The sequence below is a fragment of the Lampris incognitus genome, chromosome 8 (assembly GCF_029633865.1).
Source record: "Lampris incognitus isolate fLamInc1 chromosome 8, fLamInc1.hap2, whole genome shotgun sequence".
Lineage (NCBI taxonomy): Eukaryota > Metazoa > Chordata > Actinopteri > Lampriformes > Lampridae > Lampris > Lampris incognitus.
Genome location: NC_079218.1, coordinates 21,676,752 through 21,790,911, shown reverse-complemented (window position 1 = coordinate 21,790,911; position 114,160 = coordinate 21,676,752). Strand labels below are relative to the sequence as shown.

At 41.7% G+C, this 114,160-nt stretch overlaps 4 protein-coding genes across 5 annotated transcripts; 3 read left to right on the top strand and 1 right to left on the bottom strand.

Moving 5' to 3' along the window:
• Positions 1-3,060: 3,060 nt before the first annotated feature.
• plekhb1 (pleckstrin homology domain containing B1) lies at positions 3,061-6,740 on the bottom strand. The gene is made up of 6 exons (XM_056285516.1): positions 6,704-6,740; positions 4,062-4,214; positions 3,798-3,900; positions 3,672-3,711; positions 3,370-3,460; positions 3,061-3,254 (listed from the first exon to the last, which is right to left on the bottom strand). The coding sequence occupies exons 1-6, from the start codon at positions 6,738-6,740 to the stop codon at positions 3,121-3,123; spliced, it is 558 nt and encodes a 185-aa protein (XP_056141491.1). The 3' UTR covers positions 3,061-3,120.
• Positions 6,741-8,741: 2,001 nt separating this feature from the next.
• Positions 8,742-50,128, top strand: LOC130116878 (protein FAM168A-like). 2 transcript variants are annotated; one of them, XM_056284966.1, is made up of 8 exons: positions 8,742-8,968; positions 27,612-27,703; positions 33,495-33,578; positions 37,235-37,363; positions 41,974-42,116; positions 42,359-42,539; positions 42,935-43,070; positions 43,939-50,128. In XM_056284966.1, exons 2-7 carry the CDS (start codon positions 27,634-27,636, stop codon positions 43,048-43,050), a joined length of 723 nt encoding a protein of 240 aa, XP_056140941.1. In that variant the 5' UTR covers positions 8,742-8,968; positions 27,612-27,633; the 3' UTR covers positions 43,051-43,070; positions 43,939-50,128. The 2 variants fall into 2 exon arrangements, with proteins under 2 accessions (XP_056140941.1, XP_056140942.1); XM_056284967.1 differs by lacking the exon at positions 37,235-37,363.
• A 2,751-nt stretch (positions 50,129-52,879) lies between these two features.
• Positions 52,880-86,959, top strand: LOC130116587 (F-BAR and double SH3 domains protein 2-like). Its single transcript, XM_056284535.1, has 20 exons — positions 52,880-53,306; positions 55,690-55,787; positions 57,127-57,172; positions 64,657-64,733; positions 65,144-65,288; positions 65,780-65,913; positions 66,116-66,170; positions 66,999-67,127; positions 68,022-68,144; positions 69,002-69,097; positions 72,205-72,321; positions 73,791-73,889; positions 81,565-81,717; positions 81,855-81,986; positions 82,121-82,204; positions 82,671-82,854; positions 82,960-83,183; positions 83,310-83,532; positions 83,760-83,818; positions 84,428-86,959. Exons 1-20 carry the CDS (start codon positions 53,286-53,288, stop codon positions 84,509-84,511), a joined length of 2,283 nt encoding a protein of 760 aa, XP_056140510.1. The 5' UTR covers positions 52,880-53,285; the 3' UTR covers positions 84,512-86,959.
• Positions 86,960-87,597: 638 nt separating this feature from the next.
• On the top strand, positions 87,598-109,563 carry rsf1b.1 (remodeling and spacing factor 1b, tandem duplicate 1). Its single transcript, XM_056284240.1, has 17 exons — positions 87,598-87,751; positions 89,412-89,417; positions 90,034-90,125; positions 90,315-90,407; positions 93,296-93,501; positions 93,628-93,755; positions 94,026-96,694; positions 96,809-97,090; positions 105,143-105,247; positions 105,328-105,407; positions 105,528-105,582; positions 105,692-105,801; positions 105,914-105,981; positions 106,091-106,304; positions 107,331-107,557; positions 107,801-107,980; positions 108,518-109,563. The coding sequence occupies exons 1-17, from the start codon at positions 87,598-87,600 to the stop codon at positions 109,081-109,083; spliced, it is 5,235 nt and encodes a 1,744-aa protein (XP_056140215.1). The 3' UTR covers positions 109,084-109,563.
• The last annotated feature ends 4,597 nt before the right edge of the window (positions 109,564-114,160 follow it).

Here is a 114,160-nt window from a genome sequence, read left to right as displayed (position 1 = left end):
CACATGCTACCGCCAAGCCAGGGAGACATACTGGCCAAACATGCAGGCAGAGATAAAAGACTTTGTCAGCAATTGCACTACCTGCAACAAGTATGCTCAGGAACAGCAAAAGGAAACCATGCTGTCGCACGAGCTACCCACAAGGCCTTGGCAGATCGTCAGCATCGACTTATTCAGCCACAGACAAAAGGACTATCTTCTCATCGTTGATCACTACTCTGACTTCTGGGAGATTGAACTGCTCTCAGACTCGTCTGCAGAGACCATCATAAAGCGCTGCCAGGCACAATTCGCAAGGCATAGCCAGCCCGACAAGGTCATCACAGATAATGGGCCACAGTTTAACTTCCAGTTCAAACGTTTCGCTATAGAATGGCAGTTTGACCATATGCTTGACCTCCTCTCCAAGGCACCCAAAGGCAAATAGCAAGGCGGAGTCAGTGGCTGTCTCTACCGCTGCAACAGGATGGATCTGCACATAGCAGAGCAGACATCAAACCAGGACAACACACCATGCACTTACCTGGATGAGCCAGATCATAGTCCAGACCTGAGGGCAAGGTGCAAAGAACTGAGGCATGAGGAAACCAGGGGTGAGGCTCCTTCCCCACCAAACTCATAAGATTACGGCTCTAACCCTACCCCTGCCAGAGCCCACACTTACTCTCAGGTGGGACGGCTGTGCAAGCCAAGGGACAGGCTCAATTTGTAAGCAAGGACTGTTCTAAAATGTTGAATTGTTCTCTATTATGGGACTCGGAATTAGAAGAAAAAAAAAGAGAGAGAAGACGAAAGAAAGAAAAGTTAGATGGCAACTTAAGGAACAGTTGTTTGGTTGTTATGTTTGTGTTCAGGTTAGAATTATGTCAGCATTTATTTGTATTCTAAGAACTTAATGTGATGCTGTTGCATTTGCACTTTCTATTGAAAAGGATGATGTTACAGTCTAGGTGATAGGTAATTGACTAGCCAGGCTGTCATACGCCACAAGCAGTTAGGAAGCTATTGACCCCGCACACAGGGACTTGTATCTGTTCTAACATGGTTACTGAACTTGACACCACGCGTCTGTCTTCACTCATTATACTGAAACAGTCGCTACAATATTAACCTTTTTTAAGCCTTTCCATAGTTTTTGCAGTGTGTTTTTGTCATTGTTCCATTGAAACATGATTTTGTCTGTATTTAGCTCCAACCAACTTGCCCTTGATGACAAGCTTTCTCCCTTTTACTATAAGTCAACCTCATTATGTTGTTGCTGCCACCATGTTTGAACAGGGGACTGTGATACCTTGGTTTTGGCTGTGTTTGGTTAGTGTTAAACATTGTGCTTTGCCTTTAATTGCCCTTTTTCTTTGCCCTTTTTGTTTGGTTGCTCAGTTTGGTTGGACAGCCTAATTTTGGTAGTGTCTGCCTTGTGCTAATTTTTCCATTTTGTTGCAATTAGCTTAGTAACACTCCTGTTGTCCAAATGCCATAGGAATCTTTAACTTTCTCCAGCCTTTAGCCTTGAAGTTCCACAGGCGGATCCTGAAAGCAGGACTGATCTGATCTCAGTTGTGAGACCTCGCAAGGTCAATAATATTCATTGAGTAATAATGAAACTGTACATAATTGAATTCAAAATCAACAAAGGTGGACCTTTTCAACATATTTAGTGTGATCTCAAAAAAAACAAAACAATAACACTGGGCCCAATTTAAGTTGATAATACAAAGGGGGTGAATACCTATCAATTAAGTAATTTTCAGGTTATTTTTAGTATAATTTTGAAGATATATAAATACCTAAATTCCTCCATACTTCCATAGGTTTAGAAAACATTCAAGTAAATTTTTATTCTCAATAAAATAATCAATTGGGGATAAATAATTTCAGAAGCCACTGTATAGGCGGTGATAAAGTAATAACACATATCAGTTGAGATTTCTTCTTTCTTTTTTCTGACTTGTGGCAGAAAATTTCACTGAACGTCAATGCAGCTTTTCTAAGGTGGTGAGACAAGACTTTTTCCAAAATCTGTAGGGATATCAACCATTAGACATTAGTTCGAATCTGTGCTAATTCTGGCAAGAGATGGGCAGTGAGTCAGGAACTGGAACTATAGTTATGTGTAAACTTCCATCATTACAGAGAAGTTAGGGGGACAAACTTGGGTGTGGTTAACACCAGTGAAAGTTTATGGTCAATGATGAAGGCTCAGAGAAAAAGATACGAGTCCTCATTGATGAATGATAAACATTAAGGGATGCTAATGGCAGGGATTTGGAGAGTGTCTGAACCCCTGGTGACTTCATAGCCCACAGGACTCGCACCCCTCATACAAAAGGTGAGTGCTGTTTTACGAAACCCAACTTTTCATTTCAAGTGTATCATATTTTTTACATTATCCCCCACCCCCCTACACTGACACATTACTTTCTGTTGCTGATAATACTCAACAGCCAAGCCGGTCCAGTGGTGCTGAAGGTTGGAGGAGGTGGAAGTTTCCTCCACTTCTGTCAATGGCATAGAAGTCACTGAAATACCATTAGGTATGAACGTTTTTTGTTTTTTTTAAAAAGCGTATTACTTTCAAATTTGAACGTTTCGTTATAAGTATGCCGTGTTCAGTATTAGATCGATACTTTACTGTCCTCACAAGATGATATTTGTATTCACCTATTTGTTTCACATTCAGGATTGCATTATTTGCTACTTTAACTCAGAATAAATAAAGACAGAGCCTATAGCCTTGCCAATGAAATCCAGATTTAATACAGTTGCCTGACAGGTGTTGCACAGCTTAGGCCTACAGGTAGTGTGTGCATTCCTTGTGTCCACAAATACTAAATCGTATCAAACGTCTATACTGTGCATGCAGAAATTGACAGCACATAGCCTTTTGAAACTTTCCTGTCCTCAGTAGGCAAAAATGCACAAACCAAGAAACATCAATTTGCAGCTTGACAGAGCAACTCTTAAGTACAGTAGATGTCATCGTTAAAGTATCAAAGAGAAAGATTGTGGAACATAGGCCGACTGTAAAAAAAAAGAAAGAAGCCATTCTACATACAGCGATAGGACTTCAATTTCTGTCTGTCTGTCAATGGCATTTACAGAGGCTGTCGTGTGTTGTGCTCAGCAGAAAATGAAGGGCATCCACAGGAAGGAACGCATCGCTGCTCCCGCTGCCATGCCAGCCAGTAATCCCACTGCAAGTTGCTCTGCAATTCCATCGAATGGGTCCCTGTGAACAACCACGTGGTGGGTACCTTAAACAAAAAGAGAAATTACTCAATCTGAAACAAGGTCTTAACACATGTAAGAGCACTATTTCATGGTTTGGTGGACATCAAATGCCCAGTCTCCAGTGTTCACTTTACTTACCAGGTCCTGCTCCAGGTGTTATGTAGATGGTATGGTAGTCGTTGAGTGGGACAGCCTGGTAGGAGTCATCATACGGGTTATATGTGAACACCTGTGTGTAGAAAAGGTCAAGTTCAGTATTGGACTGACTGTGTCACATTGTGGTGAACAACTGGTTGTTTAGTAAGTTTCTGACCGAACAAAGTGCTCTCAGGGTCCCCGCGACCCTGAGAGCAGGACGAGCAGTTTGGATAATGGATGGATGGATGAGTGAACAAAATAAATTGTTTGTTGCCTACAAAATGCAGACAACGTACACTCACAGGGTTTCTTTTGGCTTCTAGCAGAGTCAGCTTCCATGCACTGGAAAAAAACCAACAACAACAATGAAGAATTGGAAAAGAGTAGTGAGGGAGCTCAGCTGATGAAAGAGAAAATAGTGTATTTACATTGCGTCGTCCTCACTGTTGGCACACAAATTGACTGTGGAGCCATCTTGAAGTTGAATCACAATTAGATTTTCTCTGGGATGGCTGTCTGGTGGAGTCACGCCTGTGAAACAAACAGGGGAAGATGTTCATGTGAAAGAAATACTCACACTCAAAGATATGTAGGTGCACACATGCACACTATGTAGGTGCACACGTGCACACTATGTAGGTGCACACGTGCACACACACAAACGCAAACCTAAGTCATATAAGTCCGTGTACCTCCACACTCCAGGCCAGATCTGACATCTACACATGTAGTCTTGAGGCTGATGCGGTGCTCATATTCTCTTCTGCTGTCACTCTTGTAGAAGACGGTACTTCCATCTATCCACACATCACACCAGTTCAACTTCCAGCGTTTGAAGATTGAAGCTGGTGGGAGGAGAAGAATACCAGAATAAGACACTTGAGCTATGTGATTGTACATCTAGAGGTGTTTGTGTTGTTGCGGTGAGGCACTGAAGTTATAACACCACAAATATTTATACTGTACTCATTACTACACTGCCGTACCAAACAGTATTCTGATTGTTCAGTGACCACATTTAACTGTTATTTATATCTTATTTATATCTTTTTTTTGGTTACATCTGATCATATCCCTCTGCAATTATAGTCTTTTTTTCTAGCAATTTAACTCGTAAGCCCTTATAACAAAGAGGGTTAATACAGACAAACAGTCACCCGACCAAGAGGGGAAATGCAAACTTGGAAGTAAATGAAGGTAGAAGTGTTAATTTCAGCAGCTGTTGTATGTTGCCTAATAACTTTAGTTTTATAATTTCACCAGTATATAAATATAAATAGCTGGAAGATGTATTTTGGTGCTTTCATCAGAACTTGCCTTTTAGCAACCACTTTGATATCTATTTCTTCCGCATTAAAAACTCGAAGCATGGCGTCCGGGTAGCGTGGTGGTCTATTCTGTGGCCTACCAACACGGGGATTGCCGGCTCGAATCCCCGTGTTACCTCCGGCTTGGTTGGGCATCCTACAGACACAATTGGCCGTGTCTGCGGGTGGGAAGCCAGATGTAGGTATGTGTTCTGGTTGCTGCACTAGCGCCTCTGCCTTGTGATAATGAAAGTAAGGTTGAGGTATTACCAATATTTCTACAGTGGTTGCTAAAAAATTTTTTTTAAATGGCTGAGATCTTTGTGATGATTATTTGATGCTTAATTCTTTCAACAAAAACTTTTCAATTATTACATACAGTCTTGAGAGCTACAACCTTTAACATTTAAATGTCCCTTTTCCAATTGTCACTGGTGCATTCAAGACCAGCCATGAATGTTCAAATCATGAGCGCTTTTGTCGTAGCTCATTCTAATGGCTACTGTTAGCCAGGATAAATACTGAGGAGCGTAGTGTTTTACATCCTCACCATAGCAGCCAAATGCAGATAAACAGTGAGTTTGAAGAAGATGAGCAAAATTTGTTGCGGCTAACAGACAGACATGGTGGACCAAGCTACCGGTATCAGTGCATTACACAAAATGACAATCTTCATGTTGGTAGCTTTAATAAAAAGCTTGATGCTGAAATAAACTCTGGTTTTATTTGAGTGGCAAGTTATACACAGAATCAAAGGTTCTGTCCAAACAATGGCAGTCCACTGTGTGTTAGCTGTTATACAAAGAATTTTTTGTTTTTTTGTTTTACTGTTTATTCCCTTGTTGATTCAAACTATATTTTAAAGAATATAAAATAATTTTTGAGCTCAGGAGTCATATAACTTTCTCTCATCTCTAGACCTGCAGACTCTCTGGCCTACTTCCTTGTCCATATTTCAGTTGTAGGAAAACTAATAATGATAATGGTTGACTGGCCGCACTGTACTTTCTTATTAAAGCTTCATGTCTGGTTATTTCTCTGAAATCTTTGGTCTCTTTCTGACACAAGTCTTGATTTGTAGCCTTTATTTTGTCATTGATATGCACTATTTTTCTAACTGTTATTTGTAAGCCACTTAGAGATGAGGACAGAGAGTTAATTGGATTACGGGTAAATAGGACGAATGGTAGTGTTTTGTAATGCTCAAAACATTTTCCCGCCTTCTAGAAGGATTTCAAAACCCTTGATTGAAGAGCTTGGTTTGTGTTTGGGTTGGTCTGATATCAAAATGAGATAACCGCCAGTTTAAAAGTGACATCTCTCATGGAAGTCAAACATATTGGAGCACTGTTACGGAACAGAAGGCAACCCAGTTTTTTGGTTCCTGGATACTTTAACAGACATCATCTTCTGTGTTTAGACATCATGAATGCTAAAATGTATTTTGGATTTTTTTTTTCCTACAACGGCAAAATGTAGCATCTGGACTCCCATTGACTCCCATAACACATCCTCAAGCAATGTCCCATTCATTCGACTCTATCAGTGGTACCGTTCTTGTATTTTTTCAACCGGGGAAATAAAATTCAATCCCACGAGAAAAAAAAATTAAGATGTCTATGTTCATAAGATATAGATGAGCCATGCAAATGGGGAAGAATAGCGTGGCCCTTAATAATAATACACATGGTTGCCAGCTGGGTTAGCATGGACACCATCAGTTCACTACAAGGTTTCAAGGTTTGATTCCGGCAACAGCCAGTAAATATATCTATAATCGGTTGTCCTTTAGGGAGACGTGATACTAAACCCCCTACATGCATGTTAACTGTAAGATATACACACAAAATAAGGCCAACACCTTAATGTTAAAGGTGTAAATGAACAGCTGGTGCTTTGTTTATCCGTTCAGATCCAAGACATGAAAAATTGCTGTTGGCTGTAAGATTAATTCTTAAAATGCCACTCTCATCTAAATAAGTACAGTGAGGTTGGTTCATTCAGTAAGATTAAAATGAGATACTCACTCTGTCTCCACAGCCAGCCTGATTTCAATAGCGCCATGGTTGTGAGAAGCTGTCTGTGTTATGTACTAACACAGATAGTCCAGCTCAGAAGAAAGGAGTCAGTTTGGGGTTCACAAACCAAAAACTGTCCACTAACTCTTGAGGATTCTCTCTCCTTTTGCCACAGTTTATATTGTCTCTATCCCAGAGTGATGTAATAGTGATCGAATCTGGATCTGCCCAGGATTTCGAGCCTGACTCACTAGATAATTCAGGATTAGGATCCCTAATAGGCTACACCTTCTTGTCCCGACTCTTAATTTTCACCTTCCACAAAGATTTCCTTTCCTGGCTCTTGAACCTTGTCCCATCTACATCTTTCCTCTGTAGCATGCTCTTGTTCTCTTGCATTTTCTGTAGTGCATGTCTGGATGCTCATTACGGAATAATGTCAATGGCCACCATGTCCACATGTATACAAACATACTCTCAGAACTTAATCCCAGCCTTGAGCAACATAGGGATTAGTTTAATCGTAACTGCGTCCCCAGGTCAGTCATGTGAGTCTTCCCACTTCATCTCCAGGGTTGCCAGACCTTTCTAACTACTAATGTGACATAATTTCTTTCGGGAGCCTACTAAAACGGAGTTACTCATAAGTTATTCTTAGCATTACAACTTTAGGATGCTATGGCTACCTAAACGTAATGTGTGCTAATTCCCATGACAAGGGTGCATTTTATTTCAAATGCATTTTATTTATCAAATGGCAGACAATATCATAATATTTGTTTGCTATCAGTCGTGCTATATTATCAGGCCTACTTAGCCTCTATGATATTCCTAATGAGCCAGACAGGTAAATTCGTGTCGTGCAAACTAGATTTAGAATACTTCAACTAATTTACCATTAGATGGTGCTGTTTTGACCATAAACTGTAAGGTAGTAACCAGAGTTAGTCAGTGGCATTATTGACATTTTAAAATGCCATAAACATGAGGTGCCAAAAAAACAACAACTATAAAATGTTAAAAAAAACAGTCAGAATACTTAGAATAAGAGCTTTTGTTATTGCAAGTGTTTCAAAAGCTCTGTCTTTGTCTAACAAAGATAACAACAACAGTAATATGTAATATGTAGTAATATGTTGTACTAATATATAATATCCAATAATTTCATAATACTAATATGCAGTAATATGTAATATGATTTATATTGCGTATTATATGTATGTGCAATGATATAAATACAAATACATAAATATAATAAAAACACATAATATTCCAAGTATTTATAGCTGGGGTAGTTTTTAGTTAAACTATAGTAGGACTAGTACACACTACCTTTTAAAAAAAAACTCAGTCTCAACTCACTGGAGTGTTTCAAGAACTGTTCATGGGGCCCCATGGCACTGTTGTAGTTATTGAGATACTAGGTGTTGGTCTCGATTGCAGTCTTAAGATCAAACATGTTATGAGTCTTAAGCATCAGTTTCATCAAACATGAAACTCGTCCATTTGTTTTTATTCTGGATTCTTTAAATCTAATCCATCTCCTGCCAATGACAACCAGCTGTTAATGAAAGTTATAAAGGCAGGAATTGCGTCGGTGATGAGATAACAAAGTAAATCGATTTCTTGGTAAATAATGAATAGTCTCATTTTGAGATTAGTTAATCATTCGGTCTTTTCTCGGAATGGTCTTTGTATTGACTCGGATAGATTTTATAATTTGCCTAATCTGGCCCATTAGGCCCATAAACTCCTCCCATGACTCCCTGTAGGAGTCCCATGTAAACAAATTCATGGTCGTCTCCGAGAGGAAACCGGAAATGACTAAAGAAGTTCAACAAATAATTTGTCGTAGCGAAGCATTATGTGCCACCTCTCGCCATAAAATCGTCCTTTCCTCCCCCCAGACAAATGCGGTCCAGTTTATGCCAGCCGCTGTGCAGGCTGCTGCCTAGTTTAAAAAAAGAAAATGTAGGTCCTCCCCCAAATGTTTCAAAACCCCGACGTCCCAATCCCACCCCAACACACACGTACGCACACACAGCAAACATACAATCCCGATCCATCCCCCATCCCCCACGTTGTGTGGACGTCGATGTCACTAACTAGCGGTACGCTGTTTTTAAGAAATCGCCGGAGCAACGCTTGGGGAGAACCGCCAGCACTGAGAGAAGCGAAAACACAGTCGGTGACCAGACACACTGCGAGCCGGCACGGGAGAGGAATACACGGTGCAATTCGACAACCTGTGATATCCATACTGTGACCGTCCAGGTGTGTTTCGTATTTTAGAAACAAATTGTGACGTAGATATCTTCCTTTGTAAAAGAACGAATAAGTCACGTTTTGGACATGGCGCGGTGAAACGTAAGTACTGTAGATGCGCAGCGAGCGAGCTGCAAAGGAGAGCAGGTAAAACGCGAGTATGCGCCGTGTTTGTTTTTGTTCCTGCAAAACGAACGGACGTTTAATTACTAACGACCGCGCGTCGATGATGGACAGCCCGATGTACTGGCAGCCCCGCGTGCCCCATAGGGTTTTAGTGTGGGACAAATTGAGGTCGTGTTGCCATTATACGTGTTGGGTCAGACTGCATTTCGTGGCCATGATTATAACCCATAATAAAAACGTGTCAGACGTGAACTAAGTAGCGAAGGGTCGAGGCCGGTCTTTTCCCCGACCTGGCAGTACCGGAGCCCATGCAGGCCTTCGTTTTCCCTGCACAAACGGTAGCGGTCCGGTCATTGTAAGAGACGTGCAGCTCAAAATGGTGTCGGGAGTTTCACTGGGGGTAACCCTTTATTACTCTGAATTGAGTCCGGCATGGCATTCACGGTCTTTCGTATGTCAGCGCCGGTGTGAAGGAATTTGCCGTCCGGCTTCGGCTGATCTGCATTAAGAAATGGCGTTAGGCTGTTTTCGGTGCTCCGTGGTTTTGTTGCTAGGCTATGTCATGGCTGTGGTGCGTTTTGAAATCGCAGAGCCTAATTCGAGCACTGCCTCGCAGTACTGTAGATGGATGCAATGACGACAACAGTGACATATATGATGATATAAACCACGGAGAGGTGGATAGCGGGGAGAAGATAGCCCGAACATAATGTGCGTGCTTGCTTGTGTATGGGGGAAAAATGTGAAGCATTTTTAGTCTGAAAATAGGCAAAAAGGCTCATGTCTCTGGAATGCGGGTTATGATGACGGCTCATTTTGAGCCTTGGCCCACAAATGATTATGGTACATGGTACTCATGAAGTAAAAGAAATGACGTGATGTCATTTTTTTGTGTGGCACTTCGCATAGGCTCAAGTACAGTTTTCCCTCAGTCTCTGCCTCCAACATTTCAACAGAATGTGAATAAGTGAGCGAGAAGACAGTGAGAGGGAAGTGGGTGTCTCCTGTCTCTTGCCCTCCCATCTCCGATTCCCAGTTACTCACCCGCTTGTTTAGCCTATGCTATGTGCGGAGCGTTGCCAATTCCCCACAGCACTTGAGCCACCGAGGGGTCAGGAGCACTATCAGTATGAGGTGCTGGCTCCCCGGGCTCCAGTTTAAGCACCCGGGGCCGCAGGGCCAGCTGAGGAGGTGGTGAAGAGAATGGAGAAGTGTCGAAGCACTCTCACGTTGCTGATTATTTTTCTTGTTAATTACTCTCTGGTGTACGAACTAATCAATAACTCATTTGTTTGCCAAGGATTATTATGTGATTACAGTTGGGGTTTTTTTCTTCTATGCAGTCAGTATACTAGTACCTGAAGTTCAGCAGAGTATTTACATCAACTGATGAGGTGGATGGGGTGGGTCATAGCAGGAAAATTGGGGGTTTGTGCCTAAAAAAAATAGCAATTTGATATTGTCCTGGAAATGTTGAACTAATTTCCCAGATTGATTTTGGGAATTTTGAACAAGTCATATTTGATTTGCATCAAAGTATGGATCCTGTTTATAACAGTTGCAATTACAAGACCTGCTCAATCAAAATATATATAATGACATGCATTATTTTCAGCCCTATTTTCAAAGATTTGCTGTTTTCTCTGATCCGTAACCCAAACTGCTCTGCATTGCTCAATGTTAAAGGGTCACTTGGGTGTTCAAAGCAATAAGAAGTAAAGTGATTACTCCCCTGTGCCCTCTCCTCTGCATTTAGTCTGGCATATTCTACATGTGATATTGTGTTTTATGGCACATTGTCCATCACTGAGGTACTTAAACAATTTGACACAGATATAGTGGACACTTAATGGACTTATGAACATACATCACCATAGCCTATCGTTCGCTGTGTTGTCGAACATATACAGTTTTGTTATGTGACTTTTTGTGTTGATTTGTTCACTTTCAGAGCTCAGTGCGTAGCCTTGGTAACGCGGCAACATTACGGGTCAATTGGTTTTTCAGTTTTTTCGTTGTATGGGCAGCACCATTGTGTTTTTTTTTGGTTGATAGTGCAGCAGTAAATGATGCACGCATTGGTGTAATCAAAGAGGAAGTTGTTCGTCTCTGTTTTCTCGCAACTTCCACACTGGTGGCCCAGACGTGATATGAACACGCAACGACACCTGACCGCTACCCAGTTCCGCACATCCAGGACTTTTCTGTCCACCTGGGGAGAAAGTTCCTCTTCTCAAGAGTGGACCTCATATGTGGCTACCAACAGGTGCTTGCCCGCCTTGGCAGACGTCCCCAAGACTGCGATGATCACCCCGTTTGGCCTGTTCAAGTTCCTGCACATGCCGTTTGGCCTCAAAAATGCAGCGTAGACCTTCCAGCACTTCAAGGACTCCGTGCTGCATGACCTGCCTTTCCTATTCGTCTACCTGGCTAACATCCTTGTTGCCAGCACCTCCAGGGAAGAGCCATGTCTCACACCTCCAGACTCTTTTCAAGCAGCTTAGCCAGCATGGCCTCTGTCAACCCAGCCAAGTGCCAGTTTGGACTGACCACCATCGACTGCCTCGGACACCGTATCACTAAAGACGGGGCGGTCCCCCTCCCGTTGTCACAAACGTTTCATGCCCACTCACGGTAGGGCTGTCAAAATTGGCCAAAAATGACTGGATTATTCCTTCTAAAAAAAACCACATGGGTTCAAACCCATTCAAATATATTTTTGTACATTGTGTCCATAAGAGAGTAAACCAATACAACGAGAGACATAACTACTTGTATAGGTATATTTATTTCAACATAAACACGTCTTTTAAAAGAGCTACATACCTACACATTACAAAATAAACAAATAAAATAATGTCCTATCCCGTAAAACTTCATGTGCCCTCAGGTTACTAGTGGTGGAATGGTAAGCTAACTGTAGCTTACATAGCTTGCATACGACTATCTTGAGGTTCCTCAATTTTTCCGTTTTCTGACCAAAATCTGAAGTATATTTCCAAACTGGACTTTCTAGATTGTTCGGAGTGAAAATCACTCTCTCTGCGGCTGAGTTGGGTTGTGAACTCTCCACCATCTTTACCTCGTGGTTGTTGTTGAATTATTCGCTCGTTTCAGCTTGACCTAAATTTCAGTTTCACCCAGTGAAAGTGACGTTGTGTGACTCCAGTCCATCATGCAGCATATTCAGTGCAGCGGCCAAGGCCCTCACGAGAATTCGCAAGGCAGACAGCTGCGATAGTGCTGCTTTTTTTTCCACAAATTAATATTAATTTTCACACTCAAATGTCTGGGTTTTTGTTTTTTTGTTTTTTTTACAGTTCAGTTATATATTCGAATTTGTAATATACATTGACAGCCCTAACTCACGGTGAAGTCCCTGCAGGAGTTTCTGGGCATGGTGAACTTTTACCGCCGTTTCATTCCCCGGGCTTTTCAGCCCATGCGACCCCTTTACGAGGGCCTGAAAGGCAAGGCTGCCAATCATGCTGCAGAGAGGGACAAGGCGTTTGCGGACACCAAGACTGCTCTGGCTAATGTGACAATGCTGGCGCACCCATAACTCAAGGCTTTGATCACCATCACCAGGGACACTTTGGACCACACGGTTGGTAGTGGGTAAATGGTGCCTGGCAGCCACTTGCTTTCTTCAGCCAACAGCTGTGCCCCAATGAACGGAAATATGGCACCTTTGACCTTGAGCTCTTTGGCCTCTACCTGGCCATCCAACACTTCCATTCCCTGTTGGAGGCCCAGCAGTTCACATCGTTTGTGGACCAAAAACCACTGATGTTTGCTATGACTAAGATAACGAACCATGGTCCGCCCCCCGGCAGTGTGACAGTTCTCCTTCATCTCAGAGTGCACCACAGACATACAAGATAATGCTGGCAAAAACAACCTCGTTGCTGACTGCCTTTCCCAGGCATTCACAGGGGTGGTCCACTTTCGACTTGACTATGCCTGCATGGTAGCTGATCAGGCCTCTGACCCGAACATGCAGGCTTACAGGACAGCTGTTACAGGACTGCATTTAGGGAATGTGGTTTTTGACAGCGCTGGCACTATGCTCCTGTGCAACGTCACCACAGGTCAGTCCTGTGTTGGCACCTGGCAGCGGCAGATGTTCGACGCTGTCCATGACCTTTCACACCCAGGTAGAAAGCCTTCTCAACAAGTGGTGGCAGCCAAGTTCATCTGGCATGGACTCAGAAAGGATGTGAGAGACTGGGCTGATACCTGCATGGAGTACCAGTACTCCAAGGTACATCGCCACACCAAAGCCCTACTGGCGCAGTTCTTGGTGCCCGAAAGGAGGTTCAACCACAATGTTGACCCCCTACCCCCCTTCCACGGTTTCAGATACCTCCTCAACATGGTGGACAGGGTGACTCGATAAGTGGAAACCATCCTACTGCCGTTAACGGCGTCCACCGAGGTAGCTCGGGTGTTCATCGGAACTTGGGTTGCCTGGTTTGGTGCCCCATCTGACCGAGGACCACAGTTCACGTCCGAGCTCAGGAATGCAGTTGCAGGAAGCCTGGGAAGGAAGCTCCACTGCACCACCGTGTACAACCCACAGACTAATACAGGGGTAGGCAACCGTATCCAGAAAGGTCCAGTATGGGTGAAGGTTTTTGTTCTGACCAAGCAATTACACACCTGATCCTACTAATCAACCAGTAGAGTCTTCGCTGTGGAACTTGATTAGGAGAGAAAGGTGTGTAATTGCTTGGTTGGAACAAAAACCTTTACCCACACTGGCCCTTTCTGGATAAGATTGCCCACTCCTGGGCTAATAGGTTGTGAGCGGTTCCATCGCTGTTCTTCTGGCCAGCCTCAGGCACAATAGTTGGGCTGGCAGGCTCCCGTGGATCATGCTGGGCCTCCAGAAAGCTCCCAAGGAAGACCTCCAGTGCTTGTCCACTGAACTGGTTTATGGCTAACTGCTGCAGGTCCCAGGGGAATTCAACCCCTAATGCCATGGCCCCTTGGTTTGCGACCCAACAGCGGTCCACGCTTCTGGACAGTGCCAGAGCCTTCGCACCTGTCCCCAGGTCACAGCACAGTCTCCCGCAGTTTCACATCCCGACCAGTCTGTAGGCAGTGGAGTATGTGTTCATCCACCACAACACCCACCGTAGACCCCTTCAATCTCCCTACGATGGCCCATTATGTGTTCTTGAGACCGGAGACAAACACTTTGTGATGGACATCAGTGACAAGCTGGAGCACGTTTCTGTGGACCAGCTCACCTGGACTTGGACCGTCCCGTTGGACTAGCCCAGCCTCCATGGCAGGAGCAACCTCCTACCCCACCCCCACACTGCCACAGCCCCCCAGCGGACACCCCGGCCCCTGCTCCTGTTTGGTAGAGCTGTTCCAGCCAGACCATCCGGCCCCTGCCATGTTAGCTCTTCCTGTTATGGTGAATTCTGGGGGGAAGTGTGGTAGTGGACATTTAATGAACTTATGGACTTAATTCACCTTAACCTCGTTTGTTGTGTTGTTCAACATGTACAGTTACGTTATGTGGCTTTTTGTATTGACTCACTCACTTTAAGAGCTCTGTGCATAGTCACGGTAACGCGGTGACATTACGGGCTGCGCTATTGTGTTTTTTAGGTTAAGGTATTGCAGCAATAAATGACACACATGTTGGTATAGTCAAAGAGAGAAGTTACTCGTCTCTGTTTTCTTGCAACTTCCACCCAGGCACTATTTTTATGGGAGAGCTTAGCTAAGTGGTAGGATGTTCCATCAAACAAGCTCTTTCCAATTAGAACGCCACCCCTGAGTTTTCCCTGGAAATTCATGGCTTTGAACTTGCTATGAGGGGAACATTCAGTGCTTGACTTGACTTCTACAATGTGTTGTAATGTTGTCAGGAGGCAACATCATTCATTATTGTAAGGGTTCCCAGTCTTTTTCATGCTATGACCTACTACTACTACTACTTTCGGCTGCTCCCATTAGGGGTCGCCACAGCGGATCATCCGTTTCCATTTCTTCCTGTCTTCTGCATCTTCCTCTGTCACACCAGCCATCTGCATGTCTTCGCTCACCACATCCATAAACCTCCTCTTTGGCCTTCACCTTTTTCTCTTCCCTGGCAGCTCCATATTCAGCATCCTCCCAATATACCCAGCATCTCTCCTCCACACATGTCCAAGCCATCTCAATCTTGCCTCTTGCTTTGTCTCCAAACCGTCCAACTTGAGCAGTCCCTCTAATGTAATCATTCCTAATCCTGTGCTTCTTCGTCACTCTCAATAAAAATCTTAGCATCTTCAACTCTGCCACCTCCAACTCCACCTCTTGTCTTTTCATCGGTGCCACTGTCTCCAAACCATATAAAATAGCTGGTCTTACAGCCATCTTGTAAACCTTCCCTTTAACTCTTGCTGGTACCCTTCTGTCACAAATCACTCCTGACACTCTTCCACCCACTTCCCCCTGCCTGCACGCTCTTCTTCACCTTTCTTCTGCACTCCCCGTTACTTTGGACAGTTGACCACAAGTATTTAAACTCATATGCCTTCATCACCTCTACTCCTTGCGTCCTCACCATTCCACTGTCTCCCTCTCATTCACGCATAGGGAATTCCATCTTGCTCCTACTGACTTTCATTCCTCTTCTCTCCAGTGCATACCTCCACTTCTCCACGCTCTCCTCAGCCTGCACCCTACTCTCGCTACAGATCACAATGTCATCCGCAAACATCATAGTCGACATGATGCCTGATCTCGTCCGTCTATGATGCTTGATCTCATCCGTCAACCTGTCCATCACCATTGCAAACAAGAAATGGCTCAGAGCCGATCCTTGATGTAATCCCACCACCTCCACCTTGAACCCATCTGTCATTCCAACCGCACACCTCACCATTGTCATGCTTCCCTCATACATATCCTGCACCACTCCTACATACTTCTCTGCAACTCCCGACTTCCTCATACAATACCACACCTCCTCTCTCGGCACCCTGTCGTATGCTTTCTCTAAATCTGCAAAGAATCTATGCAGAAAGATCAATATGCAGATCATAAATAAGATTTCATGCTATGAACCACCTGTGGAAATACTTCTCGGCCTGGGAACCATCAAATGTTTTTGCAGTAAAATGAGCAATAAATTCTGATTATCCATCAAAAAGAAAAAGAAATTATTGATCCTCCTTTCACTCTTAGGTCTTTGCCTTCTCATGATCAAGTGGAATAGATGAGACATGTCGACATTCAATATTATTTTAATGATACTTTGGAATCCAATGAACTCTCTCCATTGTAAGCATTGACTCAAAAAGTATGAAAATAGATGTTTTCTTTAATTCGAATAAAAAGCAGATGGCTGATCACAAAAAAAAAGAAATGTGCCCATTTTTACTCTTTCTCCAAATAAAATGTTTATTGTGAACATGCTGTGACCCACCCGAAGGTCCCATTCACCTTGAAAATGTAAAAAAAGCAAAAAAAGCATATTGATTTTCCTTTACATAGATAACCCATGTGGGACCTTTTATGAAAGTACTTTGTGATGAGTGGTTCTATGCAACATGGCCCTGGTCATGTACATTAAACTTTCAAGACATATATTAGATTCACATTTAAGTGGGTTACTAGTGGCTTTGATCTTTGATGCAAATACCCCTCTTTAGGCCCACAACCTGAGAATAGTATATGAAGATAAAATTGGGCTATGTGATTCAATATTATCATTTATGGTCTTTCAGTGGTATGGTATTGGGATGGAATTTGGATGTTTTCATATTGTGATACACAATTTTGTTGTCTAAATTAATGATAATACAAATCAGCTACCAAAAATGTCTCACAAAATGAGGTTTGAAATATTATAGGGAGTATTATTTAAAAACTAGCCATTGTTTGATATTGTACTCAAAATTACCAAACAGTTCAATGTGATTAGCCTCATTTGGCATATGATATAATTTGCATATGTAAGCAGATATTGTGACAAAGATCAATATTTTGTAAAATCCTCTGACTGTTGTGACAATATTTTCCATATTGTCCAGCCCTAAGATAAGGTAAGCTCCTTATACCATCACCATTAACAAGAGACCAGGTACAGATCTGCATATGCAAATGTACTCCCTGCATAGTAACTTCTGTGTGGGCTCTCATTTTATAACGTTATCTTAATCTCCATGTTTACATTCTGCATTCAGTCATACTTATTGTATATTAGCTTCTCTGTTGTTGCCTGTATTATCTCAACCTTGTGAACACTGACCCTTTTTAAATCGCACACTGTGTGTGTGTGTGTGTGTGTGTGTGTGTGTGTGTGTGTGTGTGTGTGTGTGTGTGTGTGTGTGTGTGTGTGTGTGTGTGTGTGTGTGTGTGGTGTAAAAACAAGCCAAGGACATCAGGCAGGGCAGAAAGCTTTCTTAGAGCAGAGTCTGACCCTGTTTTTATGACTAATCTCCAGCAAGGTTATTTTACACACAGATGACTTAACTTGGTCGGCCCTTCCACGCTGATTGATGAATGCTGCTTCATTTGTTCTGGATCCTGCTGGAACAGGATCTGGCAACTCTTACTTTTGGACCACCTATATTGTACCTCTTCCCAAGGATCCCATACCTGTTGTCACTACCCCCCCCAAAACATTTAATTGGCTATGAGGATGGGTTGTGAACTTACTAATAGCTAGCGTGGTGCTTATAGCGTAACCACTTGTGAAATGTCTCTGAACTAACTACCTCTGTCAAAGTGAGTGCGGCAGCTGAAATTTAATGCAGGCATTGCGATGGCTCAAAGGCATTTGTAATTGTTGAACATTTTTGTTTTTGTGTCTGGATATGTATTTGCCCATATAAGGTTTGGAAGTCCACTCTGACTTAATGTGATTGTTATGTTGTGATTTTTCACATATGGTATGCCAATCATCTTGGCACTTGTGTTGCAAGGTTGTAATGAGTTAGTGTTTGAAGGCTGCAGTATAAACCTGCAATAAAAGTTTTATAATTTCAGTTTTCCCTCTGTATAACATAGTCATTTAATAATGTTAAAGGCCTATATCATGGCAACTTAACACCACTGTGGTGTCTAATATGTTTGCCACACCAATGTAATGATACGTTCTGGGACCCTGTCCCTTGGCAGTCGACCCACTGGATCACTACTCTCTTGGTGTTTTAGGACCATATGGTTTACAAATTCATTTCTGTTGATGACATTTATATCTCTAAGGTCACTCATTCAGTGTGACAGGGGAAATAAGGGCCCCACTTGTTCTCAGAATCTTCGAATTCTTATCTTTGTTCTCAGATAGGGACGCAAATCACACGTTACATCGTGATACGATATTATTGATTCTTTGGACAACAATATGATAGTTACTGATATATCACAAAGTCTGCCATGATATGATTTCGATTTGATTCAATTCAGGGGCCTGCGATCGATATGAAACGATATATGTTCATTTAACATAATCAGTTACATTTGGCGGCACGGTGGTTCAGTGGTTAACACTGTTGCCTCAACCCAAGAAGGTCCTGGATTTGAACCCCAGGCAGTCCCAGGTCCTTTCTGTGTGGAGTTTGCATGTTCTCCCCGTATCTGCGTGGGTTTCCTTCGGGTGCTCTGGTTTCCTCCCACCATCAAAAAGACATGCATGTTAGGGTTAATACTCCTGTCTGTGTCCCTGACCAAGGCAGTGGAAAGAAGAACTGGAGTTGGTCCCCGGGCACTGCAGCTGCCCACTGCTCCTATACAATAGGATGGATTGAATGCAGAGAACACATTCATTGTAAGAATGCAGTGTTGAATAAAGTGGCTATCATGTTTAATTTCATTTATGTCAACTCATAAAAAGCAACTAAAATATGATTTGACAGTTGTATTCATGAGCTCTTCCAGACATTTAAATGAAAAACAATCTATTCTGTTTAGTAAAAAGAATTAAGATAGACCTGTTTTTCACTATGAAGTGCCACATTTCTCATGTTTAAGTGCAAATGTTTTTATCAGTTAACTTAAAGAGCCCTTGCTAACCTTTCAGTTATGAACACAAGCCACGTACATCTATGCTTCATCAGCCTTGGATTTACAAGGTTCTGTCTGTGCTTGGTTTGGAGATATTGAGCTTCAAAATGTTACCATCCTAGGCGTAGCTTAAAGATGATATCGATCGATGTTTTCACTTTGCATTGATTGATATTGGATCGTCGATCATTAAATTGATCCAGATCGATGGTTCATTACACCCCTGCTCTCAGATCAGTCAGATCACATTAAACCAAAGTCAGTCCCAGGGGAGAATCGGGTTTTCGCATGGTACTATATAGCCAAGCACAGACGAGTAGCAGGTTTCCCCCAAATATTTATAGAGGAGGCTGAATTCCCAAGTGTCTTCATCACAACATCAGAAAATAATATTTGTATTTGACAACCGCGGTGACAGACTACTCCCAGAAAAGACAAAGGGAGTCTATTTTGCATAGTAAAGGATTTGTTTTAATGTGCATTAAGCTTTTGTTATTCACGCCTCGTCAGTCAATCTCAAAAGGGGTTAGACGTGGGTGTCCAAGTAGTGTAGCATTCTATTCCTTTGCCTACCAACACGGTGATCGCCGGTTCAAGTCCCCGTGTTACCTCCGGCTTGGTCGGGCGTCCCTACAGACACAGTTGGCCTTGTCTGCAGGTGGGAAGCCAGTTGTGGTTATGTGTCCTGGTCGCTGCACTAGCGCCTCCTCTGGTCAGTTGGGACGCCTATTCGGAGGGGAGGGGGAACTGGGATGAATAGCGCGACCCTCCCATGCACTACATCCCCCTGGCGAAACTCCTCACTGTCAGGTGAAAAGAAGTGGCTGGAGACTCCACATGTATATGAGGAAGCATGTGATAGTCTGCAGCCCTCCCCGGATCGGTAGAGGAGGTGGAGCAGCGACTGAGATGGCTCAGAAAATAGGGTAATTGGCCAAGTACAATTAGGGATGTGGTGTGTCTGTCAGAGTCAGCACAGGACACAGGATGGAGGATGGTTAGGTTTGTCCATTGGGACATTGGTACCAATTTTCATTGAGGCATCAATTTGCAATCTCACGGGAGAAAGCAGTAATGGTTAGTTATTTGTTTTTCCTATCCGAGAAAAAAGTGTCACAGTCAGCTGGTGTGTGTGAGGAACAATACCGAACAGGAGAATTAAAGAAGCACCGCTCCACTGCCTCGTTTGAAACGGAGACAGTCGAGTTAAACATCAAAAACATATTAAGCATTACGGATGTCTACAAGTTTGCATAAAGCCCCATCATTTCATAAGCAAAACATTAAAGGACAAGTTCGCTATTTTTGAACCCAAACCTCATTAAAACATATTGCTAGTGACTAGACAATGGATATGGCTGACCAGGTTCGTAAAGGTAGCATGAAGGAGGAAGGTCTGCACACTCTTCAAGGAAAATCTAACTGATCAAAACGTTGCAAGTAAATTAGTTTTTGGGAGCATGCAAACCTTACGCCTTCATTCTAGTTTTGCAATTTTTGTACCATCAAGAGTTAAAGGGAAGGTTTACAAGATGGTTGTGAGGCCAGCTATGTTATATGGTTTGGAGATGGTGGCGCTGACAAAAAGACAGGAGGCGGAGCTGGAGGTGGCAGAGTTGAAGATGCTAAGATTTTCATTGAGAGTGATGAAGAACGACAGGATTAGGAACGAGTATATTAGAGGGACAGCTCAGGTTGGACAGTTTGGAGACAAAGCAAGAGAGTCAAGATTGAGATGGCTTGGACGTGTGGAGGAGAGATGCTGTGTATATTGGGAGAAGGATGCTGAATATGGAGCTGCCGTGGTGAGGGAAGACATGCAGGTGGCTGGTGTGAGAGAGGAAGATGCAGAGGACAGGAAGACATGGAAACGGATGATCCGCTGTGGCAACCCCTAACGGGAGCAGCTGAAAGTAGTAATAGTAGGCGTTAATAATGTTTATAATGTTTTCTGGATGTGTGCATACTTGGTTCCTCTTCTCAAGTTCCTGAAGGACCTTTGCCAATAGATAGGACAACATCAAAACCTAAAACTGCAATGAAACTCTTTTTCATTTCAAATTGATCTCTGGAATTTGGATTGCTCAAACAGTACTGATTTAAAAACCAAAAAAATAAATAAATAACTAAATAAAAACGATGATCATCAAGTGTCTTTTTGCATGTACAATAATCAAGGTAAGGAAATCATAGAAAGTTGAATCAGTTCGTCTGGACGCATTTTATTGAGACGTTTATTTCTCTCAGTAAACATGTCCAGATGAACTGATTCAACTTTCTGTGATCATCAGGATTCCAACTTCAATGAAAAACAATAATGTTTTTTCAAGAAGTTGGCACCATGCAATTCTGGCACCATGCAATTCACCATGCAATTCTGTTGGACATCTCTGGGTCAGCTGTCGGCCATCCTGTCTGCCACCCTGCCACCACATTTCACCACAGTGAGCATATTAATTTGATGCTTCAACAGAAATGTTGACCAGAGCACCAAAGCTGACCTTATAAATGGTCACTACAACAACAATAAACAGATATTTACTGTGTTCTGTCTAATAAACGACAGATGTTTTAAGATGTAATAAGGGGGGGAAAAACAGCCCCAATCATGTCATCTCCACACTCAGCAGTTTTCAGCGGACTAAAAAAATCTGTTTACTCTGTGCTGTAATATTTCAGTAGGAAAAAGAAAAGATTTTTCATCTATTCTATCAACTCTTTGCTGTGTCTGAGTCTGTTAAGACGTTCCCTCTCTGTCCTGTTATGACCTCTCTCTCTCTCTCCTCTCTCTTGCTCTCTCTCTCTCTCCTTCTTTCCCTCTCTCTCTGCTCTCTCTCTCTCCTCTCTCTCTCCCCCTTTGTCTTTCTCCCTTTTTTGTGGAGTAGAACAAACCATGTCAGCTCGTTTTTGTGATCTACCCCTGTTACAGTATGCTTATAATTTCCTTATGCTGATTTTTTTTTTTTATCTCAAAGGTTTGCGTTTCCATTCCTTACTAAGTTTGCCATATGAATGGCCAGTGGGCTGGATGAACAACAACCAGTTCAGTTTCTAGTGTCAAGCCGAGAGCGATAAGAACGTGAAGAGGTCAGTGTAGAAAACGTTGTGTTTAACTTACCAACCCCCAACGTGTTGCTCACGCCAGGCCTGTGTGAGCAGCAGGATACGCCTTTGTCCACACCAGCTCCTACACATCAGTGATTGCGTTACCGAGGGGATTAAAATGTTCAAAATAACTGATATGAATGCATAATATCATCGTGTGCAACCTTTAAAGGTGTTCTGAGAAGTTGATGTGCCTTGGCACTGAATAATGTGTTTTTTTTCTGTGTCTATTGATTTACTGGTGTGACGTGTGTATGCATGAAATTTGTTTTTCAACAGGACAAATGGGGGGGAAAAAGGTATTGTTTGTCAACCCTTTTAAACCCGCTGTTTGCATTCTGATTTGGTCTTAAAATGGTGCTGTCATTGCAGTTCATAGTTCATTATTAAATAGGCGGCGTGTGGATCAATCTGCTGTGCTGTTGCGCTTGAGGGGCTTTAAGGGCGATGTTGTCTCATCACGCTCCTCTTCCCCCTGCGTTTTCTGACCTTCATCTCTGCTGTTCGGTAAAAATGCAACCACAAAGCTGCAGTTTTGAGGTTTTTTTGTTTGTTTTTTTCCCGCTTTCATGTTTTAGCTGAAAATGGCACCCATTTGACCCCTAGAAAAGTGTTAAACCCCACGATAATTTCAAACTAGGGCGCATTGGATCATAGAGCTGAAGCACGCCTGTTGTGTGACGTTATAAGCAGAAGGATATTTGTTTCACGTTTGTAATTGGAAGTAGGCCTAATGTTGATTGCACATTTTTAATTGAGTAGCTAACATTACATTTTTTTTTTACATAATATCCTGATTGGACGTTTAACATGGACGTTCTGAACTAGATGCTTTTTGCAGCAGTTTAACAGCGCTAAAGTTGGCTCATCTGAATCGCATCTTTATCTAACCAGCTACCCAGAAAAGCAAGCTGACACATCCGAATTCCTTCAACATGGGCGCCCGGGTAGCGTAGCGGTCTGTTCCATTGGCTACCAACACGGGAGTCAGCGGTTCGAATCCCCGTGTTACCTCTGGCTTGGTCGGGCGTCTCTACAGACACAATTGGCCGTGTCTGTGGTTGGGAAGTTGGATGTGGGTATTTGTCCCGGTCGCTGCACTAGCACCTCCTCTGGTCGGTCGGGGCGCCCCCCGGATCAGAGGGGGTGGCACAGCGACCGGAACGGCTCAAAAAGAGCGGGGCAATTGGCCAGTTACAATTGGGGTGAAAACGGGGGGAAATAGAAAGAGAAAAAAAAGGAATTCCTTCAACACGGGTATCCGGGTAGCGTAGCGGTCTCTTCCGTTGCCTACCAACACAGGATCACTGGTTCGAATCCCCATGTTACCTCCTGCTTGGTCAGGTGTCCCTACAGACACAGTTGGCCATGTCTGTGGGAGGGAAGCCAGATGTGGATATGTGTCTTGGTCGCTGCACTAGCACTTCCTCTGGTCAGTCGGGGTGCCTGTTCGGGGGGGGGGGATCTGGGGGGAATAGCATCATCCTCCTACACGCTATGTCCCCCCAGTTAAACTCCTCACTGTCTGGTGAAAAGAAGGGGCAGGCGATTCCACATGTATCGGAGGAGACGTGGTAGTCTGCAGCCCTCCCTGGATCGGCAGAGGGGGTGGAGCAGCGACCGGGACGGATTTGGAAAATAGGGTAATTGGCCAAGTACATTTGGGGAGAAAAAGGGAGGGGGAATTCCTTCAACACTTTTATCAGCATATTGATTTATTTGAACATGTTTAAAGGCGCTAAAGCAACATCTTACCTTGCCGATGGCTTTTCTGAAACCCAACCTGGAATGAAACCAGATGGGCATATTTTACAAGACAGAATACAGGGGAGAGACTAAGAGAGAGTAGAGTAGGGGGTGCAGAAAAAAAAATATTTTGCCAATATTTTTACCAATGAGGATTTTAATGTTGGGTGGCACAGTGGCGCAGTGGTTAGCGCGATCGCCTCACAGCAAGAAGGTCCTGGGCTCGAGCCCCGGGGTAGTCCAACGTTGGGGGTCGTCCCGGGTCGTCCTGTGTGGAGTTTGCATGTTCTCCCCGTGTCTGCGTGGGTTTCCTTAGGGTGCTCCGGTTTCCTCCCACAGTCCAAAGACATGTAGGTCAGGTGAATCGGCCATACTAAATTGTCCCTAGGTATGAATGTGTGTGGGTGTGTGTGTCGGCCCCGTGCGATAGTCTGGCGACCTATCCAGGGTGTCTCCCCGCCTGCCACCCAATAACTGCTAGGATAGGCTCCAGCATCCCTTCGACTCTGAGAGCAGGATAAGTGGTTCGGAAAATGGATGGATTTTAATGTGGATTAAAAAAAAATAATCTTTGAGGCGTTACAACAGCATATATTTTGAAATACACTCACAAACACTTTTTCAGGGGTGACCCCCCCCCCCCAATTTCTACACAGATGGTACAATTAAACATCAGTTTTTGTGTGAGTGAATTAGAAGGCCAGTTTATTGGGTGCTTTGCATCTAAAAAACAAAATGACAAATTTTTTTTTTACTGTTTTTTTCCCCCACAAAGATAAGTTTAAGATTTGAGGCTGGGAAAATTGATTTTGCTTGTCTGTTTATTTATTTATTTATGATCCCCATTAATCACTGCCTCAGCAGCGACTCTTTTCCCTGGGGTCAAACAGTACAGCAGTTACAATTTAAAAGTCAACAAGCAAAAAACAACATATATCAATATAACAGCAATAACCAGAAAGATTCACAAAACTGAACTTATCAAACAGCTTTGAGCACTACACGAAATTTTATATACCCAATTAGACAAAAACAAAAAAAATTCCATAACTGAGGAAAAAATAGATTAATTAATTAAATTAATTAAAGCAGACATAACTCAGAATACAGTAAACAAATATAAAAATTAGACCTAATCTAAAACAATCTCTTTTCGGCATTGTATATTCTCTCAGCTTCTTCTTGAAGCCAACTCTGCTGGTAATTGAAACCACATGTTTTGGAAGTCCGTTCCAGTAGGTAATTGCCCTGTACATTGCAGTCTTTTTTAAGGTTCTGGGTTTAGGCACGGTGAAATGACCCCTTAAGGCTTATTGTATATTTCTCAAATATCTGGAGCAGACATTCTACCAACAAGCGTTTCACACTCCTCTGTCTTTCATCAAAATAATTTCTTTCCCCTAACCCGTCTTGAACATCCATACCCTCCACGCCTCTGTGTGTCTGCCATCTCTACTTCTTTTCTGTTCATTCCCGCATCCTGTCCTTTTATCAGTCGCTGTCCGTGTCCTTCCTGCCACGTCTGCTATTCAGTGAGATGTCTCAAATGTTTTGTCAGTCATGACGTTGTTGTATCCTTGGTCTTGTCCTGTATTCCCTCTTCTCTCCATCCATTATCTAGTCAATATATTTGTTACTCCAATGCATTCCTACTAATTCCCCTCTAGCATCTGTTTTTTTTTCTCTATATAAATTATCTGGTCAATCTTTCTTCCACTCCTCACTCACAAGGCATGTTCCGCCTCCACAGCTGTTTCTCCTCTATTAACATACTTATCTGATGGCAATCTTAACTGGCTATTCCTCCTGGCTTCTCTCTTTTCTGTCAGCTTTGTGCAAGCTATTCCCCTACACTCGAGCAACTCTGTCGCTTTAAATAGCATGGCCAGAGAAAAATTGCTGGGTGTAAATTACTGAGCTAACCGTACTCAATTTTTCCAAATAGCCAAGATCCTCTTTTACTGCTCCAATTCAAACGAGAAGAAGATATGGAAAACGCAGTTACGATCTTTGGGTTACTGCATAATGCATTACTCATTACTAATGTACATGTCTCATGTTGGTTATTAAGACCGGTCACTACCGGTCTCAGCCAATGGGAGTTTGCAGGGTTGATTGGTTGGGTGTTGGCTAATTGATACTTACACACAAATAAAAAAAGTCAGTGCTTAGTCTCCAGGATGAACTGGATAGATAGGGTTCATAAAGTTATTCCATTGCCTACCAACACGGGGATCGCCAGTTTGAATCCTCGTGTTACCACCAGCTTGGTCGGGGGTCCCTACAGACACAATTGGCTGTGTCTGCGGGTGGGAAACCGGATGTGGGTATGTGTCCTGGTCTCCACACTAGCGCCTCCTCTGGTCGGTTGGGGCACCTGTTCAGGGGGGAGGGGGAACTGGGGGGAATACCGTGATCCTCCCACACGCTATGTCCCCCTGGTGAAACTCCTCACTGTCAGGTGAAAAGAAGTGGCTGGTGACTCCACATGTATCGGAGGAGGCATGTGGTAGTCTGCAGCCCACCAGAGGTGCTGGAGCAGCGACCGGGAGGACTTGGAAGAGTGGGGTAATTGGCTGGATACAATTGGGGAGAAAAAGGGGAAAAGTCCAAGAAAAAAAGTCTATTTGACTATACTGCTAGTATGTATAATATGGCCTGGCAGCCTGTCCAGGGTGTCTCCCCGCCTGCCGCCCAATGACTGCTGGGATAGGCTCCAGCAATCCTGAGAGCAGGATGAGCGGTTTGGATAATGGATGGGACATGTGACCAAGTAAGCTTTACTGACATTCTGTGGAAATCTCAACCTTCTTATCAAAAGATGAGGTGAAGTCCTGGTTGAGCAGATCCCACTGCGAGAAAAAAAGCAAGACACTGAGCTTATGTTTTTGGATTTATTTTAAATTTTGCTGTAAAATAATCTCCACTGGTAAACTTAACTGTAAATTCACTAATGTGTTAATTCTAATTCAGTTCAGTTCACTCAGTTCAATTTATTGTCATTTGGCTGTTCCAGCGATGGGGATTGTAACAGTCCATAATGATACAATAGTAAATGACATAGCTTGAGACTATATGTTAAATCATACACCATTTTTAAAATTTTATTTACAGCCAATTTGAATCTATTTGCAGTTACAGGATACCGACTTTGCAAGAATTGTTCATACGTCCCATTAATGCTGGTCACTTATTTGCTTGGGCAAAGGGAGTCCCCGCATTAGCAGCTATTGGAAGCTGCATAAGCTTTTGTGACCTTTTAATTTGCCATCTAGCTATGATAGTTAGCTGGATTAGTCTTTGCTAGAACTGTGGTAGATTTGTTTTCCAGTCACCGCAAGCAGAAGAGAGATGATTGAATGTAATGGTAGAGAGATATATTGTCTCAATGGGTTGTCTTCTATAGCTTCCAGCCATGGTGCTGCTCAGGTTAGACAGCTCTGCCGCGTGTGTGTGCGTGTGCGTGTGTGTGTGTGTTTTGGGGATTTCAAACAGTTGACATTAGCTGACATCCCAGATCTCTTGCCAATCATGCTAGGCATTGGTACAGTAAAGACTGTGTCCTCTTCGAGCACTGACAATACTATTAAAACCTCATAGCTTTTCCTTTGCTACCTATTTACTCTGTTTCTCTCTCTCTCTCTTTTCATCTGTCCTGCAGTGAAGGGAAACTGACCTCCATTATGAATCCTGTGTACAGTCCTGTCCAACCCGGAGCCCCTTATGGCAACCCAAAGAACATCACATACACAGGTGAGCTCAAATTAAGCACATCAATTAACATGACATTTGTAAAATCTGTTTTTTTTCCCAGATTAAAGAGGTAAAAGAAGATTAATTAGGAACTAATTCTCACTTTGTAACCCTGTTTTGTTTTTGTTTTTTCTACTGTGTCAAGACTATCTCGTTAGCTTTTTGAGCCTTGGCTCACCTTTGCAGGGGTTGATAGGATAGGTTGATAGGGATAATTAAATAGTCCTTTCCTCGAGCTATGCTATCATTAGAAGGCTCTGATGCTCTTCGTTACATTTAATCCTTTGACTTGTGTTCTTTCTCCTGCCCTGTCATATCTACAGTTGAGTTGATAATGCAGATGAAATCATGGGGTTTCATGTAATGATTAAAGATGAAATCAGGTCCTCAGAGGATATAGACATCCCAGCTACCTGACTAACTCTAGCCTTGATTCCACATTTTTTCAGAGGAACATTCAGTCAGGGCGGCACAGTGGCGCAGTAGTTAGCGCGGTCACCTCACAGCAAGAAGGTTCTGGGTTTGAGCCCTGGGGTAGTCCAACCTTGGGGGGGGGGGGGTCATTCCGGGTTGTCCTCTGTGTGGAGTTTGCATGTTCTCCCCATGTCTGCGTGGGTTTCCTCCGGGTGCTCCGGTTTCCTCCCACAGTTGAAAGACATGTAGGTCAGGTCAATCAGCCATACTAAATTGTCCCTAGGTGTATTTGTGTGTGTGTGTGTGTGTGTGTGGGTGGGTGGGCCCTGTGATGGCCTGGCAGCCTGTCCAAAGTGTCTCCCCGCCTGCCGCCCAATGACTGCAGGGATAGCCTCCAGCATCCCCGCAGCCCTGAGAGCAGGATAAGCGGTTTGGATAATGGACGGGCCATTCGGTCAATATGAAAAGCATTTTTGACCAAAGGAGTCATTGGATAAAATCCTACATTATCATATGGAGACACTACTTGACAACCAATTTTGGAAAAGCAGAAATTCAAAACAATTATTGTTCCATTCCTACAGATGAGGAAAAACTTTTGTTTTGTTTCGTAGGACACAGTTATGTAAATGACTAGTCTGGCTGTCTTTGTGGTTTTTATGATCAGATTGAAAATAACCTCACAACCTTCAGCAGCCAAGCAAGTAGTTTGCTGTGTACATTGAATTGTGAATTGATAATACACATGCAAGCTGTATGCACAGTGACAGATGGAAACCGGGAAGTTAAGAAAGGGTGACTTTAGAAGTCTGTAAACAATTCCTTGCTTCTTGCTTGGCCAGATGTCAGAAAATTAAAGACAAAGACAGACCATTCTGTGTGTGTGTGTGTGTGTGTGTGTGTGTGTGTGTGTGTGTGTGTGTGTGTGTGTGTGTGTGTGTGTGTGTGTGTGTGTGTGTGTGTGTGTGTGTGTAAAGAACAGGGCAGAGAATGAACAAGAAAGAAACTGAAAGCTTGGAATTTGTATTTGGGTTGGCAAGACCTATACTACTTAGCTGTGAAGCCCCTCTCTGGGCTGGTAAACAAACTGACTTTTAACAGTTGACAAACAGACTCAAAAAGGAACTGCTAATGCATATAGCAGTGCCTCTACAATGTCAATATCCACTATTCTTCCTGCTAGTCATCAACCATTCACTGAGGGCAGCATCTTTATCTCTGGTTGGTTAGTTGGAGATTCCTTGAGTTTATTTATTAATGGATGCGTCAAGTCTTTGACCGAATAAACACCAAATAAATCTTATATATCTATTGTTGAGTCACAAAAACTTGACGGAAATTGATTAGACAATTGACCTTGCGGTTGCCTCATAGCAAGAAGGTCCTTAGGTCCTGGGTTCAAGCCCCGGGGTAGTCCAACCTTGGGGGTCGTCTCAGGTCGTGCTCTGTGTGGAGTTTGCATGTTCTCCCCATGTCTGCGTGGGTTTCCTCCGGGTGCTCCGGTTTCCTCCCACAGTCCAGAGATAGGTAGGTCAGGTACATCGGCCGTACTAAATTGTCCCTATAGTCGTGTGTGTGTGTGTGTGTGTGTGTGTGTGTGTGTGTGTGTGTGTGTGTGTGTCGGCCTTGTGATGGCCTGGCGGCCTGTCCAGGGTGTCTCCCCGCCTGCCGCCCAATGACTGCAGGGGTAGGTTCCAGCATCTCCGCGACCCTGAGAGCAGGATAAGCGGTTTGGATAATGGATGGATGGATGATTAGACAATGATGAGACAATCCCATACTGTAACGATGTGGGATTGTCAAATTTAATGCAAAATGAGAACTTTCCTTAACCACCAAGTATGACATTTATTATTTTTAGTAGTAATATATATATATATATATATATAATCTCACTCTCATCATCAGCCGCTTCTCTGGAGTCGGGTCGCGGTGGCAGCAAGCTAAGTAGGGCACTCCAGGCATCCCTCTCCCCAGCAATGCTCTCCAGCTCCTCCTGGGGGATCCCAAGGCGTTCCAGGCCAGATTGGACATGTAGTCCCTCCAGGGAGTTCTGGGTCTACCCTGGGGTCTCCTCCCAGTTGGACGTGCCCAGAAAACCCAAAAAAAAAGGCGCCCAGAAGGCATCCCAATCAGATGCCCGAACCACCTCAACTGGCTCCTTTTGACGCGAAGGAGCCATGGCTCTACTCCCAAGCTCCCTCCGGATGTCCGAGCTCCTCACCCTATCTCTAAGGCTGAGCCCAGACACCCTACGGAGGAAAGTCATTTCAGCTGCTTGTATCCACGATCTCACCCATTTGGTCACTACCCAAAGCTCGTGACCATAGATGAGGGTTGGAACGAAGATTGACTGGTACATTGAGAGCTTTGCCTTCTGGCTCAGCGCCCTCTTCACCACAACGGTCCAGTACAACGTCCGCATCACTGCTGATGCTGCACCAATCCGCCTATCAATCTCCTGCTCCATCCTACCCTCACCCGTGAACAAGACCCCGAGGTACTTGAACTCCTTCACTTGAGGCAACAACCCATCCCCAACCCAGAGGGAGCAATTCACCATTTTCCCTCAGACTTGGAGGTGCTGTCTCTCATCCCGGCCATTTCACACTCAGCTTCAAACCGCCCCAGTGCGCGGTGGAGGTTGCCTTTTATATATGTGTGTGTGTGTGTATGTGTGTGTGTGTATTATAAGGCGTCATCAGGATACATAGAGGGTGCCAGTAAATACAAAATACGTGAGGTTTAACTGATTTTGGACCCAAAAAGGAGACCTCAGATATGTGACTTGGAATAGTTCAATTGCAGTTTTATTGTAAGGAAGTGGAGATGGAGGTTTGAAGAGCTGAGCCCGAGTACGGTGGAGCGAGACAGGCAGGCAGAGACCACTGACGGATATGAACCTGAGGCACAGGAAAACACAGAGTACGGGTAACACGAGAGATTTAACTGACAGAAAACTTAAACTTGGCTGTAACGAAAGTACCACGTTGGCAAACTGAACGATCTGGCAAAGACTGGAGTGTAGAGCCGGGGTATCTATACTGCCGGAGCATGATGAGTGGATGGGTTGCAGATGTGCCGTTGATTGGCAGCAGAAGGGAAATGGAGTGCCTAGACAGACAGACAGAGAGCGAGACAAACAGACAGACAGACAGAGTGACCGACAGACAGACAGAGAGAGAGACAAACAAGGAACCAACAAGAAACACATGGGAGGGGTAAACAGCAGAAACACTAGGAATGAGGGAGAGGCACAGCTGGACCCATGACATTCTCATTGAATCCAGTAATTTTTTTATAAATAAGTGCGTTAGTGCTGTGCGTAGCCAGTGTTTGATGATAGATTACAGAGCTAGGCAGCAGAGCCAACATCCCTACTGTTACTCTGACACATGGCCCCTTTTGGGGAATTTATCAAGCCTCTTTCTATCGCCAAAGAATATATTTACGTGGGCCGGAGGGAAAAAAAAAAGTAAAATCAAGACCAGTTTCCACCATGTCGTGAGCTTTTCAAGTATGACATGTATGTATACATTTGACCATGAAGGCACTGACCACACAATGACAAAGAGACAACATTCTGTTAATATTCAGTTATGTTTTGCAGACATGAACCTAAATATTTGCACAAGTTTCAGCGCTATAATCAATACCACTGGAAAATGGCTTGTTAGTGAGTTATCACCATAAAACTCATCTTTACATTCAACATAGTTTTTATATTTAGAAAAATATTCCAATGATGGTTTTATAAGCAATAAACATTTCAGGATGTTTTTAAAGTAAATTGTTGTCATGCTTTTATCGAGTTGATTTCCCGAGGCAGATTTTTCTATTCAATTTCTGTGTGCTGCCATCCGACACAAAACTGCCTGAGCAGAGAGAAATAAAAAGGTTAAAAGTCCATGGCTCGGTTTTTCTGCCAAACAAACAGGAAAACAGAAGATGCCAAGGTTTCAAAGAAACCTGTGTCAGAGCAAAGGCACTGGAAGAATGCACACATCACATAGACAGAGCCTGAACAGAAACAGCTGAAACATGTTTATATCACTTCATGCAGTCTCAATCTCTGTCTCTTCAACTCTTTCTTGCTCTCTTGCCCTCTATCTCTCACAGACAAACAAACACAAAGACACACATAGCCTTTGGGACAGTATGTCATCCATGAGAGGAATGGATAACCCCCTCTACGTCCCTCATATAGGCACCGCTTACTGTACAAAATCACTTCCCTCTATTTTTCCTCACTTGTTCTTTGTTGCTTTCAGTAAAGCCGCAGTCACACTTGGCTCCATACATATGTAGTTAAATATTGTGACGTATGCTAGGATAGAAAGACAAATGAGTTGCAGTTGGTACCAGGCTTTACTCTCTCACACTACAGCACAGCCAAGACAACTACCTTGCACATTTGCCCTCTGCATACATGTAGTTGCAGGTTTAAAAATTAAGTGTCCCACAATATATGAGCATCCTGTTCCCAGTAATGGGTAGAGCCACCGTTTTGCCTAAGAACCACTCCAGCTGCCCTTTGGATGTTCTCATACATGTCCTGGATTCTGTCTGGTGAGCCATCGAACCATGTTTAGATCTTCATTCAGGTGTTGAAACCATCCCGGGGCACCATCTAATGGAGCAGGGGAACAGCATGTGACCAGTTTGTACCATAGCGTGCACTTAGTCCAGTAAAATGGGTTCATTTTGGGCCATGATGAGTACTTTGATGTTTCCCAGAAGAGCTCGCACTGTAACTTATCCACCAACATCTTAAACTGTGTGCAATAGACATTGTGGATTTACAACACCATATGTAGCATCCTCTAAATCTGTCCAGATGTAAGAAAACGGCTGAAAGACAGCTCACCGGGCCATTCCACCTGATATTCTACCTACAATTGCTTGAGGATCCATGTTTTATGCTCATTTCTCTGAGTCTTAATGCGTAGGCCATGGACACAAGCAGTGAGTTTCAGTCCTGTCATTAATACCGCTTTTGGAAGGCTCTGACATATACTTTTCTGTGGTGCTGTGTCATAGAGGTGTTCAATTCAGAGATATTTTCTGAAGCTGCCATTTTGTTGATTTTTTTTTTCCCGCTGTATAACAATTATGTTGCTAAGTGTTGGTCTTTCTTTGCTGCTGAGCTTCCACCGTACTGCTTCCCTTTTACGATGCTGTGTCTGTAATTTTGTGGTATTGATGCCCTGCCTTTTTGGCCTTATTTGAAACTATGTCATTTCCCCTATTCTTTGAAAACTCCAGCTTCGTCTCCATTGCTTTTTATAGATGCCTTTTTTAAACTTTGATTTATGCCCCCCCCCCCCCCACACACACACACACCAAGGAAGTCTGACATGTTTCTTCTCTCTGCCAGGCTATCCCACAGGTTTTCCTGCTGCAACAACTCCTACCTACACACCAAGTTTATACCAAACTGGCAATCCAGGATATCCGCCAGGTAGGACCACACGCATACACATGTATCAGGCTGCTAATACAGTTGATTTTAGAGGCAAGTGAAATGTAAAATGCTCACTGGGGTGCATGTTGTAGTGTTTGCATCGAGATATTGTAGAAATGGTCAAATCTGTGCCAACAGTTTCTATTTCTTTAGGTGTAGTTTAGCAGTAGCAATGGGTCTTGTATCTGTGCTTATTTCATGATAAATAGAATAATTTCTGTTTTTTAACTTTCAGTTCAGTGACCAGTAGGTCTAGATTGTTTTTCTCAATGTTTTTATTTCTCTGGTACTTTGCTGAATTAATGTGTATTTTGGGGAAGGGGCCGAATGAATGTTGGGAAATGGAGTTTGAACACTAATGTAGGGAAGAGCACACACAACTGCATAGCACTGGGAAAGCTTATATGAACAATGACTGATAAAGAAAGCTCACTTATAGCTTCTGGCATCTTTTCTGACAGACTATGACTGGCCATATTGTGGAATGGTCTTTGTGTGCATGTGTTTGTCTGTTGCATGTGTGTGTGTGGGATGGCTTGCCAGCATAGATTAGCTTCAGAAACAAGATATGAAGCTAGCCCATGTCTACCTGTGTGGCCACAAATGTAGTTTTCGAGAAATCCTCGGATTCATTATCTTGTCTTACATCTTTGAGCAGACAGGAAAATGTCTACTAACAGCAGTATGATTGATAGTGTGGATGACTTATGTATTTTGATGAATTTGTATTGTGGTTGGTTTGGGTGTGTATATTAAGGATAGTCAGGAAAGAAAGGGGCCAATAGAGGTTGTGTGATTGTATGAATTCCCAGTGATGGATATGTGTACTTGCACAACTTCTCCCCCTTGCAAGCTGCATGTCTTTTTAGTGTAATTGACTACTGTCTGTTTAAATACCCCCATTAGTTGTGCTTTAATACCCCAAAACTCATTGGGTTTTTTTTTTTTACAATAAATTGTTCTTCTCAGCACAGCAAGACTAACTGAACTCTTTTCACCTCATTGTATGAATTCCCACCCATCGTGATTTGTTTGTGTTTATTTCCACCTTTGGTAATACAAAGTTGATTGAGGTTTTTTTTTGTGATCATTTTGGTACCAAATATCTGTTGTTGCCATATTTACATTTCGTTTTGTACATTTTTGTATTACCTGTAGATGTGAGAGATTCTATTCTGATGTGTGACGTTGTCTTCGAGTTTTTATAGCCATATTATTATATATATGCAAGTGTGTGTGTGTGTGTTCATGCACCTATGAACACACATGTTTGCGTGCCGCTCCAGGCCACCATGGCAGTCACTTCACATGAAGACACCCTGTATCAACCAGCCACTTGCCTTGTGGCTGAGATCTCAACAGGACTGGAACTGGCAACTTGCTGTTGTTGTGGATGGGGTGATTGTTGTTGTCTTGGGGTCATTTGTACCACTGGAATTTACCCTGTTACAATAATGCACCGTTATTGCAGACTATGCACCCCATGTGACTCTAAAAAGTCATAGTGTAGAGGTAGCCGCACCTGAGATATAAAATTTGTATAAGAATGTGGTTCAACATTGGGAGTCGGTGCACTTCACAGTAGGCCTTGCAGCGAGATTGTGGTGCATGTTGGTGCCTGTATGTTTCTATATCTCTTCTCTGTCTATTATTCAGTTTCTATACCAGGAACCTGAGATTTAAACCTCTCTTGCTGCTGACCTTGGTTCGAAGGAAAGACCATGAAAGGGGCAGCCATTAAACTTTTAGTTAAAGCTGCCGTAGGCAGTATTATTTCATTACCATTTTGGTTGATCTAACTAATTTTGACCATTGCATGTTACTAACTATTTAGTTGAAGAGTTCCTTTAAAAAAAAGTGTGTCTGTGAGCACCCTGCCCTCTGTATTTAGTTTTTTTTAAAATTGGACCCAGTCTGAATCAAACAACTAATTGGGGTTAGCTAGCACGTCACTAACCAATCACAGCGACTCTGTGCAAACAAGGGTCATCCGGGTTCTGTGAGTCTTGGTTCAATGCGGCAGCACATATAGAAGCTGTGTCAAGAGCTATGGCAACTTGTGCTAAATTTTCAATACCTCCTTTAACTCCAATGCATATAGTACAAAACAAGCCAAAAGAAGGAAGATGTAAGAGGAGAAGAGAGAGACAAAGAAAGCCCTAAATAAAATTAAAAAAAGAGATCAGATGAGGGTCAACATTGGAGAGGCATTTTCGAGATGGTGAGAGCTACAGGAGTGTAAGGGGCTGAAGAGCGATGCGGAGTGATACGAGGCAGCAGAGAGAGGTGGAAGGTTTTGCATTGGAATGTTGATGTTGCCTACTGCAGCTTTAAATGAGGCGGTACATGTCAGGAGCCCCTCATTCCCTACTATGAGCCCTTACTGTGGCTTGTAGAAAGGTCAGGGGGACAGAGCTGTTCGTCCGTACAGTCAAGACCAGAATGGTCTTACAGTCAAGCACCAGATGCCCATCATATCCATCATTTTCCCTACTTCATTGTGTTCTCTGTTTTTTTTCTCCAACAATGGCAGTATGATCCCCATGTAGGTGGAGATTTGGGGCCATGCTACCCTTGGAAGAATTTTATATCAACTGTTAAGCAACTATTTAGTTATTTTAGTGACTTAAAATGATTCAATAATTTTATCAAGTCTGAGGTAAGATTCAACTGTATAAAGGTCCGCCCGGGTGGCGTGGCCTATTCCATTGCCTACCAACACGGGGATTGACAGATCAAATCCCCATGTTACCTCCAGCTTGGTCAGGCCTCCCTGCAGACACAATTGGCCATGTCTGCAGGTGGGAAGCTGTATGTGGGTATGTGTCCTGGTCGCTGCACTAGTGCCTCCTCTGGTCAGTCAGGGCATCTATACGGGGGGGAATGGGGGGACTAGCGTGATCCTCCTACGTGCTACATCCCCCTGGTGAAACTCCTCACTGTCAGGTGAAAAGAAGCGGCTGGTGACTCCACATGTATCGGAGGAGGTATGTGGTAGTCTGCAGCCCTCCCCGGATCAGCAGAGGGGGTGGAGCAGCAACCAGGACGGTTCGTAAGAGTGGGGTAATTGGCTAGATACAATTGGGGAGAAAGGGGGGGGGGGTTAATTGTATATGTATTGTGCAGTAGTTGCACGGAAAATAACATATATTTAAATAACAAATGGAGGGGGGTTAAACGGTGGCTTACTATATGAAAAAACATGGATCTAGCTTTAGTTTAATCTTGATAGACCGTCTTCCCAATGATGATAGCCCGAATGGAAGATTAAGGCTTATTGTTTTTCGGAGTTGTGAAGTCGAGACTAATGGACACTGTCTGCTGAATGTGATTCATGGCATTAGCGCTAACTGATAGGGACTTACAAGGCTATAGATAAGGATGACAAATAGGAGAATGAAATACAGCCAAGAAGAAATGCACTCAAACTGCCACCGGTCCTCCAAACACTTGCCCTGCATCAAAGCCTGTATACCCCAGAATACACCTAAGAACGATTAAACAAAAAAAACAACAACAAAAAAAAGACTGTATCAACACAAAAGTGGAAGTCAACAGTGGCTTTGATGGCCAACCATATTTGACCATGTGTTGTTTGAGTGGGGCTGTGTGTGTGTATAACACATATCTCTCTGTGTCTGTGTGTGGGACAGTGCTGCTGGTGAAGCAGGGCTGGCCTCAATCATCGATGGAGGTCGCAGGGGCCCAAGAGGGCTCCTATGATCCGGCTATGGACGCTGGCTCAGAGGGCCGACAATACCAGGCCTCGGCCGCAGCCCTCAGTAAATATCTACTTTTCTATTACACAAAAACGCTTGCACACGCACACACACATGCACACACACACACACACACACACACACACACACACACACACACACACACACACAATAACAAGGATACAGTTCAAATCCCTACTTAAATTTTCACCAATATTATGTAAAGCACTACATTTATGGACTTGAGCTTTAATATTTTGATGGCTCTTATCTGTTACGCAATTAAAGTAACAAGACACAATAAAATAACATGAATGCAACATAAAAACAAAGATCAAAGTCAATAAAGTCAGATTTGATAAAACTTGAATGGTCCTTGTGGGGAGGTCAGAACAATACAACAGCAGAGGCTTAAAATATGCTGAGTTGAGGTTTCTGAAGATGGTTCAGCAATAATCACACAAACATAACATTGCAAGACAAATAAAAGACATAGAACATAACCAGTGAAGACAAAGCATATTGTTCTGTTGACTTCAGGGTTGAAAAGGACATGTTAGTGTGCGTTGCAAACTTTCCCCAACACAATAGATTACATTTGCACAAATGTGCAATGTGCATTGCAGCTTTTCACTTGAATTGAATATTATGAAATGGGAATATAACTAAAATACATTCAAATATACATCACTATTGACAGATGAAAAAAGGTAGCTTACACACACAAAATTGTGCAGGTAATGAATATGTGCATTGTTTTGTTACTTAATAAAAAAATGGTGGATGCGCTAACATGGGTCTGAACATGCAAATGTGCAATAATGCTGTTTAAACAAAATAGATAGAGATATTTACAAGTCAATGATGTAGATTGTATTTTTTCAAGCAGGCAAGAGTAGCGCATGTACAGAAATATCATGACCAGTGTACAGATTTCTCACAAAGGGAAGTCTTTCAAAATCACTGGTTTGTCATTGATTTTGGAAAGTCTAGTCTATGTAACATAAATGAAGATTGCGGTGGGACCTTGCATGAGGCCGGACCCTGTGCTGGACTGTGTGTCTACAGTGTTTTTCCAGGGATACAGGTACATTAGAGCAGAGCTGCCTGCACCTCTATCATATAGAACCAGTTATCCAACCCACCTTTTAGAAGTCGGCCCACCATTTATTGTCAGGGGTGTAGATACTAAATAAGAGTGTTTTATTTGAAGAGATATCAGAAGTTTTCTGATCTGACCTTCTGATTGTCCTGCACTGGCTAGGCTGTCTTAAAACCTGCATTTTACTCAACAACACTGACATTTTTGACATCCATTTACTGTCACTGTCATGTCATTTACTGTTACTGCCATTTACTGTCATTGATCCATTTGAGGGGAAAAATTGAATGAATTCATGAATCGAGTGAATTTGAAGTTACTTATCAATGGCATTTTAGGGTGGACCCCCATTATTGTATGGTTATTAAATTCATAACTGCATAATCGTTGGGTGTCTGGGTAGCGTAGCGGGCTATTCAGTTGCCTACCAACACGGGGATTTGAACTGGCAATCCCCGTGTTGGTAGGCAACGGAATAGCCCGCTACGCCGGTTCTAATCCCCGTGTTGCCTCCGGCTTGGTCAGGCGTCCCTACAGACACAATTGGCCGTGTCTGCTGGTGGGAAGCCGGATGTGGGTATGTGTCCTGGTCGCTGCACTAGCACATCTTCTGGTCGGTCAGGGCACCTGTTCAGGAGGGAGGAGAAACTGGGGGGAATAACGTGATCCTCCCACGTGCTATGTCCCCCGGCCAAAACTCTTCACTGTCAGGTGAAAGGAAGCGGCTGGCGACTCCACATGTGTCAGAGGGGGCATGTGGTAGTCTGCAGCCCTCCCCGGCTCAGCAGAGGGGGTGAAGCAGCGACCAGGATGGCTCAGAAGAGTGGGGTAATTGTCCGGATACAACTGGGGAGAAAAGGGGGGGGAACCCCCCCCAAAAAAACCAACTGCATCATGGTTATAGGAAGCAAAGAATGGTAACTCAATCTCTTCCTGTGGACTTTGCTTTGAGGAAAAGATGAGAGTAGAACCGAGCTACGAGACTTCCCATGCTTTAAAGGTACAGTGTGTAGAATTTTTAGTGGCACTATTAAAGACTTATGGATTTTGTATTTCATTTCTTTTTAAAACTTCAGCTAAATTTTGCACACTGTACCTTTTGAAGTCATGCTGCACTGAAAGCAAACAGGCCTTTATATGGGTGCAATACAAAAGTGGCACCCCAAGGCTTTTTTATTGAAATGCTGAAGTGCTGTGATCCTGTTTTGTGTGTGAGAAGGAGGTATTGATGCCATCCTTTTTGAAGTAGGTCAGTGCCAAATATTTGCATCTTTACTGGGATGCTCTCATCATATATGTACTGAATAAAAGTGTACGTAAATGAAAAACTTAATACATAATGGAAAAATGTGTATTGAGTTTGTCACAGCGGACAAATAGAGAAAGAAAAATAAACATACTTGTCTCGATAGCGCTCCTTCTCGTGAAAAATGTCTGGTGAGGTTCAGCTAGTTGATCAGTCAGGGTATTTTCACAGATAGGTCTTTTATAAGGAACCAGACCCCAGTTCCCTTTACATGAACCATCAAGTGAACTTGGAGCAAAAGAACTTGTGTTCACAATGCATAAATCAATTGGACTTCGAAACGAGCCTAAAACAAACCGCCCTAAGAATTTGGTTCGTTCTCGAGGGGTCAGGGTTCATTTGGTATGTTCACATGCACAAAAAATTGCTAAGTCAAGGTCTGAGTCCACTTTAGAGGCTGAAACAAACCAAATGTGAAATGCATGGTTTCTCAGTCACTCCCAAAAGACATGCTTGGCCCACACCCCATTGTCCTTTTGACATAAATACAGCTGATGATTATGATGCTAATTCCTGTAGCTAAGAACAACACTTAGAAAAGACAGGATGTTCCAGCGATAGCGTCGATGTGGGGGGGGGGGGGTTTCGAGAAGCTCAAAAAGGATTTTGTATTAGTGCTTAGACTGCCTTTAGCTGCCCCCCCCCTTTTTTTTTCTTCTCCCCAATTGTACCTGGCCAATTACCCTACTCTTCCGAGCCGTGCCGGTCACTGCTCCAGCACCTCTGCCGATCCGGGGAGGGCTGCAAACGACCACATGCCTCCGCCGATACATGTGGGGTCGCCAGCCGCTTCTTTTCACCTGACAGTGAGGAGTTTCACCAGGGGGGCGTAGCGCGTGGGAGGATCACACTGTCCCCCCAGTTCCCCCTCCCTCCCGAACAGGCGCCCTGACCGACCAGAGGAGGCGCTAGTGCAGCGACCAGGACACATAGACACATCCGACTTCCCACCCGCAGACGAGGCCAATTGTGTCTGCAGGGACGCCCAACCAAGCCGGAGGTAACACGGGGATTCGAACCGGCGATCCCCGTGTTGGTAGGCAACAGAATAGACCGCTACGCTACACAGACGCCTCTTTTGCTGCTGTTTTAAACAGTATTTTAAGCATCTCTAAATATTGCATCTAGAATGAAATAGAAATGAGTTCCACCAATGCTCCCTGGTACCAGAGTTTACAGAAGCATGACATATCTGTCACTGATAAGTGAGAAAGATCTAGCTACCTGTTGCAAACTGGGCACCACCATTTGATAGTCTTTAGTCATCAATTTGCTCTAATTACTTAGACATTACAGTTTTACATTTAAACATAAGAGTCTGGTGGGTGTAGTGGCGCCACTTGTGTAGTTTTGCAGGTGGCTTGTAGGAAGACAAAAATCACACCCATGGCCTCGTTGCAGCGTTCATTTTCACCGTTCTAATAACCACTAGCATCTGTTCATTAATATCCAATTAGTTGCATTGTCTCCCTAAATATTGCCCTCTGTTTCCATCACGTTTTGCTCAAACCTTACCTGTAAGCTCCAGTCCTGGCTGTGGGTTACTCTACCCATCATTTTTCTAACTTTGATGATTCTGGTTTTGTCATCTCAGCCTCATCTCTGGTTTTTGTTTTTTTGTTTTGTTTTTTCCAGCTTGCATTCTTGTGCCTTTGCCTTGATTTTTTTGTTTTGTTTTTTGTAATAAAGCTGTTACCTTCACCTGCATCCTCGTTCATGCAGTGATAACGACTGTAAGAGTGGAGATAGTAGGCATCACAGTCAGTGTTCACGTCTGAGTTTGCTTTGGCTGTGACATGGCATTCTTGTGGCTCTAACGTTTCTTACATTTTTTTTTATTTCATATCTGTAAGTGAGATGACTTGAAGTCAGCATTTGATCTTGGTGGATGGAATAACTCAACCCCCAAAATTTTATTTGTTTACATTCGATGGAAAACAGAGGTGTGTGTGCATATGTGTGTGTATTAGTGTAATGAATTGTTTTTTGGTTTTGCTTTGCTTCTTTTTTGTTCACCGTCTATATAAACTAGGGCTTGCGACTGGAGTTTTTAACATCTCTAGGGCTAAAATATTACAAGGCACACTCTAGGGAAAGACCTGTCATTGTGACGACCTTTGCTTGTGACCTCCAATTTTGTATCTTGAATTAGCTTAAGGTTACCCAAACAACACGGCAAACATTTTGTTAGGAACTAATCATTGCACACACATGCACATGCATAAACACATACCAACTCCCACCTTTTCTCTCTGTGTCCTATAGGATATACAGCAGGGACCCCTTACAAAGTTTCACCTAACCAGTCCAATGGGGCACCTCCACCTTACTCACCATCCCCTTCCCCTTACTCCACATCCATGTACCCCATTAGGAGTGTCTACCCACAACAAAACCTCTATGCTCAGGTAAGAAATTCACTGCAATTCATTTTGCACTTAACTGGAAATACACTAATCCTGTGCACTAATCCTGTGCAGACTGAAATAATCCTACAAATCATTCCATGCTTTATCTCTCTCTCCGTTGTACCCTTCTCTTTTCTTTCTCTCCGTCTGCCGTTCTTCCCTGAATAACGTATCTGTCGTTTTCCCTGACTCTGTCCCTCTCCCATTGGATTCTCTCGTTTATCCCGTTTTTCCTGTCTCAGGGTACTTATTACACACAGCCCATGTATGCAGCACAGCCTCATGTTATTCACCATACTACAGTGGTGCAGCCCAACAGCATCCCCTCTGCTCTCTACCCACCCCAAGTTCAAGCTCCAGGTCCCCGCTCCAACACAGTGGCCATGGGCATGGTAACTGGCACCACTATGGCAATGTCTGCTGGTAAGATGCCTGAAAAAAAAAAACTGTCGAAATTTATGGTGTACCCTGTTGCATACTTGGTGTCACAGACATAGTAATTCCTTTCATTGGGAGACAAATGACTGAAATGAACATTCATCAAGAGTAATAGTACATGATGTGAAAGTAAAAAAAAAAGGTTTATATTTCATTATATTATACCTCATTTTGTTCACTAGACCAGTAAGTCGTGTCTAAGCTCCAGACAACAGCTCAAGACGACATAATTCAAGAGATTTCAGGCTTAATGATGTTCTCGTTTGTTTTATAGAGTATATTTATTGAAATAAAATGTTCAATTTGGCAATGAATGAAGATATAGGATGTAGAATTATTGCATTCTTTATTACAGCTGTGCTTTTGTCTATGTTACCCAGGCACTCTCCTGACCACTCCGCAGCACACGCAGCATATTGGAGCACCTCCAGTGACGGTACCAGCGTACCGGCCCCAGGGGACCCCTGCCTATAGCTATGTGCCTCCTCATTGGTAGAGCTACTGAGCCAAACCCATGTAAGCACTGTCCCAGACAGCTCCAGAAATCAACAAATACTTGTTTCACAGATACAGAATAAACTGTGAGTAGTGTATTGACACCAAGGATGAAACATAAGGATTTTACCTTCCTGTGTAAGCCGCTATATCACAAATGCCACACTGTAGCAGGGACACCCTCATTCACAACTAACTGAAGAGAGTGGGCCATGTAGGGTTGGGTTGGCAGGGTAGGTCTGTATCCGTCATGGCTTTTGCCATATATTTGGCACTACCTCATAGTATGATATGCAGTCTGTCATTTGGAATGGTGCGGGTTTGTAACATGTTGTTAAAAGTGGCACCTAAAGCCTCAGTGGTGCGAGTGAGTGAAGGAGCTGGGTGAGCCCCATTCCCCAACAAAGGATCATCATTATTGCTACTTATGGCCACAATCAGATTTTTTTTTTGTTTTAACTAACTATAACTTGTGGGCATAGGCGAGAGTTGGAACAAATACGGGGCAATATAATGAGCACTTCCTCTTGTGACTCAACTTTCTCTTTTCCACCACATTCCCGTACAACTCAGTTTTATTAAAACCCAAAAGGAGTGTAGGAGACTTTAGGCTGTTATAAGAAACTATTATGAATATACTTGTTCAGTTATATTTCATGCTTTCTTAGGAAATAATCTTCATTCACAAACCATTCTTTAAAAGAACTACTTTTTGCCCATAAATGAGTTTTCTCATTTGTTTCTCTGATTGTATTGACACCATTGGATTGATTCACTGACTTGTTGTGCACCAACACATGATTTTTTTCCCCTGTGCCCCTCAAACGTCCTCATTTCTATCTTGGTCTGGCTAATTTTGTTCCCATCTGTCTCACTGTACTTTTCTCAGATCTGGAGTCAAACTTCGCTCACAACAACTCCAGTCTGACATTGGTGATTTTCAGATGGAGGGAGTACCAAGAACAAAGACTAGAGTGCAAGGGCCGGCTTATGCATTCTTTGTGTTTGGGAAAAAGCTGCTTTTTATTTTAATTTCTTTTTACTAGCCAAACGTTTGTTTCTATAAGTTTGATTTTGCTCTTAACACTTTTATAATCTAAACACACTGGCCAGTTGTAAAGTACATTTGTTGTATACTTTTGATTTGAATGTTTAGTGTGTTTGTACATATATTTTAGCACTTAGGACTGTGGCCAACTTTAAGCCAGTTCCTTCAGCCTTGAGAATGTACTTGACTGAATATGCTGCCAGGTTTTTTTTTTTTTGGGGTTTTTTTTTTTTTTTTTAAGTGATTCATATTTTTGGCTTTATTCATTTTTGAACAAGGAGCTGGTTACTTCCAGGCATCTAATGAAAACCCACCTGTGCACGTGTCATACCATGTTTCTCTGCCTCTCTTGAATTGCCCTCTCTTGTTTGGGATAGCGTTCAAGCATGTCATTTTCCTGCACAGTTAATAATAGCTTGTCTTCCAGTTTATAGTGGTGCATTAACTTGTAGGAATAGATTCACTGAGTACTTGTGCTGCGGTGACACTCCAAAGGGAGAATACCTAAAACATGTTTGCAAAATCATACAGACAATATTTTCACTAGTTAAGTAAGAACTAATAACTATACATCTATAGAGTATTGCAGAAAACTGAAATTTCTTTAAGTGTATTATATAGGTACCCTGATATCTTAGTGAGCAGATGTGAAGTTTTTTTATGAACGTGCAAGCCCACTAAACACACAAATGTTATTCAAGAAACTGTTCTGCAGTATAGGATATCCACCTCCATAGGCCCCAGATGGCGTTAGGGCGTACATATCAATACAACACTCTGAGTTAGCTCATTATTTTTTTGATGGCATAAAATGAAATAGTTCCATGTTGTGATATTGACCAACACATAATAAAATGTGTGTGCGCGTGTGCGTGTGTGCGTGTGTGCGTGCAATGACTTTTGGAGTTGCGCCAAATTTCAAACAATTAACCCCGGGATATAAATATAAGGCTCTAAAGAGACGTATGATAAATGTTCTTGCGTGAAGGATAAAATGGCAAGTTAAAGCTACAGCCCTTAAATATTTTCTTGCAAATAAATGTCCTTTTTAAAACTTTCTCTCACTGACCTATTTAAGACAACAGCCCCATCTGCAATTGTCCACATCATAAGCAATTTTCTAGTTGCCCCTTTTCATAATTATTGTCAGGTGAGATTTGCCTGTGTAAAACTATTTGGCACATAGTGCTCTATATCGTCTGCATGCAGTTAAATGTAAAAGAAGGCAGGTGGTGGGAAGTTTGAAGATGACAGGAACATTGTCTTGGCTAGCAAGCAGATAACAAGCTTTTAAAGACCTTTTACCAACAGATTCCATTATATCAATAGCCAAACCCCGACTCAACCATGTTTTCTTAATTGACGGTTGAGAAAGTGTGTGTGGTGTGGTAGAACTGGAGACTGTTTCATTTCAAATGGACCTCTGCACTTTGGGATGTCAAACTATAATCACCATACATAGGTAGCAGTAAGTTAAAGAACAATGTGGTCATCAGGATTGTAGCTCTAAAGATTAGCATCAGTAGGAAAATAACAAAAAAATAATAATAAAAATGTATTTTGCTTTTTCTCAAGCCAACACATTATTTGTCTCGTCCACAAACGAAATGTTTATGATCTTTAATAGGCTGGAAATAAGCATTACAGGCAGTGATTACCAATAGATATTAAGTAAACACAGGAATATTTTTTATCGCTTTGGACTGCAGTTTTTAGCACAAAATATTAAGGCAATAGTGAGTTGCATACAAATTTCCTCTTCAGTGTTTACAATTTCTTTTTCAGATAAATTTCATTTTCATTAAACATCACACCTTTTGGTTAGCGTAATTTAAATACAATTTTTGACTGCGTTAACATTATCACTGTGCCACACTTAAATATTAGCAAAATTCAAACCATCATCTGGTCTGTCAAGGTGCAGCTACTGGGCTACATGCATGTGTAACATAGCCTAATCTGTTTCTAGTTGCATCTTTCTAATCCTTCTAGTCACAAATTCATCATTCTCTTCGTATATTGTAGTGAGGCTGGGTTGGACAGAGTGGCACGTTCTGTGTATAGGGGGCCCTTGTTATGTTATTGCTGTTATCAATTTATATTGTGTTACATTTAATACTGCAGGATATGTAAGCAGTATTGTTTTTGACAATGTGTTTTTAGGCTGTTATCGTAGGAGCTGTGGCCAAGCTGTGTGTTCATTTTGCTTACCTAGCCATTCAGTCAGGTCACTTACCTGAGTTCAGATCATAGCTTGTGATCTTCTGTTACTTTACTATGAGTGGAAAGGCTCACCAGTTTGCAAGGCTGTTTGGGTATCACTATGTTGCTACATTACAATGTTAATAAATATAACTTAAAAGCTTATTTGTCATTTAACTACGGTAATAATCTCTCTGTTTCACCATCAGCACAGACCTGTTGCAGCTGCAGTTAGCCATAATCATAACCTCAGTTAGCCGTGACAGATATGTTGGGTTTTGTGTAGCCAGCCAGCTGTTGTAAAGAAGCCCTGTCTGTGCTTCACTTCTTTTAGGGGAGGGGGGTTAACATGGGTCCACCTTGATGAAACTGATGACGGTTTGAATTTTGTTAACCATGAAGAGTTGCAGGGTGATAGGGTTGCAGATTGCATTTGAAATTAGCTAAAACCATAAAGACTGCCATGGTAATGATATCACAATCGCGAAATGTATTTGGTTTCAGTTATCCCACAAAGCATGAATCAGGTAGACAGTTGTAACGTTAATGCAATCTGAAATTGTGTTTGAGTTTTGCTCACCATTTAGTGTGGCATGGTCTTTGACAATGAACAGTTAACTGCTGTCGTGTGGAAATGCAAACGGGACGATAGATTCAAATTTCGTTGCTTGTGCCAAATTATTGCACGCTGAAGATGCGAAAATGTGACTGGAATTTGCCATTGCGTTTATGGTTGGAATACAATTAACTCAATACTTCCACAAAATTCCGCCAGGTGGCAGCATTGCAGTTAACCCTGGGTAGCCAGGGAAATTGTGCTGTAGACCTTATTAAAAAGAGAACTTGTGTATGAATACCCATGGAGCAATGCATTATCAGATTAATCTTAATTTAATAGCCAAATTGCTGACTTCCTCTCATTGCCCTTTGTTCGTGTAAGGTTAATATTTTAAAATGAACCAGCCCAGGATGCCACGGCTTCCTGGGTACACAATAACAGGCAGGGTGGAAGGAAGTTGGTAATGCACACTAGGGGGACATTTACAGTGAAACATGGGTGGAAATGTAATGTCCGTGCAGACGGGCTGGAACCCTTCAGGGTAATGGCTGCAGATTGAACAGGTTTAAAGGGCATTTGGATGAAAGGAATCCCTCAAGGATTTTGCTTTTAAGCACGGTGAGACGATAACGAGGAGAATTGGGTCTAAAATATACCTCCTCTTGTTCATGTAAACCTGTAGGAGTTGTGAGCGTCAGGGGAATACCATTTGCACAAAGAATCAGAGGTAATAATCTATGCCGTATAAAAGCTACTCGCGCTTCACGTGGCCTCCACGGTTCTGTTCATTTTCTTTCTTTTTGGCTCTGTCAACCTAAAAAGTTTTCCACTCCCCCCCACCCCCCTGTCTGAATCTCAGACACTAATGTATTGTGTTAATCATTGAACAACACCTTGTCTTGGGACATTTCTATTTAATGTTCAAGTAAAAAATAATTGTACTATTCAAAAGGTATATTGTGATGCAAGACCCAAACAATGCGAACGAGTAATAGTTTAGACCCAATGTGAATGTTATGTGGAGGTTAAAGTCTCTGTAAAATCCAACCTTATTTATAAGTATAACATTGTGTTTGAACTCTGGGTTTCAAAATAATGTTTTAATTTCTTTGCATGCATTTTCAGTGTTTTATTTTTTCCAACATGAGTGTTTGATTAAAAGTTTTATTGATCAGTTGATGTTAATCGATATATGATTGAGGATATTAATGGTCTAACTGTTAGTCATTAGTGCTGGACATGTTAAGGGGCACATCTAAACCGGTCTGTTTAATGAGTTAGTGCAAGTAGGTTAAATCATTATCTTGCAGCCTGTCAGCAGCCAGTGTACATTTCACCATCTCACTAGCGTTTTCCACCGGACACTGAAACGCCGCATAACACAAAAGTGTTTATTGTTCAACTAGTCAACAATGACGGGATAGAAAATGGCTGGTGCTTTAATACGTGGTTTTATCAATGTGCATGCATTGGTGATTGGATGGAATGGACACACAGATGGACGGATAGATTGAAAAAGCAACGCAACACACATTTTAGACAAGCTCAACATGTAGTAATTAGGGTTAACAGTTTTAAAATACTATAGAATAATTGCATCGCTGTTTTACCCTTCCTGTTAACACATCGACATAAAACCAAGTAATCAGCTTATTTCAGCACATTAAGAAATAAAAAAAATACAAATAATGTCCCCCCCCCCCCCACCCACACACACACACACACACGTAAAAATGTATATATTGCACAAATTCTTATTCCTTGTACCCACATATTGATATTAACTCAGAGCTCATGTCTCTTGTTTCCTTGCTGGGCATGTTGTTCCAGCTGACACAGTTGCTAATGCTAGTGTATTTAATGGTATATTGACATTGCAGTAATGACAGTGACATATTGCAAACACTGTAATATTTTTCATAACATATTGCACATGACACACAGGAATTATGTTACATTGGCTTATTAGACATGACATAGTACAAGGAAAATAATGCATTATGATGAAATGTTGGCATGATGACATATCGCACATAGGCATATAGGAAGAAGGCATGTGACATGTTGACACTTGAGCTGGGCGTCCCGAGGCCTCCTTTCACAAAAACACACAGAAGGGATTATATCCACTTTGTTGGGCGCGGCATATGCTTCCCCATTAAGAGCATTTATACAGTGTGATGGTAGTGGGTGTAGATCAACGCCTGTAGCCCTTAGACACCCTCTCATGTTATGAGCCAATTGCAAATTGCACTCCTTATTATGAAAAGCTCATTGTGAAATAGATAACTCCATCGTGCAACGTATAGGGTTGAAAAGCACCCCAAAGTTGACCTTGAATAATAGATCTTGGTTTATTTTTTCAAGTGTCCTTTGTTCATTCAGCATAAAAAAATAAAAAAAATTAATGTGAATGCTCATTTTAAGAGAGAAATGTAAACGTTGTCTTCCAGGGGAGATGTGATTTTTTTTCCCTCTTTTCTTTTTTTTTCTGTCTTGGCTGAATTTAGAGTCGAGACTTTGAGATGAAGAACTTCTTTCTTTCTTAATGATGCAGCAATAGCTACTGAGCATATTTCTTAGCGCGGGGTTAGGATTAATTCCAGGAAGAGAATGACATCAGATTTGTATATTTGAAGTGTACATTTGTTATTGTTAAATGTTGGTTTAGTACAGGCCAGTGACAGATACTATAAGGAAAGGTTTGATTGCGTATTAAGCTATATTTACTTTACTATGTCGAAGACTCAAAAACCATTAAAATCTTTCTACAAAACGCCCGCTTGCCACCGTTCGGTTTCTTTGTGCCTCATCAAGAAATTTAGAAAGAATCTGCTGTGTTCCTACAGGTTTTTTCTTCTTCAATGGTACCAATTCTATACTACTGTCTGACAACTGGGGAAAAAATTAAACCAAGTTCACTAACCAGAGAGTATACACAAAGTTATCCACTTTTTTGTTGTGGAATTAATCATTGCTCAAATGGAACACGTTAAAGTTGGGCTTCTGATGTTAATCACATAAGGGTAAATGGAATTGGACGCTCGCTCAATCAATGCTTCCCACTTATTGTTCAGGATCTGTTATATGGACCACATGTGTGACACATACGGGGAATATGACTTGGTATGTTGCTCGGCTGCACATAGTGCATACACGTGTACACAGCCAAAATAATTTCAGCAGTAATATAAAAACACTGTTCTTACTATAGATTTTTATATTACTGCTAGTCTGTTGTTTTTTTTACTGCTGAGCTGGGCTGACTCTCATCAGCACATTTCATTGTATTGTTGACCCTGTCTTAACCTACCTATGACTAATAAAACTGAAAGTTGAAACAGCAAGATAAATATGTAAATGGAGAGGGAACCAAGTATAATAGTAAACTATCAAAAACTAAATGTAATAAGTATAAAAAGTGAAAATATGAGTGTAGATCTAAGTGTGAGCAATGGTGATACAGTGGTGCAGTGGTTAGCGCGGTCGCCTCAAAGCAAGAAGGTCTTGGGTTCTAGTCCCAGGGTAGTCCAACCTTGAGGGTCGTCCTCTGTGTGAAGTTTACATGTTCTCCCCGTGTCTGCTCTGGTGTCCTCCGGGTGCTCCGGTGTCCTCCCACTGTCCGAAGACATGCAGATCAGGTGAATCGGCCGTACTAAATTGTCCCTAGATGTAAATGTGCGTGTGTGTGCGTGCGTGCGTGCGTGCGTGCGTGCGTGCGTGTGTGTGCGTGTGTGTGTGTCGGCCTTGTGATGGCCTGTCCAGGGTGTCTCCCCGCCTGCCGTCCAATGACTGCTGGGATAGGCTGCAGCATCCCCGCGACCCTGGGAGCAGGATAAACGGTTTGGATAATGGATGGATGGATCTAAGTATGAGCAATAGATGTACCGTGCTTTGAGAAGGCTATGATGAGAGCAGTTATGGTGAGGCATGAAGCATGTAGTATCAAATGATAATATTGCACAGATCCTGTACTCTGCAACGCCGTTGTCTAGTGTTGGTAAACTGGTAAAGTGGCAACTGATGCCTAATTAGGCTAAAACAACACGTGAAAATATGAGATGGATCTGGTTGGAATATGTGGGCATAGGCTACATCCTTAAATTGAGGCAGACTACTCTATTTGCACACAGGGACTGTGCGAAGTTTGACTGTGTTGTAGTTTACAGTATGCCCGAGATAATCAATAACTAATCCATGCCCTGCAGCTGACGTCACAGAGAGCATTCCAAGGGCATACGGGATTCTGCTGGGTCCCAGTTTGTGTATCCTGCTCTACTGACATTTATGGCAGACCGAATTTAAGCAGTTGCATACCCAACTGTATTGTGCCAGCTTGAATGTGTATCTTGAATGTGTTCCCTATAGGTGTAAATCAAATTTGTGTGAAAACAGTTCAATGTCAATCAAGATTGTTTTAATTTTTCTAGGCCATTTGTTTTGAAATTTATAGACAGACTAATAATCAGTGGTGGAAGAAGTATTCTGATCCTTTACTTCAGTAAAAGTACTAATACCACACTACAGAAATGCTCCACAACAATTAAAAGTCTTGCATTCAAAACCTTATGTAAAAGTATGAAAGTGTTATCATCGAAATGTACTTAAAGTAAAAAAGGTAAAAGTACTCATCCTGCAGAAAATGTGTCCCTATCCCTGCCTGTACTATATATTATATCATGACACGTATATATGATGGTTTTGTATTAATATTATTGTTGCATTAATGTGTATATTGCATTTTACTGTTGTAAATGTTTAAGGTTGAGCTAATTTTAACTACTTTATATACTGTTGGGTTGCTTAATCTACAGCTATGCATCATATTCTATAAGATCATCATATGTTTGTAGTGTGGCTGTTCCATTAGAACCACAAATTTCTAAAAAGTCAGCTTTTCATGAGTTCATGAAAATAGCCCATTTTCATTTTTGCGACAATGAATTTTCCAATTAATCCAAGGGTTTTATTAAATAGTTTAAGCTCCTTCAGAGTATCAGAAAAATATCAAATTCAAAATCACCAAATTTGGAGACACATGGTTTTCACTAAACAGGAAGAGTATGAAAAATTGTAATCTGAAAAGTAACTAGTAACTAAAGCTGTCAGACAAATGTAATGGAGTAGAAAGTACAACATTTCCCTTTGAAATGTAGTGGTGTAGAGGTATAAAGTTGCATAAAATGGAAGCGCTCAAGTAAAGTACAAGCACCGCGAATTTATACTTAAGTGCAGTAGTATAATAAATGTACTTTAGTTACATTCCACTTCTGCTAATATTTACAAATGTATTTTTTTGTTTTTTTGTTTTGTTTTTTGGCAAAGGAAACTATTTTCAGCTTCTCAAGGGAAATACTACTCATTTAGGGGCATCATTTCCAGGATTTCAGACATAGAATTGAAAAACTGAGACAAATATTTAAAAAGTAAGAAAAAGTATTTAAATAAAATCAAAACGAACGCCCACCTGCTCATATCTGATATTTTTCTCTCAAAAAGTGTCCCTTGTGCTAAAATTCAAAATTCAACCCCAGATGTTATTAATTTAGAGTTATCCAGTCAGATAGCTCAGAAAACAGTCTTGGGGGGGTAACAGAAAAGAAACTTTCCTTTGAATAATTATGAATAAAACTTCCAAAGACTATAATGTATTCTAAAAACAACATTTTCCCAAGGAGTTAGGCTAGGTACGTTTTCTTATGCCGAAAGAGGATTTTTTTCTTCTAATTCTTTCACGCGTGCCAATGGAGTGGGTGCAACTGCAAAGCATGGATAGTAATCCAAACTCGACTGTGTCTTGGTTTACGCGATGCTGTGGAGGATCCCTAAATAAGAGGTGGGCCTAGATGTGAAACGCCGCAGAGAGAGGGAGAGAGAGAGGGAGAGAGGGAGAGAGAGGGAGAGAGGGGGGGGGGAGAGAGAGAGCGAGAGGGAGAGAGAGAGAGAGAGAGAGAGAGAGAGAGAGAGAGAGAGAGAGAGAGAGAGAGAGAGAGAGAGAGAGAGAGATGTGTGGTTGCCAGACGTGCCATCTATTTCCCCAAATGTGTAGTTGCCAGACGTGTCATCTATTTTCCCGAAACTCCACGTTTACTACGAGTATTCTCTAGCAGGGGATGAAATCTGTCGTTATTCCCCCGCACTTCCTCAGCGTGTCGCCGTCGTCCTCCGCCAATCCGCCACCGGAAACTCCGCCGAATCGCAAACTTGGCTTTTCTGTTCCCCGGGGCCACAGCGTATTTTCAACAGGACTCTGACGGTACAGCCTTGCCCGCTCGGTTCGTCATGGCCGCTTGACCCAGTGCTGAAGCTTACCCGAACGTGCTTTTCCGTTATGTAATTCCCATTTATTCGCGACCTCTGCACAAAGTTTCCTCGGATAAAGTTTCGTCTTTTTTTGCACGGAAAAGTTTTATGTCAAGGAATTAGAATGCAACCCCCACCAAGAAAGGTGAGTGCGCCCGCCCCCCCTCACCGCCACTACCACCACCGTTGTTGGCTAACTTACTTGTCTGCAAAATGTCTCGACGAAAACCGCGCATCGCGAAACACGACGTGCTCGCCCCGTCTCCAACCGCATCATTTAAAACAAAATCCTTCCGTTTGCTTTCTGTAATCGACAAACGTGTGTTGTTCTTAGTTTTTGTAGTTAACTCCCCCCCCCGTCCCCCTGGCTTTGCCTCACGGGATAGCGGTAGAGGAGAGAACCGTCCCAAGATGTCCCGTGTGTACACTTTTTCTCTTCTCTTTCTATTTTGGGGAAGAGGGGAGGAGAAGAAAGGTGTTTACTTTGTCGTTAAAATGCTGATTTGGCTCACCCCCCAAAACAAAGGAGCAAGACTACTGCGTGTTTCAGTTAACGCTACGTGCGGGCAGCCGGGGGCTGACGCTATCCCAACATGTTTACGTGGGATCATATTTCAAACACAAGGCGCAGATATTGACCATTTCTAAGCCCGGGCAACTTTGAAAAGACGAGGCCGTTTTAACAACGCCGTGTATACGAGTTAATCGTTTAAAAAACAAAACAAAACAGACTCAGTGAGATAAGGGTCAACTGGGATCACTTTTGTGTGTAGCAGAAGTGACGCTGACAGTTTTTTTTGTTTTGTTTTTGCACGTTAGTATTGGACATTAGTGGGCTATTAAGAGTGATAACATATTTGAATCATTAGTTGATGTTTGTCTGATTTATTGTTATTGTGGTGTGTCTACCTTTGAAGAAAAGGGAAACGGTCACTTGAAATGCGGAGCGTGGTGGGGAAGTTAGTTTTCCTGTGTGTGTTTGCTGGAGAACCCTTGTTAAGGTGCTGAAGTGTTGGGTTCATCGTTACAGCAGGCGCCCATGTGTTGGTTCTGCAGCCGCGTGAAGGGTGTCACGCGAGTCCTGATTTAACCACTTAACAAACTTATCTAATACAAATGCATTATTGTCTCCTACGTTTTTATGTTGCATATAAAACTGTTGCAGGAAAATATTGTCAAAGTTTTAAGTTCTTAATACCCAGGAACAATTGACATCTAGTTTGTGTATGTAATCAGTTGGTGTTATCTCGTGTTGTGCAATAATTGACTTAGGGATATATGTATGTTGTGAAGTCGAATACTATACTATTGCATGGTTTAAAAATGATGGTTAACTTGTGAACCGTGCTCATGCCCATAGAGTTATAAACATGCTTGGCTATGGTATAGAGGCGGCTACACCTGTAGCATTAAGGAACAGAAAGCAATGCGGTGTCAGTGGCTGTTATTTATACCTGTACTATTTATTTATGCAGAAGCCATGCAAATATGATACCAGAATTATGATCTGGAATGAAGAGAAACTGAAATTCTTTCATACTGATATTCTCATTAAAATCTGAATTGTCATTTAACTAATAGAACTTATTTGCTAATTTTCCACTTTGCTTCCTCTGTCTTTAAACCCCCATTCACACCAACTTTTCAGCAGTTTCCAGCAGAATAAATGAATCGTATTTCTTTCTCATATCAGATGAATCCACTGTTATTCTTTAAGTTACTGACAATCTAAAGTTTCCCCCTTTTGACACTGTTTACATCCTTGTAAAAGGGTTTTTGGCTCGACATCCACAAAGAGAAGACAGCTCTGTTTTGTATTTGTTGACTTTTTTTTTTTGTTGAATAGTTATGGTGCAGCAGTCCCAGCAAGAGATGGGGTTAAAAAGCTACATGGGTAGATTTATGTATGCTGTGTCAAAAATTGAGCGCTGGTGGTGCAAATGAAATGTCGACAACATTAAAATTGGAATTTTCTGCACAACAAATGACTTTTTGTACCTTCTCATCTAAACTTGCACAGATTGTATTTTCAGCATGGTGGAAATAATCAAAACAAAAATGGTTTCCCAGCCAACTACTATCATAGTTATCATTACTGAGACCAAGTCATTGGGCCCATAGCCAATATGCAGTCCAGAGAGCCAGCTCACCACATCCACAGAGCCCAAGAGACTAGCTTCTACCTGAAGAACACCAATGACTTTTTAATAAACGGAGAGAATTTTCTGGATTCTTTCAGTTCCACCCAGTGAGCTCATTTGTAGGAAAACAGGCCTTAAGTCATTATATTTTCATTGAGTAGCTTTTCATAAAGACATCTGAGGGACATTTGATCCAACTTTTTACAAGTGATTTTTTTCCCCTTTCGTTTAGATACTGCTTTGAATGTCTTGGTATTGAAGGCTTTATACAGTATTTGAAGGAACTATGTACTTGAAAACAATATTCAATGTCCTGTAAAAGAATATTCATAGCTTGGTTGCTTTGTTTGAGTCGTTTCTCTGACATGTTTTTCCATTTTAAATCAGGTCAGAGTTACCCAGGAGCTGAAACAGATTCATGCAGAGCAGATGAGCAGATTACACATCAAACACCAGACAGAATGTGACCTTCTGGAGGACCTGAGGTGAGAGGCTAGAGTTCAAATTATAAATGGGGAATTTCATTTGCTGATCTTTGAGAGACGTTAGCCTGCATCTGGAAACAACCTATAACCCTTCTCGTTCTCAACGCTACGTTCAGATGAAATGGTATCTGAAAGTAAAAAAGAAGAGGCTGTGGTTATGTTTCCAGCCTTAGTCTTGGGTTGAGTTGACAGCCTATTGGCTCCCCACTTCCTGTTTGTGGTTCATTGGAGGGAGTAGGGTTCTGCCCCTCCAAACAGCTGGGAGTGTGGGTCAGGGAGAGACTCCAGATGTTCTGCATGCCCTGGATTGTTTGCTGGGAGAGAGACACATTATCATTACTGAGAGATAAAAGAAGTGAATGCAATCACAAAGAACATGTAAGGGATATTTGATGTTGTAAGAGAAATGATTCAGCAAAATGAGTCTAGGTAGCATCTGCTTTTTTTGCACAAGCTCTTGGACGGCTTGGGTAAGACAGGAATTTGGAGCGAGATGGGATGGGTGGGGTGGAAGAAAGAAGAAGAGAAGCCTTGGAAAAGCAGAAAGAAAGGGAAGAGAGCAAATGGGGGGAGTGACATATGCTCGTGTATTGTAGACTAGTCGTCACATGTTTTGATGACTTGATAATAACCACTCTGACTTCAAGTTTGTATCAGGTCACCCACCTGTCTTTCCTGAACCTTGACTTTTGTATCAGGGAATGAATTAAACTAGTATAGTTATTCCCTTTGAAACGCCTACTGAGGTTTACTAGTTTTGGCCTTGAAGAATTCCGAAGTTGCCAGGCCAATAAAAAAGTAAAAAAGTCAGTGTCAATTGCAGCATTGTTAGTGCAAATAAATCCTTAGACTCAAGAAATGTATTTCAGTGAAGGCATCTGTCAGTGCTTATCACGTCAAATATCTCTTGAAATGCAGCTGAAAGAAGTAGTCTTGGATAGAGTTGTGAGGAAAGAAAGTGAAATTTAAAATGGTTTAAAATCAGTTCTGTATATATGTATATATATATATATATATATATATAGACCTTAGCTGGACAAAAGAATATTATCAGGAGGAAACTGTATTGCTAAATTGGTTTTTGGACAGGCAGAGAACACAAAAGAGAACAGGGTGAGTACTATAAAGTGTTTTCCTGCAACCACAAATTTCTCGGAAAGAACAGGAGTTGCATAATGAAAAGGATATCGAGTCAGCTAAACAGATTTAAGAAATGGATAGTTTGTCAACAATACAATACAACTTTGTGATCAATATTAAAACCTGTTGTAAGCACCTTTGTGACCATGACTGTAAATTGTGCTATCGGTTCAGATTGTCCTTTGTGCTTGTTCCTCAGGACCTTTAGCCAAAAGAAGGCAGCTGTAGAGAGGGACTATGCCCATGTGAGTAAATCTTAACTGTCTATTCTTTTTCACAGTGCAGTTGTTACTTGATGCGATCATCCCTGCTCTGCCTTACCATTTGTGGAACTCAAACTAGAACCTGTTTTTTTACAATGTTTGTCCCAAAAGTACCATATTGACTTCTAGTCGGAGTTTACGTGATGGGATTGCAGTCCTTTGAAAGGTCTTGGTTCATTTATGACACAATATTTCATGAATAGAGTGACTACCTCACTGACTACGTCCATCAGTGATACCCTTGGGCCCATTTCCTCGTCACTGTGTTGTTTTGCCCACAGCTTCCTGGCAATGTCAATTGACAGTCTTAAAATCCCCTCTCTCTGTCTTGGCTCTTTCCCGGGTTTGCAGGCTTGTGTGGAATGTCCACCACCACTGCGAGTAAAGGGGTACAGCAGTGGAGTAATCTAACTAGTAACCTTATGCGACTGTTTGCACATGTGTATCTGATCGTGAGCTGGAATTGGCTTGAATACACAATATAATGTACAGTACACACATGGCATTCATCAAGCTTCACAAATCAATTACAGGCAGAGTTGTACTTGAAAAGGCGTAAATTGTTAAGCAATGCTCTACCTTCTCTTTCAAACCTAGAACAACTGCTAACAAGATGCTGACTTAAATGGCCACGATTTAGAACGAAAGGAGGAAGGTGGCATCGCTGGTTTTTACAACCCTACCTCTTGGAAAAAAAGACCTTTGTGATGTTCCCTTGTGTCGCGGCTGGTGTCAGGTTATCATGTATGTCACCTTGTATAAAAGATTCACAACATTGGCTTCGGTCAAGGACAGGGAAAATAACTGGACAGACACACACATATGGATAAGCTAAATATTATCTTTAAAGATCGAAAAGATAGATTTTCCAAACTTTCACAGCTTAGAGTAAAATACTGGTCTAATTATTATAGATCGCCACATGCACATGAGTACATGCATAATTTCTGTGTCACACACTCGGAGCCATTTGTAATTGGCTACAAAAGCAGCACCTTTAAAGATTGTTAAATTGTTTCTGTCAGCTTAATGATCTTTCTGGTTGTCAGTATATCTTGTAAGCCTGAATTCATATATAAATCAAAATACAGTCCTCCTGATAAAATAGTAGACATCATATTTTAATCTTCGTCGGGACGTGAAAAAACTTCAAATGTTTGGCAATGTGCTTGCCTATTAGTATGTTGAATTTTAATTTGCATTGATTGTAGAGTTAGAATGTCTTTTTTGAAAAGGTGGTTTAAGGTGGTGGCAAGAACAGAAAAGCAGCAAAGGGTTGGGGAGACTTTTGAGAGGCTCTTTGAAATAAGTAAGCAAGACCATCTTGAATCTCATGTTTAAGGGTGAGAGGACTACTTTATTTGTCCTATGTACGTGTAGAATTCATTTTGATAGTGGTTAGTGTGTTGCTTAGCATTTTAAAAATAGATGTTAAGCTAATTTTTGGACTCACCAACTGTTAGTATAGTAGTTTTAACTAGAATGTAAGTGAAACCATATGATGCAGAGCTACTCTTTTAAATTATGAGTACTGTGGCTCGTATTCATGCTTTTCCTAGTGACAATATGCATATTGACGTACATGCAAATGAATAACCTGATCATAAAACAATAAAGGCATTACTTGGGCTTTTGAAACTGCTCTATCGGAATAAGGTTGAACTCGAGGTAGGCATGACCAGATTATGGCAGCTCGATTTTTGCTGAATCTATTTTTATCGCCAGCTTTTAGAAACGATACGTCAAAAATGTCACCAGGTTTTTGATGGACTTGAAATATGAAACCGCTATTTACCAGCTGGGTTTGAGCACTGTTGCAAACTGAGCATGCAGCAGTAGAATCAGTGTATGCCTTAACGGTGTCAGTGATGTGAACAGTAAACAAATGAATGACTTCATATTCAACCTTTGTCAAAAATAAAGAATAAAAGAAAAGAAAAACATGTCTGGAGAGAGGCAGTGACTTCCCTTAATAGTTTTTATCATGGGATCATAAGTCATAAGCTTGAAAAAATGTTAGAGGCAAGACTTGGTATGACTCCATATCAGCCATAAACAATTTATTCAAAAAAAGTAATCTCTGGGTTGTTCCTTCATAAAACTTTGGTATCTTACCAATGCACGAGTTGATGAACTCCTTCACTGGTTTACTGTGAGACTCATGGAAGCTGACATGGTAAACGCTGTTGATGTCAGTGCTGGTGCTCAGATTGTGATTATTTGGAGCTGGCCGGTACAAACATGGGAACAGTCATGTTCTGGTAAAAATCATCCAAAAAAAAAAATATACAAAGATAGGCCAGGAAAAGGAGTTGACATTGTTTGAGGACTGCCACTGCGCCGACTGATCAGTTACAATAGGGGTGCGTGGTGACCACAGGACACATTGGAAGAGCCGACGTACTTACGATACATATTATTAGGAGTCAGTGTATAACTAGGTTTTAGATAAATGGGGTTATTTCAAACCATTTAAACCCTTTAATCAAAAGTTTGTCACTAACTCGTTCCTTCCATCATTTATCTATATTTAAAGCGATAATCTGATAATCTATTCTGGACCCACTTGCGAATACTGCAACAGTAGAATAAGTTTCCTGGGCTGTATCGTTAAAATAACATGCATCCAAAAGGGATAAATGCAAAGGTGTGGGCCTTAGTGCCCTTAAAATTTTCCATGTAAACATAAACTGATGGTGTAAGTGTGAGGCAAAGAAATAAGAAAGTAATAAAAGAACTAATAGATAAAAAAGCTTGCCATGAACGCTAGAATAGTTTATTTAAAAAAAAAAAAGTAAACTGAACATAATGACTTGTAAATGAATTAAAGTAACTCCCTGGATCTATAAAAAAATAACCCCAAGCATTGGATGTCAAACATTGTGGATTATTATGAGATCCAGTACGGACCGTTGCACTGACAACCAACTTTTGGGTTAGTACCCATCAACTGATATTTAGCTACTTCCCCCAATGTCTGTTTTTCGGTCCTCACAGCTGTGTGTTGGTATTCCCAGGATGCCGAAGGTCACTGTGCAGCCAGGTTGTTGTAGCCCTGTGAGGATGTGTGTGCATGTGCACCATACATGCATTTGTGTTGCATCTTTGTTTTGAAGAGCCTATTTTCCATCATAACTGCGAGACTGTTGAATTATTCGCGGATTGCTAAGAACCACATACAAGCCCCGTAAAGCTGCTCATTACACCCTTCCCTCCTGCTTAGGTCTGAAGATTTGAACCTGAAAGCTCACAGTACTATTATATGCATCTTACAATGTTTGATTAAAAAATAGTTGCAAACCAAAACAACTTGGTAAATCAATCAAAGAACATTCTGTAGCCATCCCCACCAGTGCAATGTCTGGGTGTTAGAGGATGTTATAAGCACTATTTTTTTAATCAAGGTGCTCCACAGAAAGTCACAGAAAAATAACCAGTAAAAGCATGCCCCTCTCATTACGTAAATGTGTTGGTAGTTGTGGTTTAGCAAGCACAGCAGTTGAAATGAGATATTTAAGTCTTAATATTGAATGCCATTGATGTCATGGGGTTCATAAAATAACGGTGATACAAGTCAGCCAGTCACAGTTGGCAAAGAAACCTGAGGAGTCAGGCTGCAAAAATGACATGAACACTCTGTTTTGAGAGATATGAGATTGGCCAGTGGCTCAGGAAAATTTAGAAACGAGTTGTTGGATTTTGTGGTTTTCATTGTCAAAGTCAGCCAACCCTGTTTGCTCAGATACTTTTTTTTCCTAAAGCAACATATATCTAAAGTATTTTCTGCAAAGTTAGTATCTGACTGTGGAGCTGAAGTTGATTAATTTATTTAAATAATCAGTTTTTGTTTAATATTTCCTTTTCCATTTCTGCAGTCTCCCTCATAATATTTTGATCTCAGTAATTTCCCTCTTTTTTGTACAGTTTGACTTTCCGTACTGTTTGTCAAATAGTTGCCTATCATATAGCTTATCATATAGCTGGTTTATATGGGATTCTTTTTCATTTGCACCTTGTAGCCTGATATGTGATCAATTAGACACCCATCGCCATTGAATCAAAGTGGGTCAGAGTGCCTCTGAAACTCCTCTTCCCCTTTGCTCACCCCCCCCCCCGTGCCTGCTGCATCTTCCTCTCTTCGCCCGCCTCTTTTTCTCGGATGCCTACACCTGCAAGCTACCATGGCCATTAAGCAATTGTTATTCATGTCACAGAAAGTAATAAAATGTCCCCCTCTGTACGTCTCTTCCTCCGCCATCCTCGCATCTTTCCTCCTCCTCCACTTCATCCCCCACCCCACCATTCAGTCGTTTCCGCACTGCTAGCTCAGTTGGCTATTCTGTCTCTCTCTCTGACTCCTACAATGGCTGGGTTTGTGGTGAGTTTAGAAGTTTGGCACCAGGCTCACTGAGACCAATGAGTTCAAAGATAGCGCCTTGCATGTCTCAGGGCTGGACAACAACGATCGTCTTTTAAGTGTGGCTAGAGGATGGATAAATGAACTCAGTTCTTTTAACTTGAATTTAACCTCTCCGGCTGTTGCCGAAGCTTCTTGAAACACAAAGAATTGGGGTTGCCCATTGAATAAAAACTGAAGCCAAAAGGTAATTGTTATTTCGAAACAGATTGACAGAATTTTTTGTTTTCAGTGTTTTATCATCTGGGCAAAGACTGCAATCATGTTGCAGCATGCGTTCTGTTCAACATAGCATAATATCCCCATGACTCAGGAAGTCGACTTTAAAACACACAAACAAACAAACGGGGAAAAAAATCCAATATTGCAGTTATCTATAATGTTGTAAAATAAATCCATGCAAGTGCATTGACATACACTACCGTTCAAAAGTTTGGGATCACCCAAACAATTTCGTGTTTTCCATGAAAAGTCACACTTATTCACCACCATATGTTGTGAAATGAATAGAAAATAGAGTCAAGACATTGACAAGGTTAGAAATAATGATTTTTATTTGAAATAATATTTTTTTATATCAAACTTTGCTTTCGTTAAAGAATCCTCCATTTGCAGCAATTACAGCATTGCAGACCTTTGGCATTCTAGCTGTTAATTTGTTGAGGTAATCTGGAGAAATTGCACCCCACGCTTCCAGAAGCAGCTCCCACAAGTTGGATTGGTTGGATGGGCACTTCTTTGAGCAGATTGAGTTTCTGGAGCATCACATTTGTGGGGTCAATTAAACGCTCAAAATGGCCAGAAAAAGAGAACTTTCATCTGAAACTCGACAGTCTATTCTTGTTCTTAGAAATGAAGGCTATTCCATGCGAGAAATTGCAGATTTCCTACACCGGCGTGTACTACTCCCTTCAGAGGACAGCACAAACAGGCTCTAACAGGTACTATTTAATGAAGATGCCAGTTGGGGACCTGTGAGGCGTCTGTTTCTCAAACTAGAGACTCTAATGTACTTATCCTCTTGCTCAGTTGTGCAACACGGCCTCCCACTTCTTTTTCTACTCTGGTTAGAGCCTGTTTGTGCTGTCCTCTGAAGGGAGTAGTACACACCGGTGTAGGAAATCTTCAATTTCTTAGCAATTTCTCGCATGGAATAGCCTTCATTTCTAAGAACAAGAATAGACTGTCGAGTTTCAGATGAAAGTTCTCTTTTTTTGGCCATTTTGAGCGTTTAATTGACCCCACAAATGTGATGCTCCAGAAACTCAATCTGCTCAAAGAAGTGCCCATCCAACCAATCCAACTTGTGGGAGCTGCTTCTGGAAGCGTGGGGTGCAATTTCTCCAGATTACCTCAACAAATTAACAGCTAGAATGCCAAAGGTCTGCAATGCTGTAATTGCTGCAAATGGAGGATTCTTTGACGAAAGCAAAGTTTGATGTAAAAAAAATTTATTTCAAATACAAATCATTATTTCTAACCTTGTCAATGTCTTGACTCTATTTTCTATTCATTTCACAACATATGGTGGTGAATAAGTGTGACTTTTCATGGAAAACACAAAATTGTTTGGGTGATCCCAAACTTTTGAACGGTAGTGTAAATTGTGTCTAAATTTAAATTTGGTTGTATAACCTACTTGTTGTTACTATAAAAGTTGAAAGCCAGCTTGAAACCAAAGGTGACTGTGAATCAAAGTGACTGAGGAAAATCTAACAGGAGTTAATAAATGGGAGCATTCCTCTATCAGCAAAAAGCAAGTTAGCAAAGCACTAAACCTGTTCTTGAGTAGAACTCCCATGTGGTTATTTCAAGAAGCTATAGCGTTGAGAAATAAGGTGTTTTATCCTTTTGCTGACAACCGAGGTGTTTCAGGAAGCGCTTTCAAGAAAACGAAATTTGAGGGTAGCTTAAAGCAATGTGTTGTTTTACATTACAAAAGGTGAGTTTGAGTAGGAAGGTTGGAGAAGATGGAGATTTATGGAAATGTTGGTCCTTTTCCTTGTAGTAGTAGCTTCACCTTTTAGCAAACTTTTGCATTACTTGACCAACAAACTTCCTTTTGCTACTTGCTGATACTGTTTGCAGAATTCGATTGGTACAATTCAAAGAAATGCATGCTCACTAGCAGCATAGGTTATACCACAATGCAGTGTGTCTACTGTACTTTGGGGAGGGCAAAGGGAGCCCATTTACTCAAAATAAATATGCAACAGAGCAGTAACATTACATAATTGTTAAGGTGGTGTTGGTGCCACAGCAGACTCCCCACTGCTTCTGTGCACACTGTATTTATTATAATCATGAATGAACAGACTCTGACAGGAAGGAATTCAGTAGCTCAGTGCTTGTTATAATCTTTGTCTGTCTTTAGCTTTTAACCAGACAAGAGTAGACTACCATCACCCTAAAATGCCAAACATTCTGAAACAACCCAGAAATACCCTCCAACCTTTTCTTTTCCCCCTGCTGTTTATTCTGCCCTGCTATTTCAGTACTTCAAAAGTTAACCTCACTGTCGGCAGGCTGGAGGAACCTAATATAACTTCGGGGGGAATGTGGTCAAATAAAATACATTTTTTCTTCCAAAAATGAGCCTACCTTAGCATAAAAAATAAAGCAAACCAATGTCCAAACTATGCTCGGGTCATAAGTCCATGAAGTGTTGAATCATGGATACATGATTCTACAAGGTATGCCATTTTAACCAGGAAAGATCATTTTTGGCAAACTACTTCCTCGAGTGTCCGAGTCTTGTATTGGCGTGGTGAAAAGGGGATTCTTGTGACCTCTGCTGGGAAATATTTCTGGGACATTCATGATGCTCCTTTGCAGCTAAGGAGGATTTTCTAAGGTCTTCTATTTAGAGTTGACCATTGTCTCTGTGTCTTTGCCTCATTTCATGTATGGCTGCCCTGTGGTTTATAGGCCAAGGTGATGGGGTCGCATTCTTCTAAGTGGCCTTATCTGGACATGACACACAGGATACTAGTTATGGCCAAAGAGGTGAGCATTCATGCCTTTTTTCCCCTCCCATTTCCCCCATTAGGCCCTTCAAAAGTTGGCAAATCAGTATTTGAAGAGGGACTGGCCAGACACCTTATCAGAGGAGCAAGCAGACCACAGGTAAGTTATTTTTTCATAGGAAATGTTGTTTGTTTTTGATTTTCTTACTTTCCTCTTCCCAAAAATGGTGCCCAATTACATGTGATCTTTCAGTTATATTTCCCTACAAATTCAGACTACAGCACACATTCTTGTAGGTTTCATTTATTTCTCACATTAAGTATTGGGGGATACCTAGTAGCCATTTGGTTGCATTTTGTGATAATATACCACTATTTAGCTTTAGCTGTACAACATTACATATTAATGTTCATGTTCAATTCTTCCTTAACATGGTCATATTTGCCACCAAATTAACTGTGAAAACTTTGCCTGGTATTGCATATGTAGTAGGGAAGGAATTGGTCATTGTTATTCAGTGGGGGAAGTAAACCAGTGTGTGTGTATGTATGTCTACTCTGTTGCAACAGGAATATGTATTGTGTGTGGAAGGCCTACTTGGAGGGAACTGTTCAGGTGACCAAATCTCGAATCAGCGCCTGCGACAACTACAAGGTCCAAGTGGCTGACCAAGCCAAGACAGCCAGACTCCAAAAGGAACAGCAGCTGAGGAAGGTACAGAAGTCAATTACAGACTTTGGTCAGCTGCCAGCTACTTTTCTTCTTTAATTCACACTGTGACAGTTGTGTACATTCAAATAGCTGAATGGTAAAAATCCAGAATATGTACATCTTTTCAAGAGGCAGTAGGGCAGTATGGTTCGAATCTAAAGTAGTGTAATATCTGGTGCTTAGCCAGGTTGTGGTTTTAGGGTCAAAAGCTGCCTTTGCATAATGTTGAAATGAGACCAGGGCTGCTTTCTGGTTAGTGGTGACCACGTTCCACTGCTTGTAGCCAACAATGCTACTCTTGTTTGCACCCACCCTTGGAAGATGCTATTACAGCTCATGTACCCCACATACCACTATTGCATTACTTAACCCTCATTTTCTACAAACACACCTAAAAAGCATTTCCACATTTGTTCAGTGAATTGCATAAGTAAAAACCAACCTATATGTAAACCTCTCCTCATGTCCCTCATCTCCAACCTACTCTTCCCAAGTGTATTGAATTGCTGACCGTGGTCCAAGCTGAGCTACAGGATTCGGTGAAAGAGCTGACTAAGAGCAGAAAGAAGTACCAGGAGACTGAGACTATGGCTCAGGCCATCCGAGAGAAGGCCGAATTAGACGCCAAGTATGTGTGTCGCCTTCATGTGTTACCCTTCAGTGACACTAAAACTGTAGCTTTTATACAAAAGTGCTTTTGAGTGCTATGCACACCCTCCCCCCCAGAAAAACTGATTTATTATAGTTACCTGAAGCATGCACAGTATTGTAATATGCAACAGATATCCATGCTCGTAACACATATGCTCCCTAATCTTCCAACTTTTCAGGTCAAAGCTGAGTCTCTTCCAGTCTAGATCCAGTCTGCAGAGGGCAAGTGTAAAGGTAAGGGTTTTTATTAGGGCTGTTGATCACTTGAAAAATTACATAATTAATTGCACAATAGCCCTGTGATGGCCTGGCGGCCTGTCCAGGGTGTCTCCCAGCCTGCCGCCCAATGACTGCTGGGATAGGCTCCAGCATCCCCGCGACCCTGGGAGCAGGATAAGTGGTTCAGATAATGGATGGATGGAATCGCACAATTTGCTGTGATTAATTGCAATTAATCACTTGTTCTTCTTAAGACTGAAGCTTGTAATAATGGATATTTAAATGTGAAATCATGGAATTAATGTAGAACCAACACAGAGGAAGTATATTTAAATTCAAATGCTTTCGTTTGATAGCATGTTTTTAACTTTGAACACAGATTGTCTCCTGTGAACTACAGATTTCCAATAAAACCATCAAGGCCATCAAAATTGACTGTCAGCTTGAAAGGCACATTTGTTATGTACACTAACAGAAATGATAAAAAAACCCAGGCCTAAAGTGCCAGTTGAATTTCAAAACAATCAAGGCCATTAAAATTAGATATCAGCTTAGAAGGCAATAATTTATTGTATGTGCTAGTATAAATGATAATTAACAACAAAAAATGTGTGCCATGTTCAAGTGCCAGTTGGATTTAAAGTGTTGTGAATTCACAACGTTCATTACGTGTTCATCACAGAATCCCATATGAGGCCCAATGGCGCAGCACAGTAGAATATCTAATATTCTCCATGAGGGCTGGGAACAAATGAAGCCTACTGCTGTGAGAAAGTCTAGCACTTTAGACTGCAAATGTGTCAGACACCCCATCAGCAATATTTTTTTTGTTTTGTGTCACAGCTGAAAAGCAAACGGAGTGAGTGCAACTCAAAAGCCACCCATGCTAGGAACGACTACCTGCTTATGCTAGCAGCTGCTAATGCTCATCAGCAGCGTTACTATGACACAGATCTCGTTGACTGTATCAAGGTAAGGATAAAGGTTGTGGATGGATTATGAGAGACAAAGCCACAGTAGCAATATTGGTGGGTGGATGGATGGTTGGACAGACATACAGAGAGATGGATAGATAGATATTGGGTAGATGAACAGATGGATGTCAGAAACCTGTTATTAGATGAATGAATAAACAGCATTGACCTCTAAAAGTAGTGTGTGTGTGTCATTTTGGTGCTTAAATGTTAGATTACAGATCCAGGTGCATTTTATCTCTGCATTTTAACAATGGAAAATCCTTAGGGGTGTGAAAATGTTGCGTCTAACTCCAGTGCTTTTTTTTTTGCTGTTTTGCTTTAGATTCAAAATGCATTTCTTTATCTGTTGAGATTAATTCTGGTGTGCTTGGAAGCTGCATTAAAGTTAAATAATCAGTTGCTTATCTAGTTTTGCATAATTTAACTCTTGAGTGTTTCTGCGAGTGTCCCTACTCACTCTACCCTCTACCACTGCCCTCCTGCCTACATTGCATGTATTGGGTCCATTTGTTAAGCTGCACACAGAGGCATTAAGAGGGGTTAAAATTATGAAAGCTAGCTCTTTTGCTGGTGAGATTACAGGTTTGATCAGATCTGTCTGTCAGAGACAGAGGACGTAACATCTACCACATGGTTTTAACTATTTTTCAAAATGTTGTAAGTCATTTAACCATGTAATGGCTGTGCCATGTGTCATGTATATTTAGCATGTTCAGCACATTTTAAAGACAGAACGATTGACAAATGGGATCTAAAATAAATAATTTCTCCATAGATGAAAATCTGAATGGTTGTACTCAGAGGCAGTTAAATTTATGTCGCCAATTAAGAGGTCTCTTGTATTACAGATTGCCAGAAGGATTGATTGTGTTTATATATTTTTCTCCAGGTGTTAGATGGACAAGTCTATGAACAAGTAAAGGACTACCTAGTGTCTCTGTGTCAAACTGAGCTGGAAGTGTATCAGTCTGTCCACAACACTTTCAATCACCTCCTCAACAGTTCTCACGGGGTAAGACTATAAGCCCACTGAGTCACTATCATTGTTTTTTGTGTTTTTGTTCTTGTGAACATGGAAGATGTAAATCCTAAAATGGCACTGGCTACTAATTAGTTACAGTCGTTTGAGTTGCCTTGGTGCTCGGATACCGAGGCAGCTCCTCATTTACTCCTGAGCCATTGCCTACTTTCAGTCTGGGCTCTGGAAGTCATCACACCTGAAACTGGAACAGCAGTTTGTTTCCACCTAGACTTGAGTATTCCTGTGCATCTTTGAACCAGCAAGTAGTCACCGCACTGCTTTTCAACAGGGCTCGTATTTCAGCCCCACTGACCATGTGGTTCTTATTTCACTATAACATGACCCAAACAGATAGTTTGTGAGTGTGTAAGTGTCTTTTATGTACACGAGTGCCCATGTGTTATTTTTTTTTTGTTGTGTTTGTTTGCCTTTTTGTAAGTCCTCTGAACTTTTTTTCTTTGCTTTATTCTGAGATTTTGAGGCTGACTGGGATTATATCCTCAAGAGTCGTCCTCCACCACGACCACTGTGTTCGGTGGCCTCCCCCCAGCCTGCTGACTTAATGAGAACAACATGATGGCTGTGTTAGGCCAATCCAATTTTAAAAAAACTTTGAATGAGGGTTGTTTAATAATAAGATTTTAATTTGATGGACAAGATACCCATGTCAAATTTGTTCCACAGTGGGCTTTTATTAAGTTATATTATCTTTTATACGAAAGTTTTTAGAGAAAAAAAAAACGTTTTGTGTCTCAGTTCTTTCTGCAGTTCTTTTAAATGTATATGCTCAAATCTTTGAAAACTTGTTTTCATCTCCTTGCTTACACAAAATTCATACATTCATGTAGTTGCTGCAGGAATTTCACCAGCAGCTGTTTGTGCAGAAAAACCCTATGTTCCACAGAGCCCCGGACATCCTTTTCCTGCCGAGTAACTCTGACACGGTAAGACACTGCTATATCTTGTCACTTTCAGCATTTACTTAGCAACATAATTTTTCTTTTCCCCACACATTCCAAACTCATTTCTTTTTTACCTATTGGGAGTGTGCATGGGCTAATCTAATTTTTATATATGCCCCTAGAATTTCTTTCTTGGTCCTTTATCCGTGTAGTAATTCTAATACAATTCTCTGTGTGCAAATTAGTAGTACATAAAGTCATACCAAAATGTATTGCTATTACTTCTGACTCTTCAAGTGGCTGGCTCTTAATCTTACTTACTCTAAAATCTTGTTTTTTGTTGCTTTGTTTTTTTAAAGGGGGATTGAGAGTGAGAGTAAATTATTTTCTGTTAAACATTTTTTAAAGACTTCACCTTTTCAGATTGGAAGCACATCACACTGTTGATAACTCCCCTAAAAATTCTCCCAATATTGAACATTTTATCATATGAGGCATTAAAATCATAACAGATAGCACAAGTGTTTTTTGATACCTAGCCCATGGCAATTCTTAAAAGTCTGATGGCGGTCTTTGATAAAGTGGAGTGTGTGTGTACGGTATGTCTTAAGGAGATTTATTGATACCTGTGAAATGTGGATGTCTTTTGCCGGTGTATATGTCCACCATACTTATTTGAGGCCAAGCTATGCCAGTCTGACAGCTACGCCTGACTCTGCCCACCCTTCGCCCTTTCACATTTCCCTCCCCTCCCCTCTGCTCTGCTGGACACACTGGACAATTTGTTCAAACTGCAAGCGCTCTTGTTGTTTTCATTGGATGTCAAACAAGCAGCAGCTTGTTCCTAAAGAAAACATTAGTGGTCGAATACCCTCCCTCCCCTCCCTCCACCCCATACCACTTGCACCAGGACAGAGGAATCTGCTAAAGAGTTGCCCTGAAATGGGAGGGAGGGGCAGGAGGTAGTAGGCTGGGCTCTGAGGCAGAGCCCTGTGGACAGCCCATCTGTGAAAGGGGGGCATTGTGAGGGCCCCATCAGAGCACCTCCCCTCTCTTCCTCATCATACACACACACATAAGTGCATGTGCACATGCACCCCCCCACATACACACACATCTCATCTCTTTAGTGATTTGTGACCATAACAGCAGTTTTCAGTCAAAAACAGTTTGGTTCTTCTTGCCTCACTCCACCTCCCCTCTTATGTAACTCTGCTCCACCTGTGGCTCTTTTCATCATGGAAGCTGCAGGCCCAGCCCAGGCCGTTTGTTGATGACGTTTACACTTTTTGATTGTGTTTATCATTGTTTTGGCAGACATTGGTGAGATTTCACCCCTGGGATTGTGTAAACGGTCCTGTGGTGCCACTGTTTGTTGAATAACGTTTCTGAAATAAGCAACATTTAAATGAAGCCCAATCAATATACAGAGAAAATGTAGCTAATTTGGTGTCGCAGTAAAGTCATTTCAGCAAGGTTAGCTGTAGGCCTATTCAGTATTGTAAAGAGCACTACAACAAGCATTGCACAACCGTCGAAATGTATCGACTAGGCGGTTTTCTTTTTTCTGCAATATAGATGAATGCACAATTATGCAGAAATAGACAATAGGAAAGTGGAACTTGTAAACATTGCATATCCATTTTAAGAATGTGGTTGGATTTCAGGCAAAGTGTGGCACTCCAACATATTTTTGTGATTTCCCCACAAAGTAGACTTCTCGAACCTTATCCAGAGAGACTTAAAAAAGCTGTAAACTGAATTGATGTCCTGGATTACCTCTCATAGTTGTTCTCATTGAGAGTAAAAGATTATGTTGCAATTTTGTTTTTGTTTTTGTTGCTGTTACCATCAACAGACCACCAGTTAGCTGTACTACAAATTTCAAATTAATTATAATTTGAGCAGTAGACTAATGGCTTTGAATAGCTAAAACATCTCAGTGGGAAAATAAAATCACCATGACTGTTTTGGGAAAAAAAATGGGTAGCAGATTCAACTGAATGAAGTGGAGAATTTATGTTGAGATTTATTTCCATAATTGCTGCTTAAACCCAACATGAGACCGACCCACACAGATGCAAACTGAACAGTAACAGCCATAAAGCACTCTGACGCTAATCCTCCTCTTCTAGGCATGTCCGTATTTCTGTATTATATCTCACAGTAAATCGGTTTAACATTTTTCCATGTAGTTTGGGTTATTGTCTATTGTGCATGAGGTTTGAACATATTGTCAGATGGAAAATTATCGGGCTAACCTATACATATTCCCTCACAATCTCATAGCAGCTGTATGACAAACTAACCACTCTAGTGAAGTCACAGATAAATCAGTTTTGATACTAATAATACAGGGTAGTATGACTTGCGCTGTTGGTACGAGTGCTTAAATAAACCCCCCTAAGTACGTAGGAGAATGTACACCTTTGGAAAAATGGAACAAGCTGCCTTCTGCCTCAACCATGTCTTTATGCATGCTCAATAATCCAGATAAGAAAATCAAAGAAAGTTGAATCAGTTCATCTGGATTCAACTACATCATATACGTAAATTCATAATCTATACGGCATACACCGGATAAATAATTTTGTGATGAAAACAACTATTTAATAGTACAAAAAGCTAAAAACCACTGTGGGCTGCAAGCAAATGTAAAGTCCTTGTGTGTTTTGATCAATGGTGAAAGTTTTCAAAGAAGGACTCTACCTAACCTGTTCCTACTGTGCTTGTCCTTCAGCCTATCTAAAGTTTTGGGGGGGTATCATAGAGGAGATGGAAGTGGTAGAAATGCAAATGACAGAATATTTTTTTTTCCTTTTTTGATCCTAAATGGCTTTTGCAAGGATGGATTGTGCTCCTCTTCTGAGATCACTGATTTAGGCACAATTGCTTGTGCAGAAACTCGGCTCAGTTACATTCCCTCATTAACACCATTAGCACTGCAATGTCTCTGAATTAAATAAGAAGGTATTTATTCACATCTTGATACCCACATGTTATATCACCAACAATGTCCTGTAAATATGCAGGAGTAGTGTACAGTTCACTTGTTTTCTTGTGTCATGATATTTTTACTATGATACTACTCTTGCTCTCTTCCACTTTTTTATTCTTTTGTCTGTTTTCCGCGTTCTCTCTGTCTGTAGGTCATGCAGCTGCAAAAAGAGAGTGGGACAGTGGAAGAGCATAGCCTGGATAAGGAGGCACGGAAGTGGGCAAGCCGAGTGGCAAGAGAATACAAAAGTATTATCCACATCCAGAGGGTAAGAACAGAACCAAACAGACAGAAAGAAAACTGTGGATTTAGGGAAAGGGGATTCTTTCAGTAAGTTGGTTATTTTTTGTGTATTTAAAGCTAAAGCACTTAGTTCGCAAGTTTGAATCAGAGAGCGAGAGAACAGCCAAAAGGAGCGACTTTGGCCATTTGGAATGGGATTTTATAGTTGCTTGCATGTTGTAGTCTGAAAATCACCAAAACTGCAGTTATGAGCATTTAATGCACGACTGTCTGGTAAATGGTGCAACAAAAAAACAAAACAAAAAAACATTGAGTCAGTGGCAGACCTGGGGGTAAAACAATGCTGTTAATGACAGAGGTTTAAAAACGATGAGTTAACAGATGGCCCAAAAAAAACCTATTGACCTTGCAGTGCATCAGCGGTGTGCTGAGCAACTCCTTAGAGTAGACTGCTCTAATTGATGGTCCTGACTTTTGACAGGCTGTACACAGCTTTACTTTATGCCACTTGGTTACGCACAGCAATAGTCACTGAATACCTGTCTGAGGATTGAGGAGATGATTTTGTGATGATCTATCTTTCCTTTTAATAATATGTTGTTTACTTTAATAAAGGATTTATAGCAAGATATGGATACTTACAATGGCTATAGAGTGCTGTTGAATTTATTAGTCAAAGACCAATAACTTAAAATAATATTTAAGATGATATCATTAGGGAAATGGTTAAAATGTTTTTCAGTGAATATTTTGTTTATATACACACACACACACACACACACACACACACACACACACACACACATATTAAATATATATATATATATACACACACATTCTCTCCCTACAAAATGGGTCCATAGGATTTTGTAAATAACCCCATCATCATTAATATATACAAATGACTCTTGAATTCTGAATGGTGGTTCTTATTTTGTATTGTCTTATGTTACCCTGCTTTGATTCAAGTTGGCGTCATGCAGAAAAAGTTCAATCACCTGCTTAGAAGAGAGTAGGAGTGTTTGATAGTACTCGTAAGCTGCAGAAATCATAAAAAGTTGCTGCTGCATGCCATGTGTGTGCAGGAAATAAAGCCATTGAGGTGAAAGCTATGCAGTGGTGCAATACAGGAACAGATGACCAATACTTGCAAACCCCAAGGTTTAATGTAAAGATTAGTCACTGATAAAGCCTTTAACGGTCCCTGCCAAACCCACCGATAAGCTTTTTATCAGTAAACCAGAATGAAGTCGTCTGTTCCAATAACTGAAATTAGTCACATATCTGTGGTCCAGTGTAATAGAATATTTTTATTTGTTGTGATACACTTCAGCACAATTACTTCACTATATGTATATTCCGTATTTTCTTTGTGTCATTGTTTTACAGTTTCCTATTTCCATAGATATTTGTTTATCCTTCCTTATCTGGGTACTTTTCTACTGTCATGTAGCCAAGACAATCATGAGGTCATTTTTGTGTGCAACCTTTTAGACCCTGGAAGAATATGGGATCCAGGAAACCTCTGAGCAGAACCACAGTGACCTGGAGACAAAGATGGAGGTGGCTAGACAGAATCTCCGACGGGCAGAGGTAATGTGTGTGTGTGTGCGTGCGCGCGCGTGCAGGTCCACAGGTCTTGTGTGTATTAGAGCATGAAGTGGATTTCCTGGGTTTCTGTGTCAGTGTTCCAGCAGAATCTGGTAGCCTCACCGTTGTGCCAACCACTCCCCCTAGTGGTTCAGCAACAAAGTTTCAGTCACATTTTCCCTTTAGAATCAACCCGTGTGTTGTATGACATCGTTAGATTAGATTTTGTTATTGATTAAAGAGGGGACAGTTTTAATCTATTTGGTCATGCATTATATCAACTAACAGTGTGGAATCGATAGATTTTAGGTGTGTAAACCATTTTATGATCATGAAAGTGGTGTCATCCTGATCACAATAAGGGTTTAATGAATAAAACTAAACTAGCCATCATTTTAGCTCCAGAAACTGAAAAACAAAATGGAAACGACACAAAAGCAACTGCCATTTTATTTTCAAGATCTTTTGAACATGCTTTGATGGCAAACTTCTTTACCAATGCCTTGCCAATGGAAGTTGAGTTATACTGTGTAAACCCCTGAGGAAAGTGAATCCTTAACCTTATGATTCTATGCTCCGTTTTGGCCAAACAGTGCCCCGTCACCATCTAAACGTCAGAGGTGCTGACAACTAATGGACGTGCTCAATATCAGTTTGTAGTGGACAGCCAGCCAATAGTAGTCAGTTTAATTTCAATTGCATAGACTTTAGCCAATGAAATGATAATTTGATGGTGTTTGATGTGTTGCATTTTGAAACAAAGGTGTGCAGGACGTTTGGGGTGTGAAACAGGAAATTGATTGGGATTTACATTAGCGTTTACACATTAGGTCAGTTGGGACAATTTGAAAAGGTTTTGGGACACAAATTACAAAAAACTGGGAAAGTTGAACTTTAAAAAATGGACAACACCATCTGGTGTTGATTTACTGAAATACAACAAAGTCTTTTCTTGCACTCTATATAAGACCCAAAATATTATTTGGATACCAAGTATTTCAAATAGCCTTGTTGGAGGTTTGCTTAAGCAATTCCGTAGAAAAACCTCTGCAAAATGTTGAGTTTTTTTTTTGTTTGTTTTTTTTTTGTTGGAGTCTTGTCCAATGTGAACCAGCAATTTGTGAGGCTTTGGGTAATAGAGTCTCTGGACTCAAGACACAAAACCACAGGCAGATATTTACACTTGAATTAATTTTGTTTTAGGCAAAGAAAATGATTAAAATTTCAGTTTACGCAGTCTTTTGCAGAGAGCTTTTGCTACTCTGTCAGCAATACTTAGGTTATATTAGGTTATTTTAACCCTGTGTAGGTGCAATGGGGTTATAAAATCAGTCGTGATACCACTTTTTCACTTCCGATACCAATACCACAGCTTTTGCTACCTGCCGATACCGATATCAATCCGATATTTTGTTTTAATCTTGTACTAGGGCTGCACCACATATCAAAAGTTTACCTTCATCGCGGTATCAGCATGCGCGATATACATATCGCAAATGACTGCTTGAACTGCGATAAATGGTATATGCACGTGCCATGCATTCACACTCTGCATATCAATATATTTGGCCAATCAGATGGAGCCCTACTGCCCTAGATGCCCGGATGTAGATGTGAGCGACTGAGGTTAAGCGTGGGACGGTAGTTAGAGAGTGGGCGTCGTGATGACTGAAGGGAGAGGAATGAGCGCCGCTGAGGGAAATGTGGGCGATGAAGAACAGCACGTCTGTTATTTGGCGATACGCTGGATACAAGAGAGACGACGCGTTACAAACACAGGTACTATGCAAGTCATGCCAAACACATGACAACGACCAGAGGAAACACGACTAATCTCCATAGCCACCTACTACACAACCACAAAGAACTATACGAAGAGTTAAAAAATAATCTAGCATTAGCCAAAGCAAAAAAAACTAACGTCGAGTCAAGTAGCAGCAAAACAGGCCAACATACGTTTATTCATCAGAGTTTTGCAAGTTAACTCCTTATGTAAAAATATCCAAGCGCCACAAAGAAATAACGGAGGCCATCGCACCACACGTTATTTGGCTAAGGACATGACGCCTGTGAACAGTGAGCAGAGAGGCTTTGTGAGTCTGATAAACAAATTGGACCGAAGATACCAGATCCCATCAAGGAATTATTTTCCCAAGTCGCCATTCCACAAATGGACGACACATGTCGGAAGACGGTGAAGTCTGAACTGAGTCAAGTTGAGTACTACGCATTGTGACTTTGGTGCCCCTTTCTGGAAAAAAGGCGGTAGTGTCACTTGGCTGATTCCGCCTCAGTAACAACAAAATATAATGTAAAAAGTAAAATTCTAACATTAGTTACTCACTCTGCAGAACTGGTAAGACATCAGTTTTTAACTGAGATTGTTACGTAATCATTTATGATATAAACTCCTAGTAGCTGCTTTAAATAGGCCTATATGTTCTGTTAAGGTGATGAAGAAACTACTATTGCCATGCAACCAAGTTGGTGGTATTTGTTCGTTGTCAATATAGCAGCTGTAGCAAGGTGCTTTTTTTTCAATAAAACCATGTTGCTGGAATGGAAATAATGCATTTCATTTTTTTATTCAGTGTGCATAGGCCGTTCATTGTCTGGGGTCTATGTTAGCTGCAAACCTAAAGCAGAAAGACATTAAAACTGTATACTTCAATATTTGTTTATTTATCGCGAGTCATATCGTCATTGCAGTATTCAACAACGTTATCGCATATCGCATGTTTTCCTAATATCGTGCAGCCCTATCTTGTACTACTACTACTACTTTCAGCTGCTCTCGTTGGGGGTCGCCAAAGCGGATCATCTGTTTCCATCTCTTCCTGTCCTCTGCATCTTCCTCTGTCACGCTAGCCACCTGCATGTACAAATAACAATAATAATAATTATAAAATACATGGAAGCACTTTGCTTATGATAGCCAATTACCAATCTAAACACATCTCACTCAAATGGAGAACAAATACTTCCCCAGTATCCACAACAACAGTTGGTTATGAAAGACTGCCACCCTTTATTCAAACGCTATAAAACAAACAGGTACTTCAGTACTGAAAGCGACCAACAGGTTCAAAGTCAAAACAATCAGCATTCAGCATTGTAAAAAAAAAAAAACATATACAAAACTATCCCTTACAGTGTAGCTATGTGCAAATAGCACTATAAAACACAACTTAAATATGTGTAACATTCCAAATAAATAACATAAAATTAACAAACACAGTTTAAATTGACTTTACTGACCTAGCTGCTTTATTTTTAACAATTGCAAAAATAAAACAAAAAAAAAATCCCTTTCACAGGTGCCATTTCTCTGTAGCAAAGCTCTTGAACATATTAAGTTTGCTCACATATCCATGAGGGGCAGATTCTTCTTTAGGAACATAAGCTTTTCAGCGTTCTCCACCATCACCTGTTCCCTCTTACATCAATGATAATTGAGACTGTACTAAAGAGTCTCTCACTGTCTACACTTGTGCAGGGAGCACAGAGAAACTTAGCTGCCAAGGATGGTAGTCAAGCTTGGTTCGCTTTCCAGTAATGCAAGGGTTTGTCCAACCATGGAATAGTTGCCTCACTGAGGTAGGTCTGCACTTGAATTTGTGCACTTGTGGTTATCCCAGCACCAGGCCAGAATTTATTTTTCTTTTCTTTTCTTTTTTTTTTACAATGATTAAGAAACTTTATTAACTTCAGTCCCACGACTTAAAAGTTGTCAATCACAAGTCAAATTTAAAACGATACCAGTTATCTCCCAATCTCTTGTTTAACTTGGAACGGCCAAATCTTAAAACAGCTTTGGCCACCTGGTTAAGAGAAGTGACGCTGGCCAATGGGAACACAGATCCATTACGCTGGTGCTGTTCCTCCAGGATTTCATCAACGATGCTGCCAAGGCTGCTGGTAGTTGTGCCTGCAGCCTCCATCCGTGGACACGCAAAATGTTGAATCAGATTAGGCTAACAGAAATTCCCTTATCTATCTTTGTAACGTGGATCCAGCAGTTGCAACCGAGTATAATGGTTCAGATTCCACGTCATTAAAATGTCTGTTGACTGCATCAAGGGGGGTACTTTTGAAGTGGCCTACTATTTTTCTCCCGTTGGCCAGTGTGTCACTTATGCTGCGCTGCGACAACAGTCCCTCATGCACAATTAGCTGCAGTGTGTGCACGAAGCATCCTAAACTCCCCACGCCAAGTCGATCCATAGCCTTCTTCATATTTTGCCTTAAAAATACATGCACTTTGTTTTTCTTAATCTTCCATTCACGCAACATTTCCTTAATGGCTGCCATAATGGAATCCCCTATGTGTGAGCCACGAAACTCTCGAGCATGCAACACCGCTTTTTTTTTAAAGGTAAAATCCGAGTCTATCCAATGCGCGGTCAGACTCAACAAGGACACTGGACTCAGATCATGCTCTGAGCTCCAGATGTCTGTTGTGAAACTAACCGTGCCTACATTCTCCAAGAGTTTGGAGAGAAAATTGCAAACTTCGTTGTGCATATTCCATTATATAATGGTGACTGGGCAAAGTGTAGCGAGGCTCGAGGTGCTCAATTAAGCGTCGAAACTCCACATTTTCTATCACTGAAAGCGGTCAGTCGTCCAGGACAATAAACTGAACTAGCTTCTCCATTATCGATTTCGCCTTGTTGCTGTCTGGGGGCAGTTTCTCTCGCCTTTTTATTGATTCCATCAATGTCTGCTGTTGGGGTGTTTTGCTTTTCTTTGCAGCCATTGCATGCAGAAATTCCTGGTATTGTTCTGTGTGGTGTTTTTCCAAATGCTTCCAAATGTTCCAAAAAAGAAAAAAATTAAAAACTAACAATCGGCCTATGTAACACTTCCGACGTGAATCACAGTGTGTATCTAGATCACGGATGATTTCCACTAACAACACTTTTCTCATGTGAGATAATTAGACTAACTATTAAAGTAACTTTGCAACTACACCGTTAAGACTAACTATGTCTAGATACCAGCCGTGTTTGAGATCGCTCATCCATGGCGATCAGTGGTGCGTCCGAACAGCGCGGGGCACAGGTTCGGGAAAACAGGCAGCTGATAAGCTGCCTGTCATCTAAGGATTTTGAAGGAGTCTTAGTTACGATTGCGTCAGCGTTTAAGAAATGAAAAGGGATCCGGTCGCCTTCTTTTTCTGTAGAAACTGTGTGTCTCACAGTAAAAGGTAACCGGTTATAACAGCTGATTAACGAATGAATAGGACTCACTTATCTTCCAATAAAACCCTGGCTGGCGGTACTGTGAAGACACGTGGTCCGTTCTTCTGCAGAAAGGGCATCTCTGGGTGCTTGTAGGTACACGGTCCACAGTGAGAGAGAGAGAGAACTTCAACTCCCGCCGCTGTTTTAAGGGCAAAATTGCATCACTGGATACAGTATGACTATAATCAATGCGATTACAGTATACAGTGAGGAAGTGGGTGGAGGCCATCTGGGAGATTGAGCAGGGAGTTATGGGTATTGTAGTCCATGGGCAGTGCCAGTCCTTACACCTGTTTGGGACCAGCACAAACCACTGCGTAGGCGTTAGCCCCATGGAAATACACTGACAATTTCCTGGAAACCCGTTTTGCACACTTTGTGGCACTTGACTGAAATTTGCTAATCTGATAAGCGTTCTGGAATCCTTGAACACTTTTCCTTTACCCGAGTGAAACATTTTGTTTGAAAATATTTATAATGAAGTATAAAATCTCCCCTTTGTCTAAGAACGCTTTCAAATGCATGAATAAGTTAGATATTTAAAATGAATATGAAATGACTTTAAATTGACCATTAATCAAATGTTCACACCTATATGTGCAACTGTAGGTATTGTCACTTAAACACTCAAACTTAAAAACAAACTTACTTAAACAGAATTCAAAAGCCACTCCCAGGGCCCTCTGAATGAACCGTTCTGGTATGTATCATGATCAAACTATAATGTCACCAAACCGTAAAAAATGATTTTCCTTGTTATGTTGTGCGCCCTATATTCCCATATTCACTATAATACACCGTGGACGGCACGGTGGCCCAATGGTTAGCGCTGTCGCCTCACAGCAAGAGGGTCCTGGGTTCAAACCCGGGGGTTGTCCAACCTTGGCGGTCATCCCAGGTCGTCTTCTGGGTGGAGTTTGCATGTTCAGCCCCCGTGTCTGTGGTGCGTTTTCTCCGGGTGCTCCGGTGTCCCCCACCATCAAAAACGGCATGCATGTTAGGGTTAGTACTCCTGTCTATACCCCTGACCGAGGCATGACAAGACGAGCTGGAGTTGGTTCCCAGGTGCAGCACGGTGGCTGCCCACTGCTCCAAGCTACACAGCTAGGATGGGTTAAATGCAGAGCGTAATTTCCCTACGGGGATCAATAGAGTATATCAAAAAAACAAACAAACAAAAAACTATAACCTCAGTGACCAGTAGAAATGAAAGAGACTTTAAATGTCAAGAAGCTTCCGGGGTTGTGATGCTTACAATCGCGTGAAAGAGAATCATGTGCAGCATGCATGTTAAAGAGCTCTGCAGTGTAATTATATCAGTTTTACTGCTTTGAAGTTGGAGCTGCAACTAATAATGCCACTAAACTCATGTTGACTTGATGAATATCAACTAGTTCTTTTGAATATTTTGAGAAAGAGTAAGAAATTATATGAATTTCGAACATTTTTGGATTTAAATGCCCCGTCTTGGCAAGTATTATTTCCTGTGGAACTAAAATGAATCTAAAACCTAAACAACATGATGTTAATCAGAAAGCAGCGTGTACACAAGAGTATGGCATCATTCTTATCTTTTAGCCGCAGAATGACTATTAAATCAGCCTTCTGATTTAATAGTCTATCTCGGCATTTCCCAACCCAGTCCTCAAGGAACCCCTATCCTGCAGATTTTCATTGTAACCCTGCATAGGTAGCCCTGCTTGTACTTACTCAACCAATCCTCTCACAGCACTTAATTATGCAAGGTGTGCAACATATGACATAATTCATTGCTGATTAGTTGAATAACTACAAACAGGTACCTATTCAGGGTTGCAAAGAAAATCTGCAGGATAGGGGGGGGGGTCCTTGAGGACTGAGTTGGGAAACACTGGTCTGTCGTTTACCAGACTATCTTTTGTGGAAGAAAAAGTACAATCAAAAGGGCTTTTTTAACCGTAGCATTTTAATGGGACTATTTCAGTCATGGGATGCCCTCGAGAAACCTTTTCTTAGTTTGGAAAGTACATTATTGGTAATTTAATTTAGGATTGTCATTATTTCATTTTATTTCAATTTTGCTGTTGTTATTTATTTATGTATTTGTTTGTTTGTTTATTTATGTATTTTGTCTGTGAGTTGCTGATTGGTAATTTACTCAACACTGAAAGATGAGTGGATTTAAAAGAAAGATTGCTGTTGCTGATTCATGCAGCCCTTTCATTTTTAAAAAAAATTTTTTTTTTTAATAAAACACTGGAAACTGGGAGTAACATGTAACACCAATGTTTTAGCCTTTGTCACCATTACCCAAATTACCATTACCATTAACAATTGCCGTACAAGCAAAAAATGTAAATTTTGTCAGTCAGTGTCAGTTGCACGACTCCAAACAATTCCAAAGTGAAAACATTTCTTATTTGATATCGTCTCATTTGTCACTGTGATGGCAGACGGTGAAGGTGAAAGCGGATGCTCGTCTAGACCTGCTGAGACAGGCAGGCATTACTGTTGAAACGTGGCTGAAGAGTGCCATGAACCAAGTGATGGAGGAGCTGGAGAATGAGCGCTGGGCCAACCTCGGCACCCACGATCCCTCTCTCTCTGTAGGTTCACCGATGCTGTATGTGCACAAACAATTGAGTTGGGGTGTCCCAATTTGTTGAAATGTTCACTGTCACATTTACCGAATTTCTTCTTTGTCAAAAATTAAATGTACTTGTCTCATGGGACTGTACCCCAGGGCACAGCTGATTTAGAACAAGAGGATGAGGAGATGGAGGACAGTGGGGAAGTTTTGGATGACAGTAGCTCCAGCCCATCTAGCACCTTGAGGAACTACCCCCTCACCTGCAAAGTGTTGTATTCTTATAAGGTACTACCAGCATTTTCACGTATGCTATTTAAAACAACAACAAGATAGTATTACTGTTGTTGATAAACATGTAGCAATGGCACAAAATTAAAAAGCAGAAACAGTTGAACTCTTTTCTATGTCCTTGTTCCCAGGCATGTCAGCCAGATGAGCTGACCATTGAGGAGCAGGAGATTCTTGAGGTTATTGACGATGGAGACATGGAAGACTGGGTCAAAGTATGCTACACTGTTAAAACTCTTTCTAGACATCCTTTCTAATATCTGGTTTATCAGCCCTTGTTTAGATATGTTTGCCTCATTTTTAACCCTGTCTACCTGTCTCTGAAGCTGGGTAAATAAGGGTTTAAACACAACTTAGGGGTATATATAGATCAATACTGATAAAGTAAATTTCCAGGGTTTCCTTTTTTCCAGCTTTTGAATTTGGCCTTATACCTTTGTTTGTTTCATTCCCCTTCTCTTACCCAACTCCCTTTCTGTTAACCAACTGAATAATTTAAAAAAAAAAAGCCAAATGTGAGTTGATTGCCCCCTCTCATTTTGGGAAAAACAAATTACTGTCATTAGCAGTCAGCACATTTGTTAAAACAAACACCAGTTAAATATACAAACAAGCTAGTATAATTACACAACCATGTTTGTGTTTCTGATGGAAAAGAAAGAATCTTTCCTCTATTTCCAGGCCAGAAACCGTAGCGGCCAGGTAGGCTATGTTCCAGAGAAGTATCTCCAGCTGCCCTCCTCGAACAGCCTACTTAGCATGCTGCAGTCCCTGGCGGCCCTGGATGCCCGCTCCCACTCATCCAGTAACTCCACTGAACCTGAGATGGAAGCACCCACTGGCAATGTCAATGGCGACTCCAATGGTGAGCGATACTGCTACTGCTTTAGCCTAAATTATTCTGGTCAAATGCCTATTTGCATTTTGGTGTTCAAGCCGAGTGTTCTTTGTCTCACTCTCTCTCTTTCAGTTTCATTTGCAAAGGCTCTGTACGACTACGCAGGGCAAACGGATGAGGAACTGTCCTTCCCTGAGGGGGCTATCATCCGAATCTTAAGCAGGGAGACCCATGAGGACGATGGCTTCTGGGAGGGGGAGTTAAATGGGATTGTTGGTGTCTTCCCTGCTGTACTTGTAGAGGATCTCAACTGTGCTGGCGAGAATGGAGATAGGCAGAAAGATGGCAGTGCACAGGTAGCACACAGTTAAGGATGTAATGCATCTTACCAGACCAACACACACTAAAATTAGTGATTCCACATGCCCCAAAATTATGATACTCACCATGCCATTTGCTCTTTCTTGCATACTGTGTTTCAGGCTTCAATTTCTACATCAGCCTTGTGTGACCGCCCCCCTCATAGCCCTTTCCAGTCAGGGCCTTTCCATAGCAGTCCCTGTCAGGGGAGCCCCCAGACTCCTACCCTGGCCTCCCCTCAGTCGAGCCCCTCCAGTGCCACAGCCTCCCCTATAGGCCGACCACCTTCTTATTCAAACGGACATCATAGGCTGCCACCAACACCACTCAAAAGCCCTTTTCTGAGTAAGATCTATTGCTTTGACTGTATCAAAATAGTAAATGTATTTATTGGAAGTGAATGTCCATGGAAATATAGAGGAAAAAAACATATTTTATGGTGGAGGAAGATACATATTTCGGAAATACATATTTTATGGTAGAAGACAAGCACTCCATGTTTGCATTGATAAAAAGCTCAGAGATGCAATTTGATGAGTACAATGGCAATCAGTGTTTTTTGGCCTCTTTAGGTCCAGGTTCCCCTCAACCGCCCAAATATCCTGATGGTGGCTCTGGAACAATTCGCCCTGTAAGTCAACATACATTTTATGCTGTCCAATGCAAACATTGTATTTCATAGTTTTCCAAAAAATATCTTATTTGAAAATGTAATTACAACTTGTCAAAAATAATAACCCTCATCTATAATTTTATACACAATATCTAAACTGCTTGATATAGAAGTTTGCTGTTGGTTGCACCCAATTTGGACACTAATATTTTTCTAAAAAAAAAATTAAAAAAAAAAAAATTTTGTCATTCCCCATTTTCATTCTCAGTCATGTTGTATTTGTGTGGCTTTGGTGACGTGGCTACTGAAAGGAGGTATGATTTAGTTTTAGCAATATATATCCATTTAAAAAAAAGTTTGTTATGAGTGAAAATGTCAACTTAATAATGGTTTTGGTTATTCCACAGGTGTAACTCTCCAATAATAAGATAATGGACCCAAATTATCAAATGAAATCTGTTCAAATTCTCTGAACTCACTGTTAATAGTGGGGCAAAAGTTCAGTTATGCTTATTTGTGCCAAAATTGCATTAAAACACTATAGAGATTTAGCTGTGTGTAGTAAAGTCTCAACTCTGTTAGTTCAACTTTCATCTAAAACAGTGCTTATTCTGCTGTTGTCACTAGGTTCGTGCAGCCCCTCCACCTCCAAAGCAGCATCCCCGTGGACAGGTGAAGAGGAGAGAGGAGGTGGAGATCACACTGGTGTAAAGGTGTCACCGTGGTGGTACCAGCAGTTCTCTGTCCAAAGCAGATGGGGCTTAGTGGATCTTTGCCCCTGATGCCCTCCCTTAGAAGAACCAAGGAAACTCTGTTTGGAGCAGTCTCATGGAGGGAGGATTCCCCTCTACAGCAGTGAGGCTAGGACAGGCCATAGATTTTGTCTTCTTCCTGTCCATACGGCCGTAGGCTCTGTTAGTGTGGTGTTGGGATGATCCATTGTTCCTTTCTGTTTCTATTTTTTGTCATTCTGCCGAATGTTCTGTCTTGTTCATGGTTTCAATATTTGTTTCTTGGTCCTCTCTTTGACTCTTTAGTGTCTTCTCTAGTATTGCCTCTGATGGTCCTCCTTGACATCACTTCAGTTTTCATGATAGGGAATTGAGCTGTGAGAAAATTGCCTTAAATGGAAACAATCACAAAAATCGGTCAAAGGATTGGACACTAAATGAAACAACTAGTTCGGGTGGGGGGCATTTCAAAATGTATATTTTTTAAAATTTAACATTGTTTTCAAAAGAAATTCAGAAATAGGCAATGACTTCAATATTTCAAAAAAGAGGCATTCAATCAGGTGTATCCAAAATTTTGACTTGTGTGTGTGGGTGGGTGTATATATAGATATGTGTGTGTGTGTGTATATGTATACATATATGTATATATGTGAGTATGTATATGTACATATATACACATATATGTATGTATACTTATATGTGTGTAGCGTTATCCCTACACACATTGTAGGGATAACGCTCCATTAGCGTCCGTAATACTGAGCAGTCTGAGTTCTCTGAAATGATGTGAAAATTGTAAAGAAATGTGTCTGCCACAGTGACGTTAGTGATGGACAATCTGTGATGTGAAAACTACAACTTCACTGCTGTCTTCAGAGGGTACATCAAATTTTGCTACATTGCATAAGAAAATGTGAATAACGAAACTACTTATAGCTGTTGTTGTGAATGCTACCGAATGCCATATACAGACGGCGATTTACAGATTGTCTGCCACTGACTGACTTTCACCGGCAGACACTTTCTTCCACAATTTCACATTTCAGACGCAGATGACTGCTCATTAAGCTAATGGAGTTTAATCCCTACAACATTTAAAGAGAGATAATGTTGTGATTGTTTTCTTTTAACAAGAATTCCACAATTAGATTACTATGCAGAGAAGTTATGCTTGGTGTGGTATCACAGCATTTTGTCAGTATCTAGCTTCGATCCAAATCAATTGTCTCATAGAGTCCATACATAAAATTTCAACATGAAAGAGGCTGGTCCTCTCCTGTATTACAAACAGCTGGACAAAATTACATAAACAAGGGAAATGTGGCAATTTTATTAAGGGATTGTTATTTTAGAAGGGGAACTCCCCTACTTGAAGCATAATGTCGGGCTTGCATAGATATCCAAACAAAAAAAATGGGGCCCCTATTTACAAAAGGAAAAAAAATTGTCACTTTTTCTTGCACTAAATGCTAAGAAATTTCTAAACATCTGGGTGATAATTCTTGTGAGTATGAGTATCTAGTCTAAATGTTCTGTTGTCTTGTAAAATAAGGATCTAGCTACTTCATTATTAATACTAATGTAGGACTAAACTAGCTGATCATGGTTGCTGGTTAGAATAGTTGTCCAGCTAGGAGTTAAGAAGACGGTTGCAGTTCATGCGTTCATCTTTAAGGAGGAAAACATCCTGCGCTGCTAGCCAGCCAATGGAAATGTATACTGACTGACATACTGAAGCACTTTTTAAAAAAAATCTTTTTATTACTTTTCAGTATTGCTGGTTGGTCTCTTATGTGGATGCAACATTGTTTGCTTGAGTTTTTTGTTTGAGCTCTTGTTTACTATACTGGTATGAATAATTTTCTTTTAACTACTCTTTTATTTAGCCTTAAATAGCCATTGTAGTGTCTTTGGTTGAGATTGAGAAATGATCTTAGATTGTATCATTTTGAAATATTAGTAGTTTACAGAATGCTTGGAGATGGATATCTGATTAAATAAAAGTTCATTAAGTTTAGAATTAGTTTAGAAACCTGTTGAGATACATAGTTAAATTTGATCAGAAGCAAGGTAATATCTGTCAGCCATGTTGCTGTGTTCTCATTGATCTCCTTGAGATCTGAATGTCAAACTTATTTTTGAAGTTTACATTTACCCTATTCTATTGAAAATAGGCGTCAGCCTAAATTCTCTTTTCCCAATAGAGAAGTTGATTGCTAACAATATACTGGTCCTGATTCATTTTACGTTATCTTGGGGGCCCGCTTTTTCTGAAACTGAAATTCAGTTTAGCAAAAAAAGGAAAAAAAACTGCCCACGTTTCTGTAATGTAAGCTCTACAGAAGTTGCTGAGCATTACCATTATTTACCAGTGGATATGAAATTGTATTTATTGTGTACAAAAATGTTAAATAAAATTAGCTGAAATGAAACTTAAATTGTTTCGTTATGTTATTGTTTTACAGCAGCGGTGGGTCTGTTGGTTTCTCGTTTATTATTTGATTTACTGTGTGCGTGTTCGCTCGTGGTGGGATATGATCCCTAAGGCGCCATCTCGTTGTTAGAATAAATATGGCACGCAAGTGCAGCCCGTTACATACCTCGAAGTTTAGTTTTGATTCATCATCTAAAGTGGACAGGAAGTCACTTGCAGTAGCCACGAAATGTGTCATCTTACCTTTTGTTACGAATGACCCAACGTTGCCCACAAAATGATTTATTTCAAACTTTAATGGGGCATGGGGGGTAGGCGCTTTGCTCTATTTCAACTGCTTGCGAACAAACGTCACCTTGGCTCAGCCCAATTTGTTCGCTGTCATACTCGCCCAGTTCAGGTCAAAATGACATCTGAAAAGCACATATGTAGATCAGCGTGTGCATCATCCCACCACAGTGTCAAAGACATTTTACTGGCGGTCGTTCCCCGCGCGTATTCGTTTTGTTTACATTCATGCATTTGCTTTTTACCGCAAAGACATCTGGGCCACTATTTTCTCTGGCGCGTTGGATTGTGGGTCGTTATTGGTCCTATGAGCTCGGTATATCGCCCCTCCGGTGGAAAAGATGGCTGCTTCGGCGGCAACAGCGAGTTCCACCCCCGGTCTGTGCCCAAGTTACGCCGTAATATGCTCTTTCCTAGAACGATATGGAGCATTGCTGGATTTGCCGGAGCTCACCTTCCCACAGCTGGAGCGATATCTTCAGGACACGTCCTCAGGTAGAGCAGGAAAAGAAGTAAAGCTGCTGTAGGGAGGAGAGACTACACCAGTGCATTGACGATAGTGCTGTCGTGCTAATGAGCTAGCAGCTAGCTAGTTGCGTGTTATTGTGTGGGTTTTCTAACGTCGGTGATTATTTTGGTGTCATTTACTAGTGTCACGGTCATATTATCATAGACAGAAACTGCGTCTGTGCCTCGTTTCGAGTCATTCGGGTGTCAGCCAACCGAATTTTTCGAGCTTTTGTCGCAGTTTGTAGCTTTCAAATTGAGCTTATTTTTTTTCCCAAGCAGCCTTTATCTGCTCTTGTAGTGGTTGTAATTGAGACGGAGCGCAGTATGGTTGAGCTTGGAAAACAGTCGTACGGGCAGGCGATCTGGTGATGAATTTAGTGAAAACATGGTGACCGCAGATATGCTGTTAATAACGTTGAAATTACGTGCGATGAACACGAAATGTGCACTTTATTTACAGTTACAGTGTTTTGGCATAGTGGATCATTGCGCCAGACTGCGCATGCGCTCTCTCATCTCAAGACTTCCTGAATGAGCATTCTCTAATTACGCTTCACACGCGCAGCCAGTCCTTTCAAATTAATTGGCGGAATTTGTTCTCCTTCCACGTGTTTACATGCAGTACATTGTTGACATTGTGTCCTCCGTAATAATGTTTAGCTTTAGAATAATAAGATTTTCGGGGGCCATCTTGAAGAAATAGGTAATTGCAGTGTAACGTTGGCACGGCTTTAGGACTCTTATCCCCATCGAGTGTGATTTGGAAAAATTATATCCTCTGATGGTTTCTCCGGTTTTTTCCACTGGTGAATCTTTCACGTAACACAGCAGATGGATTTTAAACGATGTATCCAGAAAGGTGATAATGTTTCTAATTAAAGAACAAACATGGATATACAAAGATGCAGCAAAAAATTAGTCCGCAACTTGTACATCCGAGACAGTATAGGGAATTCTGTCGTTATATAAGTCTCGTGTCAGACTACATTTAATTTAACCTACCTACCTATGAGAAAAGCCTCTTCTAATGCTCTAAAACATGAGGGTTCTGTGTCTATGGCCTGAGGGGAGAAGTGATTAGGCTGGACTGAGAGCTCAAATAAATGTCCAACACCGAGGCACTTTCTTTCACTACATGGTTGCAGACATAAAACCGAAAACTCACTTTGGAGTAGGCCTATCAATTAATGTATTTTTTCCCCTGTTAGTTTACAATCCATAGGTGGCATCACGATTGTTTTGATGTAAGTTTTCCTAAATTGGTCCATGTTTTAGTCTCTGGTGACTGATATTTCTGCCGACCATTTGTAGTTTGGATAATTTGATCAATTTTGTGGTTTCAGTAACACCCAAATTGGGAATGGGGGGTCTCGACTGGATTGCCTTTACCCGTTTTATATCTTAAAGCAAAGAAAACACTAACTGGTAGGTTCAAAAACATCTACTAAGAGATGTTTGATGGGTAAAATACAGAAACAAAGAGAGGTAAATTAAACCCTTTAAATAGCTTGGCTCAAAAGTAAGAATAGACAAAGGTTTACCAAGGTGACAAGCAAAGACACAGCTTTATTGAAAACCAAAGTAATCTACAACAAAACTCGGCAAGAAAGAACAAGGCAAACCGCAACAGAATGATAGTTTTAAGGCCAGGGTCTTATCCAGAGGTCTTAATCAATGAAAAAATAGCTACTGTACATCTGAAAGCAATAATCCTGTAGATGGTTGTTTTTGTTAAATTTACTGAAAACTGTACTGATTCTGGCTACTGTATTGGGAGTTTAACCACTCTTGGCCTGTCGTATATGCTTATTTGCTGCCATAACTTTTCTTCTTTCAACTTGCTGCTGCCTGCTTTGGCACCCATGATGAAGATGTAAAACACTGTGCCATATTTCTCCCTGGGAAAGTCCAGCCTGATAGTAACCATAAAAATGAGCAAATGCAAGCATTCATGACTTGAACATTTATTAAATCACTGCAGTGTCTGTTACGTGATAGCCTACTTGTAGGCAACCCTAAGTATATATGGGACTGTTACCACTGCTGAGGACATTCCCAGCATTCACTTTGCAACTTTGTAACCTAGTGAAAGAGTCACTCATTAGTTTGTTCTCCACTGGGATAAAAAACAAGACATTGTCGCTGTTAGTATTTCCCCTGCTTCTGACAAACACAAACACATTAAATAAGTCATTCCTATTGTGGTATTGCGGTATCTCTGAAATATGTCAAGAAATAATACAAGTCATGTTAATTCTTTCTTTCAGTTCCAAAGCTCTTGGTGGACCTTCATGTGAAGTTGATGAGGAAGATTGGAAAATCCGTGTCAGCAGATAGATGGGAGAAGCATCTTGTCAAGGTAAAAACTTTTACTACTTCTAAGCCATCTGCCTAATTTAGGTTGTAATACATTGCCTCAGAGGTCCACTTTATCAAATTTGCCCAAAGTTGGTATATAGAATTGCATTTTTTACAAGCAGATTTGTAGTTCTGATACAGAGTTTTCATACATTAATTCATCTGTTTGGTAATGCAATACATCTTGCAGATATGCCAAGAGTTCAATACTACATGGGCATGGGAGCTGGAAAAAAATGGATACAAGGAGATGACAGTGGAGTGCAAGACTGGAATTCTTAAAGTAAGCATTCAGTTTTGTGTGTGTGTGTTTAGAATTGTCAGTCTACCTCCCTTAGGCATTTTAGTTTTTAATTAGCATTGTTATTATTTAGAGTTGGAAATTGGGAGGATGTACCAAAATTGCCTAACTCAGTAAGAGTCCATTTTTATTTGACATTTTTGTTTTAGTTCTGTTTACAGAAAAAAAGACCAAATATCTCAAGATATGAAAATAAAAACTATATTTGACCAAAAAACATAGTGAGGTAAGAAATTGCATCAGTTGAGTATTGTTTGTTGATAAACATCACACAGAACTAGTATACCCTTGGCCATTTTTCAGTTACTGCTTACTCAAGACATGACTAAAAATTTGGTTATATTTATTTGAATGTAATAATTTCTTGCAGTTTCTTTCCATTGGTAAGGGCATAATCGAGTAAGAGCTACTTATTCAGGTAGTATAAATGGCAATTTTTACCAAATGTAGGAATTGCTCTCATCACCTGGACAAATTCAGCAAGAATAACAGTAGTTTATACAGAACTAAATATCAGAAGTACTAATGGCGCTAATTGCTTACAAATTTTACAGTGCCACTTAATTAACTTGTTAAAACCGTTGTTGATTGAAATTTGAGAGTAAGGTTGTTTTTTTTTTTTTGCATAACTGAGGAGTGAGGCTGGATACTATAAGAAAACCTATCTAAATGACTACAGCCTGAGTCCATTGACTGTACTCACTGCTGACTGATGGTACTGTAGCTCAGAAGTTTAGCACATCCAGCAGCCAGTCTATTCAGCTCTACCTTGTGTGCATAAATTATGGAGTAGTTGGGTATATTAAGTTATAACTAGTGCTCAACACCTACAGTGTGTATTTGAACAGAAACTTTTGACAATACTTTATAGCTGATGAATAAGGAACACAATGAAAGATGTGCATTGTTATTAAATGGGAAACCTGGTAGACTTTATTCATATTTTCTTTGTTAAAAGAAATTTAATTTAGACCTTGGGTGTCGGCTGTGATGGCCTGGCGGCCTGTCCAGGGTGTCTCCCCGCCTACCGCCCAATGACTGCTGGAATAGGCTCCAGCATCCCTGCGACCCTGAGAGCAGGATAAGTGATTAAGATAATGGATGGATCGATCTTTTATTATTATTTCATTATTTATTTTATTAGACTGGAGGTTGTGCTCCAATTATCGGGGCATCACATTACTCAGCTTCCCTGGGAAAGTCTACTCTAGGGTTCTGGAAAGGAGGCTGCGACCGATTGTCAAACCTCGGATCCAGGAGGAACAATGCGGATTCCATCCTGGCCGTGGAACAACGGACCAACTATTTACCCTTGTGGAAGTGCTGAGGGAGCCATCGGAGTTTGACCAGCCAGTCTACATGTGTTTTGTGGACTTGGAGAAGGCTTATGACCGTGTACCCTGGGGCACTCTGTGGGGGGTACTGCGGGAGTATGGGGTACCGGGGCAGTTGCTACAAGCCATCCAGTCCTTGTATAACCAAAGTGAGAGCTGTGTCCGCATTCTCGGCACAAAGTCAAACACATTTTCAGTGGGTGTCAGACTCTGCCAAGGTTGTCCCTTGTCTCTGATTCTGTTTGTGATATTTGTGGACAGGATCTCAAGTTGCAGCCAAGGTAAGGTGTGTTTTAGGAACCTCAGAATTGTATCTCTGCTCTTCGCAGATGATGTGGTTTTGTTGGCTTAATCAGAATGCGACCTCCAGCGCGCACTGGGGCAGTTTGCTGCTGAGTGTGAAATGGCCGGGATGAGAGTCAGCACCTCCAAGTCTGAGGCCATGGTTCTCTACCTGAAAATGATGGATTGCTCCCTCCGGGATGGGGATGAGTTGTTGCGTCAAGTGAAGGAGTTCAAGTATCTCGGGGTCTTGTTCACGAGTGAGGGTAGGATGGAGTGAGAGATTGACAGGTGGATTGGTGCAGCATCAGCAGTAATGCGGACGTTGTACCGGACCGTTGTGGTGAAGAGGGAGCTGAGCCGGAAGGCAAAGCTCTCAATTTACCAGTCAATCTTTGTTCCAACCCTCACCTATGGTCATGAGCTTTGGGTAGTGACCGAAAGGGTGAGATTGTGGATACAAGTGGCTAAAATGAGTTTCCTCCATAGGGTGTCTGGGCTCAGCCTTAGAGATAGGGGGAGGAGCTCGAACATCCGGAGGGAGCTTAGAGTAGAGCCGCTGCTCCTTCATGTCGAAAGGAGCCAGTTGATAGTTTGGGTATCTGATTAGGATGCCTCCTGGGCACCTTCCTTTGGAGGTTTTTCTGGGCACATCCAACTGGGAGGAGACCCTGGGGTAGACCCAGAACTCGCTGGAGGGACTACATGTCCAATCTGGCTTGGGAACACCTTGGGATCCCCCAGGAGGGCATTGCTGGAGAGAGGGACGCCTGGAGTGCCCTACTTAGCTTGCTGCCCCCGTGACCCGACCGTGGAGAAGCGGCTGATCATGACATGAGATGAGATCTTTTATTAGTCTTCACATTGTGGAGATAATGGGAAATTTTGATAAATAACTAACAATTTATATTGTATGTGCTTAAGAAAATAGATCATTTTTGCTAATAGATATTTACCTACATAGCCATGCAACTAAATTGGCTACACACAGATATTCTTCTAAACTGTTGCTGAATATCATTCCCCTTGAAATTGCTATAAATCAAATTGAGAATTATGTGTCAATCTGTGGCAATGTGTTGTTGATGTTTATTTATTTTTGCCATTTCGCTCTGCACATAGTAATGTTTTAATTTACCTGTCAAATGTATTGGGGATTTTTTTTTGTTGCCTTTTTACAGCTTAACAATGGCAGAAATGTAATTGTGAAACTGCACTAATATGAAGCATTATGTCTATCTTTTTCTTCTGTAGTATTTGTGTGAATGTCAGTTTGATGAAAATGTCAAGTTCAAAACTGCCATCAATGAGGAGGATCCAGATAAGATGCGGCTGCAGCCAATTGGCAGAGACAAAGATGGACAGATGTACTGGTTTCAATTGGACCAAGACAACAATGTGCGGGTCTATGTAGAGGAACAGGATGACTTGGATGGCTCAACTTGGAAGTGCATTGTCAGGTAGGCAGCATAATGGAGATTTATTTTTTAGTTGTGAGTGAAATTTTACAGCTGTCGCCTAGCAAGACAGACTTTAAATTAGGCTAAAAAGTTGTTTTACTTTCATTCATCCCTTTCCCCATACAGAGACAGAAATGACCTGGCTGAGATTCTAGCACTGCTGAAGACTCAAATTGATCCAGCACTGTTGGCTAAGAAAGAAGAACAGGAGGCCAGCTGCAAACCTGAGGATGAAGAGAATACAAAAGAGGAAGGTAACATATTTGATTATCATCAATGGTAGAAGATGCAATTAATTTGTCATTTGTTGTTTGTTGGTTGTGTTTTGTTTATTTTTTTTAACTTAGGCTCTTAATATTCAGCCATAGAGAATTATACAGCTTTTGCGGTGTTATTTTTATTTGTAAAATCCCACCAAATTATTTTTCCTTATCAGTCCTATAATTAAGCTGACACGTCTTAATGGTATAGTGGTTCTTTCTACTTAATATGTAGGACTAAATTGATTCTTCTTATCATTACAGCTGGAGTTAAAAAAACTGAAGTTACGACAGATGAAGAAGATAAAGCCTTCAAAGATGTCACTTGCTCTGTCTCACAAAAAACAGAGACTAAGGAAACGCCACCCCAGAAAGATATCAAGTCAGATGTTATTGAGGCCAAATCATCACTGAATGGCATCAACGATAGTAAAGTTGAACCCGACCCTTCCAGCCAATCAGATAAGACTGTTGTGGGTGACACTGTTATTACAAATACCCATACCATCAAAGAGGAGCCAATGGAGGCAACAGAAATTAAAACAAGCCCAGCAGCAAGTGAACCAGAGGTCATATCTGAGAAATCATGTGTTCTCAAGGGAGAACAAGACGAGGTCAAGAGAAAAACTGCAGAGGAGCTGCAGCGGTCACTGAAGAATGACCAGCAGGCCAAAATTCCCTTGAAGAAAAGAGGGATGAAACTTAGTGAGGACTTTGGAAAAACTAGTGGGGGCAGCATTATAGTGCAAAATCCATCTGTTTCCCAGGTCAAAGAACCTCCTAAAGCTGAGAAAACGTCTGAAGAGACAAAGAAAGGGCAAACTTTGGCTGATCACATTAACGGTGATGCCCAGAACACATCAGAAGGTTTCTGTGAGTCACATAAAGCGACTGAGATACAGAAGAACACTTTTGATGGAAACAAGCAGCCTGCTAAAGTAATTTTAGGTGAACGCAAAAATGCAGATGCCAGCGAAAAGAAGGAGTCATCCATGGAAGAGGATGGAAATAAAGGGGAAGAAAACAAAGTCAGCAATACAGAGAAATCAATAGATGTGGCCATGTCTTGTCAAGAGGGCTTGGGGGGAAACGTTGATGTGAAAGAAAAACAAAGCACTATGGCTCCAGAGAGGAATGAAATTGCTCTCAAATGTCCGAAGTCTCCCTCAGTTGAAATAACAAAGCCACCGTCTTTTTCTCAAGATAGAAATAATATGCTTGTGGAGTCATCTAATCACAAACAGCATGAAAAAACAAACAAATGTAAGGCAGTTGACATGAAAGTGACCCATACAGAGGACACAGTGTCCTCATCAGAAGAGACAAATAAATTAACTGATGAGTCAAAGAGCATAGGTTTAAATCATGAAATCATTTCTGACAGTTCTGAAAAATCTGCCTCCAAAGCCATGACTACATCAGATACAGAGAGGACTGAAAAAGCAAATTTGAAAAAAGTTATAGAAAACGTAACTGACATTAGACCCTTTGAAACCGACAGTAAAAAAGAAAAGGAGACATCTGAGCCACTAAATGAGAAAATGGACAGCAATACACTCAAAGAGTTGCCAGGAGTCATTACAAAACCTAAGACCCTGCCTGCTGATGGAGCAGATGCAGAAAAAGATGCTAAAGACATTCTATCACCATCTGTCATTCGAAAGACAGATATACTAAAGCACAGCAATGATAGAGAGAGCCGAGTCAACCCTGAAGAGACACAAAACTCTTCAGTCATTAAAAAGGTAGATAAACCATTTTTCAATGAGCGTTCAGAAAAAACTCATGACACTAAAGAGAAAGTGGAATCCTCTGTTGTTAACAAGTTAGAAAAACAAATTTCTCACAAAGATACCCATAAATGTGACAGCCTCAAAAACACAGAGATTTCTCCCTCTACAGATGAGAAAGCTGTTTTGACAGAAGTAAATGCCAAGACTAAAGAGGAGGAGGAGACATCAAATAGGGAATACCTGGGAAAAACTGTCAACTCTCAAGAAGGAAAGTTAAATGTTTCTGAGACAAGTCACTGTTCATCTAAGTCTACGGATGTTGAGATGGGTGCCATTAAAGAGGATCTGACCAAGTCACGAGAGGACGACCAAGTTGAAATAAAAACAACTTCATTTGTGGAGACAGTGGAGGCATCTGACACGAACTGTAAAGTGCCCTGCTCTGTCGGAAAGAAAAATGTCTCGGAGGAAGCATCTGACCAAACTGAGAAAGCACAAGTGGAACAGGAACAAGCGTCTAAAGAACAGCCAGATACTAAGCAAGAAAGCTCACCCTCTCCCCGTGCATACCAGGAAAAGGATGCAAGTGATGCAAATGAAAAGGATGCATGCAGGAATGAAAGCAAGAAACGGTCGTGTCAAAAAACAGAAAAGACTGGCAACTCCACAACAGAAGAAAGTTCAAAACTGGATGATGTAAAGGGGGATAATCAGAGAGATGAAGATGGCAAAACATTAAAGAAGGAAACAGAGAACCCAGACCCTCTGCTTGAGAGTGAGCAACCAGACAGTGAAGCATCTATGGTCAAGGAGAGCAAAGATGAGGAGGGCTGTTCTGTAACAAAAGAGAAGGATGCAGATGATGGAGACGACCCATCTGGGAGTCGGGAGGGAGCGTGTTTGAATATAAAGGCCCAGACGCACCGAAGAAAGAATGAACTCCAGAGAGAGGATAGGCAAGGGGATTCAGAGTCTGACACAAATGCTGGAAGATCTCTCAGAAGGTCACCAAGGATCTCTAGACCCACTCCAAAGGCCGTGGAGATTCAGGACAGAAAGCTCGAGAAGTTGCAGGCTTCAGCACCTGCCGAGAAGCGCGAGGATGACAAGAAAGAAGAGGAGTCAGAGGAAGAGGTGAAAACTGTTCAAAAGAAACCAAGAGAAAAAAAGGTTGATCAGGAGGCCCAGTCTAAATCTAAGGTAGAGTTATATTCGTAGTAAGGCATACGGTATCAACCTTAGTCAAAGTCAGTTTACTTTATTTATGTGAAGGCAGCAATGTTGTTTATGTTCACTCTATTGTGCTGGCTTCAGGTGAGAAAGCGGCGGAAGATGAGGTGGTCCAATACTCGAACTCGGCGTAGAAAGAAAGGCTCCGAAGATGATGACGACAACAGTGAGGAGGATTCCAGTGAAGAGGAAGAGAGTGAGGAAGAAGACGATAGTGATGAGGACTACAAAGTTGAAAGAAGCAGGAAGAGAAGGAATCATAACAGGGAAAGACGCAGCTCTGATTCTTCCACTTCCTCTGACGACGACCTACCTCCAAACGATGACCCCTGCAAACATTGTGGCCTCCCCAATCACCCTGAGCTGGTGGGTCCTCGCTAAGCCCCTGTTAATATCTTACAATTATAGTAGCCATTATAATACTGATTATTTGATAAGAGGGGTACTGATCCAATAATTGAATAAATCGCATAATTTATCATGATTTTTTTCACTGATTTATGGTTTTAAACTCTCATAGTAATAGTAGTAATATTTTTTATATGACTATGAAAGAAGTGTTTTAAATACAGATGGCTGAGTTACAATTCTCAAGAGTTGTATGCAAGCAGTTGTCATTTTGATAACTCCTTCACTGGCATACTTAAGAAAATATAATGGCAAGCATTGTGTTTTAATCATGGCAGTCATGTATTGGTAGTGACAAGTTTGAAGAGGGAGCAAGGTTGTTGTGGCTAACTTTGCTCTCACACCAAACGTGTCATGAGCACTAGTGGTCTGGTTGCTATCTGCTTTCTTCCTTCTGCCAGTCCTCTAGTAGTCATCGCCCGGGAGGTGGGTCATTCTAGCTGTTATACAGACATGTTCAGTTGTGCCCACAAACCTATGATGTTTATAGTGGCGATGTTGCAGCTGAAGAAATCTGTCTGCAATTCGTTTCTTACCTCAGTGTGACATTGCTAACTTGCATAACGTTAACCTTTGCTTGACTTCAGTTCTACGCACTGGCCACTGGGATGCCACATAAAGCTGCCACTGTGGCATCGGCTGCTCCTAGTCATCAGATCGATTTAAAAAAAATTAATGAATGCTGGCAGCTTCTGCTGTTCATGACAGTTTTGATGTGAGCACAACTTAATAAGCAGACACTGATCAGAGAACCTTTAACAACATGATACAGCATCAATAGCTAAAACTCAGTTTACCACATTTTATTGGTCAATGGTGTATTGACACAACAACACTGGTGACTGTCTCAGTCTAGATACCTGTGATTCAGAGCAGATAAATGCTAATGTATTTACTGTTTTCATTAAAATTTCATTAACACTATCTTCAGAATTAGGTTTAGACTTGGATTATTTTCTTTCAAAAGTCAGGAAATCATCAGGTTTTTTTCCCCCAAGACTTTCCACTTATGGACTCCCCAAACTATATATACAAATAAATATACTTACCCATTTTTGTAGATACTTAAATGATACAGTAAATGAAGCATTTCAAATCCAAAATAAGTTGAATATATGTAACAAAGGTTACTATCACATTCCCACATTACTATTGCCGTAACATGGATTGCTAACGTATGAGCCAGAAATCTACATTAGGTTCAGCTCCAGAAGTGAATTGGTCATGACCACTGGTTGAGTGGAAAAACGTAGTAACAATTTTTCATTAACAGCATTCCATAATGTTGGGAATCACGCGTGGAAAACAATAAAACAAAATAATAAACAATTTCCCCCTTAATTGTCAGTCAGTGTATATACAGTCCAGTCAGTATATAAACTCAGTTCAGTTCCTTGGTGTGTGTTTCCAAGCTCAGATCCTTTGTACATACATGTACTCTTGCTACTATCACTAATACTACTGCTAGTACTACCAGGGTAGTGTATTGGTAACGTTGGAGATCTCATAAATCTTATCTGTATCCAAAGGGAACACGTCCAATCCATCAACATGCATTTTGAGTGCAAAGGTGGCACAGCACGGGCTGCATGTTGTCCCAAAGGGGAGCACCTGACACTCATAGACTTTAGGTTCCTCATCTACCTTCATATCTCGCCACAAGAAATGGAAAGGTTTATAGTCTTCTACCAGGTGGACCTGGTAAAACATCCCTTTTATATCACTGCTGATAGCAAGTGGGTATTCCCTGAATTGAAGGAGGACTCCCAACAGGCTAGCTCCCAGAGTGGGCCCAGGCAAGAGATGGTCATTCAGGTTCTGGCCATTGAATATGAAGTAGTAATTAAAAGACTATCCTGGCTTTTCCATTGTGATGCACCATGTGGTGCGGGATGAACCAAGAATGGGTGCTCTCTTCAGCCTCTGATGGGGACATGGGTGTGACATAGCCAGCATCAAGAAGCCTCTTAATCTCCATGGAGTAAGTCACCGCTTTCTCTGGTTCTCTGACCAGTTGCCTTTCTGTCCCACGTAGTTGAGCCAACACTGCCTCCTTTAGGGCATGGATTGGGGTAAATTTTCTTTCCACAGTAGCACAGTGGAATAGACCGCCGCGCTACCTGGATGCCCTAGGGTGGCGCAGAAATCTTGATGGGCCTTGTATAGTCCACCCGAGTCTGGTGTGCATGGCTGCAGGTCCACCAGGGGGGCCTAGGTGTACTGGCTGCACTGGAGTGATAAGATGAGGGTAATCCAACCCGATGAGCAGTAATGGTTTTGCCTCCTTGATGCTCGGCAATGGCAGGTCCTTGAGATGAGTGGTACCTCTCCTGTAGCGCTTTGACTGGGTACATATGGCAGGTAAAGCTGAGTTTTTTTGCAGTGAAAGCTCTGTGGAGCTGGAATGAATTGCTAGGCTGTGATGTGGAAGCTACAGAAAATGGCACTGTGGCTCCATGGATGGCATGAACTTCTTGCTGGACCGTGTGGAGTGCCAGGTCTTCAGCTTCCCCACGAAGGCTCAAGCGATCAGCAGCGTCACATAGGAGTATGGTGCGCTCAGAACCATCATCCAATATAGCATAGGTTTCAAGTACCTTTTTGCTGCTCTGAAGGATAACACGACTCAGCTTGAGTAGCACCTGACTGATGCTTGTTGGCCAATCTATACTGCTCAAAAAAATAAAGGGAACACATAAGCAATGCGATGTAGCTCCAAGTCAATCACACTTTTGAGATATCAACCTGTCCAGTTAGGAAGCAACACTGATTTGTGAATCAATTTCACCTTTTGGTAAATTGTCTAATTTCCACCAGGTGGAAATTAGACAATTTGCAAGACAACCCCTATAAAAGGAATGGATTTGCAGGTGGTGGCCACAGACCATTTGCCTGTCCTCATCTTTTCTGGCCGATCTTTGGTTAGTTTTTCATTTTGCTAGTGCCCTCACCACTAGAGGTGGCATGAGGCGGTATCTGCAACCTACAGAAGTTGCTCAGGTAGTGCAGCTCATCCAGGATGGCACATCAATGCGTGCTGTGGCAAGAAGATTTGATGTGTCTCCCAGCACAGTGTCCAGAGCATGGAGGAGGTACCAGGAGACAGGCCAGTACACCAGGAGACGTGGAGGGGGCCGCAGGAGGCCAACAACCCCGCAGCAGGACCGCTATCTGGTCCTTTGTGCAAGGAGGAACAGGAGGCGCACTGCCGGAGCCCTACAAAACGACCTTCAACAGGCCACTAATGTGCAGGTTTCTGCTCAAACAGTGAGAAACAGAATGCATGAGGATGGTATGAGGGCCCGACGTCCACAATTGGGGCCTGTGCTCACAGCCCAACACCGTGCAGCCCGATTGACCTTTGCCAGAGAACATCTTGGTTGGCAGATTCGCCATTGGCGCCCTGTGCTCTTCACAGATGAGAGCAGGTTCACACTGAACACATGTGACAGACGTGAGAGAGTCTGGAGACGCTGTGGAGAACGTTCTGCTGCCTGCAACATCCTCCAGCATGACCGGTTTGGCGGTGGGTCAGTGATGGTCTGGGGAGGCATATCCTTGGAGGGCCGCACAGACCTCTACGTGCTAGCCAGAGGTACCATGACTGCCATTAGGTACCGGGATGAGATCCTCAGACCCATTGTCAGACCATATGCTGGTGCAGTGGGCCCTGGGTTCCTGCTCATGCATGACAATGCTCGTCCTCATGTGGCCAGTGTGTCAGCAGTTCCTGTATGTCGAGGGCATTGATGCTATGGACTGGCCTGCACGTTCCCCAGACCTGAATCCAATCGAGCACCTCTGGGACATCATGTCTCGTACCATCCGCCAACGCGATGTCGCACCACAGACTATCCAGGAGTTGACCGATGCCCTGATCCAGGTCTGGGAGGAGATCCCTCAGGAGACCATCCGTCGTCTCATCAGGAGCATGCCCAGACATTGTAGGGAGTGCATACAGGCACATGGAGGCCACACACACTACTGAGCCTCATTTTGAATCGTCTTGAAGAATTTCCACAGAAGTTGGATCAGCCTATGTTCTCATTTTCCACTTTGATTTTGAGTATGATTCTGAATCCAGACCTTAATGGGCTAATGATTTTGATTTCCATTGATCATTCTTAGGTTATTTTGCTCTAAACACGTTCCTCTGTCTAATAAATAAAGATTTTCAGCTGAAATATTTCATTCATTGAGGTCTATATTGTGTTTTTAGGTGTTCCCTTTATTTTTTTGAGCAGTGTAGTTACAGTGTCTTCGAGATGGAACTTTCCAAACAAGTGCTTTCTTCAGTCACTTTGGGCTTACCAGATGCTATGTCATTTTGGCTGGTATTGACCTCATGAAGAACCTCAAGGTGCTTTCGTTCACACTGTTTGCACTTGGCCTTGAGGGTACACGTTGCCGCTTGGTGCTCACAGCCACATCTCCAGCACCTCTTATTTCTCTTGATCCACTCCGTCTTTTGCTCCTTTGACAAGAGTTTGAAGTTGCTACACTAATGCATGTAGTGCTGCACAGATTCCCAGAAGGGACAGTACTTCTATGGCTTCTCCTGTGTTGCCTCCACTGCAGATACAGTCGTGACTTTCTCTGGCTCTTCCTTCTGCTAACTACCATAGAGAATAGTAGTAGTCTTCGTAGACTTGTACTCATTGCGCCAGTCTTTGCATGGAGCTTGCGTCTCTTTATCTGAGTTACTGAATATGGGTCTCCGTTCACCTGTACACACACCTCGTACTCCAGCCAGTCAGCCATGTCAAGCAGCATTGGAATAGGAGTTTGGAGGGGATTCACAAATCTCTGGAAGTTGGCTCTTAGGTCGTGTGGCAACTTAGCTAAGAGGCAAGATACATGTGAGGCACACTTCAACTCTGTCCAGCCCTGGTCTCTCAACTGGTGCAACATGCTCACAAGTGTACGGGCTTGGAGGGCAAATGACTTGAAGGCTCTGATGTCACCACTCTTGAAGTTGGGTCCATCCATCAGATCCGCTTTAAGGCCAGATGTTGAGGTTCACCGTACATCTCAGTGAGTGCTCTCATGGTGTCCCTGAATGGGAATAGGCCATTGCTGTATGAATGAGCAATGAGCAGTGCGTCTTCACATTTCAGGTGATCTGTCAATATCTGAAACTTGAAGCGCTTTGGGGCATCAGGGGGGAGTATGTTGTCTAAGGCAAGCTTCAATCTTGCAAACTCATGCGGATCCTCATGTACGAAGTTGGAGATCGTTGGCTTAGGTCCACAATAGGTGTCTACCTGTGGGTGTCTGCCGAATGGGGCTGGAGCCTGAAGCTATCCAGCTGGACGCAGGTGATCATGTGGGTAACAGTCATTCAAATGCCTGTACTGATCATCATGACCATAATGGTAGCCATAACCATAAGCATGATGATAGTGATCCTCAGGGCGGCTTCTACAAACAACAGGATGATGTCTGCCATCTTCCCAATAGTAGCGATGATAATGATGGGCTCTCAAACTAGGCTGTCAATAAAATGCATTATGCTGACTGTGTCTGTTGCCATCTGGGGGATAGGCATCATTGGGCAGAGGGCAGACCCCATCATCAGGCTGACGCTAGAAAGTGCTATATGGAGGCAGGTAGCCATTTTCAGGCTGGCTGTAGGCAGCCCCATGCTGAGAGTGGTATCTGTCATCACGCAGGTGGAGAGTGTCATGGCAACGATAGGCATCATCAGGCCAAGAATGATAACTGCCGTCTGGCTGACTTAATGTAGTACCATGAAAGGGGCGGTAGCTATTGACAGAATGACGGTGAACAGCTCCAGGTGGAGGGCAGTCTCTGCCTTCTGGGTGATGCAGCAGCAACTGATCCAATGTACTTGAGGCTTAGGGTGGAGGGGACTCTCTATTCTCTGGTGTTTGTGGAGGGAAGTCTTCAAAGAAAGGGGGATGACTCAGCCGAAGTTGTTGGTGAATGTGTTGCGTGCTGACCTGACAGCGCTGCTCCCTTTATAGTGGGGCAGCTTAGCATAATAATTGTGCATTTTGTGATAAAAGCGTCAAATTTGGTACATATGTAGCTTAATATATGTAGAAGAAATTTGGATATGGAGCCACTGAAAATGAACCCCGTAGTGGCCATGGCAGGCATGGACGTTATTAGATCGCTTTTAGCAGGGCTGTGGCCTCCCTAAATTTCATATCAGCCATTATGGCAATACAGAGGAGAATGTTACCTTTCCAGAGATAGCAATATTATTGTTCTAGTCCAAATAGAACCAAATAGAACATGCATTGGTGACATCCGATATGTAAAATGGCATATCTCTGATTCTATTTGGACTAGAACAATAATATTAGTGTCTCTGGAAAAGTAATATTCTCTTCTGTCTTGTCATAATGGCTGATATGAAATTTAGGGAGGCCACAGCCCCGCTAAAAGCAATCTAATAACGTCCGTGCCTGCCATGGCCACTACGGGTTAATTTTCAGTGGCTCCATATCCAAATGTCTTGTAAATATATTAAGCTACATATGTACCAAGTTTGGTGCTTTTATCACAAAATGCACAATCCTTATGAATATTGGAGCTAAGCTGCCCCACTATTAGACTGTCACTGAGCTCCTTAATCGGATCAGGTTGGCTGCCTTTTGGGTGTAGAGACTCATCACTGAATGACACCCGTGGAACACTTTCACATTGCCGTGGGTCCTGATGACCAATAGGTGGAGTCAACTTACTAATGGACGCAGGTGTGGATAACATCTCCTCCTCATGGCATCTGGGCCATGACCTGGCTTACTGGGAAGCTAGTACAGGAGAGCTAGAGATCATGTCTGTAAGGCGTTGCACATCTCATCACAGTTAGAATGTCACTCTCCTCTCTCAAGCTACGTATACATCTGAGAACATCAGAGGAAGTAGTCTGTCGCACCTGTTCATCAACAGGAATGCAGTGCCGCATAGGGTAACTGACCTCACAGTCCTGAAGATATGATGGCAGGTAGCAACGTCTGCGTGGGTGGTCCACATCTTGTTCCAGGTCTCTTTCATTTGGCCTGAACATCTTGGGCTGAAGTAGTTGCTTGGATCCGGTTCGAAGGACCAAATATTGTGTGAGACAATGTATATGGATCCACAGTTGTGGCAGCAATCATTTCAGGGTGTCGGGTTAGGACACTATTTTTGTGTTTGGGTGAAATTGTGGTAGAAGGAGATGTTGGGTCCAGGTCCAAGAGTTTGGGTTCTTTATCTAGCTCAGATGAGGTCGTTGCATAAAAGGGTGTATGTGTGGTTCTGTAACAATAGACACAACAATACAGGCAAATTAATAGTGGAAATTCTAGCCTAGATAGAAATGGCGAACCTAAGGTAGACAAAAGCATCTATACAGATAACAGCTAGCATGCAGTGCTAAAGACTAATAATGAAGAGTTTAGGCTAGTAATTAGAAATTAGCGGTTAGCGAACACCAAATAAGCATTCAAACTGCACGGCATATGAATGACAGTCACTGTAACCGTCATTAATCAACTAGCATTCATTGTACAAGGGTATAAAAACAGAAAATGAATGATCGCAATGCACAGAAGGAATAACTAGCAGAATGCAGTAAAACAACTCTCAGGCTATTACAAGCTATTGGCTAGCTCCGAATCATGTCACATAAACAGATGGAATAACAACTCTGCAGAATAAGATTGTGGCTAAATATAAAAACTAACCGTGTGTAACAGAAACATGAAATAATATTCATCTCACATTACATGGACGCAAACATTAAACAAATGTCCATCGAATGTCACCGTGATTTGAGGTGAGATCTTGCTGTCATCTGCATGTCTCAGTCACTGTTGTGTTAGTGGGCACAGTTCACATGCGCAGAGCATCATCAGGCAAGGAGATATGGGGAAAAACACACATAGAGGCATAGCCATTTTTTCATGGGGAGTTCACTGTATATTGTTTGCCATAACTCGAACAGTCACATACAATGGAAGCACCAAACTTACACCTTTTTGAATATTTTCTTCCTAGATTTTACTGTGTGATTCATGTGACAGTGGTTACCACACAGCCTGCCTGAGACCTCCTCTCATGATCATCCCTGATGGAGAATGGTTCTGTCCACCCTGTCAACATGTACGTAACAGAGAGTAGAAATAATCAGCCACTGCAGATAGTGTTTGTTATTAACACCTGACCTGTGAATCTCCCTGTAGAAACAGCTCTGTGACAAACTGGAAGAGCAGCTTCAGAACCTTGACACTGCATTGAAAAAGAGAGAACGTGCTGAGAGAAGGTGGGGCCCCTTCAAGCTGAACTGTCATTGAAATGTTTTGTGCATAACTGGACATGCAAGAACATTATAACTGTGCTCATTTGTTTAAATTAGTGTCTTCACTGTGCACTACCTTTCCAGGAAAGAACGGCTTGTCTATGTTGGAATCAGTGTCGAAAACATCATCACACCTTCTGTACGTAAGCTTATGTCCTGTTTGTAAATCAACCTCTTTTTGGATGAAAGTGTTGCTGGACCCTCATTCATCGAAGTTATAGCTTGCCAGCTCTTTTATTTGTATCTAGGTGAAGGAGGATGAAAAGGAGGCGCCCATAATAAAAGAAAAGAAAGAAGTGAAGCGAAGCAAGAGCTGGGGTCGAAGATCCACAAGGGCTAAGAAGACCATCAGCTACAGGTACATGCAGTGAGACGAGGTGTCATTTAATGATGTTATATTGTGACACTTATGGATTTAATCCACCAATCCAAGGGCTCTCAATATTTAGAAATGTTAATTATCTTGACAGATTTGATGAGTTTGATGAGGCCATTGAAGAGGCTATTGAAGAAGACATCAAAGAAGCTGAGGGTGGAGGTGGGAGGACATAAATCTGAATACGCTTAACTCTGTGTTGAAATCTCAGACATTCACGGCCGAGTTGCATAATCAAAAACTCTGAGCACATTCTAACGTGTTTTTACAGGTGCTGGTCGGGGTAAAGACATGGCCAACATTACAGGTCACAGAGGAAAGGACATTTCTGCCATTCTTCAAGGGGAGGAGGGCAAAGAGAATGGCCGCCCGCCACGATCCTCCAGTGGTCAACGCAGGAAAAAGCGCAGGCGTCTCAACGACCTCGACAGTGACAGTACTGTAGATGAGGAGGAGAGCGAGGAGGAATTTCGACTCACTGACAGGTAGGACTAGCCTTAGCTTCACATACTACATGGAGTAGCTATTCCCAACATAAGGATAAAAATATATTTGTGAATACTATAATATTGCACTTGATGTCAAATATGAACACACTTTTTCAACCATCAGATTACACATGGGCGTCCGGGTAGCATAGTGGTCTATTCCATTGCCTACCAACACGGGGATCACAGGTTCAAATCCCTGTGTTACTTCCGGCTTGGTCGGGCGTCCCTACAGACACAATTGGCCGTGTCTGCGGGTGGGAAGCTGGTTGTGGGTATGTGTCCTGGTGGCTGCACTAGCGCCTCTAGTCGGTCGGTATGCCTGTTCAGGGGGGAGGGGGAACTGAGGGGAATAGCGTGATCCTCCCACGCGCTACGTCCCCCTGGTGAAACTCCTCACTTTCAGGTGAAAAGAAGCGGCTGGCGACTCCATATGTATCGGAGGAGACGTGGTAGTCTGCAGCCCTCCCCAGATCAGCAGAGGGGGTGGAGCAGTGGCCAGGACGGCTCGGAAGAGTTGGTTAATTGGCCAAGTACAATTGGGGAGAGAAAAAAAATTACACATGGTTGGGTTTTGTTTTTGGTTTTTTGCTTTACCGATAAAGAAAACGTATCGGAAAAACTGTTGTTTTACAGCCCAGATCTGATCACACCACAAGGTCTACATCATAAAGCTGTTTACACTGGAATATTGTTTTTGTTGTTTGTTTTTAAAGATTTGCTTTTGTTGTTTTGTATACTGAAAATGTGAGTACTTCAGTAATGTTTCTGTCTGCCAGTATGTTAGAGGATATTTTGATGCATTTGTCAAAACTAAATTTGTAACAATGCATTTTCAGGTTTGTTTCAGATATTTGTCCAGTGCTGATATTTTTTAACCAGACATTGGTCATTGAATAAAACAAATTGAATCATCAGAGATGTGTCAAGGTTAGATGGGAAAAGGTTTTACATGTTTGTTTGTTTTTGTATCATTATTTAATTTTGGTTTCCAAAGTTTCCTTACAACTGTTGTCTTTTTAGCTCGGAGGAGGACTTTGTGGCATCTGACAATGAGGCAGAGAGTGGATCAGAGGCAAACTCTAATGACAGTGATTTTGGGAGCACTGGCAGCGGTGCAAAACGCACCACCTCGCGCTCCAGGAGACGGCCCAAACGTAGAAGAAGTTCTCGACAGCGCCGCAGACCTAGGGGGTACTCAGACGATGAAGAGGAAGAAACTGATGAGGAAGATGAAGAGGACGAAATGGGTACTGAAAAGATTACTTTTTCCCTCATTGTTTAGTTGCTGATGTTAATGAACTTGATTGATCAGTGGATTGTCACTGAAGAGGTCACTTAGATGAGTGATGAAACGTTTCTCTCAGTAAATGTTGTGTCCAGATGAACTGATTCAACTTTCTGTGAGTTCCTTACCTGGATTATTGAGCATGCATAAAGACATCAGTGGACTGTATTTTAACACATTATTCTGTGTCTATGTGTGTGTATAGTGACGGAAGGTTCTAGCGAGTTTAGCGACAGTGACCTGGATATGAGTAGACGGCGGTCTCGCAGAAGTCAAAAGAAGCAGGTGAATTACTGTGAGACATCAGAGTCTGAGGGCTCCAGGGCCGGCACCAACCGTGACAAGCGCAAATCCATACACTGCCTGGCCAGCTCAGATAGCGACGGTCAGTCAAGCACCTCTTAAATTATTATTTTATTGATTAACTTTTCTGTTTGTAAGTTGGAAATACATTATACACGCAGTGGCAGTTCCGTGTAACTGACAAATTGGTCTTAGCTATTCGAAAGATAGGGAACCAAATCATTATATCGTATTACTACATTCAGCTGGGCATGTGTGAGGTTGCACCAACAAAATCACAGGCTTGCTTAACAATTCTGATAGTTAATACCTGATGCAACAAAATCCACACTTTTGCATTATTTGCACATTTGTATATAGTTATTTATATGTGTTGTTCTATTTCTTGTTGCAAAATTCAGAGTTTGGCAAAAAAAAAATACTGCTCATTGTACTTGTATGGGAAGTATGTAACAAATACACATTTTGATCTTTGAATCCTGCTGTAACTGTTGTTTAATTGTTCAATGTGTTTGATAAAAGCAACAGAATGCCATGATTGAAAATTTTACCTGACTTTTTAACTTGAATGTTAAAATATTAAGTGAAAATGTTCAAATTGAATTTTTCTCCCCCCCAGCGAGTTTCTCTAGAGACTCTGAGGAAGAGACAAGGGAACGGAAGGTGAAGAGGAGAGCAGACTCCTCTGAAGAAGATTCCCGGCAGCGGTGTAGACTGCTCTCGCTGAAACGGCGAAGAGCCTCTGAAGAGGATGACGATGACGATTCTGATGAATCTGAGGAAGAGGACCGTCCCATCCGCAAGCGTGTGAACCGCATCGACTCGGATGACGATGATGAGGAGGAGGAAGAGAAGGACAAGAAAAGTGCAGCTGAAAAGGCTGACGAGGAAGGTGGAGCACTTACTAAGGGTACAAGCCCTTTGGACTATAGTCTGGTGGAGCTTCCTCCCACCAATGGACAGAGCCCCATGAAAAGCCTAGAGGGCTTCATGAATCGACCCAGCGCAGGTGCATCAGGCCTCATAACTCACCTTGAACCCAAAAACATCAGTGCCACACCGGTAGCTCCCATAGCACCCAATGGCCTGGTCTCCCAAGAAATGCCATCACAGGACGATGATGAGGATGATCTGTTAGGAGTCACAGACCTAGTGGACTATGTCTGCAATAATGAACAATTGTAAAAGAAAAGTTTAACTCTTTTTTTGTGGTATTGTATTTTTATATTGCATAACTTTATTATTCCCCCACCAACACTCCTGTCCTCCTTATTTGTGTCATCTGGAGCCTTGTTCTCAACCATTTCATCAACAGTTTGCCTCCACCAGTCTATTTCTCCCTGCAAAGTCCAGTGAACTAGGGCTCTAATAATCAAGTCCCATTTGTCTCACTCAACCTAGTGCTGTGTTTTCTTACCAGTAGTCTTACATTGCAATCCAATAATGATTTGATAAATTCTCCCAGCTCACCGAGCTCCGCCATCAAAAAGCTCACCATTCTACCAATAAGAGCCAGTCATCTCTACTGTCCTGTTGACTTTTTTTTTTTATCCCCAGTTGTATCCGGCCAATTACCCCACTGTTCCGAGCCGTCTCAGTCACTGCTGCTGAGGCAAATTTGTAATATAGGGCTATACAAATAAAATTGACTTGACTTGACTGCGCCACCCCTCTGCTGATCTGGGGAGGGCTGCAGACTACAACATGCCCCCTCCGATACACATGGAGTCACCAGCTGCTTCTTTTCACCTGACAGTGAGGAGTTTCGCCAGGGGGATGTAGCACATGGGAGAATCACACTATTCCCCCCAGTCCCGCCCCCCCCCCCCCGAACAGGCGCCCTGACCAACCAGAGGAGGCACTAGTGCAGTGACCAGGACACACACCCACATCCGGCTTCCCACCCGCAGACACAGCCAATTGTGTCTGTAGGGACGCTCACACAAGCCGGAGGTAATGCGGGGATTTGAACCAGATCCCCATGTTGGTAGGCAACGGAATAGACTGCTACTCAACCCGGATGCCCTATTGACTTTTTCAGATATTGGCCTACACACTTGTCCCCCCCCCCCCAATTGTGCCCAGCCAATTACCTTATTCTTCCGAGCCGTCCCGGTCGCTGCTCCACCCCCTCTGTCGATCCCAGGAGGGCTGCAGACTACCACATGCCTCCTCTGATACATGTGGAGTCACCAGCCGCTTCTTTTCACCTGACAGGAGTTTCACCAGGGTTATGTAGCGCATGGGAGACTCACGCTATTCCCCCCCATCAAGCCCCCCGACTGGCCAGATGAGGCGCTAGTGCAGCGACCAGGACAAATGCCCACATCCCAGCTTCCTACTCGCAGACAATGCCAATTGTGTCTGTAGGACGCCCGACCAAGCTGGAGGTAACACAGGGATTCAATCCGGCAATCCCCGTGTTGGTTGGCAGCGGAATAGACCGCTACCCGGACGCCCCCTACACACTTGTCTTAGTGCTCCAGAGAAGCTGTAGCTGTTCCACTCCTCTGGAAGAAAGCATTGGAAACACAGTATTGCTGGACCTTTGATTCTGGAGAATAATGTAAGGTATTATCTATCAGAACTCCATGTCAGTAAGATTTCCAACTTCTATGAATGGAATATGGCCGATGTCAAAAGTCAAATGCATTCCACAGTAACTTTAAAAGTCTTGGGTTACTAGCAATCAGTGTTTAATCAATCAGTTTTTAATTTTTAGCCCTTTTTAAAATTGCTAAATTAAGTCTAATATTTATTCAATTTCTAATAGTATTTAGTACTGCTCAACCGCTTTTTTTTCTTTTCTTTTTTTTGACAAACTAAACCTCAAAATATTTTCAGACAGGTATGACATTTAAGTGAAGCATTCACGTAAAACCTGACCAATGACTATCTGTCTTAGGCTGAAGCACAACAGCTAAGATGGCTAGTGAGAGACTTGTCTTGGCTTTGTTATGGCTGATGTCAGATTTGTAATAAGATTTTAGATTGAATTTGTTCCTGTGGACTTGCTGGATTGTTAAGTATTGAAGTGTTGTGTTGTCATGGATTTACATATTCAATTCCGTTCAGGTTTGAATGTATATATGTGACCAATTAGAGTAGACCAACCCTCCCTCTCACCACTACTGTAAAAGCATGCACCCCTCTTTTCTTAAATGTTAGTTTAGCTTATGTGTATTGCATACATATATAATTATTTTAAATGTTTCCATTTATTATCACTAGTGAATTTCCCATTTTCATACTCCTAATGGTAATCTGTAAAGGGATTATGTAGAAAGAAGCATTCAAAGCAAAATATTTAGTGCTAACATTGTAGTAAATTCGATCAACTCTGTCCCCTCCAATTTTAAGGTTTAGTCAAGCTGTGTATCGAAATGGTAACGTTACTCTATTTTTTTCCCTGATGTATTTTTGTATATCCAAATCTGAAATATTTGTTGTTGTGACCTCTAGCCAACTTTGAAGTGGCTTACTTCCTTTTGTAGATTGTCCCACCTGCAAGTTCAAAACCTGCTCCTACTTATTTTTATTAATGAAATAATACTGTTTATAAACCTCAAATTTTTTTTTTGCCATTTTTCCTTTAACTTTACCATAAGTATGTTGTGTCAAGCATAGAACATGCTTTACCCAGCTTTATTTCCCCACTAAAATATATATATATATATATATATATATATATGTGTGTGTGTGTGTGTGTAGGAAAAAACTGTTAATACATAGCAGTACAAGCTTGTTTTGTGCGTCGCACGCTCAACAGCATGTGTGTGCGTTTGTGTGTGTGTGTGTGTGTGTATATATATATATATATATATATGTGTATGTGTGTGTGTGTGTGTGTGTGCATGTATATATAATACATATATACACACACTCCACTCTTTCACAGTTTGATTTTCTGTTCACATTATCTTTTTATTGATGTCATTTTGATCATTTTCAAGTCAGGTAACCATAAATTGAGACTTAAATGCCTCAAATCAGCTGAAGATTATGAATGAATAAATGACATAGTATATAATATCTGTTTTGCAGTGATATACCAGGATACCATACAAGGGATATGGACAAAAAGCAAACCAGTTACTCCACTTACCTCTATCTGAACCAGTCTGTGTGTATATCTGTAGTTTTTTGCTGTAATATATTTAGAGGCATTTTTTAATCAAGGAAAAATATATCAGGCAATTCTTAGGGATTGCATGAGTTTGTAATAGTTTTCTTTTGTAGGACATAATATTGGCTCAGCTGTTTTTGTAACGAAATCTGAAAACTGGCATGTTTAGTGGGTGATTTTTTTTTCCCGACTTGTTGCATTGTTGCTGAAGGATTTGTGAAGTAGAGACAATAGGATATCACAAATTGCAGTGAGACTGCATTGGTAAGCATTGGCTGAGCTTTTAAAGGCATGCAATATATGCCAAGGAGGAATGGAATATGGAAGACGAATGGGAGGACGGGGTGAAGTTGCTTGTAAAATATCATTGTAAAATATTCTTGGCATGGTTGTCACAAAGGATAAGCCACTCTATTTGTCTTATGTTTTGATACTTGCTATGGCCAAATCATTATGCTCAAGGAAAGATGGAGTCCTATATGTAGTGCCTGCGATGCACACAAAATGGTACCGTTATATAGGCTATACAAACACTATTTACCTTTTAGTAAATAATTAGTTTGACAGAATAAAGCATACTCAACCCTGGAATTTGAAAGCAGTGACTTCCACTTGGGTGCGAGGGGTGAGGTCGGGGCATAGGAATCGGGATGTCTGCCGTATATAACCTTGCTGTATATTCTCCTTTTGAGATGAGAACATAATGTGTATTTTGCGGTTATAAAATAACCAATAGAGCTGCATAGGAATAGATAGATCTCAAGTGGAACAAACCTGAGTAATAACAGCTGAAATGGGGAAAGGGAGATACTTGGTGCCAATGACTGAAGTGTTAAAAGTTGCTCAATACCTCATCATGAACCTGAGAGGCAAGACAACTTGTCCAGTATGTATAGAAGCTTGTAGATTGGTCTTTGATGTTTTATCTGTTCATTATGTTTTTGTTAACTTTGCCGTTATTTCTTATGAACCTGATCTTGTACATTTGTCATAATAAAATGGGTTTAAACCTGATGCCTTGTTGTTTAAAAAATAATAAAAAATCACAGAGAAAATAACCGATACATGGAGCCATGGAGAAAGGTTCGGGTTCAAATTTTGTAATTCTCGAGGACCTTCATGTGCTGGAAAGTAAAAGTCCACCACACAAACCAATATTGTCACCTCTCCCCAAAACGAGTTTTACATCTAAATGGCTGCTTTAGAATAATGGTTACTCAAGATGCAGATTTTATTGTAATATATTGTATTGTTGGCTAGCAGTATAGTAGTGTAAGGCCCGACATGACCAGGTGGCTCAAACAGTGTGTAAGCATTAAGTGATTATGTATTAATTTTCAGTCAATCTGATAAAGTATAGGAGCATCATATAAGTAAAGATGCTCATATGTATTCATAAATAAAATGCACACTTGGTTTTAAAGGGGACCTATTATGCTATTTTTCAACAATTTAATATAAGTCTTTGGGGTCCCCAAAATATGTCTGAGTATTTTTGCTGAAAATACCACTCAAATTAAGCGTTCTAGCATGCTTCTATACCCCTCTGTTGACCTCCTGTTCAGATTACTCGGATTGAGCATATTGTAATGTGCACGGATAAGTAAACACATGTCGGACTCTTCAGTCGACTGGTTAACGTTGTCGCCCGCGGTGCAGGGGATACGGGTTCGCGTCCCGGCTGTGGCGGTTCCCTCGATTACCCCCCTAATTCGCTGCATTGGTGTCAGAAGTGGGATGCGCGCCATCGGATTCCCGAAAAAGGAGTGTAGCGTAACGTAGACACGTTAGCCCTTGGCTAACGGGTCGGACCCTTTTGTCGACTGGTTAACGTAGCCGCCCGCGGTGCGGGAAATCCGAGTTCGCGGTCCGACCGAGCTGCGCCCCCCCGAATTCGCTACATTGGCCCGACGCGAATCCCGAAGGAAGCGGGCAATGTAACAATCACGGATGAATAGGCTCGGTAGCCCTTGGCTAACGGGTTGGACCCTTTAGTCGACTGGTTAACGTTGTCGCCCGCGGTGCGGGAAATGCGAGTTCGCAGGTTAGTTTACACATCAACCCAGACGTGAAGCCTGTCGCCCAGCCTCCTAGGGCGCATACCATTCAACCCCGGGGGGCAGTAGAGGCCAAAAT

What these genes read in the sequence shown, in the direction of transcription:
- rsf1b.1 (XM_056284240.1), top strand. Translation starts at nt 87,598, where the DNA reads ATGGCTGCTTCGGCGGCAACAGCGAGTTCCACCCCCGGTCTGTGCCCA. An exon ending in TCTGTCCACCCTGTCAACAT is followed by an intron (nt 105,248 to 105,327) that starts GTACGTAACAGA and finishes ATCTCCCTGTAG; the next exon opens with AAACAGCTCTGTGACAAACT. An exon ending in AGAGAACGTGCTGAGAGAAG is followed by an intron (nt 105,408 to 105,527) that starts GTGGGGCCCCTT and finishes CTACCTTTCCAG; the next exon opens with GAAAGAACGGCTTGTCTATG.
- plekhb1 (XM_056285516.1), bottom strand. Translation starts at nt 6,740, where the DNA reads ATGGCGCTATTGAAATCAGGCTGGCTGTGGAGACAGA. An exon ending in AGGCTGGCTGTGGAGACAGA is followed by an intron (nt 4,215 to 6,703) that starts GTGAGTATCTCA and finishes TCCTCCCACCAG; the next exon opens with CTTCAATCTTCAAACGCTGG. An exon ending in AACAGTGAGGACGACGCAAT is followed by an intron (nt 3,712 to 3,797) that starts GTAAATACACTA and finishes GTTTTTTTCCAG; the next exon opens with TGCATGGAAGCTGACTCTGC.
- LOC130116878 (XM_056284966.1), top strand. Translation starts at nt 27,634, where the DNA reads ATGAATCCTGTGTACAGTCCTGTCCAACCCGGAGCCCCTTATGGCAAC. An exon ending in AAAGAACATCACATACACAG is followed by an intron (nt 27,704 to 33,494) that starts GTGAGCTCAAAT and finishes TCTCTCTGCCAG; the next exon opens with GCTATCCCACAGGTTTTCCT. An exon ending in AACAAAACCTCTATGCTCAG is followed by an intron (nt 42,117 to 42,358) that starts GTAAGAAATTCA and finishes TTCCTGTCTCAG; the next exon opens with GGTACTTATTACACACAGCC.
- LOC130116587 (XM_056284535.1), top strand. Translation starts at nt 53,286, where the DNA reads ATGCAACCCCCACCAAGAAAG. An exon ending in TGTCAATGGCGACTCCAATG is followed by an intron (nt 82,855 to 82,959) that starts GTGAGCGATACT and finishes TCTCTCTTTCAG; the next exon opens with TTTCATTTGCAAAGGCTCTG. An exon ending in AGAAAGATGGCAGTGCACAG is followed by an intron (nt 83,184 to 83,309) that starts GTAGCACACAGT and finishes ACTGTGTTTCAG; the next exon opens with GCTTCAATTTCTACATCAGC.